This window comes from Camponotus floridanus, unplaced genomic scaffold (assembly GCF_003227725.1).
Source record: "Camponotus floridanus strain SB8 unplaced genomic scaffold, Cflo_v7.5 scaffold91, whole genome shotgun sequence".
NCBI lineage: Eukaryota > Metazoa > Arthropoda > Insecta > Hymenoptera > Formicidae > Camponotus > Camponotus floridanus.
The window spans coordinates 146,394-270,660 of NW_020229862.1; the positions used below are offsets into that span (position 1 = coordinate 146,394).

Sequence of the window (124,267 nt, forward strand, 5' to 3'; positions counted from 1 at the left end):
GCGATTGTACACGCGAGGTTGCATGCAGGGCTTCCTCTCCCTCCGTGAAGCTGGGCGTCGGCGCGTTTGATCCCGCCTATCACTTCCCCTCTGCCGCGCGGATGGTGGGGTGCTCGTAGCGCCGATTGGCTGCAGACCGGTTCGTGAGGTCGTACCTGCATTAATTATTCTAAATAAGTCGTCGCCCCTGCGGCGGCTGATTATAGAGTTTGCAGTGCCATAAATAGAACCCGTTTACAAATCGCGCTCTCGAGGAATAATGATCGCCGCACCGAGCCGCGTCGCGCTGGACCCGCTGCATCTCGTTGCTCGTTTTGCAAGAGAAGAGGGGGAGAAAAGGGAGAACTCGCGAGACAGAAAAACTAATCAATCCCTGACGTCCAGAGCGGCGATTGGTCTTGCCGTAGATGTTCTCTCTCTCTCTTTCTTTTTCTTTCTCCGAGAGAGAACTTTGTAAACTCGCTCGCGGCCTCGCCGTATTCTAACGAGGGGGATTAAAGGTGGCTTGTGCATTTCGGTGATTTGTCTCTTCGTCTCACCGTATATAACGAGCGACGGGCCGGCGATCTCCGAATAGGAGCTCTTGTAATAACCTGGTTCTGAACAGCTGATGACGCGCAGCTAGTTAGTCCTTTGCGAATTGTGTTACTTGTAATGAAATGGTGCATGACATATATCAATGATTAAACTTTAATACTTAAATTTATATTTGTCTTCAAGACCTATTTGATATCGAATTAATAAAATAAAGATTTTTGACGATGAGGATGAATTATAAAATATATAATATGGTTATTAAGGACAAAAAAGAATTACAAGTACATGAAGTATTGTAAACAACATTATGTATTTATTAGTGAAAAGAACCCAAATATCGTGTCTATATATTGTACAATTATATGTTATCATTAACGTATTTTCTTTGGCAATTAAACTTTCAACGTAACCAAATTATTAATCAATTTATCAAGAAATGATAAGTTTCTCTTATTATTTCTTGATGTATTAATGATTCTACTAACTATCAACACATTGTTTATTCAACAAATACAAGGATAATAGGTCTTTTAAATAAATGAAGAAACATTTAATGACATTCGATGAAATTAGTCCAGTCTTAATCGATCCACGTTTTAGTCCGAAATAATTTCACATGAAAATTATTAGGTTCGTGGAACACAACTTGCCTCAATTAGACGCTTTATTGATAGATGGACACGTTACAGTTATTTATGGTCGCTATCTCTATTATTGTCCTTACACGAACCGAGCTCATAGCTAATGATCGCCTTGCGGCTCACATGGCAGCTGGTATCCATGTTGAGGTGTGGCCATTAATAAAACCGTCGGCTGTGCAACGACGATCTTATGCGCTCCTTTGCAGACTTCATGAGGAGGAGAACAAAGGAATCACCCTGTGTCGAGTAGAACTGAACAACACATAGGAACCAAGCAACGACAGTCGTCAACAAGACGCGCGCGGCAAAAAATACCTTCCAAAGCCGTTTATATCAGAGAGAATCGTATATTCTTTCCTGAAAATGGATCTTTTTACGCGAAGGGACGAACGGACGTAATTCGCCGACATCGTCTACATTGTGGCGAATAAAAAGACGCTAGTTCATGAAGAGATACTAAAGATGGGTATAAAAAATATACCCAGGTATAGTCATATATGTCGGTTAATAAAAGATTGCAGAGTTGCATATTTTATCTTAAATCATACATTGCTTAAAAATAATTTATATTTTTCTCTTTAATATTTTTTAATTTTGAACATGATATGATAATGCGACGTAATAAAAATATTCAATTTTGATAAGAAAAGGGGGCACAAAAATAAAAAAAATTAACACATGTTTAAAAAAATGTATCATGTTATATGCGCATATTTTTTAAATTATCCATATTAAACGTTATCATCAGCATGTTTGTAATTGTTGAAATGAAATGAAATTTTCTTTCTTGTTGATAAATAACATCTTACGTCTGCTTTAATTGATCAGGTGGTTAATGTGTTACTTTGACTGGTTTAATTATTTCAAAACTATCAAACGATCAACACTAAAAATAATTAAATGAGACAAATGGTATGTTAATGAAGGGAGATATAAACAACATCGTTAACTCGAGTAGAATCAATGGCTGGTAAATTGTGGTATATTATTCGAGGTTTAAAGGCCATCGATATGAACAATAATTGGCGTGAAAAAAATGAAACTTCCGTAATTTATGATGTTTTATGTAAGAGCTCGAGCGAGAGGTGATCAACTGATCGCTGATAAAAATGTTGAGTTATGTCAAGTGCGAGTATGCCATAACTTTCATCTGAAAAGTTATCTCAGTGCTAATTACGCGTTCACTTTTAGCTACATATTGTTCTACCAAATAGCATTAATGAGTTTGTTAACTCGACACACTTGGCAAAACAGTTCATTATTTGGCAGCTACCTTGAATGTCATAAATGATGTATGAGCTTTTAAATCGTCGCACTTGCACTAATATTATAAATATTTATAATAGAAATTTATGGATATTTTAAATGGAAAAAGTTGTAAAAATATGTGTGTCATATATTTTATAAATGGAAGTGTCTTTTTATTTATGTCTGATACTAAAGCACACGTATAATTTAGAATACATTGTACGAGAATATTTTTCAAATACCATTTTAATTCAAACGTAAGCATTTTTTACACATTTCCTAATATTTTTTTTATAGCAGCAATTAAATAGTTCTAAATTCTATCATTTATTAATATTTCCTGGACACGTGTATGTAAATTTCATTGAAATCAAAGTTTCGGATTAATTGAATACTTTTTTTCTCTACCAAATTCCATTTCCAGGAGTATTATTCATCTTGCATCGCGTTTTCTACAAGCGTGTTTTCTTAGGCGTGAACGGTTGGTCGAGTGTCTCCGCCAATTACCGCGCGAAACATCTGACTTTTATCGCGTGCGACTTCTGCATCGCGTTACATCGCGGGCTTTAATTGCAACCGTTTTAACGACGACTCCTTATACGTCTCGCGTGCTCCTAATGCGTAGCCTCGTTGCTTTCATGTCAGCTCCGAATAACGCTTCCTCCGTAGGAAGAGCATCCCATACGATTAGACGTTAAAGAGTTAATGGCCGAGTAATCTTGTTCTGTTGATTAACTGGCGAACGTATCGTCATCGTCGTTCCATGTGATGATTGCACGCTGCGAGTGAAAAACTACTTGAAGAAAAAGATTCAATTTTGATCTAGTCTGATTTTCGATAAATTGTATCATGTATATCCCATCCTGCATATGTGTGTGTTTACAAAAATAAAAAATATTACATCTCTTGAAAATTATAGAGAAAATATATGAAATATAATCTGTTTCATCGCTAGGATATTAATAGTTTTCGCGTTATGCGCAAAAAATTCAAGTAAATCACACACCATTCTTATAAAATATTCCAAAGCATCTTCTGAACTCTTAAACATTCAAATGCGATGCGCGTGCAGAGATTTACGATGCAGAACTGATTACAGAAAATATATTACACGGTAGCTGCGTCGTGTAAAGTCACGTAAAGTGCAAACAAAAGACTCGACTACCGTCCCTCGTTTTCTAATCATCTCGGGAACATCAGTGCGATTAAGCGATCTAGAAATAAGCTACGCTGAATAAGATATAGAGGCGAAAACTAGATATACGACGTACATAGATAATGTATCGAGCGAGAGAAGGAGAGAGAAGGAAAGAGAGGAAGGATGTTGGAAGAGGAGCAAAGAGAAGAACAACATCTGCCGTATAGGGTGGGTAATACATTTGTTCGTTAACCGTCGCAAAGTCGTCGCCGAGCCAGAAAAAAGAGGAGAATAAAAGAGGGTCACGGCTGATGGTGTTCGTGCAAATTTTTGTATGAAGCGATTCCGTCGCGCGACGATAAAATCCACGGTCGCATCGAGATGAAGGGCTAGGGGAGGAAGGGATAACGCTCTTCGGCATGAAGAAACGAATTAGTCGGCTTCAGCCTCTGATCGGGTCGACAACATTGCCAGGGTGGGGGAGGGACAAAAGTATGGAGTAGAGGGTAGAATATAGAGGGGAGTTAGGCGTGGTGTGGTGGGAAAAGGGGCGAGAACATGGGCGAGACCTGAGAGTTGTATACATGGAGGGAGAACTCAAATGGGGCGGAGAGAAGTGAGTATTCTCGTTATTGTACGCACAGTGGCGCGGATATCCGTATATTTATGCAGCGTGCAATATCAAATGGACCGTGAATCTCCGTAAACTGTATGTTCTCTCGTACAAAATTAAAAAACAAAATTTTTTATCAATTTTTCTAATTATAATTTTATTTTAAATATTGTTTGTAAATTTAAAAAAATTTAGAAACAGTTTAGAGGTTTCTATAGGTTTCTCCATTGACATCTGTTTTATCGACCTAAATTAATAATAAATAATTTAATTTTGTATATTAAAATTTTGAAGGGATCTCTTAATGTCAAATGTTGTAAATATCAATATTAAAATTTTATATAAAAATTAATAAAGATAGATCGCTCGAGATAGATCGCTAAATGTCTCAACTAAATCGGCCAATCGTCGTAAAGTGATAGAATAAAGAGAGACGAATCTCTCATCGTGGAAGAAGCGTAACATTGATTTCCAGCAAATTCCGCGAACATAGCCCCCTACTACCCGTACCACTGGCAGTGGGGATGACGACAGGCAGAAGGGAGCGTGGTACACCTTACCAGTAAGGTAGGCGGAGCCTTTGACCGAAGAGTTAATAGAGATACAATCGAGAGTGTCTAGTGCACTGCACTCGGGACTGCGGCGTAGGAGGAGTGAAGGGGACAGGGGCGAGGAGGGACAGGCGGTAAGTAGGGACCGCTGGTCCCCTAGTTTAGACATCACTGAGCGACGGATGGACAGCCAGTCAGACCCGTCACAGCACTCGCCAGAGTACTCGGAAACCCTCGGGAAAAGCCGATAGCAGGAGTCTCCGGACCGGCTCCGAAGACGAGCCGATAATTAACACGCCACTACCATACCGGATGCATGAATACTTCTAGAGTATTTCATGCGATGCCTTTATCGTGCGATACATTCAGATACGAGACGATTATAATAAATTCAAAGTTTCCAAGAAAATTAATTGATCAGTGAATAACAAGATCGTGCAATCACGAAATAAGTGATTCGTGATGAATATAGCGACACGTGAACGATGACATTGGTGAATGGTGTGTAACGACTAAACTTTTAAGATCACAAACGATTCAGAAATTCGCGTTCATTTATATCGTGGCTTCGATAGCAATTTAATTTAAGCGAGAGCACAGTGGACAGTGAAACCATGTGTTCTCTTCTCGATAAAGCGACTAGAGACTAGTGTCGCTATCAATCTCCCGTCTCATTTTATCGAGCAAAGACTCTGTAAAAAATGGCTCTTGTAGCCATGGAAAGCGCGTATAGATTGCGATTGGGGATTGCAACTCATCACCATCACATGCTGTCATCGGAGAGCCACGTAGTGCCGCGTCAAGATCGTCAGCCGGATCATCAGCAAGATACCGAGAGATCGTTGCGCTTCAGCGTCGTCAACATCCTCAAACCGGATTTTGGTCGCGAGGCCATTCTCAACACGAAGGTATCGAGCGAATCTGCGATATCCGCCGCTATTCCCGCGCAGCATCTGCAACACAGTCCACTTCCGCTCCCGCGCGATCTCAGCCTGTCGTCCACGCGACTCTCATCCCCGCAGTCGCCCCAGTTGACGAATTATTCGGTCCACCGGGAGAAGGACGCCTTCTCGTCCCTTTGCGGGATCACGTCACCTCTGAGGCATGGCAATGGGCTCAGTAGGAGCGGCAGTCTCGAGAGTCTGGCCTCCAGCAGAAGCTCGGTCACCAGCAGCTCGGTCACTGGCCCGCCGTCCTTGTGTTCCACATCGTCCACGATCAGCGGCGAGTCTTTGAACGGCGAGAACACCGGCGGTAACACGTCGGCGAGTCAGCAAAACGTTTCCAACAGCCAGAGTTTATGGCCGGCATGGGTATATTGCACCAGATACTCGGACAGACCGTCCTCTGGTAAGTTCGACAGATAAATCTTTTTTCGTACGATGAAATATATTTCACGAAAATTTAATTATTACGTAATAATTGTGAATTGTATACAGGTGGATTAGGCAATCGTATCGCTCTCTTGAATTTATTCCTCGATTTTTTTTGCAACATGTCATCTTACATGGATATCGGTTTCGTGCTTTCTGCTACACCGGTCTAACAATGTGCGCTAAAAAACAAACAGGTTAGAAATTTATCGGATTTTTCGTGAGCATAGTACGTGACTGGTACGTTTAACTACATGCAATACCTGCGAGAAGAACTTGCGTGGTCACAATGTCGGAAACGTCTATCAAGATGTTTTATTCACTTATGCCGTTCTATGCAGTCATAAAATCACGATCGACCGCTAATTAAAATTTCTATCAAAGCATTTGAAAAATTACGCGGCATAAAGATAAGTAAAATCCTTCCCCGAGCAAAATGTCGTTTTCGTCCGCGCTTATCACCTTTGCTTTGTACCTGAGAGTCATGGGTTGAGCAAAAAAGTCACTCCGTTTTTTTGCGCGCGATTAAAGGGCTTAACGAAAGCGCTGTTTTTTTTACATAATAATCGCATATCCTTTCGCGAACGAATCATGCTTTCTCGACTTGGCGACTCTATTCGTTTCGACAAACAGGAACAAAATAGCTTCAAGGGGCACGAATGTGTGACACAGAGAGAACACGACGCTTAATGATAAGAATACACGAAACGCGCGATGTACAAATCGCGATTCGTATACTTGATAAACTTATTTAAATGATTTATCGTGCACTCTCTTTCTCTCTTTCCTTTTTATACGGTTTCTACTCTCTTTCTCTAATTGCGCTCAACTCGCATACTTGAATTCGAGTATCCTCGAATGTCTAATTATCCCTTGTCAGACAATCGTTTTGTAAATAAATTATAGGACGCACGATCGACATATGGACTTAATATCCATTTTCGCCGCTCGATATTACCGCAATAAGTTATTAACTTCGCGCAGGAGATCTCGAAAGGATCACGAGCTGCATAAGTTATATCTAATAGCGGCGAGTTAGATAAATGAGGTCAACGGCCCGGTGCCACCTGCCTTCGTTCGCAGGACTTAATTGTGTAGAGCCTACATTCGCGAAACTACCCTCTGCAATCAGTGTCCCACATTCGATGCTGCTACTCTTCTGTCGTCTTTGTTCCTTTCTTCCTTCTTTTTTTCTGCATCTTTCTCTCTTTCTTTCAAGTGAACATTTCTTCTGTCGCACATCGGGGTGGTTCGCGAGCTTCGATCCGATAATCGTGTTGCTAATTGTCGAGAGTCACTTGGCTTCCATGAGCCTCTTCATCGTCAAACGTTAACTCTCAAGTATAAATTTATGAAATATTTCGGAATAAAGACGCAACAATTATTTAATTTATATCATTATTACTTTATATATTATATTTATATTTTTACAAGTTTACAGTTTTTTATTGTATTAAAGTTTTTTTCTTTTTTTTTCTTTTTTTCTTTTTCTTTTTTTATAATTTAAAAAAATTTTTTTAAATTCTTTTTAATCTTTAAAACGATGAAAACATTAGTAATATTAACGACAAATAGGTCTTTACAAAGAACTAGAGTGACGACTTTTTTTAACAATAGTAATGAGAATAATTATATATATTTTACATACTATTGATTATAATTACAGTGCATTGTAGAGATAATAATTTAAACTACAAACAACTGCAGCATTCGCACTTAACGGTTTTTTTTTCAAAGATAATAAGACCATTAACAATAGCTATACAGTTGCGCAAAAGCATGCGGATGTATTTCAGCTTCGCGCATGATTGGGTTATCTAACTAGTTGGACAAAAATCAAAAGCATGTAATCAGAACTTGTAAGCGTTATTTTACGAAGCAATTGAAAGTAATCGAAATTCTGATTATCGTGCTTAAAAGTATGCTTTATAATTTCAATCATTGACATGAATAAAAAAAATACACGATTCGATCTGTATACATTTTTAATAATAGAGTCTATCAAATTTATTTAATGCAATGCAAATGTATTGCGTGCAAAAAAAATATAAAATGGAACCAGTCACGCATAGATCAGATAGAAAAATTGCAAATTCGTATATGAAGTAGAATTTTATACGTGATATTCCTCCGCGATTAGTCCAACTATTTCCGCCTTCGCTAAATTCCAAAGTCGTTGCTCAGATGTAGTTATCTCCGAGTGTCCTTTCTGCCATGCGAATGAACGGACTCATTCGTTCGCGGTCTCATCATCGCAAAAACGCTGATTCACATCATGTATGTATGTGTGTGTGGACAAATTGATGAGAACGCCCACTTTCCGTCGCGACATAATGTCTCCCTCTCTTAGCCACGTTGTCTCGGATTTAAATGATAAAAGTCTGAAGATTAATGCGAAGTTCCTTTGTCGTTTCAGGACCGCGCACAAGACGAGTGAAACGTTCGCAGAACAGTAAGAACAGTTTGCCGGAAGAGAAGAGACCCAGAACGGCCTTCAGCGCCGAACAACTGTCCAGGTTGAAAAGAGAATTCAATGAGAATCGATATCTGACGGAAAAGAGGAGGCAGGAGCTCTCGCGGGAGCTGAACCTCAATGAAGCCCAGATCAAAATCTGGTTCCAGAACAAACGGGCGAAGCTGAAGAAGGCGAGCGGACAGAAAAATCCGTTGGCTCTTCAGCTAATGGCGCAAGGTCTTTACAATCATTCCACCGTGCCGGTGGATGAGGACGACGAAGAGATGGTAACCGAAAGAAATCATTGAGACTCGCGTAAGTTCGAAAGGAAACGATGAAACGTGAAATTAAAGATTGAAATTATTATAGTCATATCTTGAAAATCATTAACGTTAAACATTGACAAAGAAAGTCATTAAAATATCTATAAAAAGATTACGAGTAATAATTATTGGTGATTTAATGAAGACTGAACATGAAGCAACAATGAAATTGTTATGAAATGTGCAATCGAAGAAATAACGTAAAAAATAAATCAATAATTCAATAAATAAGGTAACATTAGCAATTGTTTCAAAAACGTATCTTGTTATCTTATTTATTGAATTATCCTCAAATATATCTATATATACTTGACGAATACCAATAAGGCAAGATTTTGCATAAAAATTAACAAATAAATTTATATACTATATTAATAATTTATATGCATGAGAGAAACAATAGAAAATTATTATTTGATTTTAATATTTCCGCATTTAAATGTAAATATATACAGCATATATGGCTAAAAGAGTGAAAAGGATTAAGCAAAATTTATATCGATAATCATAGAAGAAATATAGAAAATTATTTGATTTCTATACTTTAATATTTAATTAAATAAATAGGTTTGCAGAATTAAAATTCCGAGGGGATTTTATGGAAATAAATTAATAATTTAAATGCCCTTATGTTTCTCCTTGTAATTATTCACATATTTTATTCTTATAAAAAGTTTTGCGATTTTATAAATTTCTCTCTTATTTATTAGTTATTATTAATATGTCATAATCTTTGAACACGATTAAAATCGAAAAAGTTGTGAAGAATCACTGAATCATTGTATAAGGATTATATAAGGATTTTAAATCTAAAGTTTAGTATGATAAAGTATAGTATGTATGCGATAATTAAAACTTACGCGCTTATAGAAATATATATTTATAATTTAGAATTGATATTTAATAGAGTCAGATTTAATTAGTTTACGTCTATACATGAATCTTATATCAAAAATATGGATTATTTATTTTATTGTATATAATCTGTAAATAGCTTGCGCTCTTGTGTATATGTAAAATACCAAATAGAATAGTTAAAACATAGTTATTACACTATGTGAACGTAAAACGATCTCACATTGTACATATATTATGCGTATATTCCTTAATTCTTAAAAAAGATCTAGATTAATAAAAAGATCTAGATATATATGTTATATACGCGCAATAAATGATAGTATTCCATGTAATCTGCTTACGTTTCGTCTCTAATTAAATCGAAACAAAAGGAAATCTTTAATATGCATTCTTTCTTCTCAATCATTTTATTTCCCAGAACTTACAAGTACTAATCAGTATTAATAAGGAATATCTCGTGTAATAAATCGATATTGATAAATATAGATACAAAATAACACAATATTGTTAACAAGTATAAAAATAACAAATAAAAATGACAAGCAATCTAAAGAAACGCATTCCTGCATCACTTCGCTTGCGTGAAATTAAGAGAAATAAGAATGCAATAACATGTATAATAGCTTGATTACCATTTCAGCAATTATATTGCCGCGAGAAACGCTTAAGCTGTTGCCGTTGCGGTACAAGCATTCGTCTAAAATTATTCTCGTGTAAATTAGCATCGTTAATTAACGTCGTACTGGCGTTCGACCGATGTTATTTACGCGCGCGCGACGTCGCGTTTTTGGAAAGGCGTTTTATTTCATCGGGAAAACTCTCAAAGTTCTCTCGTTTCTGGTCGCGACGCGCTAATTGATCCCGAACTAACGAGCCGCCCGGTATCTCGAGCGCGGCCGATGAACGCAACGTCGGGATACTCGAGTGGGATGTCTGGCAGCTGTGATACATAATCCCTATCACTGAGATTGATTTTGCTCTTTTTCAGGATATTGAGATTCATGCGATACGTGCTGTTTAAATTTACAAGATCAACCAAATACACACAAATGCATTTCTTTTTACGTTAAACTGAAAAATGATGATAATTTCGATACGGAGGTATGAAAAAGTTTACACAGAAAAAGGACATTCTTGTTTTGAAGATATATTTAGTTTTAACATGGAAATCTTGAAATGAGATTATATTGCGTTAATTAAAGAAATATATATATATATATAATTGCTTGAATAATTGCTTACTCAAATGAAGCCATTTTATATAGTTTAATCAAGAAAAATATATTTTTAAGATTTAATTTTTTTGAATGGAAAAGAAACAATATTAGAAAATAACATATATAGATAGAAAATAACATTTTTAAATCAAAGCTAATTTTCATAAAGTAGAATTAAATAATTATATATTCTTGAGATGACAATTACAATATTAAAATAAGATTATAATATTGTTGAAATTTAAAATTATTAAATTCTTCTAAGAAGATTATAAATTGTTGCGTATATACGAAACAATGAACGTTAGTTTAAATATATAAGTTTTGATTTGACATAGTTTTTTTTTCTGTGTATAAAGAGAAATCATGTGTTTATATTTCATTGACAAGATCTATCACATGCATAATTAATTGTCGACATATATTTTTTTTATTCAGAGAAAATATATGCTTTTTGTTATTTGAGAATTTCGCAAATTTCGATTCATTTAAGTGTCCTTAAATAGAATACGATCGAAGTTGACGATGGTTAATTCGAGCATGCTCATATACGGACCATGATGATTATTGAGAGATAAGCGATATAGGTGCGCACCTGTTAGACGATATGGCGTGCACATGTATGTTTGATATGAATGCGATCGGATTTACGAGCGTATTTTTTGTCAGAATCGTGCATAGCAAGGTTATCTCGGGAAAAATATTACACATACATGCATTACTTTATTCCGATATCAAGAATTAAGCAATATCGCGTTACCTAGATGTATACCAAGTTGACACAATGTTTTACATATCGAGCATTTATTCGCGCATAATTAATTATCAATTCTTAACGATCCGTCAATTAATTACATGCGACGCGAGACGAAATTTGATCTTATAAGTTCACGTTATTTGCCTTCTATCGATGCAAGCTTTAAATGTATAATCATCTTTGCATTAAAGAACCGCGTCTGTGTATTATACATTATCAATTACCATAAATTTGCATCGCAAAGAAGCAGAGATAGATATTAATAAGGACAGTATCTGTCATTAAAGATTCATACGCGCATTCATGGTGAAGTAATTCGACATCCTGATGATGCACATTCTTATAATTACATCGGCATACATATAAATTAATATATAATATATAAATAATATATTAATATATAAATAACTTACGAGTGTAAATTACGCATTCGAAATTAAGTAATAATTTTTCGGGTGTTATCGAACGTTTATATATCACTTTAAAATTTACAAGGCGGAGCCTATAAATTTTCCGAAGTGAATATTTTTGTATAATTTGCTGAATAATCGCTCGACTCGATATTTTATTCGGCGAGCGCCGACCGACGCGAGCCAGCGACATTATTACTTATCATTAATTTAAACGTGGCAAACGCATCGTGGGATGCGGGATCGCGCGAAAGGGCGAGCGACGCGATGACCTCCACCGTCGTTGGAAACAAACGCAGGTGGTGGCCCAAACCAGGGATAAATTACAGAGTCGTTGTCCTGGCCATTGTATTTAACTGCGGCGATGCGTAATTGCTGGAACGCCGTTGCATACGCAGGAGAAGAAGGGTTGATGCGGAAGAGGGCTGATGTGTAGCGAGTGAGAGAGAGAGAGAGAGAGAGGGAGGGCGGAGAGAACGAGTTAGAAGGGCCGCACGGTTTGGTGAGGTACCATGCCATGTCGGGAGGACCTGGCAGAGCCAGGAGGGGACTCTCGCTTCGCTGTGGTCGAGAAGCATAGTCGACTGGAATGGCCATTAGAGGTTTGCACGTTCCCGCCAGTGGCTCACTAAATTTCGCCTTCTTATGCGCCCTTTGCGCGGACTATTGCCGCCAAGGACTTGCGATTCACGTGAATTAATGGCTGCGGTGCGGCCTCACAGTTTATTACAATATCAGCACCGCTGCGGCGGAGCCGAGTTTCGCGTGAATTTCGCGTCGCGCGACGAACTAGTTTCCGGTAGCGGCCGAAACGTTAACTGCACGCTCGCAAATGTACATGATGCAGGATCGTTAGCCCTCGACGGTGGCGTTCGATTTTTTTTTATCTCGAGGCAAATATTTTGTAAAAACGTATGCGCGATTTTTATATTTATTTACTCAAGGTGATTTAACTCCGACATGGCATTCGTATTATTATTTGAATTTTTTAAACGTAATACGTATGTGTTGTACTATCAAAGATAATAATGAGTCGAATTAAAAGCTAATCAAAATTATTGAAAATTATTTAAAATATATAAAATTTAGAAATTAACTTTCTGTTTTTTTTTTTGTAATTTACATTCACAATTCTTTTTTTATCGGTACTAACAATAATTATAATTACATAGTAATTAATAATAATAAATAAAATAATTAATTAAATAGTAATTATTAATAATATTTTCCAAATTAATTTTCTTAATTAATTTAAAATTAATAATTTAAATAATAAAAATTAATAATTTTCTTTCAGTATTGAATATATATTTATATACAAGCAATAATTATTACAGAGGCAAAAGATGTTGAGTCTTGCGATGCACGATTGAAAACTACCGGTCTTAGAACTTCTTCTCGGTATCTCGAAAAAAGACCGGCGCTTGCGATGATCGGCCGCGCTTTTCTCCGCCGCATTTTCGTTCCTCTCCGTTTGTCACTAACGAGTGTAACGAGATCCCGGCCCGTCAAATTAAAGGCGGATGGCGCGGCGCGTACGAAACGGCGAACCGAAATTTATTATCGCGCTTTCGGGAACCAAAGCCGGGTAAAGGCCACTTAGCTGCCCGTAAATGCGTCGTCCCTACGACGACTCGCGACCAGATGGTTCACCAATAGATCACTTGGCGAGAGAAACGCGGCTTGCGGCTCGTAAAGGATCGCGAGATGCTGCAAGAAATTCGAAGACCACTCGCTCGCCGCGCGAGAAAATGTGAGAGATAAATAGCGAAATAATTCGCGATTTAATTGTGAAAAATGAGAAATTGAGAAAAGAGAATATTTGATAATTTAAATAATTCTTTAAAATAAAATTTGCAACATTTTCTGAAATATCAGAAACTAGTCGATTCTCCATCTTGAATTTAGATTTATTCGTATGCAGTTTTATTAAATTCTTCTTAATAAAAAAATATATTTAAAATTAATTGGAAATAATCACATGATATATCATACATATTTCAACACATGCTATTATTTTCTAAATTAAGAATTAAAGAGCTTTTATATATATTATCAATTTTTAATATGCCAAGTGTTTTAACGCCAAAAATACAAATTTGACGAAAGCCAAGCTTGCTCGATTCTTGGTGACCGACATTAAATCGTTTGGAAATCGTTTGGAACAAAACGACATTAGACATTTGCGTCAAGTGTAACTCGATCTAATCAGGAAAGATATGAAAATAGAAAATAGAAAAATCCCGGCGAAATATACAATAAATTCCGGCTAATAAGCGCTCCCTTGAGCTCACCCTTGTATCGCAGCCGCGGACGCGCCGAAAGATGCGTGTCTCGATCCGTAACCGCGTAATTGGCTAGGCCGCGAACGCGACATTAGATCCTCGTTATCTTAACGAGCTGAAATAGCGGGCGCGACTACGGAGAGGAAAGGTCCAACGAAAATCCGTGTAACCCGTGCGGAGAATCTGAGGGATGCGACGCTAGTTGCTCTATTTGCGCGAGAATGAGTCGATCCGAAACATGAGCGCGCGTTTTCGACTTGAAAATATTTGAGGGTGATTTGTTACAGGCAGATTGAATTTATCGCGAACTGTTAGCGCCACGAGTTATCGTAGAGAGCGAATTATTCGTCAACAAATTGTTACGAATGCGTTAAAGAGGCAATAAAGATGATGATGATGATAGCGAAGGAGAAAACTGTTCCGAATGCCTGATGGTGGTGACAAAACATCCTTTATTTTAATAGAACGATCTTATATTGATAATTCACATCTTTGCTTAAGGATTCATATATTGAATTATATTTTTTATTTATTATATGTCTATACAGGGTGTCCCAGATCCCTTTTGAAATGAAAATAAATGGCTTTTATAAAAAATCGCGAACAATTTTTAAGTAAATCGGATACGCTCTATCAAATGGTGATATTTTCGACTTTTGATTCCGACCGAAAATACGCTATTCGGATCGGAAGTTGAATTTTTTTAGGAGAACATGGTACTTTTTATTACAGATTCGAATTGTACGTGAAGAAATAAGAAACTTTTGTATCAACGTTTGGTCTGGAGCACCCTGTATATTATATATCTATAAGTATGTTATTTCATAAAATGCATTTTTTATCTACTGTGCCGTCAGTAATTTGCAAGTAATATTTTTACATTAGATTTCGCAAATTTCCCTTCTCCCACGATATAACATAAACATAAGTGTAATGTAAGTAAAACATAGGTGTAATGTAAAAAAGATATATTTTTCGACAAGCGATTACATACAAATAGGATTACGAAACACAATGTATGAACACGATTCGACGCAGTCGATTCGTAAACAAGCATGTATTGCTCGTTACCGCAATGTTTCAATATCAAGGGTACGAGCTACCTGAGCAGATCGAAGGGAGCGCTAGACAAGGTACCGCCTCGCTTCCTCTTTCCTTTTCCGGTTCGCGAGGCAGACGCATCATCGGTTTCTCCTGACGGCCTCCCACGCACACGCATTTTCTCGTGCATAAACGTGCGCTCGCGAATGAGCGTATAAGGGCATAAAGGATTGCTTTCGGTTTGCTCGTCGTTGTCGTCGGCGTCGTGAGGGCCCCGAACACGCGGTAGAACGTGTGCAAGTCTCTCCGGCTATATGGGACCGGAGAGTCGGTAAAAGAGTAGAGAGACCACCCAACGCGATCGCGCGAGACTTCTGGTGAGAGGGTGGAGAGAGAGGGCCAGAGTCAAGGGAGCGCGAGAAGGAAGCGGATACGATAAAGAGAAAAAGAGAGAGAAGGAGATTGCCGGGGGACGAAATGGGAGAGACAGAGCGCGGCGCAAGGGGAGGGGGAGGGGGAGGAACGGGCATCTGGGCAAGGAATGCTTGTCGGGTCATTAATGCGCCTTGCTATGCACGCTCCTTATGGATCTGACCAAATCAGTGACCGATTGCCCTCATCCTCCTCTATATTCCTCATCCCCCCCTCTGTGTCCCCCTCCTCTGTGTGTTACAGAACGGCAAAGTGGACCGCGGCTGGATCTGCCGGTGTATTCGTGATGCCTCGAACGCTCCCGGGATACAAAATTCGTCCAATGTTTGACGTTGGCGATGATGTTTTCGTCCTGATGCAGATCAGCTATTTTATTAGATCGAGAGTGAATATAAAAGCTGAATTCTGAGACGAGAATGGTAAATTATATATATTTTATATAATTATATAACGTGAATGGAAAATTAGAATGGGAGATTAGAATCCGATAGATTCGTATAATTAAATTAATTGGTTTGGCAGGGGAGGATAAATATTTTATTGAAATCTTTGATACCAAGAAAAATGGAAAAAAATCAGAAAATAATTTATAATTATCTATAACGTACAAAAAATATTAGTTTATTAATAAAATAAAAAATTACTAACCTTCACTATGATATTTATAATCGACATTATTTATATGCATTAATTAATTTTATTTTTCTTAAATAACTCTAGAAAATATAAAGCTAGTATATATACTTTAATCGAATTATGTTTACCAACGTTTAAGATACTCATAAATACATTAAAATGCAACTGTCAATTATCGAAACATATCGATATATCAGTTCAACGATTAAAATGCTGAGTTAACAGGGGGTGGTAAGCGCAAAAATGGTAACGCGTAAGATCCTAATAAAGCTTTACGTCGTTTTATGCGTAATTGCAGCACCAATTGCGAAAAGGTACTAGCAAGAGATACTTGCCATACACATCGGTAATTAAATTCTTTGAGAGAACGATCGCGGAATGTACAGGCCGGGGCACGCAATTAAAAGGGAAACGTTTCGTTTCGTTGGTTCCAAAGGACTCCGGTAATTAAAAGAATACGGCCCCGTAATCGAGCCCGAATCCTTGGCTTTATTTTTTCCGTGTCCCTTTCTTTCTCTCTATCTTTCCTCTCTTCACTCCCTTTTTTCACCTTGACTCCTTTCCTTCCTACTTCAGCGTCTTGTCATCCTTCTCCTTGAATTGCGAGAAGTCGTCCTCTCGAGAGGATCCGCGTAGGCGGAGGACACTCGGTCGGCATGCTAATATTCTTTTTCACCCCGTCCTTAACCGGCCACCCGTCTTCCACCCTCGCTTTAAATGGCGTGACGTTTTTATGAGCAGCCGCCAGTATCACCCCCGATTGAAATAGTTTGAGGCAATTAACACACGGGAGAGCAAGCGTCTGCGTTACACCCTTATCAAACGTCGCCCAGCAAATCATCCCTTCCTGATCAATGGTGCGAGAAAAAAGTCATTATATCACGTGTAAAAATCACATTTTTTTTACGCAAATGGACAAATACATCATATACGATCGATTAAACATTGATAATATTTTTTTACGTTATCGAATCGTTTTATAAATTTCTTGTTTTCGATTTTTATTAATCGAAATTTGAATAAATTTAGTGACTTCGAGTAGATGGTGAGATTCATGTGTGTGAAATGAAATTCAGCTTATAAAGTAACGAGACACAGATAAGATAATCTAAAACAGTTATTTCAGATACTCATTTAATTTCTAAATTCAGGCATATACATTTTTACAACTTTGGATATATATCTTTATTAGAATACTTTAATAGGACTTTCGACACGCACGAGACGTATAATAACCAACGACGAGTTATTTAAGCATTGGTGTGTGTGTTTATACGATTTCGTTGTTCGCATTACAATTTCAAATCGGCTCGCAAGCATGAACAAGTATCGGAGAAAAATCTGCCGTGAGATTCGAAACGCGAGACACGTTTATATCGGAGGGTGCCATAAACGTGCGGCGAGGAGCGAGAGCGCGAGGGACGAAGACGGAAAATTCTTCCCGAGTTTTATTGCCCCGACGTGGCTGATTCGGCACGCTTTCAGGCGCCGCTCAAAAATCCGACTTGATTAAATTTTTGATCAAATTACTTCGAGTTAAATAAACATCCAACGTGCGGCTCCTGGTCCGGCTGCTCCTCTTCTCGAAGGGCAAACGGCAACCCTCCTTGCACGCGAATTCCACGCGTTCATTCGTTCGTTCGTTCGGACGACTTGTCTCGGGACAATTTGAAACGTCTGACAAATCTCTCTTTCCAGATCGCACGATCCTACGATCGCTGTTAATCTATCGTAGATGATGACAATCGTTTGACGAATACCCATTTAATAGGAGTAAACAATTTTTTATTCACAACAAAATGAGCTTGCGATACTTTAATCAAATATTTCGAAGGGTCAAAAAGGTTTTGACATTACTTATTTTTAATGCAATTATTAGAGAATTTTTTGTAAGAAACAATTATTCATGATGATAACTTTTAGATTTTTATTTTTAAATTTTATCATGATGAAAATTTTTACGAATAAGCTAGAAATAGATAAATGAGAAATGTTAATAGGTGCACCAAAAAGCTACGGCACAAAAAACTCGTATTCATACTTACAAACTCGTATTCATACTTACTCATGCATGCTTTATTGAGACTGTCTAAGAACAAAGAGAAAACATGTCCAATAACATTGGTAGACGGACAGAATTTAAAACGGAGGCGGCGCAATCGCACCCTGGGATCCTTTAATTAATCGCAGGACTAATGGCTCGCGAGAATAAAGTTCCTGCGGGCTTTCCCGGTATCAGAAACGAGAAACGAGGAAGAAGAAGAGAAATGGAGGAGAGAAAAAACGAGCGACGAGAGGCTGCTCTCGGACGGGATGAAAGAGGCTGCGCTTCTTCCCCGACGCACTTATTCGCGCTCGATGTCGAGGGTGGAGCGTAACATCGGGGTTATATAACGGGTGGTGTCGTTCTCCGTCCCAAGAGGGTTATTCGCCCTGGCTACCCCGACCGGTAATGAGGCTAATAGACACGTACAAGTCGTAAAAAGCGCTCTTGCAGGTTCGTAAAGTTAAAAGCGAGAAAACTCGGTAGCGGAAAGCCTGAAGCTTCATCTGGAAGTATATGTATGTTAACTTTACCAGGCTTTACTACTCCTTAATAAACGTAACGCGATAAGCATGATATGTATTTCTGTACGTGGTTCATCTTAATATTAAAAACTTGGATTAAATTTTAAAATTATAGGAGCGAAATAATTTTCGATAATTTTCTTCCCAACTTAGGATAACAAACTTCATTAATTTAGGATAATCAACTTGCTCTCTTGCTTGGTAATCTCATAAATGACGCGCGAATTTTGTAAATGACTTACAGACTGCGAAAAATTACTCTCGCGTTCCCGAAGACATTCTTGAAATGAAGCTCGGAAAACATGCTGAGTCGTCCTCATAATAAAGGTAAAAGTCTGCTGGAGAATAAGAATCTGCGGTGATGGTGAGAAGAGAAGTCTTTCGCGAGAACATGGAGATAAGCTACCCTCGAGAGCCTCGTCTACCACGACAAGGGTAGGGCTCGCAGTTAGTTAATTAAAAAGCAACGAGGGCGAATTATTTATTTTCTTCGAGACGAAAACGAGTGGGAAAAGTTTTACGAGGGATGGAAGGACATGCCTTGCGTGCAATCAACAGCATGATATGAAAATCTTCATTGTGACTGATCATCACTCAAGATATTTTCTCGAAGAGGAATGACTTTTTGCAGAATCTGATTCCAGTAATTACCGAGAGAAACAGTATCAGAAATTTATATTACGATTTCAGTAAAAAGATATTTCAGTAAAAGCATAATTGTTTAAGCATCGGTCCTCTAATTAAACGACTGACGCAAAAATTAAAAACGTGGAAAATAGATTTATCTGCCTGCGCGATTTGCTTAATTTACACAATAATCGTATTTATACATTGCTTAATTCTGTATACTGATTTAGTCATGAAGAAAATTAAACTTTTCTAGATGCAATACTGCAAGTATTACTGTCCGTATCTAAATCTTGCGCGCGTTATGTCACCGACATATGGCGACGCGCACTTTGTCCTAGATGGTGCCAATAAAATAGAGTCGGGCGAATTACATTCCAAAGGAGTGAGCGTCCGGGTATCTCGTGTTCCCACGACGTTTCTCATTGTGATGCACCCCCGTCGCGAAACACAAGTCATGCACTTCATCGCCCGTTTCAATTCATCGGTGCGGTTATTTAATCAAACATCTCTCCCGGCGTTGGTGTTAAACGTCGGAGGGTGCGACCCTTTTCTGAGCGGAGCGGCGCGAAAGAACGGGGATGAAAACCATTTCGTCCGCAGAATCCGACCTTGCGCTATCGGCACTTCGCACCCTTTCCGCGCGTCGCTGCAGGAGGAGGGTGACCGACAAAACGTCCCCGATAACGCCGGATACAGCACTTACTTTTCCGGCCATTTGTCGGGATTTGCTCCGAGGAGGAGGGGGACATTCCCCTCGGAGAAAAATCTCGCGCGTATTCATCTCGACGTCACGAAACAATATGCCGCCGATCGCGACAGAGCCCCTTCTTGTTCCTCCTTGTTTGTATTCCGAGAATCATTGCCGCAAAGTGAAATCCCTCATTCGATTTAATGGCGATACATATCTTAGCAGGAAACGACAAAGCAATTTATTTATTAGACTATCGTTCTTGTTAGATATGATATTCGAAGAGGATAATTCAGTCTGAAAAATATACCATCTTTACATAATTTTATAATTATCTTTAAATTGTTTTATTTTGATACGTAAATTTATATCATTTTATCCATAATCTCTCTTTTTTAAAAAACATACTTATAATGATTTTTTTATAAACAAAAAACAAAATTATTTTTTATAATTTAAAAAATAAAAATTAAAATAAAAATAAAATTATTTTTTATCATTTGAAAAATAAAATTAAAAATTAAAAATAAAATCATTTTTTATAATTTTTTTATAATTTTTATAATTTAAGAACGCATAGAATTAACATGAATGTAGTTACTCTTTTTAAATTTAATATTTTGTTTTTTGAAAAGAAGCGACTAGAATTTTACGTGCATTTAACTAATTCTTTAAACATTTTAATTTGACTTTTAGATCCCGGACAAGTGTTGACGTAGTCTCTTCGGCATATTTCCATACATTCAGGATGTCAACTATGTATAACGATATTTCGACGAGTTTTCTCTCGCATCGTCCATGTACGTTGACAAATGCGAGAAACGGACCGCTTGAAATGCAAGCGTCGTGTCTCGAGGTGAGAGTTTAATGTGTACCTGTCAACGGGCCTTTGAAGGTGGATCATGCGGGCTTCGCGCCATCTTTTAACGATCGCAGACCACCTTGGCACTCGCGTCAGAATCTACTAGGAAGTCGGCCTCACTTGTCGAATCGGTCGTTACCAGTCATTAGCTATGCTCGTAAACGTATATAGGCATCAATAAGAAGACGCCGATCATTTCTCATGGCGGATCGGAACATAAATATCGGACCGCAATGATCACCGATCGCATTAATCCCGCGCTCTCGTTGCTCGGGATTATAACGATTACAGGCTTAATAAGATCAATGCGGGGATAATGATTCTGTTAGCCGTGAAACGTAGTTCACTCTGAATATGCTAGATGTATAAAAGGTTTCGTATTCGGAATGAATACGACTATCCATGTGCGAACAAGTTATAAAATGATTTCATTTTTATGAATCTATTGAAGATGTACTATAATCACACATTCATATAGAAATAATTATAATAACATCTTCAATCAATGAGATTAGATATTGTGACAATTATGACATGACGTGACGATTTTATAAAATATATAGGTACAATTAGCACTAGAATTTTCAACAATTAACATAAATTATGACGCCATTCATTTATTAAGCTTAAATCTGGTTTAACATGGTAATTATGTTAGCCAAATTTAACCACAATGTGAAAGAGGATTAATGGCTTTGAGATAAAATATGAATACGAGCGCACGCGAGCACAATCGCAAGATGAATCGGCACAGCCCGTTACTTAAAACTTCTAAGGCAGACTTGGTGGGGGAGGAAGGGGGAGATTCAGGGTCGAGCGCGAGAAGTCGTGTAATATAATTGACGCGTTCTCAAAGGGTACGTCGCGGCGAAATCATTAAAGCGCCCACCGCGTCGCTCGGATTTGAATACGTCGAAAGCCATTGGGGCAAAGGAGAGAAGAGAGAAAGAGAAAGAGAGAAAGAGACGAGATCCGCGCTCTCTTCGAGGTCGTGCAAAACCAGCGCGATTTCCATCGATAATTTATGACGATTATTATTTTCGCGCGCGCGCGGGCAGCGAAGGTAAAAAGGACCTCGGTGAATCAGATTTATCGCCGAGTTATAAGATGGTGTGTATAGGAATCGAGTCTAAGGCTCGTAAGTCATGCCGACGTACGCGTACCTACAATACGTTCCGTCTTTAGACGACGATAGCGGATTCGCGGAGACGCGAGAAACTCTTTGTTCCTGTCACACTTATAATTAGTAACGAATCGTGCGCGTTTCCGGTATAGTTTCTTCAGACGATACGCCGCTCTATGACATTTCTAATGAAATAGAGCTTCATGAGAGAGAGAGGAAGAGAGGAATAATCAGGAATAATAATAATAATTACATAGAAAAAAAGGACATTCTCGTTTTGAAAATATATTTAGTTTTAACATGGTAATCTTGAAATGAGATTATATTGCGTTAATTAAAGAAAAATATAATTGCTTGAATAATTGCTTACTTGAATGAAGCCATTTTATATAGTTCAATCAAGAAAAATATATTCTTATGATTTAAGATTTAATTTCTTTGAATGGAAAAGAAACAATGTTGGATAGAAAATAACATTTTTAAATCAAAGATTATAATTTTCTTAAGATAGAATTAAATAATTATATATTCTTGAGACAATTACAATATTAAAATAGGACTAATATCGTTGAAATTTAAAATTATTAAATTCTAGGAAAATTATAAATTATTGCGTATATACGAAACAATGAACGCGTTAGTTTAAGTATATAAGTTTTCACACTTATTTTCTTTCTGTGTAGAAAAAACGTTTAATAATTTTCTTAATTTATGTAGGAAAAAATAAGGCAAGGAGTATATTTTCTTTTTTTTTAATTAGAAAATGAGGTGCCAGTTTATTTTTAGACACGAAAGATACCTGTGCATTGTAGGTTGGTGATCCATTTGAATGAAACACTTTTAATGTTATATATGTATTGCAAAGAGATGTAGAATAAGTGTTCGCTTCGTAAGAAGTGGAAATGCATTGTTGTCAGGATTGCGATGGAAACAAATGGGAACGAATAACGCAGCTTTTATCCCATGGCATGGGAGTCCATTATTTTCTCAAGAGATGGGCGCTTTCATCTGTGGGAAATCGAAGTCGAGAAATACATAGTCGCGAAGTAAAAGTAAAGAGTCTTACTCAAACAATAAAATTAAGCAATCTATTCTCAGGCTACATGTCACGTATAGTCCGCATGTATCGTATAATATTTAATACAAATTATATTCAAATTATATTGCTAATCAAATTTCTTTGATCTGTCATTCTCTAAGCTGATAAATTTTAATCGTTTTTCGTCGTTTTCAAGATTATTTATTACATTCAAAAGATACATTTATTGTTACCTTTAAAGATTAAATATAAAAATGTTTAAAATTTACTTGGAAATAAAATGAAATAATAAGATGAAAATGATATTAATAATAACAGCTAATAATTATTCGCGATTTCTTAGAATATCATATTAACTTGACGATCAAGAATAAGTTTCGTTGGGAAGTCTCGAAAGACGAAGATCGAAGGAAGCCCGAGACTACGCGCCGAGAGCGTGTGAGAAATCGTAGATAATTATTCAACGAAAGAAAGGTATAGTATTACGTAACAAAGAGCGTGTGTTCAAAAATACACGCGTACTTCCACGCGGATAAATGATCGCGGAAGTTGTCGACTAGGCTAGCGCAAAAATGGACGAAGACCGAACGAAGACGAGGCATTTTTTCCTGGGAGAAAAATAGAATCTACGAGGAGAAGCTACGTGAAACCTGACAGGGAGAGAAAGAGGGAGCGAAGTTGGGAGACAAGTTGGCGCGCCCGGAGCGGCTGAGAAATCGCGAAGCGCGGATAAAAGGGGGGAGGAGAGTTAGGTCCTAGCTTTACGGGTTGGCCAAGTGTAAGTTATTGTTTATGGGTGCGACCGCGATGATCTATCGCGATGGTTGCCGGGCCACGATAGCGCCCTGCGCAAAACGCAACCCCGCGCGCCGCTCAACCCCATTACAGAGTCACCGATGCCGAGACACGATCTCAAATACACACTCCTGAGGGCTGCTTCTTATCAGGGGAGGAACAGTCGTACACACCCGGGAACTTTGTCATTAATCAGCGGGAATATTGCACTTTCTAACGTCGACGGAAAACTTGATATAAGACGCGAGCACACGTCGGGCTTTACGCGTTTTACGGAAGGATCTCCGCGCATCGGCAAATTACTGATGTTTAGATAAGCCGTATGCGTTTGAATAAATACAGCACATGGAGAAATCTCCATGTATATCCGCTATTGTTCCTCTTGGATAGAAATAGAGGATATATAGAATAAAAGTGCAAAAAGAACATTTCTCTTTAATATTTCCGTAACTGTTATACATAATTATTTCATAAGAATAGATAGAGAAATTCTCTCTTGCTTAATTTCGTTTCGTATAAGATTTTTTTATAATTGAAAAAAATTAAAACTAACATTAAGGGAATCCTGTACTGAACGGCGAACTCTTACACGAAACAACGTCCTCATCTAAATTCTCATCCCGTATCTCTTTCTATCACGTTATTTATAAAGACGATGCACTACTTTTTCCCATTCTACTTGACCTACACGCATACATACACACGAATCGCTCTACAAACTATACTTTTATATTAAACTTCTAATTTCGATTTCGAAGATTTAATAATGTTTTTTTCATATAATTCGATCCAAGCAAACTTGTTTTTACATTCATATGAATTATATAGCTTTTATAAAGTACATATTATAATGAGTTGACAGTTCGTCTATAATTCGAGATAAAAATAGATAAAGAAAATAGAATAAAATAAAAATGAATAAGAATGGATAAAAATGGAAAATGAGATAAAAATGGATAAGAAAAACTGTAATTTCATAATTATTTCTCGTTTTTCATATGAAATCGAAGTTTGCTAGGATTATTGATGTATGTATTACAATCGTGGATAAATATTTTCAATTCTGTCAAATTGCGACGAAAGACTAGAAATACGAACATGATAATTTTGTGGGAAATACAGATGAGTACATGATCCCCTTAATTGCTCTCTTTTTCGCAAAATGACACTTGTATCTTGCGAGGAATGTAAATGACGTCAATCGATATATCCGTTCTCGTTTCTTATATAAAATAAAATGGCTTTGGGGGAGAACAATCGGGGCCACCGGGAAGTACGGGATCGTGGCTTCTTTCTCGTAAGAGCTTGAAAAAGACGCAGGACGACATAACGCGCGCAAACCGGTGATCGAAGCGCACAGGATTCCGCTTCTTGTTCATCAGGACTGCTACGTTCTCCGGATGACAGCCAAACGCTTTTATTACCCGTAATCAGCAGTACTTAAGGCTCGTTCACTTGCGATAACGCGCGGCGTTCCTGAAAAGAAATGCCAATTTCCGTTAGCGGAAAGGACGACCGCTTTGATCACGTTCCTCGTGTCGATTATTAATCCTGCGCGGTTGTTTGCGATGCCGCGCTCTATTTCGACGACAGGCTAACGGCATAATCAATTCGTCAATGCGTAAATTGATATATTTTCCAATGAGAAAGATAATCTACACATGCGTGTGCAGTTTTTTAGCAGATGCAATAACATTTTTTTAAATTAAAATTACATATTGATTTTTTAGACATTTTTGTATAAAGAGTTGCGATACAATCTTATTATTTATTTTTTAGAAACTTTAATTTACGGATGATAGATAATACACGATGCTTTCCGTGATTTTCTTTTTGATATTAAGGGGATCCTGTACTGAACGAACTTTTACACAAAACAGCGTCCTCATTTAAATTCTCATTTCGTATCTCACGTTATTTATAAAGAAGATTCACTGCTTTTTTCATTCTATTTTACTTACACACGCATACATACACACGAATCACTCTACAAACTATACTTTTATATTAAAACTTTTAATTTTGATTTCGAAGGTTCAACAATGTTTTTTCATATAATTCGACCCAAGCAAACTTGTTTTTACGTTAATACAAACTATATAGGTTTTATATGAAATACATTTTATAAACTTTTATTAATGAGATGACAGTTCATTTATAATTCGAGACGCCATATTGAGATAAAAATGGATGAGGAAATCTGTAATTTCATAATTATTTCTCGTTTTTCATATAAAATCGAAATTTGCTAGGATTATTGATGTATGTATTGCAATCGTGGATAAATATTTTCAATTCTGTCAAATTGCGACGAAAGACTAGAAATACGAAAATAGTAATTTTGTCAGTAATACAGACAGGAGTTAAGTACAGGATCCCCTTAAGAGACAAGAGCTATATATTGTATATTTATTTTTCTTTGCACAAGAATATTTTTCAGATCCACCTGTACAATCCAAAAGGATACTCGTCGCAGATAAGGGACTCGCGCTCTCGACAAATATCGTCGCAGGCAGCAGCTTTTTTCGGCACGGGATGCCACGCGTTCTCACGAAGATCTAACGGGTGGCACGATGGATCGCGCATTCCTGCGCAGTGCGTCTGCACGACGGGCTAACGGGCGCGGGGGTGAGGGGGAGGGAATAGCGCGCGGATACGGGAGAGGGTACGTAACCCAACGGAATGAGATTTCGCGTGTAGCAATATTTAATAAGGTCCTTAGCGAAGGAGCCACCGAGGGGTATAATAGCGAGGGATGGGTGTTGTGAACGCGTCAGCGGAATGGGACCACCCAACTGGGACCCGTGCCAAGGGCCCGCATACACGCGTACACGCGTACATACGCACACACGGTCGGTGGTAACTCGTGGAGCCCATGGGGTCCCATGGATCACCTCGTGGATTCCCTTGCCTCGAGTCCGACCCGAATGTCACCGAAGTCACCTAAGTCGGTAGCCGAATTGTTTCCATGCAAACGAACGAGCCGCGATTAAGAAAGTGTCTGACCACGGGCCCCAGGAATGCCGGGCGGCTCGAGCGGAAAGGGACTTATCGAGTTGTCCATCTTGGCATTTTTTTTCGTGTGTCTTGGCTCGTTTTGTGGAGCAACTCGCATGGCGTTCGCGCTGGGAATCGCGGAGTCTTCTTCTGGCCCGACGGAAATTAAAAATTAAAGAAAAGTATAAGTTTGAATGAACATTTTTTCGCAGTGGGAAATAGAGCGAGGATTTTACGTTTCACCGATTTCTTCGTCATATTTCTCCTTTCTAACGCTAACAGCTGCGATATCATCGTTATAAATGAATTTTAATTTAGATTTTCTATCATTTCGCTCAAACATAGTACAAATATCATATACGATTGAATTTATGCTATTTTAGCACGAGAGTCGTTGAATTAAGCGATTGTTAATTTACGTCCGTGCAATTTGCATTAATCGAATTTTGCAGGAGTTGAAGAGAAAGCCGAAGTATTTCACCGCTCGTACGCTTATGCTTTATGGTGATCGTTAACGCGAATGATTATAAATACGCCGCAAAATGCGACTAGGCTTCTTTATTTGACTTGTAAATGCGTTTATTCAATCTTAATCTCCGCAACGTGGCGATTAGACGTGAGAAGTGTGATCACTATGTGGCAAAGAGCTAATTTATCGAATGAATAGGTAACGAGAGAGACGTAGATGAATATTTACGCTACTGTATATTTAGCAATTCTACATCTCGAAATCTTCATTTTGAGCGATTAGTGTATCGATTGCGTCACGTGGAATAAGTACAAATAGAAAAAATCCAACTTTAAACACGAAAGAATTCTGTACATTTGCATTGCTTTTGAATATTATCAAAGAATGTCAGCAATTATGTTGCAAATTTTTTTAGGCAAATTTTTGCTTTATTTTATTTCTTGTAAAGACGTGAATTATTTTAGTCATTGCAATAATTTCCATTTTAATATCATTCACAGTATATCGCATAGAATATAATATGAAAAAGACATTCGCCGAGTTATTATAAATATCTCGTGCTACAATTTTCTTTACGTACACAGAAAACAATTTTCTTTATTATACACAGAAAAAAAATAAGTGTCAAATGAAAACTTATATACATACTTCTTTTTTTGGGGAAGGATCTGATTCCAATAGATCGCTCCAAGATCGCGTTAAAGGGAAAGTAAATTAAGAGAAGATCCGTCTTATAATTATGTGGACAATACTGCAATACTTGCAATTGACAGACGAACAATAATGATGAGTAAGACATTACGATTTTCAAGACGAATCGTATTCGTGTGTCGTTTCAGGACGATAAGTTTAACGATGCCGAAGTCTCGGAGCGGAACGTGTGTCGGTCTCTCTTAGGAACGTCCTGGCAGCGCATGCCAGTAATTAAACAGAAAATGAACGTTAATAAATTCTCATGAACACCGACCGGTCAAGATCCGCCGTCGTAAAATGCACCGTGGGAAGAAGGATGCACTTTCTTTCTCGGTGATACTCTTCGTAGCCGTTCGTGTGTGCGCGATTAAATTTTTATCACTAGCATGAATTATCCTGATCTTCTCCACAAATTAACTCGCACTCGGATACTTGCATCATGTTCGATTTCGTTTCGTTAGATGTCGAATGTCGAGTTTGATTAAACGTAACGATGGCTCAGGATGCAAGAAACTTAACATGTACTTGTTTATATGCTTGTTTAGTTAATTGATTAGCGACGTGGAAATGTTGTATGTGTTGTAGTGTTATATAATTAAGAATCTTGCTGCTGACTTTAAGTATATCAGCACTTGTGAATTATTTACGATAAATGAGATTATGCTAAATTTAATTATCTATGGCATTTTGGTATAATTTTTCATTTAGTAAAATTTAATAAAGAATGGACGATAATTTTGTTATACTAATGCAATATTGAATAAATGATGTAATAAATTCCGGTACATGCTGCATACAGCACAGTAATTACGTAATAAAGAGAAAATTGCTTATCTGTCAAAATCAGCTGATCGTTAATGTTGAATAAGATTGACGAATTGTTAACCTCAGAGCTATACATAACAAATTAAAAATTTAGACTCGTGTCTTCTGAATATATTGGATTCATAAAAACACGATGCGTTAAGATTGTGCCAAGGGATGAGAGGGTGGAAGATAGAATATTTATATAGAAAATTATAAAAGTTCCGGGGAAACTGAATGCAAAAAATTCGAGCAATATTCATTTATTGTTTTCATGTTTAATTTATGACGCCAGTTATTGCTTTTATAATTTATAGTTATTTACAATTTTACATTCATGCAAAATTGTAAATGATTTGCAAATGATTGTAAATTATAAAGGCAATAATCATAAATTTATAATTATTTATGTCAAAATTAACGCGATTTTTAAATTATTTTCAAAAGCGATAAATGCTCTGAGAATTTGACAGCAGGGTGACTTATTCAAATTCCAATCGGCCGATTCGGGGGGTAAGAATGACACGGTAACCGTAGAGGAGGAAAAAAAAGAAAGCAGAGATATCGTAAGATCGCGTCGGCGGCGACGATCTCTCGGTCGAAATCTGTCGCTGGTCCTCGAGTTACGGAGTTAGATTCATCGAGTTCTCCCGAGGGGCTCTCGCTCTCGCTCTCTCGCGAGGTAATGGCCGATTTTTTGCTCGATCCGGAGACACAGGCCGAACCGGGGGCTTTTATTGGGGGCTTAAGCTGCCGGGGAAAAGAAGGTGGCTCCGTGATAGATGCGAGCGAACAACGGCTACATGGGTGGCCTGCACCGTCACACGCGGCGGTACTAGCCACCCCGAAGACATTCGCCGCGGCTTGTGATATCAAAAATCGTTCACCGCGCTTTTATTCGATCCGGCGAGCGTCGCGGCCCGATGACGGGTCGTGAAGACGCTGGCGCCTCATCTTACGAGCTGCACGACGTCTGAAAAATATTATGGCAGCCTTAGAATTGCGTACAATTTTATTAGATTTGATATAAAAAATGTAATTAATTTCCAAAAAATTAAAAAGTAAGCAAAATCTCCGAAAGTTTTTGCTTTTCAGTCTTTTATGAGATTATTAATAAAACATAATATAATAAATAATAAAATATAATCATTAAATAATAAAATAATAAAATATAATTATTAATCAAATATAATATAATAAATAATATTTATTAAATTTACGATTATCACTATACCATTGTACATTTGTCGCGAATGATTGTATTGCTAATTAGACGGTGTTATTTAGGAGAGAGAGAAGACGTTTCAGATCTAAACAAAAGATTTGTGACGGTCGTTCATTAATTTTAGAGAAACGTAATTTTATTTAATTGATCATTATGCGAGCTCGCCAGATATACGTATATGTGTCGAGAAAGTACGACGTTCGTTTAACGAGAAGGATGCGGTTTCGTAATGAATTGTTAATCTCCGTGATTTTCCCGGCCGGCTTTCTAATCTCGCCGTGAATTTTTGCCGTGTTACAAGCGAAAACGAGTTGACGCGTGGACCGAGCGTGAAATTTAATGCGTCGGAAACCGCCGGTTACCCCCGAAGGGGCGGAGAGGGATTCAAGTACGGGCGCCCGCTCGCCATGGGTATCGCTTAAACACCGTGACCGCGTTCGCAAAGCGGCCGCAAAAGCCGAAGTAACGCGCTAACTGCACTTGAAACGCGTGAAAACGTCTGCAGCGCTATGTTTACGATTACCGCCTCCGTTTATTACCCCCCGGGAGAAGACACTTAACCCCGTGCACCGCGGAGAAAACTGTAAACAGGAGGCTACAAAGATCGCGCATCTCCCAACGATTTTAAAACTATCGTTTTTCTGGCTTTTTTCTTTTTTACCTTGATATCTATTCGTTACTCTTAATTATGAATTTAATCCGTGATGGTAAATTTATCGAAAATATTATACATCATATGTGCCAAAATATTATTTATAAGAGTATAATTGATAAAAGTATAATTTATTTAAATTATTTATAAAGAGTATTATTTATAAGAATATAATTTATTTATGAGATTTTATTTATTTATTTATTTATAAGAGTATATAATTAACTTTCATTATAATACGATTGCAAGCGTGTGAGGATAGGAAGAGCTTTTAATACAGTTTTTAATAGAATAATAAGTAATACATGATACATGTAATTATTCAAGTAACTAATCATCTTGTTTTGACAGAGAGAAAGAGAGAGAGAGAGTGTGTGTGTGTCGATTTGGTCTATTTCGTTCCACGTGTGAGGCACACGGGCCACCCGCGAATTGGAGGTGATACAGAAGGGTGAGCAAGGACGCGTATCAAGGAATCCTCCGACTGCCCGCGGCGTGATTTTGTCGCATCATTATGGTGACCGACATCGCCATAGGATTCCATACGACGGTCAAGGCTTGCTAACGATTCCCGAATGACTCTGGCCTTTCCTACTATTTCGCTCTCCGATCGCGATGCGCTCGATTATGCCGATCTATTACAGGTTATTATGAGGAGAATGTTGTGGAACCGCGATTAATCTGGGTATTTATCTTATTTTGCATGAGTCGAGATTTGTTTGACACGAGGAGGATCTGGATTTAATTGGCATCATTTTGATTTCGTTTTTATAATATGTTATGCATAGCATAACTAGTATAACTTTATTTTGTTTTTATACAATATAAATAATTCTTATTTTATTCTATATTTATTTTGTCTAGAAACTTTCTCTCTCCATTTTTAATGATAATTATTATAAAATATGCAATTTTATTATATAAATAAATAAATAAAACGTATAATCTTTTGCGAAATTAAAAAAAATAGTAATAGAAGATTACAATTTTATATACATATATTAATACATGTATGAAATATTCATTAATTTTCTGCATTTTTTCGAGATGTGACAATACATATTTAAAATAACAATGACGGAAGATTATTTACGCTTTTCTGTAGCGTAAAAGGAATAAATTGAAATATGACACGTTAGCAAAATTCAGAAATGCGGTAAATTTATTATTTCGATGGCATTATGTAAGCCTATTAAGGGGATATTCGTGAAAGGGGTATAGGTAACGCGTTTGAGGAATGCCGAAAGCGAGAAGAACAGGGAGGTCAAGCAGCTAAAGGCAGAAGGCTAAACAGTAAAGGAGGGAAGGAAGAAGCTCGATGAGAGATCCCAGCTTTAATTAGTTGAAACCAACATGCCGAACAATCGACAGAATTGATGATGTTATAGATAAAAACGTGCTTCCTGCACCCTCGTTTCATCTCGAATACTTCCGTCAGTTTGTTATGTCTTTATATGCAATAAGTCTCCGCATTAAATATATATATATGGACATTAATTTTCTCCAGAAAAAAAGAATAATGATGTAACCTTTGTGAACATGTAATCTTTGATTATGAAAAATTTCATTACTGCTCTGCAAACGTGTTTCGATCAAAAGGTATTCGATATAAAATACATATCCAGTGTTACTTACAAAGCACATATCTTTTGATAAATTAACTGCATCGGAATTAGATGCAGGAGCGACACATGTACAGGTATATGCGTTTGCGTGACGATAATTTTCCCTTCGCGATTAATGCGGGAGATATCGGCGAGCGGTTAGTCGGGTCGAGTGGGAAACAACTGCCGGATTGAGAGCCACTGAGTCGTTTACAATTAAGCAATGTAACCGAGTCGCAGACGCGTGGAGCGTCGTGTGTGGTCCAGGGGCTCTGGTCCCACCTCTCTGTCTTTCTCTCTCTTTCTCTCTCCACTCTTTCCACTGTAGTACCACCACTTCGTGGTAGTGTCCCTACCACTTAGAGGTTCTCTCTTCGGCTGCTCGTTTCTTCCTTTTTGCTCCCTTTCCCCTTTTGCTTCCCCGCTCTTTACCTTCGATCCGAAGGTGGTGACTCATCCACCTATTGGCTACCCCGATCCTTCGGGAATTCCGCATTGTTCCCGATTGTCATAACTGAATTTCCAGAGAGGACCGTCGAGTTATGATAAAGAATTCTTTATAAGATCGTCGAAAGTTATAACCATAGCGAAAACTTAGCAACATAAATGACAGTACAATCAGGATTGAATTATTGAACGAGTCACGTTTTATTTTTACAAAGAAATAATTTGTATGAAAATACGTGCTCTATCATGATACATCTTCATCATGTCCCACGAAGACAAATTTTTGTAATTTTATATTTAAATATAATTATGTAATAAAATATATGTTGCCATGTCCTCTTTTGAATGCATTTATTTTCTGCTGCAGAGAATATTATTGTTTCTTTTAATAGAGATGTTATCATGTATATTTTGTAGGTTTATTTTTACTTAAAAATTATTCGATTTTATGAGTTCGTTATTTGAGGTCCCGCTAGATTCTATTGAATAGAGCTGTGATGTGTAAGAGAGTCTATGAGAAGACGTGTTTGGAGTTTGGACTTGTCCGGAGGCGCGGATGCGTTAAGCTGGACATGACACTACGAAACTAAATACGAATCGATCGTACCCATCTCGAGCCCCATGACTCTCCTCGAAGAGTGTCACAAACTATCCTACGTCGTGGGACCTTCTCTCTTAATTCTCGTTAAGATCGATCCTACGGATCGGATCCTACGGATCAATAGCAATACGATATCGTCTTACGAACTTTCTTTCTTATACGCGTCATATTGGGTTGCAATTAAACCAGGACGAATTTCCGTCAGGTAATGCTTAGAGTGTTTCACATCATTTCTTTTACTTCATCTTCTCATAATAAATATGCAAATGAAATGTATATATAGATTAAAAATTTATAATGAAACTCTATATTAATTTTTTAATAATTAAAGTTTTAATAATTAATATTAATATAATTAAAGATATTAATATAATAGAGATATTAATATAATTAAAACACTCATCTCTTCTTCTCATGTTCTCGAGTATGGTGAAAATTTCTATTATTTTTAATTTTATCCAAAACAATATCTTTCTTTGCGATATCCTCTCTTATTCAAGAGCGTCATCGCTTTTTCGTAAAAGATGAAATATAAATTTTATATTGATGGTTTGTGAATCTCTCATGTTCCTTGGCGTTCCCCGCTTAATGTTTTGGTTAATGAAGAGTTCGCAATGTCCCGGGATGGCAGCTGACGTTGCATTCATGCATGAGAGCGGCGCGTCCCAGTCATTTGGCCTCCCGTGCGTCTAAAAACGAGGCAACGGGCGCAAGTTTTGCCCCGTCGGTGTCCGGATAACGCGCCTTCCATGGGCACTCGGGCCAAAAGAAAATTTTGGGGAGGGGCCCCGACCGTTGGCCCACACATCGAGTTGTCGGAACATGCGGATTGAGCCATTAAGCCTGGTTGAGGCCTCTTTCGGGGAAATTCGCAAGACAGAGAATTCGTTATTATTACATGCCAGGGCGCATCTGGAATCGCGCGTAGTAGTTAAGTAGTCTAGACTGGAATATCGAGATAGAATCACATGGGGTATTTTTAAAGCGACCGAAAAAATCACGTTTTTTATTGTACGTTATATTATAATGATAAACGTTGCTGATTTTTTTTCAGAATACAGATATTTGCTTCTATAATATTAATTATTAGATGTGCAAGTGTGTTATTCCATTTAATTTTTATTATTTTTATTTATTTTTAATTTTTATTATTTTTATTTATTTTTAATTTTTATTATTTTATTATTTTTCTATAATTCAATTCTTTTTTTGTATTACTAATATTTGTTGTAATATCTAAAAATGTGCGATTGTTGTATGTAGGCATCAATAATGCCTTAACATATGAAATTGGTCGCATTCGAGGCTAATAATAACTTAATAATATCTAGTCATTATTAATCTCGAATGCGACCAATTTCATATGTTAAGGCATTATTGGCGCCTACTGTACACTATATGTGTGATTATTAAGATATAAAAATAATTACATCCTTCTATCTTTCATCATCAGATGCGATTATGCGTCCACATTCAGATCGTACATCCTCTAGCTGCGATACTAAAAGAGGCTCGCGGAAGGCACGGTTTTTCCGCGGAATGGAAAGAGAGGCGCGAGAGGGAAGATCCGGCCACCGCGCGTGCGAAACCTTCCCGAGAGATAATTTATTGGTCAATCAAAATGACGCATGGAGGTATAAGGTGACACGTCAGCGTACACGACTGACCATTAATTTTAATACCCGTCAGCATCAGATCCTCCGACGTTGCTTTCCACGTTCCCTCCTTTCCTTGCCATCTCTGTCTTTCTCTCTCTCCCCCTGCCTCTCATCCGCCGACGCCGACGGCGAACGCGTATCCATCGGCATCGGCTACCGTACGACTAATGCCCCGTTCACCGACGACAATCATCCTCGGAGATCTCCGGAGTCGCTCGATCTCTCTCACGGCCGCCACGAATTATTATCCTCCTCTTAATCCACAGCATCGGCCAACCGCGGGCGCCGTCGACCAGGTGAGACCGGGAAAAAGAATCATGCCGATGAGCGATATGATCGGAGACTGCCGCGAAGCACGGATAAATCGGTGCTACGCTAAGAACGCGTCGAGAGGAATGCGAGTGCGTGGATTGATAGCGCGCGCGCTCTTATCAGCGTGCGTACCATTGCGCCATCAAGCATCGGGACCAATCGTAGATTGTGCCACTGCACAGAAAAAAAATAAATGTCAAATCAAAACTTATATATTTCAACTAACGCGTTCATTGCTTCGTATATACGCAACAATTTATAATCTTCTTAGAAGAATTTAATAATTTTAAATTTCAACAATATTGCAGTCTTATTTTAATATTGTAATTGTCACCTCAAGAATATATAATTATTTGATTCTACTTTAAGAAAATTATAATTTTTGACTTAAAAATGTTATTTTCTATCGAACATTGTTTCTTTTCCATTCAAGAAAATTAAATCTTAAATCATAAGAATATATTTTTCTTGATTCAACTATATAAAATGGCTTCATTCAAGTAGGCAATTATTCAAGCAATTATATTTTTCTTTAATTAACGCAACATAATCTAATTTCAAGATTTTCATGTTAAAATTAAATATATTTTCAAAATAAGAATGCCCTTTTTTTCTGTGTGTTTATTCCGCGATACCATTGTTACTGTTTAAATAAGAATTTACAACGTGTCTACACGTACTGTCGTAAGTGCTGAGCATTATCAGCTGTTACAATAATTAATCTAACAAGTGTAGGCACGGAAGTGTCTAAAAAAAATTTTGAAAAATTATTTTGAAAAATTAAAAAAATAAAAAAATTTTTTTGTTATTGTTGTAAAGTACTCTTGAAGCCATTTAACTGTTAATTTGAAATTTTTTTTTTATCTCTTATAGTTTTTGAAATATTCATCTCGAAAGAAAAAAACCGATTTTTTGAAAGGGGTGTTTTACCCCCTAGACAAGCGTATAGGTACATATAAAAAAATATGTGTGTTATTTTTGTCTAGAAAACAACATATTAAAAGCTCATCAAAATATTATTTCACATTCAGAGAGACTTGCGAGCTCTAGGATATTTAAATTATGTTCTCTGAAAATATAATTATCCGCGTAAATTAATTCATTAACTAATCTCTGATTATCTTCTCAAAGATATTTATTGCACAGTCGTCTTATTGAATAACAGGGATGCAATGGAACTCGTTTATTACTTTATGGTAAGAGAAATAAATCCGTTAATGTCTTCAATTTCCTGCTTCAATCAATTAATATAAGAAGGCCAGCTACACAAGCAGCAGGAAATATTTAGATAATGATCCCCGCGTTTTCTTATCAGTCTAATAACCGGATTAAAAAAATAGTATTATTGCTCCGACTTTACCGGGAACGATTGCAAGAGAGCGTTCATTATAGATGTAGTTAAATACGTCGAAGTCGTTATTAGCGAGCAGAGCAAAAAGCGATCTAATTTTACGTACAATGATTTATGATTAAATCCATCGATCGATAATTAAACGTGCGATTTTGAAAAGAAAACTCGTAGTCAAAAACGATTTGACGTTTAAAAGAATTCGATAAGTGGCCTAATTTTCAATGTCCGACTCTGCATTTGAATAGGCAGATCCCTATCGAGTGTCCAAAGTAGCAAAAGATCGTTGCACAAGCGAGACCCAACGAGATGGATGCATAATCGAGAGCCTGAGTCGCCCCTCCCCTCGTTCGCAAGGAATATACGCGTTTCTTCAAGAATGTCGAGAGCGGGTCGTCCGGGGTTAATGCCTGCATAAACCTCCCTAACGCGCATCCGCTTTTCTCTTGACTTGTATCTCATTTGTAAAGATTCCGGGACAAAGGAGCAGGAGCGCGCGATCGTCTTTATGGATCTGGCGTGGCGTTTGACCCCCTCGCCCCCTGTCCGAAGACACATCCACCGGACGTACGGACAGACAGAAGCGCGAGTCTGTCAAGTACCGCGATTCTAATCTGACAGGGACGTATTGGGCCTGCTGACCGGATCCCGAGGAGTCAGTCCGATCTTCGGCTATTATTAGTCACCGACGAGAGAGAGAAAGAGAGATACCTGGGCATAGATTTCCATACATTCCCGGCGCCGAAACGCGGTCGATTCCGGCATTTAATCGTGAAGTCCGAGCACGGAAAATCAACGCGGCGATGGATTCGAGGACGACTAGATTATTTAACCCTATGTAATATATGCTGTTTTGAGATTATATATAAAGTTTTCGAACAAGAAAATTGTTTGTAAGGAATCTTGACACGAAATATTCCTCATTTATGTAAATAGGAAACAAAATTGATGAAATTTCTGAATACAATTGAACGTTAATATTTATCACTTTCGTTTACAGTCTGTAAGATAAATTACGATTTAGTATAAATTATGCGAATCATTAATTTTCTAGATTTTACTAACTTTATTTCAGAATTATAATAATGACTAGGCATTTTTTTATATTCCGTTTTAAGGAAATTTTACTAGGTCAAGGCAAAAAATGTTGATACATCTAATCGTCGTAGCGAGTCTTAAAGAGAGCCATTTCTTCTCGTGGACAAGGGTAACGGAAGTCTAGTCGAAAGTGACTATCGTCGATTATTCGTCATGTCAGTCCTTCCACTCTGCGTAGCTTGTACGTTAATGTTACCTATTACTTACCGGTTGTCCCTTTTGACAGCTGCGTTCGAATTTCTCGATGTGTCTCTCGAATATCTTCGATTTTCAGCCTTCGAGAATTTTCGGTGACAACAATATTTGACATTCAATGATAATCTTCTACGCTAAATTTTAGCTAGTTTAATTTTATCTCAAATATAATTTCATTTTTATTCTACTAATAATTTTATGAGAATATGAAATATTTATAGAGCAAATATTATAATTGTTATATCATAATCATTTACTCTATAAATGTCTCATAATAATTATATTATTTTTAACCAACATTAATTTTGATAAAACGTTCCAGATAATAGATTCGTTATATATAATTTTTTTCAGGAAAATTCAATATTTTTCAATAAAAGTGATATAATAAAGAGATATACGAAAAATATCGGAGACAAAACAGAGTTTCGCAAGTGGACAGCGACAGAGCCGGGTTAAATGAAGTATGATACACGCGTTAATCTGATACCACTCACGATCAGCGTAACGCAACACACGCAACGCGTTTACGGTATAACGTAGGCGTGGCTGGCGTGATATCAACGATGGCCACCTTTTGACTGTAAATCAATCGATATCTCGTCGGCAGGAGGGGCCTTCCATGGAGTCCGCACGGTGTCTGAAACGAGCCGGGGGTGGAAAGCATGCGCCAAATGCTGAATGCGAATCGACCCGCCCCGTCGCTTTCATCCCTATAGAGATGATCCCCGACTATCTTTCTTGCTCTCGTTTTATATCACGTTAGTGTGGTTGAAAATATATAAAAAAATCTGTATCTGACGATTTTAAAACAGTTTTAATAGTGACACAAAAAGTTAATATTAAATAAACATAATTTAAAAAATTATTTCTATAAATTATTCTACTTGAAAATATAATTCTATTTATAATATATTAACAGTAATGATGTCTTACAACATGGTATGACCAATGCCTATATTAATGTAAAAGTCAGTTTATATTTGACTTTTACATTAATATAGGCAATTAAATTTATATTTGACTTATTAACTGTTTTAAAAAACTGAAGATATTTTTTTAAATATATAATCTTGATGGAAAGGATAATTTTAAACATAGCTTTATTATTAAAAAATTTGTTTGCAATTGTTTTAATTTTATAATCATGTTAATTTTTAGATAGATATGAAAAAGATTTGCAAAAACGTTTGATAAATCTAGTATTATTTAGATGTAATATGAAATGTTGTTTTTCGTTTCGGTGACACTCATTTGCATGTTGTAATCATCGATTGCGACATGTCTCGCAAATGACATGTCACATAATCATTTATCAATCAGACTTTCGATTTCGCAGCCGTCGTAGATTATACTTTACCTGAGCAAACGTTCACGTGACGGGGAGAGATAAGTGCTGATAAAATAAATCATATTCGATGGCTTGATAATTGGGAATATTTAATTCGAATTTAAATAATCTTACAAGTATCAGTTGTCGCGTGATCGTTCGTATGATCGCTACGATTCACACATATATGTAAATAAATAACTAAGTTATATTTTTAAACAGTCTATATCGGGACACGCCGCCGCTAAGTGATAAATTATGTACATCGCTCCGTCGATTACATATACAACACACCTATACATAGCTCATCTCTATTTGTGTGTGTGTGTGTGTGTGTGCTTCTCTTTCTATATATATAATATTCTATTGCACATTGCAATCACTCCACAGTTTTTCTTCGCGAGATATAATATCTTACATTTTTACAATAAATTAATGTAAAATCTATTTCCCCGCTCTTTCTTTTTTACTCGCTCGATTCCTAATCTTTCTCGTCGCGAGGCGATTCCGTACGTTTCGTGTAAATAATATTGCCGGAAAAATTACAAAAAATGGCACTTGTTAATCTCCTTCGTGAAAAATTAACCGCTGCATGCCATCGCAGTACGCTAATCGAACACATTTTATTTTTACTTTAAACTGGATCAAATTTTGTACGCGAAGATTACGCAGTAAGAATGAATATTCTTGTTGGAAATAAACTTTTATGACAATACAAAATATCCCGGAAAATCTGGTTGGATTTGCGGTATATCGTGTATCATTTTTCTGAAAATCAAAATCTGATCCAACCAAGTGGATGCTGCGATCTAGGAACGTGTGCCGTAGTTTTTATATTATTTCTTCTCGCCCCTTTCAAAGCGATGGCAAGAAACGGCGAACGACCGTAACTTATTTACGTAGCCATCTCGGTAACTAACTTTTTCTCACTTTTTTTCGATTAATTGTCGAACGAAGGCGAGCGACATACGCCAAATGCTGCTTTATCGGAAGCTCTAATTACAGAACAAGAATTCCTCGAGTTGATTCGTTTGCTGTCTAACGAGTTGCCACTCTAGTACATCTAACGAAATAAATACTCCAGTCTTTCATTTTAAGGAAGAAAAATGGCAGACCATAGGCTTTGGGCCCGCTCAGAAAGCTTTCCTTCTTACCATCTTTTTGGCCAATATGACTCTTCAAAGTATAATATAGGACATATTTATTTTCTTTTTTTTCTTAAATAACACGAAAATTTACACCGCTTTGGTTACTTATGACTTGCTTTCAAAAACTTGCATAATTGAAAAAATTAACAAAAATACTTTTTATGTATTCGCATTCTCTTTTGCAAAAATTATTCATTAAAGAAAAGATCAGGTCGAGATTTTAATATTGTCAAATAATTTTTAATTCGTATTTGAAAACATTTTTTATTCCAACTATCTAAGTGTATTTTAACTTTGCCAGAGATCCTATTTTTCCTTCTCTCCATTTTTTCTCAAAAATTCTCGCGCGAAGGATTAAAAGGAAGTAAAGAGGATAATTTGATTTTCGCTTATAGCATCTTTGGGGTCAGATACGAAATTTAGGGCTCAAAGTTACATACTAACATTTTGTCGTTTCTGTTTAAGTCTGCATACGTCATTTCGCTTGGAGCTCCGCAGCTTGTTCCTCCTCCTCTTTAGTGAGTGGTACCGTCGAGTGATTATAAAGTCCCTGTGCCATCAGCTGGAGCGCGAGAGGATTTTTCTGGCCGCTGGCCTTTTTGATTTTCGCTCTCTTGTTCTGGAACCAGATCTTGATCTGCGCCTCGTTCAAGCCCAGATCCCTCGAGAGCTGCTGCCTCCGTCTTTCCGTCAGGTATCGGTTCTCCGCGAATTCCCTCTTCAGCCTCGCCAACTGCTCTCCGCTAAACGCCGTCCTAGGACGTTTCTCTTCGGGAGTACCGCCGCCACGTCCGTCTGTCCTCTTCACTCTTCTCGTGCGCGGACCTGCAACACGGGATGATCCTAGCGTTAACTCATATCTGTCAATATTTTCATCCAAGGACATTTATGTAGGTAAAATTGAGTTTTTCGCAAGAAATTACGTCGCACTTAAACTAGTCAATGTTTTTTGTGGGAAAGATGGATACATAGATATATATTTTTATGTGAATACAAAATTTTCCTAAAACTTATTTCATGAAGCTGGCTTCTATCTCTCCGCAAATGTTATCTGATAAACTCAGATTCATGAAATAAGTTTCAGGAAAATTTTGTATTCACATAATCTCTTACAGATGACAATATGTGCAATATGTAAGCATTCCCTAGTAGCACAAACATTGGCAAAATATTGATATACCTCGGTTCAATATTGGTCATATTGGAAATGTCTCGGTCAATATTTCCCAATGTAAAACTAATATTGATTGTTAAAATGCAAGTGTTCTGCCAATATTGCCTATGATGACCAATATTGGCTACTAAATATAAATGTGTTGCCAATATATGGTTGCATCCATTATAATACCAATATTGGTTATAAAGTAAATGTAAATGTGTGCAAATATTGCACGTTCAGACATTATATGAGCTTCGCGTCGCCACTAGGTGGAAAACATCTAACCCGAGAATAGGATCTAAAGCATCTAAAGCAGTATATAAGACCGAGACACAGATCCCACGAATCACGACTTATCAGTCAAAGAGTGCGGCTTATTATAACCGCACCTCCTCTAGCTTTTGCAAGGAGCTCCATAAATTAATCACAGATGGTTAATTTTTTTTTATGGCGAATTCCATCATATATTAAAAACTGATCTATATAAAAAAATAAAATCAAACGTAAAAATATTTGGATATGTATAATTAGCCAATCTTGGTTAAAAAATGAAAATAATATATTCGTCCAATATTACAATTCAATATATTGGCTCAAAATGAAATCGCGTCTACTTTACAATTTCCCATGGGAAATATTGAATATATATTGTTAGCCAATATTGCTGCAATAAAGTGTGCTACTAGGGAAGGCTCAGATGTTAAGCAATAACTTCACATAATATCGCTGTATAAGGTCTCGTTCAGACATTGATTCAGCAAGTTTACACGCCGATAAATCTGAGAAATTAACGAACCGCCGGTCAGCAAGTTTTATGACAAGTTTTATTGTCTAGGCTGTCTCGAGTGTTTTTCCCTCGGCGTGTTTGCGCACCTCGGGTCTAGGTCCGGTTATGCGTGAGTGTCTTCTATAACAAGCCGGTTGCTTGGGAGGAGCCGGGGTCGGAAAGTTCGTCGACGGAATAAACGTCCGACTGGAAGGATCCTCCCGCCGAGACGAAGTAAATCCTTCGGTCTTTCGGTTCTTGCGTTATCCGCGCTGCGGATGTGCGTTCGCGCGGAATCATTATGACGTACCTGGCAGCGACGGTTTTAAATCACGCGCATTGTTATTGCCGCCACGTTGCGTGTCTTAGGCTGATGGCAGAGAACGAGACGTAAGCGCTTACGTCTCGTTCTCTGTCATCAGCCTTACGCGTGTATAAACACGCGCATTTCAGTCACCGCGGTGTCGTTATTTGCATGTTTGCTTGTTTATTGGCATGTTTTCTTGAGGGACTGATTGATTACGTAGGCGACAAAAATATAATGCTTACTCTTTTCGAATATCAAGATAAGAGGAAAAATGACAAAAAATCTTATAATTGCAGTAAATATGATTTTTCAGAGATAATTATAATTACAATTAAAATCTAAGAAAAGTATTTCAAATTCGACCAAGTTATTTGCTGAAAAATGGAGTCTCTGAAGTTAAATTTGTTTCAGATTGTCACGTATTCTGTGAAGAAAACACACGTCTCGCCCCCGCACACAAACAAGGGCCACGCAAATATGCGATTCTAAACGTGATTCACCCTTTTCCCCGCAGTGACTGCTTCTCTCTTGTGTGATTCCCGCACGATAATAATTCACGAGGTAAACACTGCGCACCGCCCCGCACGGCACGAACGTACCGAGGTTTATTCGCGCAGCACCGGCGGCTGTGTAATTGCGTATAAATCAAATCATAACGATCAACACCGGCGTTATCAGGCGGACCGATCTACTGAATATTCCGTGAAAATTTCGAGACCGCCGCGAATCATCGACTTTCGCGCGAGAAATCATACGTCGAAGGAAAGAACATACACAGAAAAAAGGACATTCTTGTTTTGAAAATATATTTAGTTTTAACATGGAAATCTTGAAATGAGATTATATTGCGTTAATTAAAGAAAAATATAATTGCTTGAATAATTGTTTACTTAAATGAAGCCATTTTATATTCAGTTCAATCAAGAAAAATATATTTTTTAGATTTAATTTTCTTGAATGGAAAAGAAACAATATTAGATAGAAAATAACATTTTTAAATCAAAGATAATTTTCTTAAAGTAGACTTAAATAATTATATATTCTTGAAATGACAATTACAATATTAAAATAAGACATAATATTATTGCGTATATACAAAACAATGAACGCGTTAGTTTAAGTATATAAGTTTTGATTTGACTATATTTTTTTTCTGTGTATAAATTGACATCTTTTTTTGGTATTTCAGATTGTATACGAATGGCTTCAAGCTATCGATCAACATTATACATTTATATCTGTCTTTAGAAGATAACGAAATAGGAGATTAAAAAAATGCGCGAAATTAATATGTTTTACATACAAAGATACAAATTATTACAAACAGTAGATATCAGTAAACGTGTTATATATTTTTAAAAAATATACCATTATTTATCTCATTTAAATCATTAAATTGTTTCTTGAAAATATGTAGAAATTATTTATTTAAAAATTTTATTTAAAAAAAGCAAAATTTTCGCTTATTCGAATTCAAAATTGACTATATATTTATCTTTATTCATATTATATATTAATATTATAATATATATTCGTATTATTTTATAAATGGCTCCTTTAATTTTCTCAAAGATATTATATGCTCTTTTGTGAACATGTCAGAAGTTATTAGTTCTAAATATTAATTTTTGTGAAAACCGTCGCAATGAGCATAAAATATCACAGGGGGGAGAATTATTCGATTACGATCTATTTACCGTCAAACAATTTATCTACGAAGTAAGGCTTTAACGATCGGCCGAGAGAGATGAGAAATTATAGGCTTGCGGAGTATAAGTTGCATTGCAAATGATAATTATCGAATGTTGTGTGTTGCGCGGTAGTATAAATTACTGTCGACCAACGAGGGTCGTCCGGCACGTATGAGTTTCGAAGTGAAAACGCGTTTTACAACGCGTAATCATTCAAAGCGAAGATCATAGTACGCAAGCTTTAAGTAATATTATCGGAAAAGCAGTTTGTTCCGCACGATCAAGCATCCGCGCGTCGAGACTTGAGTCGTTAGTTTCCCGTCTCTGATTGGCTCTTACAGACCGGCTCTTACGGCCGCGATCGATTTCTATACACACGTGTGTGGTCATAAAAAATCGCCGTAAGAAATTCATCTTCGTCGAATGGCTACTCGATGGCGTCTATAAAATATCTTGCAAGGTTGCGACTGCTCACCATGTCGCTATTTTTTTTGCCTCGTTTCCTCAGACACGTGCCGGTATTTAAATAGAAATAAAAAAATACTCTATCAACATACGTCGTGTTACACCGTGTTTATTAAATAGACGCGATATTTCATGCGAGCTTAATCGCATATCTAATCGGAAAGATTAAAAAAAAAAAAACTGTCGTCGAATTTCGTGACTTTCTCTCGGAACAAGAGTAAAATTTCGGTGCACATAAGGAAGCAAAATATATATAAAATATAAATAAAATATATATAATAAAATATAATTATAATAAATATAAATATATAAAATGTATATAGAATAAAAAATAAATATAAAATAAAAATAAATAAAATAAAATATAATTATAATAAATAAATATAAATATATATATAATAAAAATATATAAAATATAATATATATAAAATAAAAAATAAATATAAAATAAAAATAATATAAAATAAATATAAAACAAAAAAAAATAATTCTTGGAAACTATGCAGCAAATCGCCAAGCTTGCTCATAAGAGTGTAGTAGCCAGTTGCATTAACGCGTACCATCCTTGGCAGTTTTCTCCTCCTCAGGAATGACTGAGGTAACGAACAGTCGGCAGTCTAATTACTTAAGCGAAGCGGTCTCGTAGTCAAGCGTAGGAAACGGTGAAGAGCATCTCTCGCACTCTCCACGAACTCTCTTCTCCTTCACACCCTTCTCACTTACGGTAATCCCTCTCCAAAGACTCTCGAGGGTAAAACCAATAATGCTAAGACGCTCTCTCGCTCCTGTTAAGCGCAACCCCAAAAGCATCTCGAATACCGGCGACGCGCGGCTTCGCTAGAAACACTAATTTTCCTTGTCCTACTCCTCTGAGATAGACGTCAGCTCGTAGTTCGGCCTGTCAGTTTAATTACATTTTTTTCTGCCGAGTACAATCGTGCAACTCGCCAGGTGACATTTACATTGCTAATCAGCTGGATCGTATAACACGGGACACGCATTAAGTGATTAAAATAAAAATTCCAACAATACGTTGATTGCTCGTTTACATGCGAATCCTTTTATGATAAAACGCGTAACAAGATTCGACTTTTATACTTTGAGAATGAAAAGGTGTAACGAATTCTCAGGGTTAACGTCAATATAAATTACTAAAAAAGTTTACTTAAAATTTGGCGAAATTGGCTCCAAAAATTAGCACTATTTTTCTCGGTCTATTCTTGAGATAGATACGTCAGCTTCTGGCTTCCAGTTTCTCCTTCGGGCAACTTTCGCGTAACGAATTGACAGCGCTGTGTTCTACGACCGCCCTTTCAGTCCGCTACTCGACTTGCTCGTCACGTTGCTTTTAATTACATCCGTATCGGCAGAACCGAGAAGACAGCGCGGAGAGAACGAGAAGGGAGAGTAAAATGTCTAGAATTTGTTAAAAATGATCTGTAAATTACGATGGAATTCCGCGAGGAGCAAATGGCCGACGATCGTGTTCGGAGAGCGAATTATTTCGTATAGACATTAAAACGAAATTGATCCCGATGGAACGGGAATTGTAGAAAATTCGAACTATATGTATTTCGTGCAATTAGAATGTAACGCAACAGAAAGGTGTTGCGAGATTAATAACAGAACATTTCAGATATATTTAACCCAGTCTCTCTCGAGAAATATGAGAACATAAATTATCAGATCGCGAAAAAAGAACCTAAACGTAGAAAGCCAGATTGTAATAGCAATTGATTAAATTAGAAAGTGCGAGACAATACGCCAAGAATTTTAGAAAATTTACGCAGTCATGAATTAATAATAATCTCTCAACGCGTGGCTATCTCGCTTAAATCTCACATATTTCATCTTTTAGCGCGGATGTCAAACGTCGTTCAGGCCGTGATAATTATAAGGTTTAAGGGGATCCCTCATTGAAATGAACTTTTACATAATTACAGCGCCCTCATCTAATCCTCATCCCATATCTCTCTCTATCAGGTTATTTATAAACAAGTTACACTGCTTTTTCTACTCTATTGTACCGATATTTCAGGTACATATGGACCGAAATTTTTGGGCACATGCCATTTATTAATTAGACTACTAAACTCAATTTTCACAGTTCCATAAGTTTTTATTGTGCAGTCCACTATTGGGTATGCTATTGTTTTATGCATAAAAGTTACAAAACATTTATACAAGGCTAATGTTTTTATGAGGTGATAGCTTTAGATGCCAGGTTGATTTAAGAAGTCGATAAATAAATATATAATTTTATACTTTCTTTTCTTTCTCAGTATATAATCGGCTTCCCCGTGTCCTTTTGCATCTACACTTCAACCGTAGAAAAGGATGTTTAATTCTATGCAGGCAATAAAAAATGGCACATGCCCAAAAATTACAGTGTTTTGTCGATAAAAGATAGATTGAGAGATCCCCTTAAGAGCTTTCCGTATAAATCGAAAAATTGATAATTGTCGATGCAATTCTCTAGATTCTAGAATGGAAATCTCTCTGGGCCGATTAATCGTTTCTGGATAGATCAGACGCGACTATCCGTAATTAAGTAAGGGTAAGTGGTAGGCAAAGTGAGTCGTATGATTACGAATCGCATAGGCTTTATAACGAAACTGTCGAAGCGCCACTCGACTTGCTCGTCACGTCTTTTTTAATTGCGCGGTCACCATCGACAGATCGCCGGAAGGGAAACGTCAATGAGGCCAACCACGCACGATGATTGTAGCTGCGGATGTATTAAAATTGCGCGAAGTGATGCAAGTGACAAGCTGCGCGCTTGATGTACAAAGTTGTCCGGATGGAAAGCGCGGCCGCGTGTTCATTTGATTCGCATTTAAGTATTCATGACTCGAAGGCGGTTGTCCCCGGCTTGTCATCCGGTGTCATCCGATAATTACGGCGGCAATCTAGCTAACTGATCGCTTAATGATAAGCTTTCGTCGCGCGAAAGACAAGCAATAAATGATTATTACATTTTAATAAAGCGCGTTCATCGCATGAGAAGCGACTTTCTTCATTGCCCTTTTTTTTTTGCGATGTCGCTAAAATCTCCATCATGTACTTTGTGCTTTTTTCCCCTCATTTTTTTCGATCGATGCGTAAATATTATCAGATGCGTAAAGATTGATCAAATTGAAATGTATTTTTTCATCTAATTATTAATCATTTATAATTTCGAAAACATTATGATATACTTTTCTATTATATTATTTCTATTACATTATTTTATTCATATGATTCTATTACATATGATGTACTTTTCTATTATATATTTTTTGTAAATGTAATATATTCCAATAATTTTAATTATTATTATTACACATATATTGAAGTTAAGACATTAGTTGACGACCGTTTTGTGAAAGAGATAACGTTAGGTATAAAGTCATTTAATAATTAACGAGGAAAAGTCTTTCTCTTGTATTTATATTATTTTCTTCATTACATTCATTATTGGCCTGCCCAGTAATGAATGCATTGAACGTTAAATCAGCGTCCTGAAATTTATCACCGATAATTATTATCCTCGTTAAAAGGCAGCGGGTTAACAGAATGATATAAAGGAAGACGACGCGTCATTAAGTCATTAAGGCCATTGACTCGGTGTAATTGACGAAGACGCACTTTGGCCAATTTTCATCGATTAGTCGCGCAAACTCGATAATGACTCCAGCTACATCAAATAAAAGCGTAATGTAATAGTTAAAACGAGACCCTGATGTTAATTTTATATAAAATTTTGAATTTTAATCATTTTATTTCTTTCTCTTTACCATGTTTTCCTATTATCTAGAAATACTTCCTAAATTATTTAATCGGATATGGTATTTAATTTAGATGGCAATAAAATTAAACAGAAAAAAATACCGATAAAGTATAAATAATTATAAGTAACGAAAATATCGAAGCTCAAAGATTGGCCGATCAGAATCGCGTTTTCTCGTCGGAACGATCGACTAACCGTGCAAATAGCTGCGAGATCGTTTGAGAAGAGCTCCGAGAGTCGATCGACCCGTCTTTTCCGTGAATCTGATCGCTCTGTCCTTGTGCAAGTTATACGTCGAGATATAGAAACGAGCTCGGAGCCGTGAGTGGAGTCGCTTGAGTTATGACTGCGACCATTACTTGGGACAAACGAGGCTAAGCGTGTCGACACGAAGCCGAGCAGGCGGCCAGCAGGTCTTAGTCGATTCTCCCAAGTCATTCCTCGACTTACAAGAATTACGAGAGCTCCCTCGATTTCTCTCTCTCTTTCTTTCTCGAGTCGCGAGGTTCTGTCGAGTGCACGCAGCTCCCGATTGACAGTTTTAAGGCCCCATCGTTGACTCGTATCCAGGCTCTCGTTATCCAGGACGCGAATTCCGCATAGACGCTTTATGTATTTCCTACGTTCGCCGCGAGCAAATATACGATATCGCGAGCAGAATAGCGATACCTTGTAACCCACATTTTCGAATTATTTATGTTGCGAGGTTTTTGCGATTTGCAGCTGTTCTCGCTGCAACGATGGTATTTTAAGAGCATAAATGGCTAGAATACGTCGGGATGAAGTATGACGAGAAAGGAAGTTTATGGCAGTGCGTTGAAGAGGATATTAATACTTCTCCACTTAAAAGATTTCATTTTGAGTCAAGTTATAGCATAAGTACAGAAAATGGAACAAAGTAGAAAAGTAGGTCCCTAGAAGGTTAACTAATACAAATACTTTTATGACTGCTCGTAAAAATAATAATATATCTCTTGAAATAACCACGATACTTTTAATTAAGACTAAGTAAACGTATCGTTAATCTACATTAATTTAATTATGTAATAACGTCATATGTTGAAATCGCAAAAAAAAAATGGAAGTTAATGTCGTCTTACGTTTTGATGAATCGATAAAGCACTGGATATCCATACGCGTCATTGAGATATCGATTAAACGCAGAAATGTCAGCGATCGGGCAAGCTTACACAATAAGCGTAATAATGGCTTCTTTCAGAAAAGCTCACGTTCCCCGATGCCATTTCGTCATTAGTCTCGTCTTAGCCCGAGCACGGCTCGTAACCGCCGTGGGTCGTTACTTACTTCGTCCTGAGAACAAAAAAGAAAAAACACACCAATTAAAACTCCTGTCCTACTGTACGTACAACTTCATTAAATACATTTTACATTTATTCATTCCAGACACAGAAAAAAAGGACATTCTTGTTTTGAAAATACATATATTTAGTTTTAACATAGAAATCTTGAAATGAGATTATATTGCGTTAATTACAGAAAAATATAATTGCTTGAATAATTGCTTACTTAAATGAAGCCATTTTATATAGTTCAATCGAGAAAAATATAATCTTATAATTTAAGATTTAATTTTGTTGAATGGAAAAAAGAAACAATGTTAGATAGAAAATAACATTTTTAAATCAAAGATTATAATTTTCTTAAAACAGAATAAAATAATTATATATTCTTGAGGCGACAATTACAATATTAAAATAAGACTATAATATTGTTAAAATTTAAAATTATTAAATTCTTCTAAGAAGATTATAAATTGTTGCGTATATACAAAACAATGAACGCGTTAGTTTAAGTAAGTTTTAACACTTTTTTTTCTGTGGAATCTTCTTTTTCTCATACAAGATGTCAGACATTGTTAATGCAAATATTAAATGTCGATATTGAATGAAAACTCTATATAAGAAATTTTTAATTCTCTTAAAAATAATCTCTCTTAAAAATAACAAAAATATACATATAATTATTATATTAAATTATAATAATTATATTAAAGCTTCAATTTTATTTTATTAAGTCGATATTTATACATGTAAATTTTAGGACTTTTCGTTTGCTTGAAATATTAAAATGCCGTTTGTATTATGTAAGGTTTGCATCTGCTCGCAATTGGATCTCCCACGAGATTTTTGTTAATGTGTTTCGAGTTAATATCTACATCTATAATCTATATCTAATCGCATGAAAAGTGTAATCATTTGGTCTGTGGCTATATCCATAACTATAAATAATGATCACTCGTCGATCGTTAGCCGAGCATTTACGTTTCCACGGGCCATTAACTCGTTTCCATTAAGGCGCGGCCTTGCCTATCTCTTTTTTCTTATCGCCTTCTTTTCGTTCATTTTCTTCGCATTTTTACATACATCTAAAATCGCTTACCATTCGATTTTAGATGCACGGCACATGTAACTTTATATTACAACAATTTCTGAATATGATATTTTTTAAATAATATTAAATTATTAAAATAATTAAATTTATTTAATTTGAAATAATATAAAACATATTGCCAATTTTTGCGTGTAAAAAATATTTTCTGAGAAAATTATTATCATTAAAAATCATTCTAATAAAATAATAATATCCATTTTATGTGAAATTTAACATCACAAACTATTAAATTACTTGAAGATTTGATTTTTAAGAGATATATATTTTAAGAAATTTTTTTATTTTGAAGAGAGAGAGAGAGAGAGAGAGAGAGAAAAATTAAAATTTTAAATGTAATAAGATGCTGTGAAATGTATAAAAAAGATTTGCAAAATTTGCAAGAAAATTGAACACAGAAAAATCTTTTTTTTTAAGATGAATTCTTTTGCATAATAAGCATCAAAAGTTACGAGCAAAAGACATTTGCAAGCAATACGTAGTTCAAAAAGACGATTAATGGCTTCATTGCTACGCCTTCGATGCAAAAGTACCGGTTCTGCCAACGAGACCGCCTCTTTCTTATCCGCCTCGTCATTTATACATCCAGCTTCCGATCTTTCTCTCTCTGATTTTGTTATCTATTCTCTTTGCAAAACCCGATTAAGAATATATTTTAAGCAACGTAAATTTTAGTTCAGTCTTTAATTATCGACTGTGATTATTTGTCATTTCTTATAAATCTACAATTAGTTGATATTTAGAATCATATCAAAATGTTCATTATCACGTTTGTATTTTATTATGTATATTATGTAATACGTATATATTTATTATATATGTATTTTTATGACCGTATCATTTATTAAGTTGTCCTGTGGCGAGAAAAATTTGTATCTTGGATGGTGTAAACTTTTAGAAAGCATCGATTCGTACTAGATCCAAGTGCTTACATGGCGAGACAGGAACTATAATCCCTCACGTCTTTTGCCATTTAGATTTCATGTAACCTCGATGTTATCTCGGGAGGAAAGTCACTTCGTAAGGATCATTGCGCTCCGACGTACAGTCACGATCGCTATATTGCTACACGGCATCGTGTCTTATTGTGTGTTGTAGGCGTTTGACCGGTACCAGGAGATCTTTATCGGGTCCTCTCGTGATTATTATTATTATTATTATGTTATATAGGGATTACTTGCAGTCTCCTATTCCCCCTCTAACGAAGCGATAGGCATCAAGAGCCAGGTTATCGCGGAGATAAGCGTGCGAGGTTTCGCGGGTTAATGTTACCGACGAAATAATTCATCAGGCGCGGGATTATTCGCAACATTGTTTCTCGTATCGTGGAAAAGCTTGATATGCACCGTTAATAATTATTACGTTACGCGGATCGAGTTATCGCGCAGATCATCGATTGTCACGTTGCGATTATATCGTTTAGCATTTACCTTGTCTTTCGGGATGAAAACACGAGAAGAAAAGCACGTGCGCGAAACTCCGGTAGCTGTAACCCTTTTAACGCGCTGGTGATTATTGTAAAGGTGAGTTGTAGAAATTCGATATACAACGAAGTATATTTACTGAACGTAAGATCTTGATCACAGAATAATATTGTAATCATTTTTACAAAGTTAAGAATATCTTTTAGAAAGAGATTTCGCAAGAAATGTTTTAATTTGTATATTTTGTTTAGAATTTAAAATCATAGTGTTTATTCTGTCTTCGATTGAAAATGAATAATGTAAAATGTGAAATATTACGTGTGAAATATGCAATATTGACTACGACAATATAATATTGAATATCAAGATGGAAATTTTTAATACAAGCTGTGTCATTTCTTTGTCTCATACATAATTTTTAAATTTTTAGAACTTGTAATATGCACAGAAAAAAGGACATTTTTGTTTTGAAAATTTATTTCGTTTTAACATGAAAATCTTGAAATGAAGTTATATTGTTAATTAAAGAAAAATATAATTGCTTGAATAATTGCTTACTTAAATGAAGCCATTTTATATAGTTGAATCAAGAAAAATATATTCTTATGATTTAAGATTTAATTTTCTTGAATGGAAAAGAAACAATGTTGGATAGAAAATAACATTTTTAAATCAAAGATTATAATTTTCTTAAGATAGAATTAAATAATTATATATTCTTGAGACAATTACAATATTAAAATAGGACTAATATCGTTGAAATTTAAAATTATTAAATTCTAGGAAAATTATAAATTATTGCGTATATATACGAAACAATGAACGCGTTAGTTTAAGTATATAAGTTTTGATTTGATACTTATTTTTTTTGTGTGCAAAATCATAGAGAAATATAGAGCAAACATTGCGAAAAGAAAAACATGTTTAAGAAACATGACAAGTGAATAGATTTATCTCGATACGCATGATTTGCGTCTTTGAAGTCTATCTTATGATTATCGATTTATCGGTTATTAGCTTGCAAGAAAATTAATAACATTTTTATTAGGATAGTATAATTACGATAACAACATCGTTTTCCCGCCAAAAGATATTTCAGACACCAACGATGACGATTAATCGAATTAAAAGTGTCACGGGTCTTGGGAGATATTTTTGACACTTGAGATTTTGACATCTATACATATAAAAAATTCCCATCTAACAATTAATATTATCTTTAGAACTCTCTAAAGTTTCTAAAAAAAATTACAGATATACGTAAAATAAAATTTTAAAAAATTTGGATCTAAATAAAATGTTTATCGCTTTATCAAAAACACCAAGAGCTTTGTTAGATCCTTCGTTTCATTACGTGCAATTTATTATTTCGTTAAATTTCTGTATTAAATAAAGACGAGGGATATTAAGGTCGAGATGCAACTCTCGTCTCGCTCGCGGCTTACTTCTGATAAAGGCTGCGTATTTCCGTGTGCGTTTTTTTCGTACATTCTCTTCCGTATTATTTCTCCGCACGTGCAGTCCGTTTCCAACCGTATTTTCAAATGCATGACATTATCGTGCCTCGTTGAACGCGTTGAGATATAAGGGTAAGGAATGCTACGTGTGATTGCTTGTGCTATCATAAATTATATTCCCCCTGGCGATTTTCTGTTAGATGCATATTTGACATTTAACCCTCGAGATTTATTTTAAAGTAGATAATATCAACTTTGCCGACTAATTTATGGAAATTGATTGAATTCAAAGACGGCTTCTTATACTTTTTATCACGCTATATATTCTAATATATATATATATATATATATATATATATATATATATATAATATATTTTTTTTCTTTCTTATTTCTCATGATTATTGTATGTATATATATGTAAGCATGAATATCAACAGAAATTATCAAATAGTAATCATTCCATTGTGTTTTAAATTGTAGCATATCGCTATGTGCATAACGCGAATGTTCTTATCGGCATTTCTTTAATTAAAGACAAGCTATAATGATTATTTCCTTTCTCTTTGGAATACAAATGCGCGTGATTAAATACATCATATCGAGACTCGCATTCTCAGATCGGCTGTAAATGTTTTCTCAACAGATACTTCCAATAGGATATTAGATTTTAATCGTTTCTCTCCTCATCGAGATCGTTTCCTGACGCGTAAATTTAGCAATTTGATTAAATCCATGGACACGTTTCTCGTACACTTTCCCTCGGTCGGAGTCATGTTTATCTGATCCCCGGTCGAGTCAATACAACGAGAATGCGGTGCAATTAGTATCTCATTAGACAGCGCGACTGTTCTAATTTCTTAGTTTCGCATTAGAAACGTCACTCCGGCGTGGAACGTAACGTGACGTTCCCTCGTGCCTCTCTTCGGCTTCTCTCTCGCTGGCTCACCCTTCCGCTCTATTACGTTCCTTCGGCTTCTCCAAGCATGTGGCGAGGAACTTGGTGTACGCACCAAAGTAAACTACCACCACTCTGCTTCTCTTATATGGTGATTGACGCGAGCCGAGTCGGTTATGTGTTTACCGTTTGGTTCAAAACGCATGTTATTGAACCGATGACATTCCGCGATACGTCTTTTTAAGAAGGAATAAAGAACGTTTTCCTATTCCATCAAAATTTAATCATAATTAACCAGTTCACTGATAATGGCCCATATATAGCCAAAAAAAAAGTGCCACAACTGGTAATGGCTCATATATGTCCACTATGAATACCTTTGTCAATTTTCAACGGATTTGCATGAAACTTGATACACCCATTTTTCGGGTCGCTGATGACAAATTTGGGATTACAATTTTAAAATTCAAAATGACGGAATTAGTATGGTGAATTAATTTTGTTATTCTATTATTATATTTATTATTCCATTAGAGAAGATTCAAATTCGATATGTTCAAGTTTGAATGTCTTGAACTAATCCATTATCTGACCAAAAGACGAGTGTGATATATTTCCATAATAGAATATCAAAGTTATCCACTAGAAACCGCTATTGGATCTGCCAGTTTAAATTTTGCAATTTTGTCTATAGATTCATCATAAGAGACTCGAAAAACTCGAACATATTAAATTTGATATTCTCCATAATGAAATAAAATTAGTTCGCCATATTCGGCATTTTAAATTTTGAAATTTCGACCTTTATTCGTCATCAGCGACGCAAAAAACCTCTTATAGGTAAACTTTCATGTAAAATACGAATTTATGCTATTATTGCTCTCACCAATTTTGGCACAAAACGTTGATTTCGGATGTACAAGTGAACTGATTAAGCAGATATGAAACTGCCTCTCCAATTTGACATTTAATAATTTGATTTTATCGCAACACTTATACACCTATTATTTATTATACAAAGGAATCGTCTTACTGTAAACGGCTTCCTTATGTAAAATTAGTAACGCTCATGCCATGACGGAAATCGCAAGAATAGACCGGCTCTTTATCACTGTCTTCTCTCTGCGTTCGACTCTGCTCTTGGCGAGCCACGTGCCTAAGAAGTCGGCGCTGCTTGATGTAAACTATCGCATTTGCTGAAGCAGCTCGAGCGAGCGAAACGAGGCCGCGAGTGCGCTCTCGACATTGTAAGCGGTGAATTGATATGAGATATGACTAGGTAAAGACACGCGACAGGCCCGTGACGGAAGACGAGCACGATGAGAGGTGACGTTAAGAGAAGAGACGAGCGAGCGAGGAAACCGGATGAGAGGAGAAGAAAAGAAGAGAAAGAAAACCAAAAAAAAAGGGAAAAAAAACGAGGGAAAAGATCGAAAAACCGGAATCTAGAGCGAGGCGAGACGTGCGGAAACAAACAAACACGCGGAGCCTTTCGTTCCGCGCCCGGTTAAATATAGGAGACGCATTCGAATAATAAATGACGGCCACGCATTAGCGTGCGGTTAAACGAGCGTGTAAGTAGAGAAAGAGAGAGAGAGAGAGAGCGCGTTGAAAGATTGGCGCGAGCGAAATGCGTTTCCATTATTTCCGGCGAGGCCGGTGGATCGCGCTCTTTAAACAACGCGTATACGAAAACGAGGGGGAGGGGGCTAGGAGAGAGGCGCGGATGCGTAAGCGTGGTGGAGGATAATTATGGAAGAAGGATGATTTGTAGTAATTAGCATATATATGAAACTTGATGATGCTGCATATATGAGATGCGCCTCGCGTATTTACATATTTATGCGCGTATTTGTAAATGTTGCGTTATGCCGACGGGGGCCTCCTTAAAGCGGTCCTTTTCGACCGGACGTCGACATGATGCGGATAGATACCGGGATGGGCGAGAGTCTCGAACGAGGTTTATAGACTCGATAAGGAGTTTCGAGGCTCTAAAAGTTGAATACATCTTCTTGGTCGATAATTTTATCGAGGTACCGCGTATTAAAAATGTCAAGTAACGCGCTTGTTTATATGTAAACTTAACGATATCGTGGTCTTAGCATTTTCGAAGTGAATAATGAGATCGTGTTCTGAAAGTTATATACAGGGTGTCCCGGACCTAACGAGTCAGCCGTTGATGGTAGATTCCTGAGAGCATTTGGAGACGAAAATTCTAATACCAAAATGTTGAGGGAGACTTCATAAAAATGTTCAAACTACTGATTACTGTCGCATCGAAGAGATAATCGCGCTCATTGCAGAATTCTATTTTTTATTTTATATTGATCCCTCTATCGATATCGATATTATCGCACTGTACGCGGACTCCTTGCGCCATGTCCCTGAGCGCAGAAGAATGTAACGCGCCGATTGGTAATCTGGAATCCTTTGTAGCGCCGAAACATCTTCCTCAACATTTTGGTATTAAGCTTTTCGTTTCCAAATGATTTCAGGAATCTACCATTATTGGCTAATTCGTTAAGTCTGGGACACCCTGCATAATCATTTGAGAAATTGAGCGTTTATTAACACATCGAAGGGATAACTCAATAATTCATTTAATCGGATCCAAAATACCTGCAGTGACATCGAGACTAAAGAGCAGAGAGTCGACGATCTTTCAGACAAGCGTAAGGAATCGCGTAAAATGCGAGGAGATAAATTATTTATTGTTCGCGCGCAAGCTTGACGATCCGCGAACCGCAATGATTCCGCGCTCGCCTTATACGTGCATGAAAGACGACCACGCGTGTGTAGGCGTGCGCTCGAACGGTAATTTACCTGCGTGCGCACGACGCAATTCGCAGCCGGGGCACGATGGAGACGAGCGCGTGTGCGTCCGCGGAAGAGCGAGTGGAAGCGGGCGATGCGAGGATGCGCGAAGGACGGGAGGGACGAGGAGAGACGTAAGAGAAAGGGTTACGAGGAGGAGGAACACAGAGACAGGGACGAAGGGACAAGGAGAGGACTGACGAAACGACGGGAGCGGGAGAGAAGGAGATAACCGCGGGGTCGGGCCGGGTGGTTGAAATTAATGTTGCCCGCTTAATTGGAGCCACCGAAGAGTGTGCGTGTGGCCCAAGCGGTTCTCAACCCGTGTTTTCGGTATGTCTTCCCGTCCCTTGAACGCGTTCGACAATAGCCGCTACATTTTCGATACTTTTAATTACTTGCCCCCCCGAATCATAGTTGTGCGATATGATTTTTGGATATTTCGCGTAAATCGATATATTAAAATTTGTATGTATATGGGAATAATATGAATAACATAGAGATATATTTGTAGAAAAAGCTTTTACAATTAATGATACTAATGATGTATAAATATACTCCTGGACAAAATTCACGCATAATTTTTTTCTTCACCTTTTCTTTAAAAGCTGATTAAATTTTGATATTTAAATTTTAATGAAAATTTTAAAGAAAAAGAAATTATATTAATTTTGTCCAGGAGTATATATAATACTTATTTTCTTAGAATTATATTTTCTTTGTTGCAGTATTTTTTATACAGCTGTAAATCTATTTTTTAAACGCAATTGCAAATTTATATAAAATATTTGATTTTACGAGATAAATGGATTCATCTTTAATGATGCATCTTTATTTTTTCAAAATGATTTTAATCAATGTAGATTGCTCTGTAGATTTCGTACGTAGATTTAGAGATATTTCTCGCTATAATATCGCGACGGTAATTTGAGAGAAAGAAGACGCGCTCTCGAAAATTTGAGTACCGACAGCGAGAAAGTAGCAAGAAGATGGTTCGCGAGCAGGTTCGCAGCAGGTGTTTGTGCCGGGTGTGCCGTGCAAATATTACAAGCGTTTCGAGTCTCCTCGTCTGATGATTTCTGTACTCTTTTACCCAGATGAAGTTGATCCTCTACCAACTACTATCTTGGAGATCCGTTCACATATCCGAGCTTTTTTGCATCGTTACACGATACTGCTTATTTGTGTCCTGATTGCAGCAAGAACAGCGCTATCGTCAGCATTGTTGAGAAAAATAAAGTCGCAACGGATGAGATAAATGCACTGTAATTATACCTTTCGATTATGTTTCATCGTCTCGCGATACTACAGAAATATCTCTTAGATGTTTCAAGAAGAGTTGTGTTTCTCACAATTCAAAACACAATAGGAGTTATAAATTATTGTGAAGGACGAGATAGATTTACATATATAGATTGTAAGTATCTGATTCTCTAATATATGCCATGATCTTATTGTATTTTATTTTTACAATTCCAAGCACGCACATGCTATCTTACTAACGTCTTATTGCAACACGACGAGAAATAAATGACACATGTGACTTTTCATTACAATTCCTTTCTGATTTCAAATCGTTACTTTTCAGAATAAACCTTGACATTATTGAACGTTGCAGTTTTCGCTGTAATTCGAGAAATGCTGCGGCATCAACGATTAATTAAACCATGACAAGAAATGATTCTATATTCTTACATACACGTGCATTCCATCTCGTCGCGATACTATTTTTACACAGGTTACACATCTTGATATTACATCCACAGAAAAAAGGACATTCTTGTCATTCTTGAAAATATATTTAGTTTTAACATGGAAATCTTGAAATCAGATTATACTGCATTAATTAAAGAAAAATATAATTGCTTGAATAATTGCTTAGTTGAATGAAGTCATTTTATATAGTTCAATCAAAAAAGATATATTCTTATGATTTAAGATTTAATTTTCTTGAATGGAAAAGAAACAATGTTGGATAGAAAATAACATTTTTAAATCAAAGGTTATAATTTTCTTAAAGTAGAATTAAATAATTATATATTCTTGAAGTGACAATTATAATATTAAAATAAGACTATAATATTGTTGAAATTTAAAATTATTAAATTCTTCTAAGAAGATTATAAATTGTTGCATATATATGAAACAATGAACGCGCTAGTTTAAGTATATAAGTTTTGATTTGACACTTATTCTTTCTCTGTATCGAAGCAAACTGAGTCATCGATGCGATTCTTCACATGTGACTAGTGACAAGAATACATCCGGACGAGAGAAATAAACTTCTGGAAATCGCGAAGGTTATACGTCCATCATTATTATTCCTTGACAGACCGAGATGGACAGGGAGCGGAAAATAAAATAACATTAAATTAAATTAAATTAAAAAAGAGAGCGCGAGAGAAAAGGAGACGTCGCCATTCGTATCCTGCCGCTCTTGTCGCCGATCCTCATCTCGCGAATGTCGAAAGGGGGACTCTCTCGACCCTCACTTATTGTTACTTACGGCTTACGGGGTTTTGGCACGCGAGCGGAGCTAATGTGTTAATATAACGTATGGGGGACTCGCCGGCGCGTATCCGCGCCTACGTAAGGACACGTACACGCACGCACGCCGGGCATGCGTCGCGCCATAAAATCGACCCACCCGATCGTCGCCTTGCCACCATTTCTGTCGTCGAATTGCGCCAGATTGTATTCATGAAGGTTAATCGTTGTTCGTCTCTCGGTAATTGCGGTGACACGTTCCTTCCCTCGTGTTAGCGTCCGTACGAGACGATCATCTCGTCACGTCTCACTCTATCCTCGCTAGATCAGTCTATTGACAAACCCAGAGAAACCAAAATTCTGACAAGATATCGGAGTTTTAAGACATCTTCGAGCGAATCGATTATTTATTAATAATTTATATCATGTATCGATTCGCTCGAAAATTTTTTAATAATTTTTTAAATAATTTTTTAATAATTTTCTAAATTAATTTTTTAATTTTTAATAATCAAATTATGTAATATTTATACTTTTAATAAAATAAAGGAAACTGTTAATTTTAATATAAATTATTTATTAATAATTTATATTATTAATAATTTAATATAAATTATTAATAAATAATTTATATTAAAATTAACAGTTTCTTCTATTTTATTAAAAGTATAAATATTACATAATTTGATTATCTTCGGAATAGTATAATTTGCAGACTAAAAGTGAGCGCCTCTGACTGTTACTTGTGAGCAATTTGTAAGCTCCTTCGCCTTACACGCGGTCTTAATATCCGCTTCATAGATCATCAACGTGTATCGCGCGGGCGGGCGTTTCGTGGCACGATTTTACGATCGGAACGATGTACACATTCGCGGCCATTATATACGATGAAATTTCCTCTCTTTTTTTTTTGTCGTACGCGCGTTCGCGAACGACGACACTGTCGGTCACGCGACGATTGGTCACGAAGACGAGGAACGAGAATAAAATCTCGGGCTCTCCCGTTGCGTGGGACGCATCCCCTTAAATTTGCCCGCTCTTAAATCAGTCACGACGCATCGCGCTGATCGTCCTATTAATCGCGATATCCACGCGTATATCACGGCGCACGTGTCCTTGTATTTGACGCGGCACTAAAAATCGGCCGCATGCTCGTAGCATCGAAAGAGGTATCGAGATTTTCGACTGACACGAGACGAGACGTGACTTTCTTTATAACGCAATAAAATTCGAAATGACGAAGACAAGCATTCGTGTTTATATCTACGAAATAAAATAAAATTCTCGGGGAATATAACGGACACAATGATTTATTTTAAAAAATAATTTTAATTAATTCCTTTAATATAGGTCAAAATAAAATAATTAAAATAATTAAATATATAATTAAAATAAAATAAATATATTTAAAATATAATTAAAATATAATTAAAATAATTAAATGTATAATTAAATTAAAATACAAATGTATTTAAAATATAATTAAAATCAAAATAAAATAGAAATAAAATAATTTATGCAAAGATACGCGGAAATAATGTAAGACTAACACTTCCTCAAGATGTGATTTCCCTTGTATCGTACGCACACATGTATGTACCGCTATTTACAAGACTCGTTAGACGATGTCCGGATTTTTAAGGACTTGTTGAACAATCAAATGGGCTCTTCGAATGGGTGTGCTTGGTCCCAGACGGGCGGGCCCCGTCGCGGAGGCGGAAAGGCGCGTAGGCGTTGCGGCGGATGCAAATTGGCCACATCAGATTTCGACGATACATCTTAATTTCCTGGCCCGCCAAAAGTACCGGCTCGTGCCAACCGCCAAATTTATGAAAGATTTCGCACGATATAGTAATAAAGAAAGAATTGTGCAAAAGGAACGTGACATAATTATTTAAAAATGGAATTCAAATGTCTGCAACTTTTAGAGATGACTTTTTTAAAGATGAATACTAGATTTTTTAAATTATTGTTTAAATTCAAAAGCAGAAAAATTGAAATTAGAAAAAAATTAAAGAAGAATAAATATAAGAGAGAGAATAGAAAAAGAAAGTAAATTATATATATCAATTAATGTGTGGGCCAAAAAACTTTATTAAAATCTATTTTTTATTATATATGTAATCTAAGAAATGTGTGCTCATGTAAATTGCAAACTTTAAAAAGTTTTAATGCTTGATGGAAAGCACTTGTTCTTCAACTAAAAATTTTAATTATCATGTTGTTTTTACGATACTTTGAAGTTCTGTCGAATTATTATTCGTGTTTCTTTCAAATCGCGAATCATAAAATTATCATATCAAGATACCTATTGTTTGAGAACACTTGAGAAGTGACTTTCTGATAGATGGAAATTAAGCTATTAATCATCTATTCTAGCCTCAGGCTACTGTCATGCTTTTCTCTATGTTTAAGCCACTTTATAAAGACAAAAGTTGGCGTTGAATTTTTTGTCATGTCCTTCTTGGAATTAGACTTCAATAAAATGTATCGAGAACAATTTAACGCACGCAAGAAACAATATAGCACATAATATAGCAAACAAATATCGTAAAGACGAAAAAATTTTAGTAAAAATGTTATATATAGATTTTATAAATTTTATTTTTAAAGAGAAAACCAGGGACTTTAAGAAAAAAATTAATTATTAAATAAATTTCTTTTTGAAACTCATTTCTTTTTATTTTGTTTTTTTATTCTATCTGCAAAACAGCGTGATTATCGACGCAATATCTATGCGTAATTCTCGTTGACACGCGTTCGTCGAGAGCCCAGTCATCGCAACTTGTTTCGGGCGAATATACGAACACGTGTTATCGGTATGTTTCTCATTTGCCGGCCAAATAAAAGGCAGCGATGGGCGCGCAAGACTCGAATCCCACGATTCGTGAGTATATTCGCAAGGCCATCTCCAGGAATTTCGCTTCCAGGAACAAACTCCCTTCCGCGCGCGAGCGACTGGATATTCGTATAAATGATCAAACTTTTGGGACTATCTTTTATTCTTTCAAATATCTGACACTGCCCAACAGTAATTCCCAGTTATTAAATACCATCGCTTTCGCTTCAACTTAGATAATAAAGAAACAAAATTATAATTAATCATCTCGCATTATTTTATTCGTATTTATTGTTATTTTTCTCTATTGTTATAATTTCCTTAGATTTTATAAAATTTATACATACATAAAAAAGCTCTATATAAAAAGAAAAAAATAGATTGTATGTGGTAAAGTAAAACTCGCGCGATTAAGTTAATTATGATGCATTAGTGGACTTATATACTCTGTACATTTCCGATTGGTTATTAAATTTAAGTGTCACGAAGATTTCTAATGAACATATTAAAATGTGAGTCCCCGCGTCGACTCGGATACATCTTAGGCAAATGGCCCCACGGCGGTGGTCGTGAGATTAAGTTTAATTGGGCGGTGGTCCCGACTGAATTGAGATTTATGAAGTAAATTCATTGTTTCGAGTCGCCACCGTGGACCACCAACACCGATCCAGCATTCGTTCCTTTCGTCTCCTCGCCCGCTATCAAACGATGTCCCCCTGCAACCAAGTCCACGACAACATCTGACAATCCGGCTACTGTGGGTTATTCGAATAAAACGAAGCTAACTACACGGTGGAGAGCCTGTACACCATTTGGATCTTCTTTATTGGGCTTCCTCGTGTCAAGATTGTTTCTCGATGAATAAAACGTGTAAAGCGAACGTTTAGATTGACAGTGCTCATTATTAAATAAAATTAATCTTCATTGAGTGCGAAATGGAATCAGATATTACAAGCGATATCATGTATAATTCTTTCATACTGTACAATAATTTACACAATCTTGATTTTTCAAACTGTGATTAAAATATTATATTTAAAATTGCTGCACACACATGTATCTTAATAATCGAAACGTAAAGCGAACGTTTAGATTGACAGTGCTCGTTATTAAATAAAATCAATCTTCATTGAATGCGAAATGAAGTCAGATATTACAAGTGATATCATGTATAATTCTTTCGTACTGTACAATAATTTACACAAATTCTTTTTACAGGAATAATAAAATAGAATCTTGATTTTTCAAACTGTGATTAAAATATTACAATATATTTAAAATTGCTGCACATACATGTATCTTAATAATCGAAACGTAAAGCGAACGTTTAGCTTGACAGTGCTCGTTATTAAATAAAATTAATCTTTATTGAGTGCGAAATGAAGTCAGATATTACAAGTGATATCATGTATAATTCTTTCGTACTGTACAATAATTTACACAAATTCTTTTTACAGGAATAATAAAATAGAATCTTGATTTTTCAAACTGTGATTAAAATATTATATTTAAAATTGCTGCACACACATGCATCTTAATAATCGAAACGTAAAGCGAACGTTTAGATTGACAGTGCTCGTTATTAAATAAAATTAATCTTCATTGAGTGCGAAATGAAGTCAGATATTACAAGTGATATCATGTATAATTCTTTCGTACTGTACAATAAGTTACACAAATTCTTTTTACAGTAATAATAAAATAGAATCTTGATTTTTTCGAACTGTGATTAAAATATTATATTTAAATTAAATTTGCTGTACACACATGCATCTTAATAATCGAGAATGTAATCTGAAGAAGATTGTTTGGCTCAACGAACCGTATCAACCGGATAGATTACACGAGATTATTTATTTGTTGTCGGCGTAAACCCGACTGATCAAACAGAAATGTTCCACATTGTCGCGCCGCATTAATTCGGGATTAATAATCCTGACGGCGGGTACGTTTAATTGAAGCATGTTACCGCGCAGATGGGGGGCTAAACCACCCCATGTGGTCCCGCGAAATCGCTTAATTTCGTGGCTCATATGAGACCACGGTGAATTTAATATACGCGGATCTCCGCGACTGGGATCCCGGGTACGAGCGGGTTGACGATAATGATGAGAGAAACGGAGACGAAGAAAGAGAACAGCGTGACGAAAAGCGACGGGCAGAAATATGTCAGGAGACGCTCAAAGTCGGATGAAGACAAATATGCGGCGTGTGCGCGAATTTACTGTCGGCTTTCTTGTCGTATATGCTGAATAAGTTCGTCGAACGCGCGGGTATCAGCATAAATTCTTACTTTCGCGAAAATTCGTGCCATGTGCGTGATACTGAAAAATTTCTAATTAAAATATTTCCCAAATAATTAATATAAAATAAATATTAATATATAATTAATATAAAAATTTCTAATTAAAATATTTCCCATATAATTAGTATAATAATTAATATAAAATATTAATATAAATAAATATTAATATATAATATAAAAATTTCTAATTAAAATATTTCCCATATAATTAATATAATATAATGATATTCATTTTTCTTAGGTATAATGTTGAACAGTGAAATACGCGCAATAAATCTATATAAAATCACTTTAAACATAAAAATCTTGCTAGAACGGCTTATCGCATTAAATATTCCTACGCAATATTAATGACAAATTGGAATAGAAAAGAAAATGATTATATGTGTATTCTCTCGAAAAAGAGAGAAATAAATTAAGCAAACAAAGATCGAGATAACATGATAATTCTCGACACGTTGACTTCGCCTACTCAATAACATGGTATTACGGTGTCAACGAAACCAGACTATATGCGGCACAACGCTCAATTTGGAGCAGCCTCGGTTACGCAGAGATACGCATGAACGCACAAACGCACGACGCCACACACCGCTTTGTGCCACACGCATGCTGGCGAACAAATGCGATTCTACCTCGCTCATTTCTGCAGAATTTCAAAGTTGTATAATGAAATTTTCACTCGGTAAATTTACGGAATATCGCAATCGATAGAGTTAAATAATTAATTAATTAAGTTAAATAATTAATATGTGTCGATTTAAAAGAATTGATATGCAAATAACATTTACTTCTTCTTGATAAATTCCTACAATTCGCAGGATTAAAGATATTTTTATTGAGAATTTTAATCGGTTCTTTGATTTCATTGCTTGCACATGTGAAATTATATCTATATGTGTTACATTTTTTCAACTAATATATGTATTATAAAACCGAGTGGAATTAATTATCATTTCCATTAACAATAAACAACAAAAAAATAAATGTTGTTTAATTTATAACACAGTATAAATATGTTTTTGATTAAAACCAAATTTTTTTCTTAATCAAAAATATATGAGATTAATAATTTTTATATTATAATTAATATATTTTTGGAAGATTATTGGATTAATGTCAACAACTCTTTGACGAGTCTCTATAGAAGCTATAAAATTCTTTGCTAATGTAATACATGTTTTCGAATCATAATAACTTTTTTTTCCTTTTCCTTCAGATTTCCGCGACCAATAATTTATGCAAACGGAGGGAGAAGGAGACGGAGAGATTGGAAAGGAAACGAATGATTGTGCGCTCTTCTCATCGATGATACTACGATTCCGGTAGATTAGCGGAATATCATGTGACCAGCCGTGCTTGGAATTCTCGTGGAATTTCAGGGTCTACGATTCCTGTCGGCGCAGGGCGCCTCGAAGAATTTGCTACGCCTGAAGCATCCGAGACTTTTATGGGTACGTCGCGAGACGCAACCGAGTCATTAGAAGCTTCGTGATTTGGTTCATGTAATGTTCCCAGGAATTCTTGGATTCGTTTGCTTAATCTTAACGTACGATTTATTATCATTGGGAATCCCATGTTAATGAAATATCGCGCTGCTTATTCATACGTCAAATCTACATCATTATTACTCACTGAGAAAAATCGTTTGATTGTACCAACAAGACGTATATGATTGAAGGCATTTTGATTAAATTAAACAAGAATTTCTAGTTATCATGATAAGACTCGATTTTTTATAACTAGAACGTTTAATTAGATTTTACTATAAGGATTTGATTAGTATTTTCTGGTTGGATCTATAAAATTTCTTGTTACATTAATTTCTTTGCTTGCTGCTAAGCTGCGAGTCACTCTTAACTTAACTCGTATTCAATGTTTGCCATGAAATGTATGTAAAGAACTGGTATTAACATTAAATCCAAAGTATATTTTTTTTTCTCTTACGAGCAGTAGTGCCAGAAAGAGGACGATAGCTCTCTGACTGTGTGTGTTTGAGCTGCATCCTCTTCTTGCATCACTGTTTATCAGTTTAATTTCTAACAAACTAAATTTAAAATAATTTCTTCAATAATCTGGATTGAATTTATCCAATAATCTTGTTGGAATTCAGAATATTAAACAGACTTTTGAGATTAGATGGAAAAAATTTTAGACGACTTGGCGCTGACGAGTATTATTAACCAGAAAATTTGATAAATTTAACAGGAAGAAATTAATCAGATTCATCTGGTAATTCCTACAAGAATTTTGATTCGTCCATTTTCCAACTCAGACATACTGGTTGAATCTACCAGAATTTTAATTAATGCAACCAGATTTTTTTCTCAGTGTATGAATATTTTAATTACGTCAATATTACATTTTTCTTTTATAATATTATATTATTACGCTAATATTATTTTGGAGACATTTTTAATTATCTCAATAGACACGTGTTATTACAAATGGAACTGACTATATCACACGAATGTAACATGAAAATAACGATGTAAGCCACGGTTAAGACGTTGGCGGGGTCGCGAGACGACAGGCTGCATCGACCTCACCGAAATAAATTTCAGAAAGGACATTTTGAGAGACTCGGACCGTCCTTCAAGTGTTAACGGGCTCGTTTCAAAGCGGGTTTCGTGGTATATTGTGTTGTTGCATATCGCGCGAAGAAGAGAAAGAGAGAGAGAGAGAGAGGAGAAGAACGTAACGAATGATACAACACAACGATACGTAGACGTTGTTCGCAAATGTGTCGAAGTTAAGACGTCTCGGGGTCGTTGCACGACAGGCTTCGGCGACCTCGTCGAAATAAATTTCTCTCCTCTCTCCCTGCCCCTCCTTCCCGCGAGTCAGCGGTGACCTGAACACGTTGGGGTCGCGCGGGCCCCCATAGATCCTGCCTATACGGGCTCCGGGAGAGGAAGCTTTGATATCCAAAGTACCTCGTAATATGCGAGGGACGAGTAGTGGCCAGACGGGATGAAGTCAGCCTGTCGTCGAAGAGAAAGAGTACGATGGGTCAGCGCACCAGACGGATAACTCTTTGGGGATGCTTAAATGTCGATGAGGAGACGAACCCCGAGCTCTTTTCGTTACACCACCTTTGGGATCTCTTAATAACAGCTCCTCGAGAGAGTGCAATCTTCGTAAAACTGCTTCTGCGCCGAGGCTTGCAAAATTTGAGTTAAATCCTCCCCCATGCCTCGTCTATTTATCTTGTCTCCTCTAGGGGTGCTCACATGCTCGAGCACGTTCAGCCGAGTGTGCACGTGGATAATCCTGACGCGATAATCCTGAATGCGTTTGACTTTATGACGATCGAGTCAGCAACAAAGCGGGAAAGTTTCGTCAGTTGGTCCCCTCTTCTCCTGCTGGCGGTTTCGAGAATTTTGTGGTGCGGTGGAAAACGCAATTATCGTCGAAAACCGCGAGAGAGAATGCGTGTTTCAATTAAATTACGCACAACTATTGGGTGGATTTTGAATTATTAATGCGTAGAGCGGGTTCTTTTCTCTCCTTCCTCTTTTCTCACAATTTCTATCCCTACCTCGGAGTCTAGAAATAATTATCTTCGCTCGGATGGTTTCGTAAATTTGATGACTGCGTAGAAATTAGTATTAATAAATATTCAATAGAGACTGTGTATTCAAATTTCAGATGGGTGTAGCGGCACGTAAATGAAGCTGGGTTTCCGACAGGTCATCCAAATAAGATTCTTGCGAAAGAGTAACCATAAAGTAAAGAGAGATTTTATAACAGGAATTCTTCATGTGTGACATATGTTTATGCAAATGTCATGATTTCATTGAATTTTTGTTTTTTGATGAAAAATGGTAAATATAATGCAGAGATTTTTGTCATTTATTTTCCGTAATAAAAGTACATATTATGTACGAAGCAAGCTTGAACCCATTTAAGCTTTACACGCAAGTCAAATGGTGACAATGGCCCGCCCGACTTTATGAGGATCACGTTAGCGCGTGGGGAACATTGAACTCCTGTCCACGAAAGGTGAAGTATTTTAGAGACCGCTGGATCGCGCGCCACGTCAATAAAATGCACGTCGTTTAAGCGACGAGGCTTTGTACCTCGAGGACCACCGTCATCGAGCGGCCCAAGTGGATCGTTTCGTTCGAGGGCGAAGGACGTCTCGATTTTCGCGGTTACAATGTCCTTACGCAGGAACATTAGATTGACATGCCGTTGCTTCGTAAATCCCTCTAAAGAATTACTGATAAACGATATGGGTCTTGTGCACAAGATAGTATCTTAAGAAAAATAATAGGGATATAAATTTTATATAAATGAAAATAAGTTTCCATATTTTTTTATATTCTATTTCAAAATTTTTTTTCAAATTTATATCTTTATTTTAAGATATCTGATTATTAAAAATATTATTTTAAAAAATCTAAATTTTTTTCTTTGTAGTAATTATATAAATAATAATTTGATATCAGAATACTTTCAGTAATAATGACAATAATTATAATTGCTACTAATAATTGTAACTATATAAAAATAATTTCTCTCTGGAATAAATAGTAGAATCGAAGTTACTCTCCAGAGATGCTCGCGCAGTGAAAGAGGCCAAGTGCTCTTATCGCATTCCCGAACATTCATCGCGGCGAAAGGTCGTCGCACTGTGATTCTCTCGCACGGTCGTTAACATTCGCCGTAAAACCGAAAATCTTGTATTATGGAATTACAGCGAGATGATAGACCCGTCAATAACGGGTCGTGCCGGCTTAGCTCGGTCCTTCGAGGAATACGAGGCGAAACGTAGAGACGAGGAAGACGGGATGTAAGGTTGAGATTGTGGAGGAAGAAAGGAGAGTCGAAGGAAAAAAAAAAAGGAAGAGTCAAGGCTGACCCATAAAAACGTCAAACTTCCCCTAACCTAGAGAAACGTCTTCATTACCGAGGCTCGGCTCCCATCGTGGGTAGGTCCGCTGGGTTATACGAACGATGAATAGTGACTATGTATAGTCTCGGGAAAAAAAGGACGAAGACGAGGGCGGACGGACCCGTCGTTCCCCCCGCGAGAGAGAGAGAGTGAAAGAGAGAGATTTCTGTGTGGGACCTTTTCGTGCACCGAGTGCCCTCCACGATGTTTTCTCGACTGACCAAACACGAGGCGAACACACGGATTCTATTTCGGACGAACCGGGCGCGAAGTACGCGACTAACGGCGGAGAGGTGCGGACAGCGACTTTCCAACACTTGGGTTTCACTCTCGTCGCCTTTATGGTGAATAAATCCGTGCGCCTTTAGGGTAAATATCGCGGGAAACGAGTACATTAAAACGAAAAATGACACTTAAACCAAGCTCGAACATAATTATCGACTCGACAGATTCCTCTCAATTTTCTCGGAAAAATTCCTGAGTGATTATACGGCGACGTTGACGATCCGGTAAAATAGTTTCATTATTAACATTAGCACGTACACGTGTACTCGTATGTGAAAATGAGTGTTTACGTGTTAAATGGTCCGCGTTAACGCTAGAATTCGAATCTGGAAAGCTCCCAAACTCACATTTGCCTACGCTATTTACGAATTTGTCTTCACAAAATCCCATTAACAACGAACATTAGCCGGATAAAAATAGAATCCTGTCGCTTCGAAATGACATCTCGATTATGACTCGAAATTAAGATATCTCTTACGAGCTTGTGCGCTGAATTAATTATCAGAAATGCGTGCTGTCTTGCGTTTAAAATTTAACTAGTCCATCAAGAAGAGTCGACTGGAATATTTAAATGTTGATTGAGAAATCTCTCGCGGGTTGAAATCGAGCGGGTAGTTCCCAGAAATAATCGCGCCCGAAATGTATCCTCCAAAAGAAAGCAACGCGAGAGGCTTCATGCTCCGATTCAGAGTAATTTGTTCGTTCTCCGTTTGCGAAACGACGCGAGTCTGCTTCTAAAAATTAGGCGAACTCCTCCGGAGGTCCGTCGCCGGCTGCTTTGTCACTTTGTGGCAGGACAACGCTGCGAAAAGAGGAAGGAGCGTGTCCGAGGCTCCGTTAATAAAGCAGTCGACGTTTTAATGCCGTGACACGACAGGGTCTCGGCAAGCATGGTCTCTCTCTCTCTCTCTCTCTCTCTCTCTCTCTCTCCTCTTGGTAGTCTCCTCTTCCGCGCGAGACGAAGCCGAGATGAGCCGGAAGAGGAGGGCAGGAGCGGTTATAATTAAATCGTGCAATCAGCTGGCTAATTTGTCCTCAAGCGTATTAATAAAACCCGGCCAACCAGGCTTTCTTTTCTCTCTCTCCTTCTCTTTCACTCGTTCCTTCCCTCCTCTGATTTCTCTCTCTCTCTCTTTCTCTTTCGTGCGTGCGTTTCTCTTCTGACGTTTCTGCTTACATACGCGAAACTATTCTTATCGTTCGCACTTGGTATCTCGGTTGAGGCGCCAATTTTTCATCCCGTTCCTGAACTTTCACTCTCTCTTTTTCTCTCTCCTTCTCGCGCTCCTCAAATTATTTTTAACATTTTTCATTAACTCCCAAGAAAGCTATTTAACGGTACATTGCGCTCGTATGTATCATGTGCATGCGTGTGTTGGTGGATAATAAAAGACGCGAGGTCTTGTTAATAGGCAGACACTCGAGACGCGTTGCTTAAGCCGAGCATCGTATCGGTTCCGTGAGCACGAAATGTCTAAATCAACGTTCGCCGCAACATAAATGTGTTGTGGAGGCTCGAGATAGCTTCGAAAGACTATTTTACGGCGTAAATAAGTATGCATTATTCATGATATAATTAATACACGCTAAAATATGCGACGGATGTTTTTCGCGACGCGTCGATTGAGACAATTGATCGCATCGCGCGGTATAAAATTCACTTAATATAACGATAATTCGAGTATCGATATCGCGGTAAACATAATCCCATTAATAATTTATGCGACGAGGGAGGGAGGGAGAAGGGGCTTAATAGTAAAATGAATAACGAAATCATGAATAACTAAATTCAAATTACACTTCCATTCCTCGGCAATAATAACCGGCAATCTTCTTCCCACGCGAGCCCTTGATGAAAATTCAGGGACTGCGAATACAATAGACCATCTAATCGGGATTAAAACGGCTGCATCGTATAAAAACGCCGAGCTCCACGACGGGTTTTCAATCGTCAATCTTTTTATTACGCGCGTAGATATTCAAAAGCCAATAATTTGCTAATCATATGGCGAGGACATGTATTATATAAATAAGAATGCTTGAAAAATTCAAAGTGATACATCCTCCGCTTTTAAGACGCTTTAACGATTCTCATTCTCCTCTGCCGGCGAAAAACAAATAACTTTTACGTACGAACTTGAATTCTTCGATTTCGTCTCCCGAACAAAATGACGCTTCGAATGCCGTCGAATTAGTCAGAGTCGCGGCAGCGACGTGACGTGCGTCTGTCGTCTCGGCTGTCCGAAAGCCATGGACCGGTTTTCACAGCGTTCGCTCAATTGAGCGATACACCGCCGACCACACGTGCGCGCGAGTGCCTCCACCTTCATCTCCGCCTCTCCCTACTACGCCACTTCCTTTTCTCCCTTCTCTCTCCTTCTTCCTCGGCTGCCTGGATGGAGTCGGTGTGAGACCGCGTCCGTAGGTAGTAGGTAAATATTTCGTACGTGTCATCGATAAGTGAGGCCAATAATGTGGAGCGTGAGACTTTACGCGATTCTTATGCACGCGGATTCAGTCATTGTTTATCCTCTTCCTTTATCATGCGGATGGTTTATAATTTAAATTTATTTAATATTTAAAAATGTTATGGAAGGAGAATTTTAGTTAATCTTAATTTAGAACTGTAAGAATGCATGGATTTTTATTTTTTCTTTATTAAAAGAGATAATGCAATGGAATTTTCATTAATTGAATTAGATTTATATTAGATATTATATTGTTTCTCTTCTTTTATCTTGTGTTGATGGTTTATAATTTAAATTTATTTAATATTTAAAAATATTATGGAAGGAGAATTTTAGTTAAATCTTTAAAAATGTAAGAACTGGAAGTAATGCACTTTTATTTTTTCGATTAAAAGAGACGATGAAATTTTCATTAATTGAATTAAATTTATATTTATTCGCGTGAAATAGTCGGGTTCAGGATGGGGGAAAGTTAAATCAGTATTCGCATGCGTGGAAGGAATAGATCCGCATTATTTTCTCGCGTAAAAGGTGGCTGGCTAAATGCAGTATGTACATATGCACGTGTGTGCACATGTGCAAGAAATGTGGACAAAGCGAGAGATTTAAGATGCTCGTATATGCCAGCATTACAACACACGCTCTTACGGAAATTATTACTTCGTAAACAATAGGTATATTTCTTTATAAATAATTTTATACATAATTATAAAAAATATCTTTTTATCATAAACAATGTATAAAATACAATGTTTCTCATACACATATCAATATGTCACGTTATATAACCTGGGTCGTGTTGAAATGAAATCAAATGTAATTTCGTTAGACATGACGAAACTCGTCAAAGGAAGTTTGAGAATCGTAAGCCTCTAGTTCCCTCGCAGTTGTCGAAAAACAATTCGCACGATTCACGCGATCGCGCACAGCGTTCCGGAGCGCTTCCGAGAGGAGAGAGACGAGAGCACTGACAGATCGGTCATGACTTCATGACAGCGCGAGACGGTGCATCAAGAGAGAGGCCGTCTCTCGGCGACTACCACAGTCAACCGCATGTTTGAACGCGTAACTAAATGCGCGAATCTATGTAAGCGAACGAGAAGAGAGAGAGAGAGAAAGAGAGGGAGAGAGAGAGAGAGAAAGAGAGACGCAGCGAACGAGAAGGGAAAAAGGAAAGCTCGAGAGAAAGAGCGAGACAGAGGGAGAAAGCGTTCTCGCGTGCGTATCACCCTGTACGGGGAATGAGAAGGAACAGGGAGACGAGTGAAAGAGCGAAATACGGTGATGGGAGGGAGGAGGAAGGGGAGAGAATGTGGGAGAGAAAGAGGGACAGAAGGAGAGTATATAGTGCACATAGCAGTGCCCGTAGCATAGGGGAGTGCCTCGGTTGGCAGGAGGACGTGGACCACCCACACGGTGCCGCGGGACCACCGTGCTAGCCCACTGGCATACATTAGGCTCCGCACGGCTCCCCGAAAACTATACCGTAGCCCGCGTCGATCGGTCCGTAGTCGCTGCTGCCGCGGCCGTTAGGTATTTTGATACAGTCGACACCCGTTTAATTAGCATTCGATACGGACGCCGCGGGACAAACTGCCGGGCAAACTGCGACGCCAGTATTTTTCTCTCTTCTCGACCCTGACGCATCATCCGCGACACTCATTTCCGCGTTTCCTTGGCCTGGGATTTCTCCCGAAGACGCGAGCTTTTTCGACAATCGAGGGAGAACGTCGATTGGAAAAATTGGCGAAATTGCGGTGATAAATAAGAGATTGCGAAGTGGGATATTTTGACAACTCGAGGGAAGATATAATGTCGGATGAAGGAATCGCGCGAGCTTCGTTTGCGGAATCTTTCGGGATGTTAGACCGTGACTCATACGCGCAGCTCGCGATCCTTGAAGAGATTCTAAGCATCCTCGCGCGCGATCGTAGCGTGACATCATCCACGTTTCAGGTCAGTGGAACGAGAGATGAATTGACTCGTCAGCGTCGATGCTACTTTTTTAACTCGTGCCGATGAAATCACCAGAGCGCAGTGCTCCTCCTAGAGGGTGGGCTAACAGTGATAAATTACGGCCGGAACGTCTTTTTCTCTCGTGCTGCTCTTCCATTTTTGGATATCAAAAATGCAGCTACTCCTCCCAGCCTGACTGCGTATCGGACTGCGCGGATGTTAGTCACGATTTGCGACGATGATGACTCGTTCGTGCCGAAACAAAATTTATTTATCTCCCTCACGAGGGAAAATAATCATAATTTTTGGGACCGATTAAAAATTGCTTGTTTGCAATTTTTTCAGACAGATATACTTTAATCGAAGATTTTGCAAATTAATAGGAATCTTAATGCGATGCCTTCTCGAGAAATCGTTAGTATCCGTAACGTAATTCGCGAGTCTTTGCCTCTAACGATGATTAACTCGTCCCGCGATAATTTCCACATTTTCTTCTTTATTTTCGTTGACAAACGCGAAAAAACGTGCACAAGTCTGCAATTAACAGCCGCGGTTTTATACGTGCTTCGGCAAAATTACCATCGTTGCAATAATTACATATTTATAAGCACTGTTTGAAACCGCTAACGAACTCTTTATAAAGGTATTTTCGCTAAATACCTTAGCTAAACGATAAATACGGAGTCTTTATCGCCAGATTATTGCCTCCCGACACTTTTGCGCTTTTATTCTCGCAAATCGCGCGATTAGCGATAAATTAGCTACCTCGGGGAGGAGGCGATTCACGTCGCGAATGTCGCTTAATTATAGTTCAGTTTGCGCAATTTCTTTTGCGCCATTAACGAAACTCAAGTACGCGATTCGCGATAAATCGCGTACTTTAGAGAGCCGAGGGATAAGCATTCGCGCTTTTGTACAGCAATATAATCGATTTAAACTTCGACCCGCGGATATTATTCCCCCCGCATTATTCTGGGAATGGCAAAAATGCAATTTAAGACTCGGCGCGGACTGACTCGCAGCGCGAAATTAAGCGGCGATTTCGACGAGTTGGCGAATTTACGCGGACCTTAATGCGACGCGTGCACCCGCGATCGTTACTCAGGATCCGCCAGGGGTGGCCGTGGTAGAAGAGAGCCGGGTTTCCGCCTTAATGATGATTAACCTGCCCATCGGTCGCGTTTTGCGCCGCCAGCCTTTGGCAAGGACACGAGAGGCTAAGGCCTCTCCCGCGCGCACCGCGATAAATATTTCGTTCCTTGAACCTCCTATAACGAGCTGTCCCCTTGTTAATCGGGAATATTGTATTTTACAAGTGACGCTTAATTGCCGGCCAATGTAATTACGGGGGCGTTTATATGCGCCCGGTTTTGCCTGCAATTCCTCGCACCGTGCGAAAGCTGCCTGGAAAATCAAGGCGACTTTGTCCTCCTTTCTACGACTTTATTCTTCCGCATTCTCGTAGATCTTAGATTCTACGCGAGAGATTTGGGGATTTTCATCAATTGGAATTATATCCCGAGAATAATAAGAGTGGAACACTTTAATGTTCGCTCTGAATTTGCTGAATTTCACTTAATTATAAGAGTTTTAACGATCGTCATATTCCACAAAAAAAGGACATTCTTGTTTCGAAAATATATTTAATTTTAATATGGAAATCTTGAAATGAGATTATATTGCGTTAATTAAAGAAAAATATAATTGCTTGAATAATTGCTTACTTGAATGAAGCCATTTTATATAGTTCAATCAAGAAAAATATATTCTTATTATTTAAGATTTAATTTCCTTGAATGGAAAAGAAACAATGTTAGAAAATAACATTTTTAAATCAAAGATTATAATTTTCTTAAAGTAGAATTAAATAATTATATTTTCTTGAGGAGACAATTACAATATTAAAATAAGACTATAATATTGTTGAAATTTAAAATTATTAAATTCTTCTAGATTATAAATTGTTGCGTATATACGAAACAATGAACGCGTTAGTTTAAGTATATAAGTTTTGATTTGACACTTATTTTTTTTCTGTGCAGAAAGTGAGACACAATCGCTTTTTTTTAGATGTGAATGATATTGTTAGATATTTGACATTCTTATTTAAACCATATTTTTACGCTGTAACACGATATATCCTCGATATTTTGCTTCGTTATTTCCTTGCAATTTTCAGACTTTGTGAAATTAATTCATCAACAACGATCTGTTTAATTTTCGTCGCGATTAAATTGCGATAATTTCGATTTGATTAGGGTGCGTCCCAGACGAAAACTATTCGGACGAATGTTGAAAAAGCATTACGAAGAGGACGGTCAGTCTTGTCTTAATCAAGAGCCCATTCCGCCGTTGCCAATCGCAATCTGCATCGACGGTGGCGTGCAGAACCGGATATCGGTCTACGGGACTTCCCTCGTGTGCCGGTAATATTTTTTCTCGCGGGGAAGAGATATTGCCCTTTATTAACGGCCGACAACCGCGCGGGACTTTGTAATGTTTCCGCCGTAATTAAGAAGGTACGTATGGTTTATCCGACGAGTGCGTGTACGTGCGTGCGCGAGAGCGTACAGACGTCGGGCTTAACGACGTACAACATTATTAGGAGAACTCGACTAAATAGGTATCGACCGAAAATGGAAATGAAAATGGAAATTAAGAGGACTGCTTCCGCGAATTCGATTTTTCGATAGGAGAAAAAAACAAGAAAGAAAGATCGAAGGGAGATTCCTAGTTGCTGCTATAAAAAAATCTACTTTATTCGTCTCATAAAACATTCTTCTATTTTTTTTATATTAATCTTTATTTTTTTATATTAATTTTCGTCTCTATTATATTAATCTTTATTTTTTAATTCTCATTTATATTTAATTCTTATTAATTTTTTTTTATCAGTGTCAGTGATAAGAGTAATAATTTTCAGCGACGTCGTTTTCTTTAATCGCAGAATAACAACGTATAAATTTGATGAATCGGATTAAATTACGGAATGATATTATTATTTGAATTGTGAAAGGAAGATAAAGCGTTTTGTAGCGTTACAGATAGAGGAAATTAATTACTTTTCACGCGATGAGAATCCCCGAGTTAATATTCTCTCCGCAAACGTATTCATTTGTGACGGATGCTGCGTCCTAGATCCTCGGAATATCATGTCGAGCCGCGCCGTTGGCTCCGCATCGCTTGTTATCATCATCATTTAATTAGAGGAAAATCATTTCCCTCCCGATGCGCGGCGCGTGAAGTATTTACGGGCCGGTAAATTCACCCGTGGACGATATATCATCCGTGAGTGACGCCACGGCGATTTGCGGAGACGGCGATAAACCGGCGAATTTAATTGCGATTAGGGCCGACGTAAGATGAGGGGGAGAAGGAGGAGGAGGAGGAGGAGGAGGATCGGCGGATGTTCCCGTCGCCGTAGCCGACTCGGGTCGTCGTCTTCGCATATTTCATAATTATCCTTGTGAAATTGCCGTTTTGTAAACACGTCCGCCGCGCGGGATCGCACGCAACGCCACGCATGATGCACACACACGAGGCATTAACGTGCGCGACGCGCCGCCGTAGAGGCCGGGTATGTCGGACCATAAGCGAGGAAAGGCAATTGCCTTTTACACATCCTCGCTCCCATTTTCCCTCTCCCCCTCTCGCGAGCGGGTGCCATTACGTCTCCTAAGAATCCCCCGTTACTTCTCTCCGCGCGCATGTGGGTTGCATGTGCACCTGTATGCTCGTTGCATGTGCGATCGTCGAGCTTGGCTATCGATCGATGACCGACGACGGTGCGATATTATATAGCGTGCAATGGCCGTCCGAGCGCGTTTCTTTCTCGGAGGCTCGCGGTCTCGGATGCAGCGGGACGCGAGGAAGCTGACGAGAAGCCGCCGACGAAAAACTGGTGTACTTACTTTTTCCCCTCGTACGAAATTTACGACCGACGCCGTAAGATTATCGGACGTGGTCTCGCGTCAAAGGGGGGCCGCTTCTGCGAATATCCCGTCCGCGCGATATCTCGTCCCGCTATTCGCGTATAACGGCGTCTTATTTACTGCACGTGGGGAAGGTTGCCGCGCGAGTCGATAATTGCCGTAGGAACGTATCGCCGGAACAAATTTGACAAAGATTTATCTCGCAGAACCGGTATGATAATACTACGTTAAATCGCGTTAAATCTGACTGGACCTTCCTTTCGCGGCGTGATTGATTAGATAATATTTTTAGATGATATTTTTATCATTAGATAATATTTTTAACATTCTTTGAAAGAATTGCTGGAATCGTTGGTAACTTAACATCCAGTTTGGAATCGATTCGTGCTTCGCTCGAAGCAGAAAGACGCGTATGGGATCCTTAAGGATCGCCCCGTTTCACCGCCGCATCCGGTCTCTCTCGGAGGAGAGCCATCTCCGCCGGTCAGGAGAAATTCCAGCCATACTTGGAATCGAAACTGGAGCCATTAGCACTTCCAAGTCCATCAGCGAGGAACGGGGAAAACGAGCGAACCGGGGAAGCGGCGGTGAAGGCAAGAATGGCGCGAGCGACTGTCAGAGAAGTGTTGGTAACTCTGTGAGAAGAGAGGGTGCATTAAAAGAGGAACAACGAGTTTAATTAAACACACTTAATTAACTCTAATGTATGACAGCAAGCACGTACTAATGGAACGAGATCTCATATCTCTCTTTCTCCGTCTAATGTATATAGCACACACGTGTCTACGGTTGTACCTTGAGCGGTGCAAATGGTTTTGCACAACACGTGCTCGACTCCTGGAAACCGATCACATCGGTGACTATCGTTGCGATCGTTAGGGGGGCTTTTCTCGGAAAATAAGGAATACACGCTTGCATTCCTTTCGCAAGATAGAAAATTGCTGCGCGAAAGACAGGAGGAATACTTTCGCGTACACTAAACATTCTATTTTATACGCCTAATAAAACCGATAAATGCGCGAAACGTGATATTTGATATTTTTTTTAAACACTTATCTACTGATGATTTGTGTATCGTTTCAATCATATAAAGATAAATCGATTAGAATGCGGGTTTAATTAATTTATTTATATCTTATTAATGTATTAATATAATTATTATATTAATTTTATTTATATTTTTGAGATAATAAAAATAAATGATTTGTCCTCCGATCGACAAGAAATACATAAAAATCATCAAATTATGTTAATTTCATTATACAAGGAATAACAAAATATTTTATAAAACAGAGAGGTATTTCTGGAATTTTTTCGATAAATATATATGAATATTATCAATAAATACTGGAATATAAATTAAATATATAAGATGAATGATTAAATATATATGATGAATATAATTGTAGATCATAAAAAAATAAGTATTGGACAGTAATCGTCGCAATATCATTAATAAATAATTTATTAAAGCTAACTTTGACGTATCCACACATAAATCTAACATATAATGAGAAATCGTCTCCATATGTTTAATTAATTCTACATAGTTTCGCAAGCGCGGCGTATAGTTTATGATTGTACCCAGTCTATATATAAAATGCGAACATAAATGGAGTCGACTGGATAAGTAGCTTATGCCATAGTGATCGGAAACTGATAACTTTCACAGCATTCATCAAAATCTCGTTACTTTTATATTGTGTAAAGATAAAAAAACGCATTTACGATTTCTAAAATTAGATATTTATGGACTCTTTAGAAACATTTCTAATGAAATATAAATTTTTTTCCCGCAATATAGTCACGAAAATATAAATATATAAAAGTATAAAAATATGATATGCGATAAAGAGTGAAAATTTTTTTGTCAATTAAAGACAGAAACATTGAAAATGATTATTTCTAAACCACAAGGTTTTAAATGTTATAGTCATTTCTCAAAATAATGATAGAGAAGCGGGGTGTGGTTGAATTATTTCCGGTCATCTGGTCGGACGGTTTCTATTACACGATGACACATGCGTTTTGATCTCTGATTTATCTTTATTTTTTTCCGATAGTAAATGATTCCTAAGAACATAACAATATTAGTAGCTATGTCGACATAATACGCTATTTAAGGAAAATTGTTATCTACTTGGAAATCCTTAGCAGAAGGTATATTGTAAAAACAGATGCCCTGCACGAGAAAATAGGAGGAAACAGAATTATTAGAATATTACCCTAATATCACCCTACTCACGAACAGAAGAATGGGTCCCGTCCCCTAAGGATCTGTGTAAGGTGTCTCACGCAAATTGAGGGATGTGCCATGGCGAATCGAAATTTTCCACTAATATTTTAACGATCCTTTAATCCTTGCGGGTAAATCTACCAAAATATCTCCTTCTTTCTATGGCTATGTACATCGAATATGGCTACCGCAACCAATAAACTGCTGCACCGGTTGTGGTGGTGGTTTTGAGGAAGAATGGCTGACGTTTATGTCCTTCCGGCAGCAGATGGTAAATAAAAGTTAAGGGCTATCCTAAGTTGTCCAAGCGTCCAATGCAAGTTGCGACACAATTGAAAATAACATGATAGTAAATAGAATATAGCAATATCAATAACAATGATCTTGTAACAATAATCAACAATAATCAATTTTATTAGGATATTGAAGTGCTTAAATATTTTTCAATTTATAGTTTTTCTTATAAAGCGCACAAAATCACTATATAAATTTTTTCAAATTTATATAATTTTATTAATTTTATTAATTGATTTATATAATTTGTATTTATTTAATTTTATTGATTAATTAATTTTGATTATTAATTAATTTTGACATTCTGTAATGTTTATATATCGTTGAATATTTCTTGTTTCTTATTTTATGCAGATATTTAAAGAAACACGTTATTTATCAATAAATCAATTTTATTGCAACCATAACATATTATATGAAAGAAAAATATCTAAGACGTCTCTCAAAGCCGATTTCATGTCGGAGGAACAAAGAACTGGCGGTTTGTGCCGCGCGATGCATTCTGGTTTATGCGGTTCGAATAATAAAAGGACGTGTATGAAAAACAGCGCAGATGAAAAGGAGTAGGAGAGAGGGAGAAAAAGAGGTAAAAAGAGATTTAAAGCCGACCGGTACTTCATATTCGAGCGAAGGTGTCATGACGGAAATAGGTATATATCTGAAAATCGAGAAGCACGAAGATACCACCTCGCACTTCGAACTTAAAAGAGCGGATAGCGGATGGTGGAGAAAGGGGGAGGGGGAGCGCGAAGAAAGAAGAGAGCGGCTCAAAGAGCGGAGGAGTCGAAGGAGGATGGGTTCCGCGGCGGCTCGTCGTAATTCAAGTCTAGTTAAGGGAGCCATAATTCAGGGGATAGCACCAGGTCCTCAAACGGCCCATAAATTACGGGCTTTTAATTTCGCGATATTAACGGGACGATCGGACGAATGCTGAGACGAACGCGATTCTCAAACGCATCTCTCCCGCGGATCCCCAGATCCTCTCGTGAACACTGACGTCAACCACCAAAGAATCAGCTTTGACTTTGTCCCCATAAGCATCTCTCTGGCGCTCATTAATTCGCTTATGTTTGATTCATGCCATTATCGCAACATTTCTATAATCGTTGCATAGATTTCTATTTCTAACATTTTATTTAAATTGGAAGGTTAAAGATTGTAAAGATTTTTTTAATTAAAAAGATATTGTAATTTAATTTAATTTTTTATTTAATTTATATTTTTAATTTTAATATTTTGTTAGAATTAAAAATTCATCATTAATTATATTCACCGTGAACGTGAATAGACGTCATTTGTATTACCTACGACAACGTTCACCTCTTATTCATATATGGAGAGTACAAAGCGAGAAGCGATCTTTCTCATGCTACGTTTAGTAGATACAAAAGAGTTTTGAAAAAAAAAATTCTCAAGTCGTGGTATGCCAAGATAAATATCTCCTTGTGTTCTATTGCAATAGCACACGTGTTAGCGTTTTGCAAAATTTCACCACATATGTTATATATTCTCAGCTGCTTATGTGCTGAAATATACTTTAGACTTTACACATAAAGAATGTCATAGGAGCTCTATTTTCTTTGCTAATGTTATATAATGTTCCAGATTCCTCACTTTTACTTTCATCTACGAGTTAGTTGATCAAGTTAAAGTTTAATTTCTAGTCTACTTTCGTTTTATTACAATACATTTTTCATAACTGTCTGCATAAAGTTTACGGCGACATCGATGAAACACTTTACACTCCTTGAGATTTTACATTATCCAGACGAAAAAATGAAAGACGTAGTTCATATATGATATTATTATTTAAATCTCTTTTTCAGAACTCCTTGTATCTTTAATATTTTCTCCTGTATCTTCTTAAATTCTTCGTAATTTTTCTTAAAACTTGTTATAATTCTCTTATATCTTTTCGCATTTTTGTTTTATAAATTATATTAATATTAATATAATAGTTTCTTGTCAAAAACTATTTTTCCTCTTTTCAACAATCTGGTTAAAATAACTCTTAAAAACATTTTATTGATAATATACATATGTTAGAGATACATTAATTTTTTTCTATAATTATATGTGAGATATTTCATATATCTTTACTAAGTTATTTATATACATATGATAATTAAAAAAATCAGAATATATTAGACTGGAAACAAGTAGTAGAACTTGCGTATTCCTAAATCATCTTTATTTATCATCACAAGGAAGGCTGTTACACCGGTTATATTATGATATATTATATATAAATATCATTGACCTCTCTTTTTAAGTGTATGCGAAAAAGATAAGCACCAGACGCATCCAGTTATTTAATTATGTAACTGCGGGTTGAATCTTTTTCCAGAAAGAAATTCGAATCAAATTATTTCGAAAACACATGACGATTTTCGATCGATGTCAATTAATTCGATACAGCCGATTTGTATTGACTGCCGTAATTAATTGACGTAATATCTATTCTCCGCGCGGCGAACTTTGAATTCGCCTTAATTGCGCTAGTGGCGGTTGTAGGCAATCAAAAGTTTATAATGAAGTGTTTGTCCCAGGAATCCACGGTAGCTTTGCCGAGGGCTTATCGTGCCGCGCCACGATAATAAAACCGTTCCCCGCCGCGACAATTATTTAATGGCTCATTATCATGACGACACTCTCCCGCCCTTGCACGACCCGCCCGCGAATTGCTCCGTTCTCCATTCGGATTCACATAATTAATTTGGACGAGAGAATTCGTTAAACCGTCTCTCGCTGAAACCTTTTCGAGATAACATCGGCGGGTAGCAAGTTATTTAAAAGAAATTCTGTCGCGGAGCACACGCATTATTCTTCGCCGGCGTAATTAACCCTAGAGCTTTTTCGATGCCGTTAAAAAATTCAAAATCGCTTCGTGTTCTGCGTATCTTAAATTTCGTGAGAAAATTTGCGAAGCTTCAGCAAATTGCTTGATCCAATGTTGGCCTATATGCATATATACATTGTGAAAAATTTATTTTTGCCACATTTATATCTATCATGGACTTTTTTACTTATCGGACTTTATTTTTTTTTACCTCATAAAATCAATGAAATTTAAATCAATTTATCGGAGAAAATATTACGGTAAAAGCTATAATATAATTTTTCGTAATCGTAGAAAATACACGTAAGAGAAATCACAATATTTTTACTTAATAATATTATTATTGCATGCATTATATTTTACAAAAGATTATTGCAATTATTCAAACATTTTGATGCATAATTAGTAAACAATAACACATGCTTAAAAAATATCATTTATGCTTTAGAATAAATATTTTAAAAAAGAGAGTGTGTACTATTAACATAATTTATATTTATTGCAAAATTTTCTTCGTATGCGTTCTAATATAATATAATTATGTATAAAAATTAAATTAGTTTTAACGGAAATAAATCGATAATCTATAAAATATCTTAATTATATTAATTATATCGAAAACTGGACGGTAAATTTACTTACCGGCAAGAAAATATCTTGCCGGGGTATCGTTAATGACTCGCAATTCACGCGATCGGCTGGTCCAGGATGAAGTCATAAACTCTGTAGCAGGTGTGCGATCCGATGCTTATCTCCTTTGCTCGAAGGCTTAATGCCAAACTAACAAAATGCCTTTTTACTCTTACTTTGTTTAAACGCTCAACAAGCTTATAATGAAGCGACAAGAAGTTACGAGTGCTAGCTAGGCATGTATCATTCGCAAGTTGTCGTATTTTATTTTGCTCGCGTATGTAGTTTCATTGCGTTGAATAATTTGCAATATACATTCGACTACGCATATATTACATATTTATCAACAATGTAACGGTTCTGATTAATCGTTTTCTCGGATTAGAGGCGCGATAAAGGCGCAAATTGTAATAAACGTGTTCATCTTAATGACGTATATCTGTCTCTCGCGCGTTACAGGTGTACCCGTCCACGTGTCACGACACTGCTTTGAATTTTTGCCGGTACTCATTTTCATATTCATTAGACCGACCTTTGGATTAGCATGCTAATTGCAGTAATGAGCCGTGGCATAATGCGAAAACTGTTGTGCTCTTTTATCTGTGTCAGTCAACCGCCATACATCACCGTCCAACCGTAGCATTTGATTTCGATCGCAATCTCGTGAAAAGTCGCTCCATCGGCTTTGACCCATTTAATTAGCTACGCGGGTCCGCGAGATATTTCTTTTCTTATACGTTATATATATATTTGTGTCTCGAGATAATAGGATCGCGTCTCTTTTGTAAAATCATAATTTATGCGAGCGAAATAGAACGACATTTATTTCCAACGACTTTTTTAAAAAGTCGTTTAATACGAAATTTATTAGAAAATAATCTTATTTTTTTCTACAACTAGCAACTTATTTCAATAGTATGTATATGTATAATCTAAGTGAATGTTTGCTTAGTATCGCGCACTCTTTATTTTACGAGAATTGCATGATTATAGCTAGAGAGGTAATTGAACTTTAAGTAAACAGTATTTATAATTCTCTTCACATACATATACACACAGATCGGATGCGTGTAATATTATAGTATCACGAGAAATCGCATTCGAAGCACGTTGCCTCGATAACAAAATAACAAGAGCGAGCAATGTGATTAATCCAAATCGATAACGCTTAAGGAAATTGATAATCTCTATAATAACTTGTTCTCTTATGATAATTCAGTACACGAGTAGTTATTCAGCAAATATTTTTTTTATTTCGTCGAAAACATCATTTGCGAAATAATTTATCGATATCGAAAATATTTTATTGATACATGTTTGTTTGTTTTTTCAGCAACCTGAGGAGATGGTTTGTTAAAACACGCCGCGGTTCAAAGGGAGACCGATTACGAAAGGATTCGCTTTCCCGAGCTCCGTCGTCGACCTTCAGCGTTCAAGGTTGAAAGGTGGTCGGCGTAAAATGCGTCGCATTACTACCGGCAAGGTACGCACGTAGGTCTCCGAACGTTATAAAGTCATGTAACACCTGTTAGAACCCGCCGTGTCATTTCGCGCGACGGAAGGTAATTCTATTCGTCCGCTAATGCACCCCATTGATTTACTAGCGAGTACTCGGTTTCCTTCCGAGAAGTTGACGAGCTGAAAGAGGCATCCGATATTGTGTTTTCCCACTGGATTCCCACGACTTCCCTTTTGTTGATTCGTAATTTGGTTGAAGTTTATTTCCAAAGTATAATTTTTGCGACAATTTTCGAACACACTCTGTCCAAGACTCATTGACATTTCGAATACTGATTGGGTCGACTTCTTGCCGAGCAAAAGCAGTCCCTTTCACGCGCCAGAGAAGCGAAAAAGAGAACTGACAATTTTGCTGGATAGCTTCAAATTGATAAAATCGTATTTTCCTTTCTAGAAATCGCGGAAAGTGCGATTCTTCGCGGTTGTAGAAGAGACAATGAGCAATAATTTCTCTCTTAAAGTCACGCAGGTGACGCATAACATAAATATCAAGATATAATCTATCGTTTAATTGCGAGTGTCTGAAGAATGACGAAAGACTGGAACGTGTTATTAATTGCATATTAATCGACAACTTTAGATGACATCAAAAAATATCGCGCATGTAATCTCAGATAAATACATTAAATATTTCTACACATTCTAAATCATTCCAGGTACACAGAAAAAAAATAAGTGTCAAATCAAAACTTATATACTTAAACTAACGCGTTTATTGTTGCGTATATACGCAACAATTTATAATCTTGTTAGAAGAATTTAATAATTTTAAATTTCAATAATATTACAGTCTTATTTTAATATTCTAATTGTCACCTCAAGAATATATAATTATTTAATTCTACTTTAAGAAAATTATAATCTTTGATTTAAAAATGTTATTTTCTATCCAACATTGTTTCTTTTCCGTTCAAGAAAATTAAATCTTAAATCATAAGAATATATTTTTCCCGATTGAACTATATAAAATGGCTTTATTCAAGGAAGCAATTATTCAATCAATTATATTTGTCTTTAATTAACGCAATACGATCTCATTTCAAAATTTCCTTAAAACTAAACATATTTTCAAAACAAGAATGTCCTTTTTTTCTGTGTAAAGATACTCGGAAAAATCCGAATGAAGAAACAGCAAGAATATTACTTCTCCCAGCGACATGCATCGTGCGAGCGAATTAATAAAACGAAGCGTCCGTCCCATCGAATCCAGCGATGCGTAGCAGTTAATTTCGCTCTCCGCATCGCAACGGCACGCAATAAACCATATGACACTCGACGTCAGGCCCTTTAGGGTTAAACTGATCCGGTCCGGCGGGTGCGTCACGTTCCGCGACGCGCGCGGCAACGCAACAAAGTCTGAGCCGCGCAAAAGTTAGAGAGCCTTAGAACCCCGCAGACGGTTCTTCGAGGAAGGCGTTGCCGGAGGAACATCGCGAGCGAGCAGTCACAGCAGACACACATATCTCGCTCGGTTCATTCATAAATGACCGCGGTTCGTTTCCGTGCGATTCCTTGATCGAGCCCGAGACACGCACCCGCGGTGCGTATACGTGTGCGCGTGTGCATGCACGTGCGTCCGGCGAGTAACGCTCCGCGCGGCAGGTGTGTGGGTGTAGAGCCCGCTCCGCGTGCGCGCGTGTAGGTGCTCGTACGTGTAGAGCACGAGCGTGTGTACGTGCGGCGTAAGCCGGTCTACTTGGGTGGTCCGTCGAAGAAGGGACCGCACGCAGCGGCCTGCTCCCCACCAGAAAAACCACGCCGCCACGTCACCCCTCTCCACCACCCGGCTTCGTTCAAACAGGTCTCGCACACTCCGCGAGCACCGATCTCATACGGGCGCTCCTCGCACCGACCGTCACCTCCGTGCGCGCGCGAGCGATGCTTGGAATATCTCTCAATCTGGCGGACACTGAATTCCGGTGTTTACCGGCGAGGGGAAGGAAGGACTAGCCTCCTAAAACGCACGCATGCACGGACGGACGGCGATGTTCCATCCGCTCCCTTCGGGCTTCATTAATTAAGGGCGACCTTACATTCGGCCGAATGTTCAGTTCTCCTTTCAATTTCCCAAGTACATTCGCGAGAAAAGATTTTAGGGCCGGTTTCACAACTCGAGTTAACCCGAGTTTAATACGTTCAACTGGGTCCTGATTGGTCCATTCGCTACTTAAACTCGGGTTAACTGGATTGTGGAATTGGGCCTTAGGGTCCAGTTCCACAATTTACTTTAACCGAAGTTCAACTTGCGTTCAATGTCCGATGACGTCCGATTGAATACAACGAGTTTTGGATAATGTAAATCCTGCTTTAACGAGCTAAACTTTGGTTAGAACAAGTTGTGAAACTGGGCCTAAGAACAGACCTATTGCCTGATCTTTGGTAATCGCTTTCGAGATATTGGGCGCCAATGAAAGCTAGAGTTGGTTACCAATCAAGGTTAATTAAGAAACATTCTTCGATAAATGAATCGAGGATATTTTTTGCCTAATCCGTTCGAAGATATATTTGCACGCGATATACTGTACGTCACGCTCGTGTAATTGTTTGCGCACGCACACGCTGAACGAGAGGGCATTTTATCATATGTTCGTGCTGCTGTTGGTTTCCTCGAGGGAAAGGGATCGATTGATCGATCGGTACATTAAGCTACGATACCGCGGCCAGGGCGATCGCGGGCCCATCCCGTCCTCTCGATCAAAGTCGTGAATTCCTACTCGTGATCCCGCCTCGGCTACCCTGAAGGAAATCCAGATTAAAAATTGCCTTTATTATCAAGATCGCTCTCGTTAAATACTCAGTTTCGTGATAAATGGCCGCACGAATTATCGTATTGTCTTTAAGGAAGTCTTATCATCTCCGTTAGATCGCAACCGTGTATCGCTGTTGGACGTCCCGAGGCTGAATATGCGCTCGCGAAGGGCAGAATTAATTTTCACCTCTGCTATCGATTCGTTCCCGCTTGTATTTTCAAGCTAGATTAAAATTCCCTTTAGCGATCGAATCACAGCGATAATAGTTGATATTTTTACCTGCGAACGGATCGATCTGTCTGGTCTAAAAATTGACATTATCGAACAGCGATTTATATTTCCAATCACATATCGCACAAACCTTTACCCTAGAGCATGCGTGGGTGTAGATTCTTTGTTAAAAGCACGTTGTCAGTTCGATTTATAGACGAAATACGCGCCTGTCACCTTCATAAGCGCAAGTTTAAAGATCGATTCACCGTGTGATGCGGACGATGAATGATATATTCGCTGATACACACGAAGAACTTTAATCGCATCGGGTCGACGTCGAACCAGACGTCGTGCAAAGTACATTAAACCGGTTGCTTTACGATGTCGATTAATTTATATCATAATCGAACGGCGAGCGAGCGCATAAAAAACATATATATTGTTGTTGTGTTGACGTAACAGAAAAATTCAATCCATTCTCCTCTCGTTTCCTGCATCGTTTGTCATCTCATTTCACTCGCGTCGAAAGTCAGGCATAATCAACCGTCGTTTTATATGCAAATATTCCACTATTTATATCGCGAGCGAGTCGTAATGACTAGTCACGAACGTGCGAGGACTTTGCCTGCTAACGTCATTTTAATCTCTCTCGATGATTATGTCGTCAAATGCAAGCCGCACCGACTCAATCATCCCATCGGCGATTAGAATGAGCCATAGTTTCTGCACGCGAGGCGTTTCCGCCATAATCGATAATTATTTTAATTAGATGCGAGGCGGTAAAAGCATTTAATTGCGACACGTCGATCCAATGACGAATCTCAATTATCTCGCGTCATTCTCAGCTCGATAAAGTTCATTCTTGATGATTAATAAAATCATACGTGTCAAGATCTCTTTATTTAACGCGCTTAGATCGCCGATGAAAATTGAGTCGTCATCAGCTGACAGCTGATTTGTGTGAAAAATGAGCTGAGTTATAGAGTACACGAATAATAATACGAGTCTGGGGATAACCGTTATACGCGAATATAAATTAAAAAATTGCCGTATCCTGCCATTAATGTCTAAAGTTATCTCTCTTTTCCTCGATGTACGCGGGAAGAAAAGATTGCATATCTTTTCGCGGAACGTCATCGAATCTACATCTCATACACACTTCGGTCGAGGCTGATAAAGCGATTTCGCCCGGTGCTTCGTTCAAGTATAGGCTGTCCGTCGACTTAACCGAATAAAACCAGTCCACCGGCTGACAGTGCAAACAGACCCGCAATTTTCTCAATGACCCCGGTACTTAACCAAAGTAACCGCTAGCAATAAAGGATCTGACGATTAGGTCGAGTACCATACCCGGGGGGGAAAGTCCTCCTTCCTTACGGTCGCTTCTCGAGAAGTCAATCGTAAGGACACGCGTTCGCGAACGACTCGTTCGTCAAGGTAGCCTCTTTAAATGCCCGTCTTTCGTAATTGAGTACCTGCGTTCGCGATCGATGCAGGGTCGCGGGGAAAACTCGCTCATCATGTTGGCCATTGCGTGCACACGTCATCGTATTCCGCGATATGCACGACGGAGATGTACCTATGCGAGATATATCATGTTCAATATTTTTTTAACAAAGAGGGAAGAACGTTAATGTATGCTACCTTTGAATCCTTCTCTTTTTCTGTCTATATTTTTAACGAGTTTCTTCGCTCGAATATATGTATGCTTGGGCGTGTGTTTTCACCCATCCGTTTATTTATAAAATATTTATATTAATTTATATTATATTTTAATTTATATTAATTTATTTATATTTATATTAAAAGTTAAAAAATTTATATTTTTATTAATTAAATTTCTGAATTAGATTTACTAATTATATTTTTTATTAATTAGAAATTTAAATGTATAAGATATAAACACACACATTTTTCTTATCAAAATCGTATGTATATAATATGACAATTATAATTGTAGCAGAATTATCATATTATTACTAATCTGTACTGTTTATTCGCCAATCATTAGCGGTAGTATAATACTTTGGAAATTATTTTCGCATCAAATATCTATGACCATTTCTATTTCTAAAAAGACCTCGATACCTAACTCGAGCTTTCGGACACAGTCGCTAAATGAGATCGCAGACACACGATCGGCGTTCGGTGTTTCAGGAGGATAAAAAACGAGCTGTCGTACGCATACGTGTCGTGTAGCAGGCCCTCACCTGGGACAACAGGTTATATAAGGTCGGAGGGCCCAAAGAGTATCCATTATCGAGGACGATATCTTCGTACCTGGTCGTTAGAGGGAGAGCAGTTCGCGGCCAAGAAGTGCACGAAGGAACGCACTCCAAAAAGACTCGTTACGCTACGAAGTGGAAGAGAGTGGACCGTAAAGTGGCCTTTGTCATTGGAGACTTTCTTGAAACTGGTCGCGGATCCCTTTAGGATCTCATTGAATACTTTCATGCCACGGTATACTATGCGGAGTTTTACTTTTCGAGAACCTAGGTACGGTAATTGCTTCAATGAATCGTGCCATTGCTATGCGACTCGCGATGCAGCGAGCAGCAAATCGTTCCATTCCTGCCGAGAAACGAGAGGAACGTAATTGTAAGTTTCGCTTTCCGTCAAATATATCATGTGACAAATAGGTCATTCCGCGAACAATTTTTTGCTCGGGTGATTCATTGACAGCAATTGCGCGAGTAGGCAGTGATCAAGAAAGACAAGCATTTACGTTACTCATAAATTATAAATTATATTCGTGTGGATTTTTTCTTTTCCAAGATTTTGCCGCTTACTGAATTTCGTTCAGTATCTTATATCATTTCCTGGAGCTCCCCTCTCCTGATTTCATTAAACCGCGACTCGTAAATTTTAAAAGTACACTTAGCTAATAGTAATTATTGATTTAGTTTGGATATTTTATTTTTTAGTGCTCTTTTTTGGAAAATTTTACTGTAAATTATTTTTAAAAAAACTTTTTTTAAACATTTCGAATACAAGGTAGAATACTTTTATGTACTTGGCATATTTTTTTTATCTTTGTAAGATTTTTTTTTAGATTTAATTAAACGGCGACTCGTAAATTTTAAAAGTATTACACTGGATGCAATTTTGCATAACCGAATGCACTTGTCAATGTTTGTGGACAAAATATAGGTTCCTTTGAATGATTAATAATATGTCTTATAACCATGTGGGAGCTTGTATCATGTGTTAAAATTACTACCCTTCGACAACCGTATAATCATGAGATATTCGAATGATAGATTACAGATTACACCGGATCATCTGATAAGACATATAAGTATCTACCAATGTTCGCGTTTTATTGCACGTTTTATTGCTTCATGAATTTGACGCTTATATCAGACAAAATATTTTCCACTAATAAAAGTCATAAAGGGTTATATTTGAAATTGAATACATATTGCAATTATATTGTTTATTCTTTTCATGGATTATATAATTTTATAATGATATAAGATCCGCTGTTAATGATGTAATGAGTGTAAAAACTCTTGACAATATCACATAAGCTTGATGAGAAACGAATGAATCCTATAAACGAGCAAGTCGGACCCTTTATGTCGATGAAGACTTGCCATTCGCAAGCAGGATGATCGACTGATAATGTAGAAAAGAAGGAAGAAAGAGCAGAGAGAAGTCGAGAGATATTAAGTCGAGTTCACGTGTACATCAAAGAGGCGTGACTTCGTGTCTCACCTGTCTCCGTCGCAACTAATTGTGATACATGAGTGACATGGTACATTGTTCCGTTCGATGCCATTCGCCTGATGTCATATCGACTCTCGCATTCTTGAATTATTCGGTCAAAATTTTTCAGGAAAAAAATTTTTTACAGAAAAATATAATATCTCGATATAAAAATAATTTTGAATAGGGACATAAGATGAATTTAAAAAGACGAAGTGAATAATGTACATCTTCTTGTATCGGAAATTATAAGTATATCATTCATAGAAATTTTTTTTAAATTAATATGTATTAATTAAATTAATAAAATTAAATAATTTCTTAGTTAAATTAATAAAATTAAATAATTTATTAATTAAATTAATATTTATTAAAATTAAAGATGTAAAATAAAAATATAGATATATATTTTGATCACAAGCGCGTAATTTAAAATGTAATGTTTCACAGCTTCCGTTTTGATGCTCGCGGTAAAGATTTCGCCAGCTGCAGCTGCAAGCATCACGGCAGTACTGACCCGCGCAGCGGTTTCAACTTGAAAAAAGACTTCTCGCCGCTGCCCGGACTACTGCGTGGGCGGAATGCATTCAGAAAGTCCGGTTGCAATAAAGTAATAAGCCTCTATAAATAGCGGCGCACACGAAGTGGCGTGGAAGGAACACCATAGAGAGGAACCGTGGAAGTACGGATGAAGAGGCTTGACCGCGAAAGTCAAGAACATAATCATAGACTACGATCAAGCGGACTCTTCGTTCTGCGCATCTTTCTCTCTTCCTCTCTCTCTCTCTCTCTTTCTTTCTCTTTCTCTCGTCCGCTTCAATCCGTTCATCCTCCTGTTGCATCGAAAGGCGACGGAAACATCGTATAATTTTCTTACCGGACCAATTAATGTAACTTTGCCACCCATGCTGCCACGCTGTCGCAAAAACGTGCATCTGCCTAGCATCTAAACTCGGAAATAAATGGCCGAGTGATGCTTAAAAATGGAAGTCTTTGATGTAATTTAGTCAGTCGCTGACATTGATTGCGATTGCGCTCGCTTCCTCGAAGCTTGTTTTGGAATACAAAATCGCCGGCCTTCTTTCCGCCGGAATAAAGTAGATTTACGACAAGATTACTCGAGACACACACTGTGTGATTTATCGATCGCCTTGACGCGTTCTCGGAACGTACGTAAGTTTAGAAAACTGCCGATGCGATGAAGATGAATGATGGACAGTTGAAAATCGGATAATTGAATTCACCAGCTTCGAGATAATTAATTTATTATTCTTTCAACTCGCGCCAGGTTTTGATGATGCAAGTGTCCTACGCTAATTATCATATCCCGATCGCGAATAAACGTCATTTCGTGTAATGGATTACAAGGATTACAAGGATTACAAGGATTACAAGGTCCTTGTCTGCAAATGTCTTTAAAGCAAGCGCGAAAACTGCCGATGTGATGAAGATGAATGATGGAATTGAAAATCGGATAATTTAATTCACCAGGTCGAGGTTTTTGATGATGCAAGTCCTACATAGAAAAAAAAAGTATCAAATCAAAACTTATATACTTAAACTAACGCGTGCATTGTTTCATATATACGCAACAATTTATAATCTTCTTAGAAAAATTTAATAATTTTAAATTTTAACAATATTATAATCTTATTTTAATATTGTAATTGTCACTTCAAGAATATATAATTATTTAATTCTACTTTAAGAAAATTATAATCTTTGATTTAAAAATGTTATTCTGTTTTCTAACTAACATTGTTTCTTTTCCATTCAAGGAAATTAAAGCTTAAATCATAAGAATATTTTTCTTGATTGAACTATATAAAATGCTTCATTCAAGTAAGCAATTATTCAAGCAATTATATTTTTCTTTAATCTCCTTAACGTAATAATCTCACTTCAAGATTTCCATATTAAAACTGAATATATCTTCAACAAGAATATCCTTTTTTTTCTGTGTACGCTAATTATCATATCCCGATCGCGCGTCACCAATAAACGTCATTTCATGCAGCGGATTACAAGGATTACAAGTATTACAAGATCCTTGTCTGCAGAACGTTTAAAGCAAGCGCGAAAAAAATTTAGTAATACTGCCGATGCGATGAAGATGAATGATGGACAGTTGAAAATCGAATAATTGAATTCATCGAGATAATTAATTTATTATTCTTTCAATTCGCGCGAGATTTTTGATGATGCAAGTGTCCTATTAATTATCATATCCCGATCGCGAAACATCGTTTTGTGCAGCGGATTACAAGGGTCACAAGGATAACAAGGTCCTAGTCTCCAAACGTTTAGAGCAAGCGAATTTAAAAAAATGGCGATCGAATCAATCTCTATAGAAATGCGGGAGAATGTTGCTGACCTTGCTACCGATTGGTAAACCACGCGGGATGTCCGTCCGGTTCGTCGTCAATCGATTAATAGTATTCAGGAACGTATTCAGAGTCCGGACACAGGCCACCCTGCAGTCGACTTTCGCCACACACCTTGCCGGGATCTCGCCGTGGGCAAGAAGGCGGTCGGCGTCTCGGCTCATTAAAGCTAATAATATGGATTTACTAATCTCTCCGCTCTTGCCGAGCGGATATAGCCGTGCGTGCTGTCTTTCCCGATATTTACTCGTTTATATTCAACAATTGAGAGGAAGAATTACGCAATTGGCGAGTTGTCGCATCACTTGCGATTTTATAAAAATCTTTGCGATTATCATCGCGCGAATAAAGACCTAAAAAAGTAAAGATTCAGAAAAAAAGGATTCGAATTTTTTTGTACCTTCCAGAGCGAGTATTAATAATAGTACTCAAAGTGACGAAACGTAATTCGAGAAGATTCATTATTCCGGAGATGCTGTAAATTATATTGAGGTAGAGGAACGCACGGGAGATATAAATCCACAGGATATTAACTGGCGAAAAAAGTCGCATATTCGTCACGTCGAAAAAATGCGATAGAGGGAAGAAAAGGCGCGACGGACGTGTTCTTCAAGTGGCGATCTCTCGGCTTCATTCGTCTTCGTAACGGTAATGTTATCGTGAAATGTGAGAAGATTGTTGTTATCTGCGTGACAAATTAATTCGAGTCCTGCTCCATTTATTCTTCGAAAAGAAATAAAATTCAACACAGCGACGCATGAGTGAAGGGGTGGAAGAGGAGACGGATAATGCGAGGTTTCAAGACCCTGATATAATTAACTGAACCTTGGGCAGTTAGCGCGTCTTGTAAGAAGTTTATCGCGAATAATGTAATCTCTCGCGGAAAACCTAATTGGACATGGCATATAGCTATAATCACCGGGAAAAGGCTGCGATATACAAGAGAATAAAAGTGTATAATGATACGATTCATTTATCCGCAAAACAGCTGATTCTTCTCGTACAAGATTAAGTTATATAATCCTTAAAACACAAAGCTAATTTATATCTCATTTTTCCATATTTTTTAAGTTGCATTTATTACATGGTAGAATTATTGTTTTAAGAACAATAATTCCATAAATAATTATATTGTTTTAAGAACAATAATTCCATAAATAATTATATTGTTTTAAGAACAATAATACCATAAATAATTGTATTGAATAATTAATTTTGTTTTCAATGGTTTGAGTTAATAATATATTACATGAGATAGAGAGAAGAAGAAAAAAATTCAGAAACATGTTTGAATAGCGTAATGCAAATTGCGAAAATTTGACTCTTACGTAAGGTAATCAAATCGTGCTTTACTGCGGGCGCGATCGTCGTAAAATACATCGGCTACTTCCACAGTGGATGAACGTAATGACACAAGCGTGTGACGTATAGATACCTGTTCTCTCGACTATTATCGGAGGATCGTAAATTTCGGAGTCTCGAGTAATAATGCGAGTGCGCCGCGATTACGTAAAGACGAGTAGATATATTTATATCCATAAGCAGCGAGTGGAGAGGATACAACCGCAAGCACTTCGTTGAAAGGTCGATCATCGACCTGCACTTCGCTCTCGCTTGCCTTTAACCGGGTTATAGCACGCGGATAAATTCTTTATTTACCGCGATGCCGACCTACACACATTTTCGTGGTAATGCATTCGAAAATGTGTCGTGAGACTAAGCAGAGGGTGAGACTGAGACATTTGTTAACAATATTATGAGTAACATTATACTTTGCGTTTAGTATTACGTGAATTTTTAAGCTCGCTTTACTCGTACAACACGTCATCGACGAGGGCACGCGATCCTAGAATTATGCATAACTTGTTTTCTCCGAGGTTGTTAAGTTATTTTTACGATAACATAATTGTCTTACAGGCTGTATCGAGGGCTTTTAACTTTTACGACGTATTTCACTCTGTTGTACGTTTTCGTAACACGTTTTACAAAATATCAAACACGGACTTAACGTAAATAATAATTGTGCTCTTTTTCCTTATACACAGAAAAAAAGGACATTCTTGTTTCGAAAATATATTTAGTTTTAATATAGAAATCTTGAAATGAGATTATATTACGTTAATTAAAGAAAAATATAATTGCTTGAATAATTGCTTATTTGAATGAAACCATTTTATATAGTTCAATCAAGAAAAATATATTTTTATGATTTAAGATTTAATTTTCTTGAATGGAAAAGAAACAATGTCCGATGGGAAAGTTTCCTCCGAATCTCTATAAATTTATTAAAGCAACCCTTCGACAGTATCACGCCTCGACGTCGAGAAAATTCCAAGCATAGTCGTCACGAGGGTGAACAAAGTTTTTTTTTCTCACTCACGTGTCTTCTACTCGACTTTTGTGTAAGGTTTGATAAATAAGCCCGTTGACACGCTTGATTTATATTTCTGTTTTCAAAAGCACCGAAGCGGACATATTTTTAAATTATCGCAAATTCCAAACATACTTATCGCTGTTTTTATATAATTATGTGTATAATATCTTTAATAAATCAAGAATAATATAATGTTATGTAAGATTAAATTAATCAACAATTAGATAAAAAATGACATAACATGAGATATCATTTATTTAATTTTGGCTCTTAAAATAGCTCATCCATACTTCGATATTTGAACGAATCGGATAATTTTTTTACCTCTCCTCTGAAAGGAGGTAACGAGAGGCACGAACGCGAAAAGTAGCGAAGGCGTAGAATCGCGGGTGGACGATGGGTGATCGAACATGCACGAAGAGGCAAGACAGAGAGAGAAGTTTGCGGTAATTACGTAAGAGAATCAATTAAGCGCGCGAATACCCGAAGAGCTATCCACCTACCTACCAAGGGTTATTAATGAACTCGTCAGATATCCGTTAAACGTTCCCAGCTCGTGCAGATGCTCTCTCTTCTCCTTCTCATTCCTTCTTCTTCTTTTGCTCGCGGACGAATAATTACTTGTAGGTTCATCGCCGTTATTCGTAGACAACGAGGACGAATCGGTAATTAATATTGGGGCTCGCGATGCTAGAGGGTGATTGCCGGGGATTTTAGCGAAGGGGCCGTTTCTAGGGTGGATCTATCCGCTCTTGATGTATCAAGGGGTGTCTACTCGGATCAAGGGTTCATCTTATTTTCGCGTTCAACACACTTAAGCTTATTGGATTTTATGGTAAACACCGACGCTCTCGATGGAGGATCGAAACTGCCGCGGGAGGTATTGGCTTGTAAAATGACGTGTTTCGCTCGAGTGAATTTTATCGTCCCGGGTCGAGGATTATTTTCGTAGGCTCGTAAAATTACTAGTCGCGTTGCGGCGCGATGGGAATCGCGTGCGTAGATTGGCGTGCTTCTCTTACGCGTTCCGATTTGGATGACACTCTCGCACTAAACACCCTCTCAAAGATTAACGAATCGTTCGAACACTCCATTTTCTATTTTCGCGCGACCCTCACGGTCGTTAATTCCAGTCAGAAAGCTTGTACGAGTTTTTCCCCGCCTGCGCCTCGAGTACACGAAGAAGAAGACTCCGTGAACCTCATAACTTACGACGCGCGACGAGCGCGTTTTAATGAATTCCACGATTGTGCAAAGCCCGGTAATGTGTTTAGATAATTCAGATTAGATATAATCGGTAGAATAATCGCGCACTTATGCCAGCGCGTATTCAATTGCGGCTTGCAATTACCTTTCACGCAGCCCATGCAGCCGTGATTAATCGAGACGCATCCATGAATTTATGGATTTCATTTAATATCTCAATGCACGCCGGGAAAGTATAATTGAAACACGGCCTTGCCGATTGAAAGGCAGACATCGGGAATGAGCTGGGAATTAAAAGGTACTTAACAATATGACAAAGTAATTAACCATAAAGAAACTTTAATCAGATAACGTATAGACCGCGATGCATACAGTTGACTGTACTTGGCCACGATAAATGCAATGACGCAAGTTTCTTCTTGGAAAAAATATTATTAATATTTCAATACAAACAAAATATAAGAATTATGCACATGTATCTGTCCCATCCTCATCTTTCAATTATAAATCATAATAGCGTAAAAAAAATCTATTCTACGAATCTATATACATTATTCATGATCATTTTATATTTCCTCTCTTTTTTAAAGACAATAAATTTACACTACACATTAGCAGTTAACATCTGATTTAATTTAAAGATAATGTATTCATTAAAAGTAGTTATATTTCTTGAGATATAAATGTGTAGAAGAAAGGTAGGAAAGTTTCTATACGGTTTAAATTTAAATTATTACACAGAAAAAAATAAGTGTCAAATCAAAACTTATATACTTAAACTAACGCGTTCATTGTTTCGTATATACGCAACAATTTATAATCTTCTTAGAAGAATTTAATAATTTTAAATTTCAACAATATTATAGTCTTATTTTAATATTGTAATTGTCATCCCAAGAATATATAATTATTTCATTCTATTTTAAGAAAATTATAATCTTTGATTTAAAAATGTTATTTTCTACCTAACATTGTTTCTTTTTTATTCAAGAAAATTAAATCTTAAATCATAAGAATATATTTTTCTTGATTGAACTATATAAAATGGTTTCATTCAAGTAAACAATCATTCAAGAAATTATATTTTTCTTTAATTAACGCCATATAATCTCATTTCAAGATATCCATCTAAAACTAAATATATTTTCAAAACATGAATGTCCTTTTTTCTGTGTATAAATCCAAAGGAATTCTATATTAATTCAACGTGCAAAATATCTCGATATTACGAGTTCTAGCAAAATGACGCAACGATAGCTCGCTAACGACACAAGCAAGTTTCTCGAGAGCGAGAGATCCACAAAGAAACGCAGAAGGATGCCATCCTAATCGCTCAAACGATGGACGGGTCGATCACACGCACACGCATATACATTCATAATTTCTCCTCTTCTCTCTCGAATGCGTTATCGCTCCCTCGCTCTAACGACCAGTCAGTCACTCCGCGATAAATTATAGCCGTACGGAAGGAACAGCGGCCAGTTTTTCGGGCCGGTAGTGTGGGTGGGCCCGTCGTATCTCGTCGAGCACGCGTGCACGCGCGCTGGATACGCGTATGTATCGTTGCGTGATACCCGGCCAACAAATTTCCACCTGACTACCGGCTAACGATCGCGCATGATCACCGCGATCGGGATATTTTTGATCTCGCCCAGCGGCCTTTTTGTTCCTTTATCTTCCGCGAAGTCGCCCGACCGGTTACGCGGCTTTCCTCTCCCGATTAAAGTTTCCGTCTCCCTTCGTTTCGCAGTAGTACGTCATCCGTCATTGTGCGCGCCGATCTTGTCGCGCTGTCAGCGACACGTGAGATACGGAGTAGAGCGTCGGGGTGTCGATGAGAGAGAGAGACGCGAGTGACGCTTCTTGCGGCGTGCCGCATTTTTCGCGTCCGGCTGCAATTTCGCGCGATGCTATGCCTCTGATAATTGACGAAAGGAAGTGCAACCCCTGCGCGCCGCGCGGGACGTTACTCGAATTCCGGCTACTCGAACTAACCATTTCTTCCTGTTTGCTCGAGCACCTGTTCGCAGAAGAGCGAAGCTCGATAGCAACAATATTTCTTCCTACACAAAAAACGACATTCTTGTTTTATAAATATATTTAGTTTTAACGTGGAAATCTTGAAATGAGATTATATTGCGTTAATTAAAGAAAAATATAATTGCTTGAATAATTGTTTACTTGAATGAAAATATATTTTTATGATTTAAGATTTAATTTTCTTGAATGGAAAAGAAGCAATGTTAGAAAATAACATTTTTAAATCAAAGATTATAATTTTCTTAAAGTAGAATTAAATAATTATATATTCTTGAGGTGACAATTGCAATATTAAAATACGATTATAGTATTCTTGAAATTTAAAATTATTCAATTCTTCTAAGAAGATTATAAATTGTTGTTGATTATAAATGAAACAACAAACACGTTAGTTTAAATATATAAGTTTTGACACTTATTTTTTCCTGTGTATAATGTCGTACAAATTATTCACACCAGATCCCTCTCTTTGAATATATTTATATAAAATAAAATTTATTAAATTGAACGAGAAAATCGTAGTAAAAATCCGCTAGAAAAATGGAAAGTCAAATTTTCGTTGAGATCATGAATTGTAATTTTTCCTTAATACACATATATTTTTTTCATATGTATATTTTATATATATTTTTCATACATATATATTTTATATATATTTGTCATATATATATATATATATATATATATATTTTTTTTTTAACTTTAAAATAATTTAATAATTTCCAGAAAAATATCTCTCTTATAAGTACAGAGTCCATTTGTCAGTTCGATATATACGGTGCGCAAAATATTATGTGTGTCGTAGGTTGTGCAGTTTAAATTACATATCGAGGAGAGAGATTCGGACCCTCTACCATATTTTCTTTTACAAAATATGTGTACGCGCGTACCATGTGATACGACTGGAACAAGAGTTGAAAGGCAATTGGTCACGCTACGAAATATCACTCGTGGGTAAATATTACGACCGAGGGACATTAAGAGAGGCAGGAATTTTTATTGCCGGTTTTGCAATAATTGAAGGTTCGGCGTTAATTGTCGTAAATGTACAATTGTATCCACACCCGTTGGATAATGAAGAAACTGTCGTTACACGAAACGCGCATTTCTCTCGATGTGCCCCTCCCTCCCCCCCTCCCTCCCTTATATACGTCGCTCGCGTGCGAAAAAGTGCGCCGAAAAGCACGAGTTATATCCTATATCTGCTTTCGCTAATAATTTCCTCAATCTCGTTAACAATGAATCACGCAACACTTTGTTGCGCACGCAAATGAACGGCCAATCGTACGATCCGCGACGCTATCCGACGTTTTCTGACTTCGCTCGTCTTCCACGAAAGTCGCCCGACCGGTTACCTTCTGCCTTCCATAAATACTATTCTACCCTTCGTCGTAATGATGTCATCCATTACCACTACCACGATCTTTTTTTTTTTATCGCGTTTTATCGATGGACGAAATATAGATATCTCCAAAGCGAATGGCAGTTCATACGATAACTTCAATTAAGAGAACGATGTCTCTCGAATACCCGATCGTTTTCTTTTCATCTTCTCCGCTACCTCGTACTTTTTAAAGTCATCGCCAAGAATTTATTTATGACAAGTTCGCAATGGAATCTATTAACTTTATATATCCCTGATACATTTAATTTTTTTAAATGGCTATTGAACAGAAAATTAGACTCGCAGTCTCAACAAAAATCAACATTATTTGGCTATCAATAAAAAGTGAGATATTATAATTTAATTTAATTTAATTTAATTTAAATTAAATTAAATTTAATATGTAATTCTATACAAAAATGACCATCTCTTGGTTCGCATCTTAAAATATACAGTCCACATACGATAATAAGACGCATATTTCCCTAATATAGTCGTCAGGCAAAGAAGGCAACGAGGCGGAAGAAGCAGAGAGGAAGAGAGAAAACCATAGCTTTTCTCGTGTGCTGGCTTGCTAATAATTTACCGAATCTCTCAACGATGCCACGTGTCACCCTATGCGAATACCGCGTGCTTGAAGAATCCGTGACACGAGGCGGCAACAGCCCACCCACGTACGCGTGTAAGTCCCCTCTTTTCAAACACACACAACGAGACACTCTCACAATCCGGACCCGGGGATTGTGTACGTTCGTATGGCAGAGGCGAAGACGCGTTTATCACATCGTTGTTGTCGACGACAGGACCACTTCCGGCCCGCATTTGCGCGCTTCCCTGTGTCGTGGAACGACTCTCTGCGAGGGACTGTAATGTGATTGACGTGTTTTAAATCGTCAATCGTTTTCATGCCCGGTTACATAAGACTCGACAATCGACACTTGTTTCACAGACGGTAAAATGTTGCCCTTTCTATCTGGATTCTTCGCAGAAATATGTTATTTATGTGATTATAATTAAGCAAGTGCTATTATAATTGATGTATAATAATTGCATTGTATTACATAATACAATTATTTAATTAAAAAATTATTTTATTTAATTAAAACATTATTTAATTAATAATTGTTAAACAAAATATCATATAATAATATATTAAAAAGTTTATACTTATAAAAGAAATTTTTGAAGAGTGTTATTTTTTTCATATTTAATATCTTATTAAAAATAGAAACGACTCTCAACCGTATAAAATATATATATCGAATATTGCCTTTATTCGGCAACTAACTGAAACTGGCCAAGTTTCCTAATATGTACAACTCGTGCACGCAGTTAAATGGAGATAATTTTCATTTTATACAATGAGCGCAAATGAGGGAACATGTTTGATACGTGTAAAACCACTGGTACCCGATGTAAGCGAGCATATTATAATGTAAGTCGTTGTGACATATTCGGGACTTACGTGACTGAAGCGAGCTGAATTAGTTGCGCCCAGGTAGGAGAGTAAAGACGCGATCATTATGTCTTGGAGCGACGACAGGTCCACTTTCGTGCTCCGAGCACTTTCTCCTCTCGTGAATTATTTGCCCTGAAGAGATTGACGTATTCTGTTCGAACGGCTACGAAAGCCATCAATGCTGTTACCAGAAAGGTTACCTGAGCATTAGATATATATATCGTGAATAGAAGACTACTGAGGCTCTTGAGAGCTTTAGAAAGCAAACTTTTCGAATTAACAACTTTTATTCGGGCTCCAATCGTCATGTCCACGCCATAGTTGAGTATATCAAGCGTAAATTTACGCTGCCGTTGTTGACGACAACGGCCATTTAAAGCACGTCCGTTATTCCAGCGCGCATTCACGACCGTTTCGATGTGTCTGTGCCAGAGAAATGATTGATGTCCTCCAGAAGGTACAATCTACCAATCTTGAAGACAGTGTTTCCTTTGCGATGCATTCGTTCATCGCGAAGGAAGAAAACACTGCTTTCAAGACTATATAAATTCCGAAAGAATTTATAACAAGAGACGGAGATTCATTTTGTCATCTCAAGTTTATGAGTCGTGATTAGCGTATATATTATACGGTCAATCACAATGCCGACGTGAGGAACGTAAAACTAGTTTTATACAGATATTAATCGTTGTTGTCCTTAGATTGATTAACAGAGATAGAATAGTAATCATCGAGATCAACGTTGCGATCGTAAATAACGACTATTGAACGAGCCATCCTCAAATAGAGCTTCCACGAATTTACTACACGTGTCACGCATCAGGTCCTTACGCGTATAAAACGGTTATAAGAATTCGTGATTGATGTCACGAGGCGCGAGTATAATTTCCGTCTATAAAGGCGTACGACAAACAGCTTCCTCCTGAGACACCTACGCTCGCGTTGTGTTATTGCTACGCGTGTAAATCTTGCGGACGACATCGTGATTGACGAGACCGCATTGAGGGTCAAACAAAGTTGACCGAAAAAGAATCGCTCGTTTGTTCTTCGATAACGACAAAGAGATCTATCTCTATTCGATAATTGTCAGCGAAGCGATTCTGCGCGATATAAAAGAACAGCTGATTAATACTTGGGCTCTATTCAGAATTTTTAGCCGTTCGGTGCTTTGAATGTGCGATGAAACAATAGACGGAAGAAATCAATCATTACTTTCCATATGAATCAAAATACGTAAGTAAAAATAAGAATTTTTTTTAATTGGCTAAAAGATTTTTTGGGTTTTCAAAATTAACACATCGGTTATAAAATAATAATAAAATAAATAAGTTATATAACATTAATTATTATATATATTAATTATTATATACATTAATTATTATTTGTTAATAATTAATAAATAAATTAATCAGAAATATTAAAAAAAAATATATATAATTCGATTAAGAACACATGTATAAATATATACTCCTGGACAAAATTAACGCATAATTTTTTTTCACTTTTTCTTTAAAATTTTTCGTTACAATTTAAATAATAAATAAATTTACTATTTTTATTAAATAAATTTTTTTTAAAAATGTGAAAAAAAATTAATTTTGTCCAGGAATATAGTTCATGGACCAAAATCAAATCTCGCGATGAGTACGCGTTTCGATTTCCTTTCACTGATAGGTTCTTGATATCTCCCTAGATACCGATTAGCGGCGAACTCAATTTCTAAACGCATAATCGGCCGCGTGTGCCTCGCATTACACCTATGGGGCCGCCTGTCCGTCAATCTGGGGGCTCATTAGCGGACTCGGTGTACGTTCTTTCTGCCGTTTATTAACCGTCGGAGATTATCCCGGTGTGTAACGACGAGGCTGCACATCTGGCGTAAACAATTTCTAATTAACGACACTTTAGCGACGTGCCTCTCGGTGCTCGTTCCATCGACACTGCATCTCGATAACGTATTGGCTCTGGTACCGTTATCGTGTCGCGCGATACCGCACGCTCATCATTTTCCCATATCGACATGGCTTTTTAATTACTTATTAGCTGCTAATTTATTACCGTGAACATCGTTTGAGTATGGTTAATCAAATGCCTTGAAACCCATGAAAGATTACCAATAACGTGCATCTCTTTGTACAGCTACTGTAAATTATTTTCTATTGCCACAATTTATTTCACAAATTTTCTCGTTAACGAGCTAAATTGTAATATCAAGCAAATGGCCTCGATAGAGCTCGAATGATTGCCAATATTATAAATGTCTTTTGTTATGATCGATTATATATTTTCTATTTCTTTGTATCTGATTAAATTCGCACGCGTTCCATATCGGAAAAATCATCCTGGATCTCTTATTAATCAATGAATAATCCGGATAGCGAAAAAAGTTGCTTCCGACTGTGTAAGAGCCCATTTCGTGCCAAGTTACACCCACAAGAAGTTTGATATTAATTTAATCGATTGATATTAATTTAATATATAATAAATAATTTATAATAAATAAACGTAAAGACATAAATTAATTTAAACGTCAAGAAGATTCTATTTTATAACGTTATATAGGGCCGAAATATGAAAATTGACTAATATTGACTTAGCTATTAATTAATTCCACGGGGACAAAGTGAGCCAATGACACGTGAATGTTAGAAAACAAGACAATGACACACAAATTAATTATGTAATATTTCTAAGAAGAAAAGATATGTTAAAAGAATTGTAAGTTTTAAATAAAATTATTTGATTAACGCTTTTAGGTTAAATGATACAAACTTTATTAAAATGATAAAATTATTCAAGTAAAAGATTAACCTGCGGCTTCTTGATACATATTTTAATTCTTTTCTAAATAATAATTTATACCTATACATTTTATTTAATTATCAATCAATTATGTCGATTATCTTTTTTATCTTTAGTATCTAATTATTAATTTGTGTACAATTTTTTTTTTCTTAATTATGTATTTCTTCGTTTTATCACATTTTATTGCGCCATTATTCGCACTTTATATCAATATAAATTTAAATAAAGAATTTTTCGTAAGGATATTAAACGTATTAAACAACTTTTAAATACGCTTATCCTATCACCCTTCTTTTAAGATCTAATTTCCTATGCTTATCTACGCGGCCGAGAAAAAGTTTAATCCGTGCGATGAACCGCAGACGATAATATCGCAGACAAGAATGATAATTACCGAAGTCATTAATAGGTCGTTAAGCGGGATTTCATTCGGATGATAAAATGAAGACTCGTAAGACTCGTTTTTGATGCCTTCGAGACATTGCTTTTTCGCTGTTGCTGCTGCCCAATGGAACGGAAGCTACCCCGCGGTTGTTACATAATTAACAGACGCGAAATTGACGGACGATTATCTCTATGTAGATAATGATAATGTCGACATGATCACAACTTTTCGTGTTCCCGGTGATAAAGATATATTTCTTTTATTGCGCAAATCTTTTTAAACCAAAAAAAAGAAAAGGATTTTCTTTAATTTTATAAATAAATTGATGAGAATTTTTATAGATATTTTATCATAATATGTGAGTTAAAATTTTTAATTTCTAAAAATGAATATATATTATATTATATATAACTCACGTTTCTTAAATATATGCATATACTTGATTTAAATTACTGTAGTAATTATAATTTTTATTTTCAGATGTATAAGAGCCGAGCAGAGATAATTAATAATTATTATCAATTTCGGATTAAATATGAAATATTGAATACTGTTGAATTTTCGAGATAAAACGAAATGTCAACGAATATATTTATCGAATTTCTTGGAACCGACAGAATGAATTCCTTCGATATGATATGCAGATTTTCAGCTCGTCCTCGTATCGAGCACATTGATTTGATACTACCTGAGATCTAAGGCGTACAAGTAAGTAATAGCGCCATTTGTTGCACGCGACAAGCAAGTAGGAGCATGCATGAAACGAAAACGGCGTAATTTTATCAGAAAATACATTTTACGATATCTGGAACGGACGGAAGCCATTCATAGGTTTTGTAACTGCCTCCAGGGCCGTCGTGCGCGATCCACGCGTGCTTCTAGGCTTGGTTTGTTATCGTGTTCAGCCGCGAAGAACGAGAGACACCTTCGATTTAACCCTAACAAGAGATCGATGGATCCCGCGAGACCGCCCGATACGGAGCAAGCACGCCTGGCTGTACATATGCCAATTGTATAACGTATGTACATATATATCAGCCGTCCCATTCGATCGATCGGCCATGAGAGAAAGAGAGAGGGGCGAACGAAGCTACGGGAACCAGATCCGCGAATTAATGCCTCTTTATTTCGCCGCGAACACTTCGTTAAGACTCGATATGTCCGCATAATGTGCTTTTTATCGAATCAATCGCTCCCTTAATTGCATAACGCAATCCCAATTTTATTCGCCAATTAATAATGACAGATATCATCGAATCGCTCGTCTTTCTTTAGAAATAGAATCATTTTTCAAACAATTCGCGAGACATTCGGCGCTCTTTTAAGCTTCAATAAAATATTATCCATGTTTATATATAATTACACAATAAAATATCAATGTCCATCGAATGTTAATTACGCGGCGATTCCTCACTGCGTTGCTATTGGTGGAATTGCGCGATCGAGGCAACGAGTTTAATGTTCGTACGTCAATATATCCATCGGTAAATATAAAACATTCCGCGTAATTTTTCAAAGTGCCACCCACGCATTCGTGACGAATGTCCTTTCCCGATGTAGCATCAATTCGAGCCTCGTTAACGGGAAATCGGCTCGTGCACACGACGTTGCACATCCCGAAATTAATTAGCCATAACTTTCCGAATGGATTTTAGCGCGCGATACCGCCGGCTTTTATTGCGCCTCGCGCTTTTTCGATAGCGCTTCGATATATCGTCGATCGCGATGACGTATTACGGATGTAACTATGCAATATTCCGGAGCGCGGAACTTTTATTATTACGGACCTCGTCCCCTTTTTGACGGGACAAACGATAAGCGTAAACGCGCCGCTTGATCGATCGCCGTCGCACACTTTCCCACGTTACGATTACGCGATGCAATTTTGCTCTAGAATGGCAATAGCCGATGTTGATTGTATCCTTTCTGTCTCTTATTCAAGCTGCTGTTTTCGCGACAAAGGCCGGTAATATTTCATTAGATACAATTGTCTTTAATTAATCTCATCAATTAGTCTTTATCTGTGATTTGTAAACAATTTTTATTCCTTGTGCGAACTGCAAATAATAATCGATCAAGTATATTTTTTAAATCTCTTTCTTATAGATAAATAAATTATTTTTGCTAAATTTTATTTTTTAATTAATTTAAAATTATCTTAACTATAATTATAAATATAAATACAAATATAAATATAAATACAAATACAAACACATTTCACAGTTTATTGTATAAGAAAATACTTGTAAAATGCGCCTAATAATTTTTACACGCGCTTGATATTTATATTATTATACTTTACAGGAAAATTGCAGCGCGCAATGTGTTTACGAGGCTCGTAACGAGAAAATACTTTACCGTAATTATATTCTTCGGTAAAGTAGCCAATAATGGGAGAGGAACTTTGCCGTATTTTAATTACTACGAGCACGAAAGTCTCATAAAATGCGTCGGGTTAGCAATATTCGCCGATTAGATTCGTTCATCTCTCTTTTTTCTCGACGCTATAAATGTAAATATATATGTAGAAATTGTCGCGATTATATCGCTAGATGTTAACGCACGCAAACGCGCGAAAAAGAATACCCGTGATATCAATGAGCCGCCGCATGAGAGTAACACGCGCAATTACGGTAATTAGATTTTATAGTCGTCGTCTTAACTACTCGTGTATATGCGCCTCGTATCTACCTGTCGCGGAATTACGCGTTGTAAAGACATAATAGCAAAAGGTGATCCAATAATATCTCTCCAGGCGAGAGCATTTATCTATTCGTCACGGTGTTTGGTATAATGAACGGATCTGACATAATGGCGATACATTACGATTATCAAGTTCGCGCGCGATGAAGAGATGTAACGAGAGCAGTTTTCACTTAAAAAGATGTCGTCACGTATAGCACATTAATTACACGATACAGAAATAAATATGTTATTGTGAAATTGTAATCGCGTTCTAGTAGAGAGAGTGTGTAAAGATACATGTATAATAATTTATATATTTATATTGTTTTTTTAGATTTATAAGCTGTACATTATAATGTAATAGAACGCGAAGGCTGTATAAACTGTAACGTAAAGAGAGAGATAAATGAATTTCAATTATATAAATTTATCGATCTAATTTTTGCACAATAACACAAGTCTCGGAGATCCGCCTAGAAAATTGTTACTTGCGTTATACCAGATGAGAAATGGCTGCGCTTGATTTATGAGGCAGAGAGCGGCTATTTCTCCGACTGCTTAACTATTGTTTCCTGACAATAAGCGTATATCAGATATGAATGACACGAAGAAACGTTTTCTATCATTCATCAACCGGCACTCGGCCGGGAAGTAAAGTAATTACACGTTTTCCTGTGTCACTTGAAAGGACCATCTATCTGCGCGAAAGGTGCAAAAACGCGGCGATAATGCCGACATACTTCTTTCCGAGAGCAGATGATAATTAACTGTCCGGTCAATAATTTAAGATGCTGTAATACATTGTGACTCGTTCAAAATGAGTTTCGCATAAACAGGTAACCAAATTGTTCAGTGTCATATTGTGTGTATTTTTACTTTTTCCGTGGCGGCAAGTCATATGTTTTGCTGATAAATGTGCGTTATCCTATGTATATATCAATTAAACGTGATGAAATCGATAAAGGAGATCTTAAATCATTTATTATACACGTATAACTATGAGAAACCGCGTATTCCGCTATAAATTACGAGATTATTCGCTCACTCTTTCTCTCTCTTTCTTTCTCTTTTTCCCCCCGAACGCGTTCTTCCAAATATGTTTACATATTTAAACAGTTGTATATCATTCACCTACCAAAGCACACACAAGTGCTGCAACGAACGTGTATGTGTGCGCGCACGCCATATGTTTCGCTTAATTAATTATTATTTAAAAATCGTGACAACCGATTCCGCGAATGTGAGCGCGTATTATACACAAATCGTGACAGTAGTAAATTGCAGCCGTTTGTAACAAACATTCTCTCGTACAATAGCGAGAAACATTTTTTCTCTCTTTCTTTCGCAGTTTAAATATTTCTTCTCTGACTAAGAAATTTATATACACTCTGATACTCGAAGCTATTATACTAGCTCCTAATGAGAGATTCTATCCGCGAGTATTGGGCAATCTCTCACACTCCAACAATGAATGCTTGTTTCGTCATTTTTTGAAACGCGTATATTCCGTATAATATAATCTTCGAATATTAAATTACACTATTTCTGAGAAAGTTATAGAGAGCTCTTATGTAACAAACAATCATTCCATTTCATTTGAACATTTGCGTTTTGGGAATATATGACTTGTGTTAATTAATGTCGTATTATTATTTTTTTGCTATGATATTTGTTCACATTAATATGAAAACCTATATAAAAATATTTTTGGAATTTTTGTAAAATTGTAATATGGATCTGTCATATTCAACACAATATAAATCAACGTTCTGTATAATTTTTGAATATTAAATTATGCTGTTTCTCGTAGAATTGCGTTTTAGAGAATTCTTATGTAGGCAAACAATCATTCTATTTCATTTGAACATTTACATTTTGGGAATATATGACTAAGTGTTAATTAATGTCGTATTGTTATTTTATATGCATTTTTTTGCTATTATATTTCTTCACATTAATATGAAAACCTATAAAAAAAATATTTTTGGAATTTTTATGAAATTGTAACATGGATCTGTCATATTCAACACAATATAAATCAACGTTCTGTACAATCTTTGAATATTAAATTATGTTATTTCTCGTAGAATTGCGTTTTAGAGAATTTTTATGTAGGTAAAACAATTATTCTATTTCATTTGAACACTTATGTTTTGGGAATATATAGCTTCTGTTGATTAATATCGTATTATTTTATACACATATTTTTTGCTTTTATATTTGTTCACATTAATAAGAAGACCTATACAAAATACTTTCGGAATTTTTATGAGATTGTAACGCGTCATATTCAACACAACAATGTAAATCAACGTCCTGTATAATTCGTTCTGTATCTTTGAATATTAAATTAAGCTATTTCTCGTGAAATTGCGTTTTAGAGAATTCTTATGTAGGCAAACAATTCTATCTTATATGAACACTTATGTTTTGGAAATATATAGCTTGTGTTGATTAATATCGCATTATTTTATACACATTTTTTGCTTTTATATTTGTTCACATTAATACGAAGATCTATGCAAAATACTTTCGGAATTTTTATGAGATTCTAACGGGTCATACTCAACACAACAATGTAAATCAATGTCCTGTATAATTCGTTCTGTATCTTTGAATATTAAATTAAGCTATTTCTCGTGAAATTGCGTTTTATAGAACTCTTATGTAAACAAACAATCATTCTATCTTATTTGAACACTTATGTTTTGGAAATATATAGCGTGTGTTGATTAATATCGCGTTATTTTATACACATTTTTTGCTTTTATATTTCTTTACATTAATAAGAAGACCTATACAAAATATTTTCGGAATTTTTATGAGATTGTGAGAACGCGAATCTGTTGTATTTCGGCGCAACGATGTAAATCATATGTTATAGTAATAAATGGAAGCGTGACGCGTCACACGAGCGATTGCCATAAATTTCACGTTTTTTAGCACATCTCGGTAAACAATTTTTTTAAATAACTCTCATCAACGAAAACATCGCGGAATGAATTGCTGTCATGCTCTCTAGATGACTTTGCGTAATTCAATATAAATCGCATTAAATAATGACATCGATAACTCACCAGAGGAAGGCCGATCCGAGTATCTGGTGCAATAGACCCACGCAGGCCACAACATCTTCCCAGGATCGGTCCCGGTAGATCCGGTCGCTTTGGACGTCGTGTTTTCGGTCGAAATTCCGGTGGGGGATGCGTTGGTCGTCGTCGTCGTCGTCGTCGGCTCCGAGCTGCTCCTCTCGGACGCGTCGGAGGACGATTCCAGGAAGTCCTTCGTCAAATCGATCGGCCTCGACGACACTTTTTTAGGTCGAGACTTTTTCAGGGAGATCGGATCCGTGATTCTCCTGCCAAAGTCCCCCTTCAAAATATTGTCTATGCTAAACTTCAGGCCCGCCTGATGTTGCAGATTGTTATTATTGTTGTGATTGTTGTGATGATGGTTGCCGTTGTTGCCGATACTATTCGGCACGATACCATTCGCAGCCGGAGTTCTTCCGTTCTCCTCCCTGGTGCCGGTTGGCGATACCGGGCTTCCTGGGTCTCGCTGCAGGAGCTTGTTAACCGAGAGTCGATGCTGGTGCACTGGATTCGCCGGCACATGCTGCACCTGCGAGCCTTGCTGTAGGTGCGTGTGAGGACTGGGATGGTGCAGATGCTGGCTGTGATGCGGCATCAACGTAGCAGTCTCCCGTGGATCTCTACAGGCGGCGGGATGAAGAACGCCAGGTGTTGTCGCCTGGAGTCCGGCGACCGTCATGGCCGACGGCGGTGACAACGAGAGTCTCGTTACCAATGATACGCTTACGTGCGTACGGTGCAACCTCTCTACGGTAGGATAAATGATCTCGTGACCAATATTGTGCTGGACCCGAGGTGGATAATCGGAGATCTCAGATTCCCTGGAAGAGTATCGGGAAAATAGATGTTGCTGATGACCAGATTGGTACCTGGGTACGATAGCCTCTTGAATCGCCTCCGGCCGACCGGGCGACGAGGCGGTGGCCGAAGAGGAAGCTGGGGATCTGACGGAAGACGCCGTAGGAGATGACGGTGGCTGACTGTAACCGGGCGGACTCGGTGCCGACACGTGATTACTTGATGCGCGCTGATAATACAGGTCGTGGCAGCTGGTGGAGCTGGCCGGCGACGGTGTCTCCGACGTTCTCATGTTTTCCTCGTCCCGGAACTCGCCGCGACCGGAACTCGCGGATTCCTGATCGTGGTACCTCATAGTCCCGCATACACGCATCCCGACCACGCTGGTCGGCGTTGGTTCACTGCCTACGCTCAATACCTCGCTCGTGTCGCTCTCGCAGTCGCTGTCCGCGTTGCTGCACTCCGTTCTTCGCGCCCGATCACGTTTCTCCGCATCCTCCGGATCCTGATCCAGCCGCGAGATCAGGTGATTCGACCTAGTCTCCGATTCCGACCCGGTGTCCAGATCCATCGGTGGCGCCGGGGATGTACTCGACATTTTTTTCTGAGAGAAGACACCCACCTCGCTCATTGACAGACCCAGTTCCCTCGGTTCGATCACGATGAAACTTTCGTAGGCCGTGTCTTCATGATGCCTTCTCCTTCCTAAGAAGACATTTCTTTAAACTGATTGTACTATTTCCTCGATGTTTAATATCATTTTAAACAATTTACCTTACGGAAGTATTCAGTTTCTGTCTAGCATCGACGAACGACGTCATCCTCAGATTTCTGTCTTAGTCACTATCTTCAAGACTTCTTTTTAACATACATGATGAATGAGTAGGATGGCATGACGTAACAATCCTAAGATTATTCTTCCGTTTAACAAATTCTCTTTCGCGGTATCACACTTCTGACGGTTACATCAGCGTCTGTCACCGGCTAAACCATAACCTCACTCTTCATTCCGACGGACAGCTGGCAGGCTACTTACGAGTAGTTATCCATATTTCATCCCGCTTTCATCCTCGGTTTATTTTTTCCCGTCGACTCTCTGACAATATCACACCACAAAGTACCTCGAATCCGAATTCGATAGTCATCTGTGGCACGGATAATCTTCAGTTGGTATCCCTGTATTTAATCGACAATCGAGCGAGCCCGCGCAAGGAGCGTATCCTTTCAAAGTCCTCGCTATATTATCTCGATACGATGCACTCTCACATACTTTAGAGTCCTCGATCGACGATTCAACGGTTCTCGAAAGTCGCGTAAAAGATCACCGCGATCCCGGACGCGACGAAGAGGAGGAACGTCAGTGGCGCTCTTCGTGTGAGTGAAAACGTGGAGCCCTCCGCGATGCTGGGAGTATAGACGCGGGTTTCGACGGAGTCGTTGTGCGACGTCGTGAAACCGGACCGGGCCTGCTTGTCCAGTTGGTTGCCGCGGAACGTCTGCGGCGAGGAAGCGGCGGGAGAACCAGCGATGGGCGTTACTGGGCGTAGACGCGTACGCCTTTCCCGACGGCGATCCCGGTGGGACGCGGACGGCAGACGGTCGCGCCATCTGGCGGCCGCCGCGCCAACTCGCGCGCTGGAACGCCTCGGTCGCCCCCATCCCGCGAGGCGACGTCGCGACGGGCTCGCCCCATTGGTCGGCCTCGCCGCGTTCCACTTCCGCGGCCAACGTCACCCACCTCGGGCCTCGATCTCTCTCTCTTACTCGCCCCTCTCGCTCCCTCGGTTCCCCCGGCATCGGCCGGGTAACGCGGGGTCTATCGGGGAAACAGCCGTTCTCTCCCTCTCTCTCGGCCTTTATTCCGTCGCGCGGCGCGTACTTCGCATGCTTCTCGTCCACGAGTCCTGCGTATCGTACCTACGTAGGGTGATCCGCCGGCCTGTGTCGCGTCGGCTCGTTTCGTTTCGTCGGCGTCTGTCCCTCCCGCCTTTTATCTTCACCGTTGTTTGTTTCGGTTCGCCGGAATTGCCTCTCTCGTCGCTCCCGTATGTTTCGCTTTCTACGTTTTCGCGCGCTCTTCCCGATTCCTTTATCCTTTCATATGCGATCCAACGTTTAGCCGCACGTATATAACACTCGACTCGCGTCCATTTTCACCGTCGACGTTCAAACTGTATGGTTGATCGACTTGCAGGATGACCAATATCAAAATTTCCAGTCGTACAATTACCGAAAAAACCGCTTAATAGCGATTAAACGTGATTGGCTCTCATTTCTAGCACCGACAAATCAACGTCGAGATAGTTTACAAGGCAAATTACTCGAGAGCCAATCACGTTCGATTAATACTAAGCGATACTTCCCTACTAAATGCGTCTAATCCAGATATTTTTTAGTTTTGCTGTTGGTCATTTTGCAAATTAATCAGCGTCTACATTCAATTACTTGATAGGAACGGTCGTTTGGTCATCGATGAATTTATTCTCCGTTTAGGGTGAGCATCTTTATATTTTTAATATTTTATTGAATTTGCTGTATTAATTTATACTTTCATGTTATCTTTCGCGTATTTATTTTTACCCAACGCTTATTAATTCGAGGTTGTATGACAATTTTCATCGATTGAATTTTTACTTGTGATGACGTCACAGCTAGAAATTATGCGAATCATAAATTCGAGTTTATGTCGTTAAGATTTTTTCGTAATTACAGGGAAAATCATTATATAACAGGAGAGCAACTCGTGTGACATTGAAGTTCAAAGCAGATGAAGCAAGAGAATCATCGGCAGCGATGGAATTACTAATTATCATTGATCTATCGATTCTCCCGATGCCTTTTCTCTTCCTCGGCAAGATGGCGAATCATTTTTCATAAACGGCGAGAAGTTCGATCAACAGGACAATTTCAGAGTAATTATTAAAGTTCATTATATAGTTAATCTTTTTGCGAAAAGAATGAAAAAATAAAAAATTATTAGCTTATATATACATACAATTCGATTTTGCGTACATCGAAAGAATAATCATTTTAAGGATAAAGATCCCGTCTTATGTGCGTAATTAGATTTCAGTATTTTTAACATATACATAATTATATCGAAAATTTTTTAAATGATGACATATAAACTTTTTGGATAATTAATCAAATTAGATTTTATTATTTTATCATGTAAAAGATAAAATGATAAAATGATAAATGATAAAATGATAAATAATAAAATTATAAAATCTAATTTGATTAATTATCCAAAAAGTTTATGCCATTATTTAAAAAACTTTCGATATAATTATGCATATGCAATGTTTAATGTAAAAATATTTAAATCTAATATATGTATATATATAAAACTTTATTATATTGAAAGTAATATTTCTATAATTTTATTACATTGAAAATAATATTTATCTATAATATATAAAAAAGTATAAGGGTATCATATATTTATATTATGAATCTAAATACTTTATTAAGATATATGTACATTTATATGCACAATGAAATATGCTGGAGCTAAAACCGGTTCAAATGAATTTGCTTTTGTCGATGAACTCCAATTATTATTCACAGACGCACTTTCTGGAACGCTCTTTTGCTTCCATTTCGATTCCTGTGACCGAGGATACTGTCGCTTATCGTTTGCGGCTTTCCATTTCGATGTATGTGTGCGCTTTTCGAGTGACGCTTAAATAGAAATTTACCGCGAAACCGACCGGCCATCAAGAAGACTCAGCGTAATGACGTATTGTCAACGACACGTTAACACCTCATAAACTTGAACGCGAATCCGACATTTGCCAGAGAAGCGAGTGAGAGAGGCAAAATACCCTCGCAAAGTTTATAAATTCTTGCCAGCCAATTATATTTATTCCCGGTATATTACACCGCTATTTGCTAGAATGAAATCGCAGCTAGTTTCGTCACGAAACAAGACGTGTTCGCTTCGCTTTGTTTTTTTTCCCTCGTTAAAACATTTGAAATTGTAAGCTAATGAGATTCCAAATAAGATTTGCACTTTTCTCGCACAACGTGTACATGAATTATTTTTAAAGATGACTTACATGTATGATATGCACTTGGTGTGTCTGCATCTACTTTGTTCGTGCTTCGTAGTGATATTTCATTCTCTCTGTTGCAATTTTCGAGGAACATACGACCATTTAATGACGTACCATCGTTGGACGAGGATCGAGGGAACGCGTAATTCAGATAAAATTAACGAAAAAGGATATTGAAGCAAGGTCAAAAATGCGAACGTGGTAGTTTTGTCGATGCGTATATGGCGCATGTGATGGTAGAAAAAAAACGCGCCATTTAACAAGCGCGATCGCGGGATTAAGGAGTTTCGACGGTATCCTCGCAACATGTACTCGAGCCTCGAACTCGTTACAGCCGGCCGCCTTCGTAAATTTCGTTAACGCGGGATGCCCTGCACATTCCCACCTTAACGAGCGTCCACGCGCGCTCGTTAGTATCCCTAAGGCCTTCTTCGCTTAGGATACACCCTGCAAGTTAGCCGAGACTTGTACCGCGCGCACGCTAATTCGTAAACGGCTACTCTCATTCGTCGAGAGGATGCAGCTCGCTCTTGTGTTACGAGGTGCATCCTTTCCAGGGGCGGATATATTATACATACGAATCGATTTCGGTATCCTTAGAGCGGAAAGCTTTTCGATTCCTGCTCCAATTTGCCATTTTTATCCCGCTCAATTAATTATTGACATTTAAAAAAATGTAATATTCTTACAATACTTGATATATTTATCACTTTGACGGTTGATATATTTATTCATCTTAAGTTTTTTTCTACGTATTTTGCAAATAATACATTGTCACAATTAATCAATTTTTTATTAAAAGAAATTTATATTGTAATGATTGAATTTATTATATAAAAATTAAAGATGTATATAAAATTTTATGTTTAATTGTTACAAATGCTTATTCATGATAAAGATTGTTGCGTTAAAATTGCTTAAATGAATTGATGAATATATTAATTAGATTATTAAACAGATTTGTTATATTTCACTATTTATAACACAATTTATTACATTTATTAGTTTTTTGCAATGATAAATCTAGCGCCGCGTAACACGCTGCATATCTTTCATAGAATTGAATTAATTTGCATAATTTACATCTTAATTTGCCGAATTGATTAATTTTACGCTGCTGTTTTTTATCTCGATCTCAGACTTTATTTTAATTGTAGTGAATGTGTTATTTGCAGTACGTGTTGATGGATTTGCTTAATGATATAATAATTTATACTGTGCACAGTTAGTGATGCATATTAATTCTGGGAAATTCTTTTTAATGTGATTTATGACGCATTCGTGCCAAGTGTACGGCAAACTGAAATTCCTTTCGTGACATTCAGGATTGCATTTCTTAGAGTCGTACTATTATAGAATGTCGCTTAATCTTTTTGTTCGCTTTGATTACGATTAATTTACATTTAGTGTATTCGAAAAGTAATCTCTTAATGTATCAAATCGAAAAACAATCGACATTTTCATCTGAAAAAAACTTTAAATGGATATTTTTTAACTTGTTAAATTCTATTTTCCTTCTCAATTTTTTATGAGAGATAAAATTATTGATATCTATTTTATATAATATTCTTTATTAATTCTTTATTTTTAGTTTTTTAAATTAAACAAAAGGAATATATCTGAAATAAAAGGATCTCAACTTGAAAAATACTCAGAGCTGCTCCAACCAGAGGCTGCGTCCCTGCAACTATGAGTACATATTGATTTCTTGAGTATCGAGCTGCATTAGCATGGCAAAGAAAGCGCCAATTTGGATTTGATAAGAGGTTTACCATAAAAAATAGGGAAGACACTAGATCGGTTATTTGAAGAGCTGTCTCCTATTGCTTTCTATCATAGCTTATATAACTATACTAAACTTTCCAATTTTGTAACGCGTAACAAAATGCGGCTATTGTTCCAGCGAGAAATTATTTTTCGTTTTGTTTGAACCTCATGAACATTCTAGATTATGGATATGCGAATTATATTCATAAAAATAAGAGAGGTTCGCTGCTTACGCAATTAATTGAAGCAACACTTTGCTCTCTGATCTATAGATAGAATTCTTTCTTAATTAACTTCCCTTCGCACATAAATTATGGAGAATTAAACCTTACAAATCATTAATCCGATCCGCTTGACAGTTGAGTCGGAGAGAACAGTAATGTAATTAAATTATTATTAATTGGACATTTAGATAGAAACGCGATGGACAAATTGCCCGTCGTTTGATAAGGCAGATACAGAGAATTGCAATAACGAACATTATTGCTCGCGCCTCGCGTCGCAAAGATAAATTACAGATGGAGTCCACAATGGAGTCTTTATCAGATTCGTTGGACGCACGTCGCTCATTATTAGGAAACTTCTCCTCGGCGGAGAACCGTCCGGCAAATTCGTCATTCGCGGTGTTAAATAAGGCCGGTGTTGCAAATTGCCCCGGGATCGCAATAATGTACCGCGCCGCAGGCGCTAAATTTCGTGGGATCACGCGAGAAGGTCCGAGTTATATTCGCGAAGGAAATCACTGAGGTGCATCTATCAGACTTATCTGACGGTGGGGTATCCTCTGCGGTCTGGCGAACGCCCGACAATCTTATTTATGGCCTGCAACGAGAAACACAGACAGCTACGGTCAACGAAGCGATTCGATATTGGAAGCGATATCATTTAATCAATCGCATCGTACAGCTGAGATAAAGCACTTTCTAGATTAAAGGATGATAGTCGGGACCGATGACATTTTTGTCAAATTTTTGAGTCGTTCGAATATTGCTGCAATCAACGATTAAAATCTTGGCACAAAAGTCTGCGTCAAAAATGAAAATGTCGAGATAAGTAAAAGAATTATTTATGTTTATGGGAAGATATATAAAAAAGCTTATAGTAATCAATATATTTGAAGTCTGTTTTATATATGTATTACATTTATAAAGTAAGGATGAGATAATTATTCATCGGTTAGAAAAGGTCGATATTTCATCAAATTCTGCTTCGTTTTACGAAGATTTCGTTTCATTTTATTTTCGCGAGAAAACGCGTCAATTTACAGTCATACGATCGTACATCACCGGTCTCTTTTAACGGAATCTTGCTTCAAGATAATACGAGAAACTGGGTACGACGTGGCCCGGAGAACGATTGCGGCCGAACGTAACTTCCGCCGAGCGCTATCTCGGTACTCCACACTTGTACTTTATTAGGTGAATGTATATACATAGCGGGGTATGTTTCGAGCTCACGTAAGGGATTACGCATACGATGGCGTGTTAAGTAAACGGATACGTTATGTGCTGGACCCTTCGTACGCGCATCTCGCCGTAAGTGAAATAGATCGGGAGGGTGTGTTGATCGCAAAAGTCCGGCATCGTCTAAATAAATCGAGTACCTCCGATAATCGAACATTTATTAGTCTGTGAGGTTTCATTTTGATATTAGTTTTCTTCATTTTTCTTGTAGTCATGGTTCTAATTTTCTTTTTTTTTCTTTTCTTGTATACATATATATCTTTTTTGAATGAACAATGGATGTCTGGGGATGATTAAAACTTCCGTTTGCATTTTTTTACAACTTAATTGACCAAGTCGAAATTTTGCTCCTATTTTTACCCTCTATTTTTTACGTTTATGATCTCTGAAGGATTTTGACAGATTGTATGTTTATAAAAATTGTGTTATATTGAATTTATACTTTATATTTCAAAGAGGCAATAATAATTTCTTATTTATAATAATTACTTATTTAGAGATTTAAAAGAAGAATTTTAGATAAAATTATTAAATAATTTAAATTTAATTTTGAAAGAAAGTGATCTGATTGTGTTTAAGATATTAAATTAAATATATTAGATTGAACATATCAAGTAAGAGAAAGTAAGAGAAAAATTTCGACTCGGGTACATATAAGTGCATTTCAGATTTTTAATTTCAATATTGATCCACTTTTCACGTGTTTAGATTAGTTATAAAATATTTTTTTTCTATGAAATATATAGTTTCGCGAAAAGACGATTGAGATTTATGAATTATTGTCACAATGAACTTAATATATTTTTTGACATAATCTGCTGGAACGTTTTTACAGTCTTCACAAAATAACGTTCATTTTATTGAAATTCATCTGGTTTCAGAATTTGTATTTTTTATATGAAAGATTATATTTTATTGAAATTAAATTGGATTTATACAAAAGCGCGCGCACGGAGAACGATCGATTGTATATGATATACGTATGTATCGAATTACGAGCGGACTATCGTCGGCCGAGGATCAACGCACCACCGGGATGCACGATAATTATTTCTGCGTTAGCCATAATTATTGCTGGGATGGCAATTAATTCTTGCCGGAGCGGCAATTAATTTATTGTGGCTTGATTAATTACCGCATGGTAGGCGGGCGAGACAGTTCGTTACTGCAGCTGATTGCCCTTTTGCTACGCAATAAGGTCCAAAGTTGGGAACGCCTCTTTTTCGGAAAAAATTAGGAGACATTGTGAGATTTGCTTCATACATATAGCTAATCGGATTTATCTAAAACGAATAGATGATTGTTTCCAACAAAATCATTTTTTAATAATGTTGAGTAAAATCAAATTATATCATTTATTAAAGATATTTTATCTCATGTATCACAAATATATTTATCGAAAAAGTGCATTTGTTTTAATGATATTAATCTTTTAATTATTAGTAGAAAAATTATATTATATAATAATAAAATATATTATTTATATCATTTTATTATAATTTATCGTGCATATAAAATGCATATAATTTTGGCGTTTTTTATCAAAATTGTGTCTTAAAAATATTACAATGTCTCCCAATGTCTTACTTATCCTTCTTATCGATCAGTACCATAAGTCTTCAACTTTATAAGTATGAACTGACTCGTTAATGATCGTCAATTAAATTGTTGTAAATGATTAACGCGGAAACTGTTTTCGTATAATATTTTTCTTTTATCGGATGAATCCGAGATCCGATCATTCGGTGATTGGAGCGTTTTTCTTTCGTTATCGAGGGATCAAACGATAAATGACGGTCACGTTTCGGCTTGTGGATGAGATATTGTGTAGAGTTTTCACTTTTCATCGAGAAGCATCCTATTTGCGAGGATCGATCGGCATTTTGGTCGGATCCATCTCGTAAGATGAATGACGCTGTTTGAGAAACACGATTTGTTGCGTTTCGGGATCATTATGCCCTGTAACATTTCCAATTTTTCAAGATCAGGCAGGTAGATTTCTGCTTTCGTCGCGTTAGTTTCTAGATTTTTTCGCGAATGATAGGATACATTATAGTAATTGAAAGAAACTTTTTAAAGGGATACACAGACGATAAATGCATGATTTAAATCGAAACAAATTATTAGTTAAACAAAATAACATTTATAAAAAATTAATATATCCAATATCAACAAAAATATCTATAGAATGTATAAAATAAATTATAAAAGAAATATATAAATTTTTTGGATTAATTTTAATATGTAAATTACTAAACACTTTTAATTTCTTAATATCGTGATAATCATTATTAAAAGTAGATGATATTAAAAAAATATCATTAAAATATACTTATGAAGTATGAACGACAGAACACATGTTAGAGAAAACACAAAATCTTCTTCTGTTATTTATTGGAAACCTTGATACACTCGAGCTTAGTCATAAATATTATGAGTCACGATATAAGACTATATTTACAGATAATTAATCGAGTAGTTGTGTCCTGATATACTTGGCTTGACGCTCGAAAGACGGAAGGGAGATGCAGGGGTTGGGATCAATGTGGAGCAATGAAAAGATGCTTTAAGATTAGATTGTAAAAAATGTGCGTGTAGAGGGAAACAACCAGGAGGGGAAGTTAATATTTTACACGATGGAAAAAATTACATGGCGAGTTGAGCGAATTTCTGAATAAATATTAAGACGAGAGAATCCTCTGATGAGCTCTCTGAATTGGCTACGACTCTTTGGCTCACCTTATTCATTTATGTAGTTTCGTAAAATATTATTTAATCCTCGCTGGCCGTACACCCAATATGCGATTCCGTGTAATTTTCTTGGTTCTTTCTTTTTCTTCATATTATCGAAGGTTCGCACGTTCGATATGTTATGTATATCGTGTGTGTATAAGTATAAACTAGATATATTTTTCGTTTGTTATATAATAATATTCAATTAAACCTTAATACATTATTTACGAACATTCAGGAACGATTGCGATTCAAGGAGATAATTTAATTTTTGCTTGTGTCAAATTAAATATATAACGATTGACGGCGGATGA

At 37.1% G+C, this 124,267-nt stretch overlaps 2 protein-coding genes across 5 annotated transcripts; one reads left to right on the forward strand and one right to left on the reverse strand.

Moving 5' to 3' along the window:
- Positions 1–4,558: 4,558 nt before the first annotated feature.
- LOC105247869 (homeobox protein engrailed-1a-like) lies at positions 4,559–9,205 on the forward strand. The gene is made up of 2 exons (XM_011252308.3): positions 4,559–6,078; positions 8,518–9,205. The coding sequence occupies exons 1-2, from the start codon at positions 5,430–5,432 to the stop codon at positions 8,862–8,864; spliced, it is 996 nt and encodes a 331-aa protein (XP_011250610.1). The 5' UTR covers positions 4,559–5,429; the 3' UTR covers positions 8,865–9,205.
- A 30,519-nt stretch (positions 9,206–39,724) lies between these two features.
- LOC105247868 (homeobox protein engrailed) lies at positions 39,725–115,480 on the reverse strand. 4 transcript variants are annotated; one of them, XM_011252304.3, is made up of 4 exons: positions 114,707–115,478; positions 113,120–114,637; positions 50,264–50,269; positions 39,725–41,644 (listed from the first exon to the last, which is right to left on the reverse strand). In XM_011252304.3, exons 2-4 carry the CDS (start codon positions 114,561–114,563, stop codon positions 41,277–41,279), a joined length of 1,818 nt encoding a protein of 605 aa, XP_011250606.1. In that variant the 5' UTR covers positions 114,564–114,637; positions 114,707–115,478; the 3' UTR covers positions 39,725–41,276. The 4 variants fall into 4 exon arrangements, 3 of the variants coding, with proteins under 3 accessions (XP_011250606.1, XP_011250608.1, XP_011250609.1); XM_011252306.3 differs by having other exon boundaries at positions 39,725–41,626; positions 114,707–115,477; XR_003123693.1 differs by having other exon boundaries at positions 41,443–41,626; positions 50,149–50,269; positions 114,707–115,480.
- Between the last annotated feature and the right edge of the window lie 8,787 nt (positions 115,481–124,267).

What these genes read in the sequence shown, in the direction of transcription:
- LOC105247869 (XM_011252308.3), top strand. Translation starts at nt 5,430, where the DNA reads ATGGCTCTTGTAGCCATGGAAAGCGCGTATAGATTGCGATTGGGGATT. An exon ending in CTCGGACAGACCGTCCTCTG is followed by an intron (nt 6,079 to 8,517) that starts GTAAGTTCGACA and finishes TTGTCGTTTCAG; the next exon opens with GACCGCGCACAAGACGAGTG.
- LOC105247868 (XM_011252304.3), bottom strand. Translation starts at nt 114,563, where the DNA reads ATGAGCGAGGTGGGTGTCTTCTCTCAGAAAAAAATGTCGAGTACATCC.